The 144,179-nt window shown below is 36.7% G+C and overlaps 2 protein-coding genes and 1 long non-coding RNA gene across 4 annotated transcripts; 1 reads left to right on the top strand and 2 right to left on the bottom strand.

The window, feature by feature from the left end:
- Positions 1 to 31,121: 31,121 nt before the first annotated feature.
- Positions 31,122 to 35,133, bottom strand: LOC134382451 (uncharacterized). The gene is made up of 3 exons (XR_010024076.1): positions 35,046 to 35,133; positions 33,806 to 33,899; positions 31,122 to 32,356 (listed from the first exon to the last, which is right to left on the bottom strand). It is a non-coding gene; the product is annotated as an uncharacterized LOC134382451 (long non-coding RNA).
- A 6,048-nt stretch (positions 35,134 to 41,181) lies between these two features.
- NHLRC2 (NHL repeat containing 2) lies at positions 41,182 to 92,748 on the bottom strand. Of its 2 annotated transcripts, XM_063101857.1 has the most exons (11): positions 92,258 to 92,747; positions 88,886 to 89,038; positions 70,037 to 70,492; positions 67,620 to 67,741; positions 59,580 to 59,709; positions 52,997 to 53,096; positions 49,320 to 49,551; positions 48,639 to 48,761; positions 47,424 to 47,633; positions 46,118 to 46,337; positions 41,182 to 42,939 (listed from the first exon to the last, which is right to left on the bottom strand). In XM_063101857.1, the coding sequence occupies exons 1-11, from the start codon at positions 92,433 to 92,435 to the stop codon at positions 42,683 to 42,685; spliced, it is 2,181 nt and encodes a 726-aa protein (XP_062957927.1). In that variant the 5' UTR covers positions 92,436 to 92,747; the 3' UTR covers positions 41,182 to 42,682. The 2 variants fall into 2 exon arrangements, with proteins under 2 accessions (XP_062957927.1, XP_062957928.1); XM_063101858.1 differs by lacking the exon at positions 88,886 to 89,038 and having other exon boundaries at positions 92,258 to 92,748.
- Positions 92,383 to 110,753, top strand: DCLRE1A (DNA cross-link repair 1A). The gene is made up of 10 exons (XM_063101856.1): positions 92,383 to 92,946; positions 93,463 to 94,610; positions 96,477 to 98,177; positions 99,582 to 99,715; positions 100,839 to 100,957; positions 101,672 to 101,812; positions 103,403 to 103,548; positions 104,339 to 104,493; positions 109,094 to 109,235; positions 110,227 to 110,753. The coding sequence occupies exons 2-10, from the start codon at positions 94,145 to 94,147 to the stop codon at positions 110,385 to 110,387; spliced, it is 3,165 nt and encodes a 1,054-aa protein (XP_062957926.1). The 5' UTR covers positions 92,383 to 92,946; positions 93,463 to 94,144; the 3' UTR covers positions 110,388 to 110,753.
- The last annotated feature ends 33,426 nt before the right edge of the window (positions 110,754 to 144,179 follow it).

Here is a 144,179-nt window from a genome sequence, read left to right as displayed (position 1 = left end):
TCTATTTTTCATTTTTTTGAGGAAACTTCCTATTGTTTTCTATAATGGCTGTTCTTATTTCCATTCTCACCAACGTGGGCAAAGGTTCCCATTTCTCTGCATTCTCACCAATACATGTTATTTTCTGTTTCTTTTTTTGAGAGTGGTCATCATAATGGGTGTGAAGTTGATATCTCTTTGGGGTTTTGATTTGCATTTTTCTGATGATTAGCAATGTTTGTTCTCTTCTTTTTAAAGATTCATTCGTTCATTGAAACATGATACATTCCTTAAGTGCTTACTGTATGCAAGGAACTGGGGATACAGAAATGGATGAGAACCAATGCCTGGGAGAGAGAGACAAAAAGCAACGAGCACTATACAGCATGGAGGCTGTAGACAGGGATGAGGACGGGAGGAGCCTGCATGGGAGGGTGCCTGGGAGAAGCAGGGAAGGCAGCAGGGATGTTCTCTGGGTGAACAGTGGGGGAGGAGGACCTGGAAGAGGAAAGAGGTGAAGAATGGAAGCTCAGAAAGGATGAGGGGTTTGATCTGGGCCACACAGCCAGTTGGTGGCCCACTGGAATCTGCACCTTCACATGCCCATTCTGTACCATGGTCACTACACCAGAGTGCCAGCATTCTGCTAAGTTCACCATCGGAGCTAGTTGGCATTTCCTAGGTGCACAGAAGTTACGGCAGAGGAGACCATCTAGAACAATTCTGCATACTAAAGAAGGCTGAGTTGGTATTAAGACTTTGCTCTAAGTCACTCACAGATACCTGGGAGCCAACACAGTTAACTAGATTGGGTAATTCTGCCAGTGTCTGTGAAGCAGCTTCATCAGGTGGAGTTGCAGGGGTTTCATGCATTGAGCACTGACCGTGAGCCAAGTGCTATAAAGATATGACACGAAGGTAATGTTGGGGAGCCGGAATGGTCCCTGTCTTCAAGTGACCTGGAGTCTTTCTGAGGTGAGAGAAAATGTTTCCATCCAGAAACATCTAGCGATAGGAGGCAGAAAGTGGCCTATAGGGACAAGAATTGCTTAGGGGAAGGAAAAATCCCCATGAGTTGATGCTTGGGAGGGTCAATAAATAGTGAGTCCAAGAAAGTTCTATAAGAGCTGAGATTTCAGGGTTTGTGAGCGCACACGAACTCAGGGATAGGGGCTCAGCAGGTGAGAGGACTGGAAAAGATGTGACGACGATGGTTTCAAAGCTGATATCAGAACAGCTGGAGATTCTGGGAGGCCACCTGCTCTGGCTGCCTGGCACTCGGACTGCAGCAAAATGCTGGGAGCTAAGGGCAAGGTCACCTAAGAAAGTATACATGTCAACCACCCACAAGGTTGTTCAGAAGTGTAATGCGAAGGGGAAAATGCCTCTGGGTTGTTCTGATAGATGGGCAGGCAGCCCTGCCTGCAAAATTAATCTGGAATATGTTTTTAAAAAAATAATACATAAGTAATCCCAAAGTTTCTATAATTCCTTGCCTTGCTACGGCTCTTTTATTTATCAAAATACCTTAATGATGTAATCTCTCTTTATTTAATGTGCAAAGATGGGTCCTTAGTTGGTAAGAGATTGAGAGCAAATCTCTTGGCATCCTGAAGTTAGAAGATGGTGAGTTTTTCCTTGTTGGGTAAGGAGCCTGGGGACCCTCAGACATGAAGATAAGTGGAGAGGGGCCCATGGAGAAAACAGAGCAGGGAGAGATGGGAATGGATATATCAGGGAAGTGATGCCTGATGTTGAATTATGACTGACTCCTACACTGTTCTCCAGCCCATTAGTCGCAGACCCTCAGTGAAGTTATGTTGCAGTGTCCATGGTGCTGTGGGGAACAGAGGAGGAGAGTTAGGGACTGCAGCAGCAGGAGGCCAGGATCCAGAGAGGGGCTGGGGGGAGGTGGTGAGAGCTTAAGTCCCTTAGAAGTGCGGTGAAGTTAGGAGATGGTGCTGGGCTTCACACTGGGAGGAGGATACATTTTGTTCAGTTATTCAAGGAAAGGGGGTTCCAGAAAGCTGAAGGAGACACAATCTCTGCCCCTAAAGCTGGTGACAACCTAGTTAGGGGGAGAAGGGATGCATAAACGAAATGTACCTGGTAACTCAGGCAACAAATGCTGAACGCCCATTCATTGAGCAGAAAAGACAGGAAATGCTATGAGAGTTTAGAATTCGGAGAGATTACTTTGTCTGGGGTCAGAGGTGGTGCTGGTAAATGTTTAACAACCAACTCCCTGAAAAGAAAATAAAAGCTCTCATTTGCAGCATTTGCCAGTTTTTATGATATAAGTACCATGCTTCTGCCATGGTCAACTTCAAGTTACGAGATGACTTCATTAAACATGAAGGATGCACAAGCTGGGAAGAGATGCGCAAGAACACACCATTATAGAGTACTCCCGCCCCAAGTGCAATAGATGTAAATAACCCTGAGCACTGATGACAGTAAAAGGTATTATAATTCAGAATTGATGTTCTGAGCATTTAGTACTTTTGCTTTTAATGTAATTTATTTAATTGTAAATTTACATAATTTCATTTTTAATAACTTCTGTGTTCCAAAACTGGCTGGTAAAATTCCTGAAAAATTAAGAATTGCTTTTTGTGAGTATGTTTGAGCCAACTCTGGCATGCCACTGGTTGGAGTGTCAGGCAGGCTTTCTGGAGAAGATGGGACTTGAGCTGGGCTTTGAAGGGTGGGTGGGAACTTGATAGGCTTGGCAGAAGGCATTCCAGGCAAGGGAAAAGACACGGCCACAGTGTGTGTGACCAGAAAAGCAGATGACGTGAGTAACAACAACTATTCTTATAATATTTTAAGGTTAAGAAAGTACTTTTTGTATACAATAAAATCAAAAGGGATGGAAAGATTGACTAGGCATTAAATATTCATAATACACATAAAGCATACAAGGCACTAAATATTCATGATAGACTAAGTATACTTAAGTATAGAGGCATTCAATATTCATGAAGTCTTAAAGTAGCCATATACTGGTGTTACCTATTTTGGCCCCATATGTCCCCTGCAGGCTGATTGATGAGCTACAGCTGTGGCCCTGTGTATCTGCCCATGCATCTCTGCAATAGAGCAATGTGCTATTGGCCCAGGTACCTTCTGCCTGGGGGCACCTTTGCTCAAACTTCAACTCTGGTCCTTGGAATCAAACCACCAGTGAGGAAGCCTGGTACAGCAGAGAGAGAAACTGGATATATGAATACTGCAAAATCCAGGGCTCAGATTGAGTGGTCCTTCACCTCACTTGTACCCTACCCCTTCTCTTTCCTCTTATTTCTTGATTTTTAAGTTGATTTAATAAACTGTATTTGTTATGTGTATGGCTGTATAATAAATTACCCCAAAACTTAGTAGCTTAAAATAGTGAACATGGAGTTCCAGTCAGGATGGCAGAATAGATGGTCCCAGTGTCACTCTCTCCCACAAATCAACCAATTTACAACTATAAAAATGTAACATCAGCCAAGCTGGGGCTGCTGGAGTTGAGGGGAAGAGGAGGAGAGACCTACAGAGTTCATGAAGGGGGAGAAACCACGATGAGAGAAAGAAAAAGCTGCTCTGATGATTTCATGCTGTGGCCACTTTAAGGCTGGAGCTGCTGAGCTCATGGAGCAGGAGCTGACAGAAGCCGCAGCTGTGCCCTTCAGATGGAGTTACTTGGAGGTGGCAGGGGAGAAGAGGGCTTTGGTGGCCCCCAGGATAGCAAGACCACTAATAGAGTTCCTGTAGACCCACGCAGGAGCAAGGAACCAGAACAGCTGAAAAAAGGGAGCCATTCAGAGGCCAGTAAGTCATCACAAGGGACCAAGGGACTGGCACAGGGCCCGTACTATGGAAAATGTTTGGAGCACAGGCTGTGGGAGAGACAGACCCACTGGGAGAACACTGGGACACAGCAAGGACAGCCGATCTGCCCTCCAGTCAGCATAGGACCACTCAGAGGAGACTGGTTGGGAATGCAGAATTGCATGGGGTGCAGTTTGATGAAAAAACTCAGGCCCAGATCAGAGTTTCTACACAACCCAGGTGCACCAGGTCTTTAGAGAGCTGGAAGTACCTATAAGGTCAGCCATTAAACCCTGAGTTGCACAAAAAGCCTTCCCTAGGGAAACAGCAGCAAAGTAGCAATTTAGCTAAACCACAGAGCTCAAGTACTGGTTCCCACAGGAAGTTCCTCCATTTTAGAAGTAAGCAAAGGACAAAAAACTAGTTCTGACCCAGGCACACCACCAGCACCTCAGGGCCCCACCCAGGGACTTGGGGTATGGATCCGGGGACCGGACCCCCTTGCCCACAAACAGGCACACTGCCAGAGCCAAGGAGCATACCAAAAACATCACCTCTATGTGGGTGGCCCACCACAGCCACCACAATAACCATGGCTGCTGTGAAAGCAGCTAGATGCTACGACCACCACACAGATGATCTGCCAGCCACTGGACTGCGTTGACACAAGGAGAGTCACCAGCAGAGACCAAAGAAAAGAAGAAGATGTCTCTCTCCACAAAGCCCATTCCAGAATGACAGAAGCAGCATCTGCTCTATGATAATATTGGGGGACCTGAACACACCTCTCAGCATTGGACAGATCATCTAGGCAACAAATCAACAGAGTAACCATTACTCTTTCAGAAGGAGAGAAGAAATCTAGGGTTATCAGTGGTGGGAAGGGGTAGGGAGAGACTGGACAAGGGGCATAAAGAATAAGTACAATTTGTAACAATATACATACTAATAGTATTAATTTGATCCACCTATGTCAACATTGAATCTCAAAAATATGTATAATCAATTATGATTCAATAAAAAAAAAGTGAACATGTATTATTTCAAAATTTCTATGGGTCAGAAATCTGGACACAGTCCTGTGGCTCATGGTCTCTCACAGGCAGTGATCAAGGTGCTGGCCAGGGCTGCAGGCATCTCAAAGCTAGCTGGGGGCAGGTCTGCTTCTAAGCTCAGTTACGTGGTTATTGTCAGGATTGGACAGTTTTTCATGGGCTGGTGGCCAGAAGCCTCCCTCAGTTCCTTGCTGTGTGGGCTGCTCCACAGAGCAGCTGACAACGTGGCAGCTGGAAGCATCCCAGCAAGCAAGCGAGAAAGCAAAAGAGGGTGAGAGGAGAGAGGCCAGAGTCTCTTTATAATCTTTATATCACATCACTTCACCGGTTAATTAGAAGTCAGTCACTAGGGCCAGTCAATGCTCCAGGGGAGGGGATTACGGGAGGGTGTTAATACCAGGAGGTGGGGAGTGTCGGAGCCATCGTAGGAGCTGCCTGCCACATGGAGTCCGTGACCCCTGCCTGAGCCTGCCCAGTCATGTGCTTGGAGGTGGCCACTGCCTCGAGGTGATTCCCACACCACACTCTCCCAGCCTTTCTCACTCCAGGTCTCACAACAAGCTTGAGATATAAGTATCATTATTGATATTAGTATTATTCCCATTTTCTAGCTGAGGAAACTGAGGCATTGAGAGTTTAAGTAATCTTTATAACTGTACACAGCTAGTAAGTAAAAGAGCCAGACCTCAGACCCAGATCTTCTCCCTTCTAGCCTTTTGTCATATTATCCTGGGTTGAACAGTGTCTCCCCGCAAATTCACATCTACCCAGAATCTCAGAATGTGACCTTACTTGGAACTAGGGTCTTTGCAGATATAGTTAGTTAAATAAAGATGAGGTCATACTGGATTTGGGTGGGTCCTGAATCTGATAACTGGTGTCCTTGTAAGGAGGTCATATGAACACACAGAGACACAGAGACACACACCCAGGGAGAATATTGTGAGAAGGAGACAGAAGCTGAAGTCCAGGATGCCAGCAACCCCCAGGAAGAAGCAGAGAAGGGCAAGGAAGGATTCCTTCTCAGATCTTTCAGAGGGAGCACGGCCCTGCTGACACCTCGATTTCAGACTTTTAGCCTCCGGAACATGAGAGACTACATTTGTGTTGTTTTAAGCCACCCAGTTTGTGGCAATTTGTCATAATAGCCCTAGGAAATTAATACATGCATTATCCCTCTAGAAAGAGATTCCAGCCACAAGCTTCCCCAATGTCTAAAGCGTTGAAGGGGCTTGTGATAATGGCTCAAGATACACAGCTGCCCCAGGTTAGGCCCCATCTACCAGTCCCCGGAGGATCCATCTAGAATTCAGTCTTCCCTTTTCCCCTCCTGGCCAGCACACATTCTGTCTTCTCTAATTCCAACCAGCATCCCTAACCTGGAGCTGGGGAGGAAAAGGGGGCACTGTGAGTAGACTGATTGCCTGTGATCTCAGATGATAAACACTGCAGGACACGGGCATGGGTACGTGAGATCTTCTTTCTTCTTCCATGTGACAGGCCAAAGGTTAAAATCTCTTTGCCCTTCTCCGACTCATGCTCTTGAACTTGAATGCACTTGAGCAACTTGTTCACAGCAGCTCCCTGTGTGTGTGCGCGCGTGTGTGTGTGTGTGTGAGTGTGACAGCGACTGCACGTGTGTGCAGAGTTTTTGCTAGTTTCTGCTGCTTGTAATTGTGCTGGATTATAATAAGAAGCAGAGGTCAGGGTTCAGCTGGAAAAGGGGGTGGGTGGGGTGAAATGGCTGTGGGACGCGTGGTTCTGTGCATCTGAGTTGGCAGGCTCATGCAGAGGAATCAGCACCATTGTACAAAAGAAGAGGGAAGCTAAAAGGATGTCCTTCAGATTCAGTGCTATGACAAGGGGCTCTGGCTTACATTTGCAGAGTTTTTGAAATGCAAGAATTTCCTCTTGTGGGAGGACAAATAACTCATCATGTGAATCATGATTAAGATTTAAGGATTTTCCTTAAAATAGGGCTCAAAAATCCCTGCCCCTGTCTGGCTGATCTGGTGAAAGCAGCTGTACTGCTTACGTTCACCAGTGCCCAATGACTGGTAATTCACAATTTGGGATCCAATGGGCTCTCAAGTTGGAAGGGACCTTACAGATGATGATCCAAACCTACTCCTTTGACAGAGAGAGAAGCATAGGCACAGAGACCCTTTCCAGTCCCTTCCTGTCCTCCCCCAAACGCCAACCAGGTAGATAAAGGGCTCTGTTCTCTGTTTCTCTCCCTACTTGCCTCTCTGCTATCTTCTCCTTAAATCCACTTCTGCCTGCACAGTCTCTGACTCTACATCACCTACAGTTTAAGTTGTGGGCTCCAGCTGTGGGTATAACTATACATCCATCCATCTCTATTGAGCAAACTGCTGTGGGTCCAACCACTATGCTCTATGGATGTAGAGGTCATTAGGGCAAGATTTTTGCTGTCAGTGAGATTACAGTCTAACCAAAGACAAAGCATGTATGCAAGTAACTAGCCTGAAACTAGCCTCCTTCAATGGAGTACAGACTAGCTCCCCATCCAGCAAAGTGATGGAAGAATTGAAGAAAAAAAATAGTTAGTAGAAGACATGGTCAGTTTTATAAGTAGGAACCATCTATTGACCCGTACGATTTGCAAAGTTAGTTAATCATATATTTGGCAACTATACGTCCTGAAGTTTTCAAAATAGCTCTGATTTAAAATATTCTATTCTCTTTTTAGTTCTTGTGTCCTGACTATTGGTCAGGAAGAGCTGGGTGCTTTGCAGCCAGGGTTTTCTGTACCCAACCAATCACCTCTGCACCTCCCTTCTCTGCAGACAGATTCATTCTTTGGACGTCAATCCTAGAGCCTCCTATTACAAAGAAACAATTATTGGAAGGGTAATACCCTAAGTCATGTATTAGCTACATCTTCATCAATTACTGGAATCCCTGCTTTGGACCAGATACTGCATAGGTGATACAAAGCTGCATAGGAGTGTCAGAACACTGGGCTACTGAGCTGAATGGGAGGTGCAATATAAGTGTCACAAATAGGCACCAACACAATGCTTAGGGGTAATCTCACTGGAACTTGGAGCTAGTACTGGGGACAAGTGGGAAGAAACTTGAAGAAGATCCTGAGGAGGTGGGAGAGAATCAGATTCTTTCATCCATTCCATCACTTTACTCAGCAGAACTCTGCTGGACAGGAGCTTAGTGGCTGGGGGCCTGAAGACTCAAATCATTAGAAGCAGAGAGTCTTTAAAGTCTTTGCATTTCAGTTTTACAGGTAAAGGGAGCCCTACTCTCTCTTTCCCCAACCTTAGAGAGAGAAATAAGTCAACATTTCTCTTTGGATTAGTGCAAACCCTGTTTCTCTATGTATGGGCACAAAAAGCCTCCCTGAAAGGCAAATGTCCACTTAATCATGAAGAAATTTAACCAGAAATTAGGGAACATGTCAAGGAATAGGCTAAAGGCAATCAGGGCTTTATCCAGCCTGGTAGCCCTGACACATGTCCCTATGCCATCACAGATATCCTTATTTCCTCAAAGACAATTGCCTTACTGGTGTCTCGTTTTGAATTGTAAGTAATTTAAAAATATATAACATGCATATTTGAAGTGGGTATCCAAATTTAGAGTAGATTGGTTATAAACAGACATTTTTCCCTCAGTAAAATTTATTTTGTTCATCTGAACACATTTGAGCACCAACTGTATACCAAACGCTAACGGGGCTGAGAGGCCAAGAGTCACTGGAATGAGGCGTGGTGTAAGTCTTCTGGGAAGGAAGCAGGAACTGTGTCTCCTCCCTGCTGGGGGCATTTCCTCTTTAGAAACAAGCCTTTGGATCTGAAACCTACTCTATCAGCCAAGTCATCAACATGAGCTTCCGGGTGAGCTCCTTTAAATTCCACAGCTGTCCCAATGCTCTTCTTGACTGATATCAAATAAGGTTCAGAAACCCTTCTGTCTTTAAAATGTTTTGACTTTAGGCATATGACCTATATTTGTCTTTTGCTGTTGTGCTTTACGCACTTGGTGGGCTGTGTTCTCCCAATCTTCAATCTTGTCTATGGATTATAGGAAAGACCAGAGCAAGGCCCAGGGAATTTCAATGATGACCTCTTCAAGGTCAGACAGTGGGTTGGGAGACCTGAGCATTGCCTCCAACATCGCAAGTTTACCAGGTGCTAATCGTAAGTTTACCTGCTGGGAAGGACCTAAGTAGCTTATTTTGTGCCAAGGTCCTTATTTTTCAGATAAGGAAACCAAGGTCCAGAGTGAGTTGTTGATCGTTCAAAGCTGTGGAATTATGGATTCTTAGAGTTGGAAGGAATGTTAGGCCTTTTGTTGTCTAATTTTACCTCCAACCCAAAGAAGAAACACTTTCCACACACTCTTTGCCAGATGATCACCTGGTCTCTGCTTGCACACTTCTGGTGAAAAGGAGTATACGACCTTTTCTGTCCATTCCATTTACAGTCTAATTCTTGTAAAGCTCTTCTCCATAATCAGAGGAAATCTGCTTTCCTGTTGCATCCACCGACAGCTGCATTCCAGAGCTACCAGCACAAAACCTGATGTCTTCTGGGTCCCAGGAAGGTTGTTCCTCCCACGCCATCCCTTTATCCACTGGGCCCCTTATGCTTTCCTTGCTTTAGTTTCCCTGGACAGCTAGGTCCAGACCGACTTTCAGTAGCATGGCTTAGCTTGGTGTATTTATTCATTCTGCTTTCATTATTAATGGAAACCATCACATTCTATAAGTCCCACCCATGCCCTCCCCCCTTTTCTGAGGTGCAGAAAGCTCTTATTAGAACATCAAGAAGTTCACTGAACTCTTTAAAATTACGGCAATGAAAAAAGCCTGAGTTTGCTTCTCTTGACAAGGCTGCTTAAAAATAATCATAGATCTGTCACAAAATATGCAGGCTTATGAGGGGTTGTCAAATTTTTTCCTAAAGTGGGAGACTTTTGGGGGAATTTTTTTTTTAAATTAACTGAAAAGGAACAAAGAGGAAAAATCACTAAATGATTTTATGAAAGTTTTGCATAGCTACAATGTTGCAGACTTTGCCTTGATTAATGATAATGAAGAGGATCCCCGATAAAGAGAAAAACGAAGTTCTGAGCTGTATGCGTAGTAATGGGTCTTGAAATCCCCATTCTATGCGAGTTTTATTCTCACAACCTAGTGAGGAAGGAGATAAGATGAAAGAACTGACAGTGTTTATTTTCAATCATCTAGATCCAAACCTGTCCTTCTGACAGGAAGGACACCAAAGGTTAATAAGCATGCAGGTTTCTTAAGCTATGTCCTGCTCAAGTGATTTCAGTTACTAAGTTACATTCCACATCATGACATTGGAAGGTTTATGGGTTCTTAAGCATTTTAAAAATTAAAAAAATTTTTTTTAATCATTTGCATCTCAACATAAAGGAGAAAAATTTAAATCCTTCTGAGTTCTGTAGATGGAATCAGTGGAGAGTGTTCTGTTTTTCCTTGTTTGTCAGGCCAGTCTCTTCAATGTCCTGTGGACATCTACCTGTACCTCCAAATCCTCTCTGGCCAAAGCATCTGGTTACTTCAAGGGTCAGCATAGACACAGCCCCACATTACACAACATTTGGAGGTGCCCTTTCAAGAAGGACCTTCTGTAAGTGAACCTGGTGTGCTGTGGTTCCTGGTGGCCCTCAGCCTGCTATGGGGCGGTCCCAGAGACCTAAACTGTTATTATAATAATGCCCCTAGGGAATTAATGCATCATTTTCTTTCCTTCTTCTGAAGCCAAATCTCCCAAGCACTCCAGTGATTTTTAACCGGGCTGCCACTGCTCAGCATAAACAAGATTGCAGAACTCTTCCTGCCTTGAATTGCGCTTTCCGTTCTCACCAGCCTCTCTCTCCTGCTCCTCCTTGTCCTGAATTAAAGCACATCAGCAGGCAGATTCGCAGGACCCTAAACTGCCCAGATGAGACATTTCTATCTTCTAGTTCTCCAGGTACCTATTCCTTACCCTTTCTCCTTATTCACACACCCAGACAAAACGAGAGCAGCACATTCAGACACAGCTCAGATGTGCTGCCTGGGAAGAGAGCCTCATGAAACCCAGCTTAGCCTTTCCTCCAAATGAGAAAGCAATCCCAGCCTTTTAAATGCCCAGTAATTGTAATGGGGATTATGAGCAAGCACCGCAGATATCAATTTTCAAATGAAATGTAAGAACCTTTTCAAGTGCCTAATCCTAATTGTGGGCTAAGGCAGTATTATTAGTTTTAAAAACCAGGTTGATGATGCCTCAAATTAAGTTATACTGTACTTGCACATGCAAAAGAAAGGGACATCAAAGAAAGAATCCATTTGGATAGGAAACAGAAATAAATGCTGGGCACAGACATTGAACTCATCCGGCTTTTTTGGAGCCTGATGTTTGTTTCTTAGGTGGGGACAATTAGTGACTTTAATGAGAGCTGGATGTGGCTTTGTAATGTCCTTTTTTAATTCTACTATGAGTCTATTTCTGAAGGCCTCTTATTTCCAGGGCCGAAAGGATGTATTTATCATCTAATTTGATACTCTTTACAACATTTTTTTTCTGAATTTTAACAAACAAAAGTAGTCTCGTAGGTAAGAAATCAAGGTTGACCTGAATGCATTCACAGTCAGAATTAGACTTTTTTAAAGGAAATGCAGGTTCATTACTTTTTACCTAGAGAGCATTAGAAAATTGCTTGCAAGAGGGAGGTCTTTTTATGATTTGCTCAAATGGAAAAATAATATTTGTAATTAACACATGTCATTTGTCCTTTTATGGATTTAGAGTGTTTTAAATTCATTCTCATATGTAATTTTGACACTGCTTCCTATAATCTTTTTATACTTTGATGTATGTCTATCCAAAATATGCCAGATTCTAAACTGATAACACTTCAATAAAAAGGGTTTTGTTGCCGATGGTGAGGCAGTATCATGGGCTCTAGAGTTGGACAGACCTGGGTTTGAGTTGTGGCTTGGAAACACTAGCTGGGTGACTCTGGGTACACCACCTAACCTCTCCTGGGATCAGTTTCTTCATTGGTAAATGGTAAATTGGTAAATGATGGTCCTCACTTCCTGGTGATGCTGAGAAGATAAGATGGCATAATGCACATAGCCGCTTTATATCACCTTAGCTTTGCATAGGGCTGGGCACGTAATGTAAAGAACATGAGCTGTATACAGGGATTTCTGAGAGAAGTGGCATGGAGAGTCTCTGATTCATCAGGCAAACACCTGAATCTGAAAAGGTCTCTTCTCTACCACCCTTCCTAGGAAGAAACCAGGTGACAAGAACACCTGCTGCTGTGCCCAGATTTAAACCCTATGGAAATAACAGATTTAATCTCATGGGAAGCAAGTGCATTTTGGTATGGGTACAGAAACATTTTATCAGTCTTCAAAGTAAACAGCAGAGGAAAAGACATCATTTTTTCCAGTTTTTCTGATATGCAGGGGAAGAAAATTGAGTGTGAGTTTCTGAGCAGACTTAGAGGCACCTGTGGTACGATAAATAAGACCGTGCTGGTGTGCACTGCTAAGGAAGAGCCCTGGGGTGGGCTTTCTGGATACCTGGGTTCTAAGTTCAGTTCTGCCACTGTCTCTGTCCATTTGGACTGCTATAACAAAATACCTTAGGCTGAGTAATTTATAAATACCAGAAATTTATTGCTTACACTTCTGGAGGCTGGGAAGTCTAAGATCAAGGTGCCAGCAGTTTTGGTGTCTGGGGAGGGCCTGTTCCTCATAGATGGTGCTTTTTTTGGTGCCTTCACATAGTGGAAGGGGGCTGGAAGCTCCCTCAAGTCTCTTCTATAGCGGCACTAATCTTGTTCATGAGGGTGGAGCCCTCATGACTTAATCACTTCCCAAAGGTCCCACCTTTTAATACTATTGAACTGGTGATTTAGGGCTCATATAAATTTCAACATATAAACTTGGGGGGGGGGGACATACATATTCAGACGATAGAAGCCAGTAACAATAGGACTATGTGATAAGTCACAGCTCCATGACCTGATTCTCCCTGAGAATGTGATGGCTTGACTAGGCAGTCCCCACTGTCCCAGGGGCTCCTGAGTCCACATACCAGCTCTAATAGGCTGTAATTTCCCACTTTAAGAATTAATAAAGGTTTAGATGACAGTGCTGGATTCATCTAATGAAACATACCTCACAAAAAGGACCAAGACAAGATGTGCTTTTCTTTCCAGATATTTATGTCCAGGAGAAAGACCTTCCCTGCTGTGCTCTGACATGCAGCAGGGCAGCCACCACCTCATGGGCATTCATTTGGCATGGGCCATTCAGTGCTGTGCCCAGTATCAGGTTGCTGGGTGCCATGGTTAATGGGAGTCCTCTACCTGGTGAAGATACAACTTCAAGAGAAGCCTGCGGTGATTATGCAGATGGTTAGCAAACTTACCCAGTGCTCCCACAGTGATGGAAGGTCTTTACAGGAAGTTCTGGAACTTTCCATATTAGCTTCAAACAACACATCCTGTTGCCTACAAGCCAGCTGTCTCTCAGTGGGTGTGCATGCTGCTGTTTCTTCCTGACATGGGTTCGTGTGACCCTGTGGCACTTGCTCCACCTGAAAGCCCAGTCCACTCGCCCTACCCAGAGGCACTTAAAAATCTAATGCTGATCTCTGTCAGTTTTAGATGAGGGAGCTGTGTTTTGCATCTCAAAAATGGGCCACCAGTTAAGAGCATGTCTGCTTTGTTTTTTTGTCAAGGGATAGATACTGTTTTAAAGTGCTACATAGGTAGAATAAAAGCTTGGTCGCAAACCATGAGAATTAATATGATGAACGCATTTCCCCCCATAATTCACTCCCCACGCAAGCTGTTTTCCTTCCATCTGCTCACCAGTGCCCACGCCACCTACAGGAAGACGCCACGAGAAAGAAGTCCAGGCCTTGTTGCTATGACGGGCTTGCTTTCCACAAAATGACTGATCCTCTTGCCATTCTCTTAATTGTTCTTATATTTACTCTCTGCATAAAAGAATTGAGTTTAAAAGAAAGGAGGTTTTATTTAACCGATTTAACCTGCTGTCTTCTAAAGCAAGGCTGGTAAGAGAGTTAGAGTTGAAAGTGAGATTATAAGTGGCACACCTGTACATTGGCAGAGGGTGAATGCAGGACGGTGGTTAAAAAAGAAAACACTGACTTTGGGAAACTATGACGACCCATCAGTGAATCAATGAGTGGCCTTCTGCCCACACATCTGGCCTTCAGACTCTCTTAAGGAGAGCAACCCTGTTAATTAGGTTGACTCAAGATACCACACACCTTTGCTGGGCTAAGACAGGAGAGACTATGAGGCCTGCTTTTCTTTTTCTTCCTCCTTTTCTTCTTTAAACCAGAACTTCCCATCTGTATAATTTTATATGCTGCTATAACACATTAAAACAATGGACATTTATTATCTTAGTTCTGGAGGTTAAGTCCAAAATGTCTCCATGAGCTAAAATCAAGGTGTTGGCAGGATGGAGTGCCTTCTGGAGGCTTTAGGCAACAATGTTTCCTTGCCTTTCCCAACTTCTGGAGGCTGCCCTCATTCCCTGGCTCGTGGCCCCTTCTAGCAATAGCATAACTCCCACCTGTGCTTCTGTGGTCATGTCTCTTTTTCTCACTCTTCTGAGGACCTTTGTGACCACATTGAACTACCTCCCTTCCCAATAATCCAGGATAATCTCCCCATCTCAAGGTCCTTAGCTTATTCACATCTGCAGAGTCTCTTTTGTACGGTGACATATTCACAGGTGGCAGGGGATTAGGATGTGGACATCTCTGGGGACCATATTCTGCCCACCACACACCCAGAATTGCTGAGTGCTGCTGGGGAAGAGGGCAGGTGGGAGCAGGGCCATGAGTGCACATGGAAGTGATGATCCTGTTTGACTTTAGCTTTCTAAATTAGCCTGGAGTCCAGAGCATCTGGACTGGATTTCGACTAAACCCATCATTCTGGGTTCTTTCTTGCAAAACTACACAGCTCGTTGTGCATTTTGCCAAAATATTAACTCGACTGACATTACAGTGACAAATGTAGATAAATATTTTAAAATTATCTGTTATATTTTACTAATCTTAAGGCACCTAGTAGACAAAAGGAAAAGATTTTTCAGCTGAATTTTGCTCTTATTCTTCTAAGTCTTAGGTAAGATTCTGAGTCTTTCAGGTAAGGGTTTAGGGAGGGGGCTTGTGCCTATAGTAGAGATATGAAAAATCCAAAAGAGATTTTAAAGTGTGTAAAGGGACTTTTCACCAGGCTACTTAATTTACTTTGGCCCTGCCCATATTTACCACTGTTTGCACCTATTCCTTGTCCTATGGTAAATAAAATCAGGATGTTTCCTTAAGCAAAGACCATTGCTGAATTTCCTTCCAAAAAACAAATAGTAGCCAGCATCACCACCAAAAACTACAAGAGGAGCAGACATGTTCCTATGCCTTTGGAACAATCCATATTTTAAAAGAAAATATTTTCCTATGCCCCCATAAGGCTGTCTTTAAAAGATTTCTTCCCTTCCCCACTCTGCTGAATCACAGTATCCAAAGAAATATTTTAAAAGAAGATAGATTGGATAAATGCTCATGAAATTTCCTCTAGGCCTTTCTTAATTCTTTTTTGGTGGGGGGGATTGGGCAGTGGCCTGATATGGATTAGGAGATTATGTTCATTTGTGATAGTGTGAGGTTATGAAAAGGCAAGCTAATTAGATCTTTGACAAAGACCAATTTTATGTCATTGTTTTAATCTTTAATCTGGTTACCATATGTTGTTTCTGAAGGATTAGTTAATTAAAAGACCTTATTTTCAGAACAAGCTTGTCTAGCATTGGTTATATGCCAGAAAATGAGAAAAAAATAAGTAAAAGGCGAAAGATTTATACGTTTTGAAGAGAAACAAAGAGTGAGAAAAAAATAAGTAAACTTGTCAATTGCAGAAACATCTGAAAATAATGCTTTATATTTTTTTCCTTAATAAAATTTTATTTCATTTTGTTTTAAATTTCTATCTCATTTTTATTGTATATATTTAAAGTATACAAGTTGATGATTTGAAAAATTTGATATACAAATACATTGTGAAACAGTCACCACAATCAAGCTAATTAACATATCCATCATCTCATATAGTTACCTTTTTAAAAAATTTTTATATTTTGGTGGTGAGAACACTTAGAATCTACCCTCTTAGCATATTTCAGGTATATGGTACAGTATTGTTACCTATGATCACCATGCTATACATTAGATGTCCAGAGCTTACTCATCTTGCATAACTGAAATTTTGTACACCTGACCAACATCTCTCCATTTTCCCCTTCCCCTTGCCCCTGGTAACTACCATTATACCCTCTGCTTCTATGAGTTTGACTATTTCAGATTCCACATACGTGAGATCACACAGTATTTGTCTTTCTGTCTTTGGCTTATTTCACTTAGCACAATGTCCCACAGGACATGCTGCAAATGCCAGGATTTCCTTCTTTTCTAAGGCTGAATAGTTTTCCACTGCATGTATATACCACATTTTCTTTATCCATTCATCTGTTGATGGACATTTAGGTTATGTCCACATCTTGGCTATGTTTGACAACATTCAAGATCTTTTCATGATTAAAAACTCTCAACAAATTAGGTATAGGATAAATGTACCTCAATATAATAAAAGCTACACAGTACACGCTATTGCTAACATCATACTCAATGGCAAAAAACCAAAAGTTTTTCCTCTGAGATCAGGAAAGGACAAGAATGCCCAATCTTGCCACTTCTGTTTAACACAGTACTGGAAGTCCTAACCAGAGCAATTGGGTAAGAAAAAGAAATAAAAGGCATACAAATTGGAAGGGAAGAAGTAAAATTGTCTGTTTTCAGATGACATAAACTTAAGAATGGAAAACTCTAAAGATTCTACTAAAAAACTGTTAGAACTAATAAATCATTAAAGTTGCAGGATATTTAATAAAATTTTTTTAAAAATTAATGTGAACTGGAAAGAGAATACAGAGTTTACTCCAAATTTACGAGCACTTAACACACAAGAAAGTCATTTTAAAGAATATGATTAAATGAATATGATTAAATATTTTAAAGATTATGGTAATAATAATGACAGTGGCTATGGGGTTGGGACACCTCTAAATTAACCGTATTTTTGAAGTAAAATTTAAACTCTAGTACCAATAAACACAGTAAGCAAGTACTATCCAGTGAGAATTCAATATTGCTTTGGGTGTGTTTATTTTTTTTAATAACAGTAGTAAATATTTGCCTAGATTTAATTTAAATAGTTATTATATTAGTTTCTTAGGGCTGCTGTAACAAATACCATAAACTGGGTGGTGTAAAACAACAGAAATTTTTTTCTCTCACAGTTCTGGAAGCTCAAGGTGTTGACAGGGTCATACTCCCTCTGAGGTTCCAAAGTGGAATCTATTCCATTTCTCTCTCCCTTGCTTCCAGTGATTTCTGGCAATCCCTGGCATTCTTTGGTTTAGAGATGCATTACTCCAATCTCTGTCTGTATCTTTACATAGCCTTCTCCCTGTCACTGTGTTTCTAGCTCTTCACGTGGTCTTCTCCTCTTGTGTGTCTATGTCCAAATTTCTCTCTTTTCATAAGGACACCAGTCATTGGATTAGGACCCATCCTAATTAATTATGACTTCATTTTAACTAATTATATCTGCAAAGACCCTATTTCCGAGTAAGGTCACATTCTCAGGTCCCAGATGGACGTGAATTTTGGAGGGACAGTATTCAGCCCAGTAATTGTTTCACTGGCTCAGCCTCTCCATATATAAAATGGGAATCATACTGCTTGTTCATGTTTTGTCTCAGTGTAATTGGATACATTATTACTCATTTTCCAATAAGACTCATTCTCTGTGTCTCACTCCCAAGATCTAGTAAATTTGGAAGACAAACTTCCTTTGGAATTACTTTTATGCAACCTGAAAATTGTTAAACAAGGAATCCTTCATCATGTAATCTCTTCAGACTAGCATATTCAGACTATTATCCTGGAACATACCTTGGAAAGCACCAATTTAACAATTTGGCCTATGTTCTAGTAAAGACAATAAAAGTAGAAATGTAAATAAAATTCTGTGTTTAAGTCTTAGTCCTAACATACACACACAGACACACATATTCACACTTTGAACTGTTGAATGTCAGATTAATTTTTGGCTGTTTTGGAATTTCTATAAGTGCCGCTTAACATTTTCATTAGTGATTGATTAAAAACCTTCCTTCTCTGACAATATTAAAAGATTTGTGATGACCCTGGAGATGGCTAAAAATGACACTCATAAAGGAAAGAATAATTTCATGAAGACAAACCAGGGAATGGTAACCTTGCCTAGAGTACAACACAATAGCATATGGGAGAGGAGACTGACTTCGGCATGGCAACATGAGGAGCCCTGTTGACCTGCTCCCCAGTGAAACTGGTAAAAATGACAAAAAAGTGACTGCTGTAGACTAAATATTTGCATCCCTACCCCCACCCCCAAAAACTCATATGTTGAAATTGTAACCCTCAATGTGATAGTATTTGTATTAGTCTGTTTTGTGTTGCTATAACAGAATTACCTGAGACTGGGTAATTTATAAGGAAAAGAGGATTATTTGGCTTATGATTCTGGGACAGCTACATCTGGCACAGGCCTCAGGCTGCTTCTACTCATTGTGGAAAGCGGCAGGCAGCTGGCGGGTACAAGCAGATCACATGGCGAGAGGAAGCGAGAGCGAGAGAGCGAGAGAGAGTGCCAGGGTTGTTTTAAACAACCAGCTCTCATGGAAACTAATAGAGTGAGAACTCACTCATTAATACCCCCTCCCCCAAGAGAGAGCATTAATCCATTCATCAGGGATCCGCCCCCACGACTCAATCAGTTTCCAACAGTCACATTGGAGATCAGATTTCCACATGAGTTTTGGAGGGAACAACATATCCAAACTCCATCATTCCGCCCCCCAAAACTCATGTCCCTCTCACATACAAAATACAATTATTCCATCCCAACAGTCCCAAAAGTCTTAGTTTGTTCCAGCACCAACTTAAAAGTTCAAAGTCCAAAGTCTCATCTGAGACCAAAAGCAAAAGTCCTTCCATCTGTGAATCTGTAAAAACAAAACCAAATTTATCTACTTCCAAGATACAATGGTGGAACAGATATTGGGTACATGTTCCCATTCCAAAAGGGAGGAACAGACCAGAAGGAAGGAGAAACAGGCCCCAAACAAGTCCAAATCCCATCAGGGCAGACATTAAATCTTAAAGCTCCAAAATAATCTTCTTTGACTCCAAATCCTGCATCCTGGGCACAATTGCGCATCTGGGCCCCCCAAACCTCAGGCATACATATTCCCACACAGCTCTGCCAGATGCAGCCCAGTTGGCCGTGCTGGTGCCTGCAGCTTTTCCAGGCCAGTGCTGTACATTGCCAGTGGCCCTACAGTTCTGGGGTCCTGGCGGCAGTCCCGCTGCCTTGGCTCTACTAGACATTTCCCTGATGGGGGCTCTCTGTGGGGGCTCCAACCCCACTTTCCTGCTCAGCATTGCTCTAGTAGATGGCCTCTGTGGTGGCTCCACCCCTGCAGCAGGTCTCTGCCTGGACCCCCAGGCTTTTCCATACATCCTCTGGAATCTGGGTGGAGGCTGCCACGCCTCCACTGCTCTTACATCCTGCCAGCCTGCAGACTTAACACAACGTGGATGCCACTGAGGTTTCAGGCCTCTACTCTCCAGGGATGCTGCACGAACCACACTTGGGGCCGCTCCAGCTGGAGCAGCTGGGATGCAGGGAGCAGGTTCCTGAGGGCAGCTGCACTCCAGGTCTGTCCTCCGGGACAACTTAGTCCTTCTAGGCTTCAGAGTCTGTGACGGGTGGGTCATCTTTCCAGACTTCTCAAGTGTCTTTAGGGCTTTTCTCTCATTATCTTGGCTCTTAGTATCTCGCTGCCTCATCACCAATCTAGTGTCTTTAGCAACCAGTTTATCTGCTTCACCCTTGCATTTTTCTCCTGCTCTCTGCTTCTCTACCACATGGCCAGCCTGCAAATTTTCCAAATCTTTATGCTCTACTTCCCTTTTAAATTCTGGCTTTACATCATGCCTTTGCCGCCACAACACAGAGTAGGTGGTTAAAAGTAACAATGCAGCTTCCTTAATGCTTTGCTGCTTAGAAATTTCTTCTGCCAGACATTCTGGTTCACAATTCTTAAGTCCCACCTTCCACAAAGTCCAAGGGCATGGACACAATGCAGCCAAATTCCTTGCTATGGTGTAGGAAGGGTTATCTTTTGTCCAATTCCCAATAAGTCCCTCATTTCTATCTAAAACCTCATCATCCGCATGGTCTTTACTGTCCACATTTCTAACAGCATTCTGCTCACCACTACATAAGTCTCTAAGACATTCCAAACTTTCCCTTGTCATTTTGTCTTCTTCTAAGTTCTCCAAACTCCTCCAACCTTTGTGCATTACCCAGTTCCAAAGCTGCATCCACATTTTCAGGTATCTGTATAGCAACACCCCACTCCTCACTGCCAATTTTCTGTTCTAGTCCATTTTGTGTTGCTATAACAGAATTACCTGAGACAGGGTAATTTATAAGAAAAAGAGGTTTATTTGGCTTATGACTCCGGGACAGATGCATCTGGCTGGGGCCTCAGGCTGCTTCTACTCATGGTGGAAAGTGGCAGGCAGCCAGCAGGTACAAGCAGATCACATGGCGAGAGGAAGCAAGCAAGAGAGAGAGAGAAGGTGCCAGGGTCCTTTAAACAATCAGCTCTCACAGGAACTAACAGAGTGAGAACTCACTTGCTACCCTTCCTCCCCCAGGGAGAGCATTAATCCATTCATGAGGGATCCGCCCCCATGACTCAATCAGTTTCCAACACTGCCGCATTGGGGATCAGATTCCACATGAATTTTGGGGGAGACAACACATCCAAACTCCACCAGTATTTAAAGGTGGGGTCTTTGGGAGGTGATTAGGTTACGAGAGCTCCATCCTCATGAATGGAATTAGTGCCCTTATAAAAGAGATAGACCCTGGAGAGCTCTCTTCCCCTTTCCACCATAGGAGGACACAGAGAGAAGACAGCCATCTTTGAAACAGGAAGTGGGCCCTCACCAGACACTGAATCTGCTAGAGCCTTGATCTTGGACTCCCCAGCCTCCAGAACTGTGAGAAATAAATTTCTGCTGTTATAAGCCACCCAGTCTATGGTATTTTTGTTATAGTAGCCTGAATGGACTAAGAGAGCAACCATTTAAAGCCTCTGTAAATGGTCCTAAGAGCAAACAGCAAGTGAAGAAAAATGTATTCATGAAAATTTACAAAAATTCAGTTAAAAGGTTAGCATCTGTGGTATTTGAGCCAAGACTGCTCTGTCCCTCATCCCTCCAGCTCAGCAAAGCAAAGACTATACCCCAGACTGCTGCTGTCATGATCAAAGGGATCCCTCACCCAGCTCCTAGTTGGATGGCTATCTTCCTGGGAGGAGTAAGACCTCAACATTTCTCATCTGGCCTCCAGCTATCAGTCCCCAAGGCTAAGTCCTGGGCAATTGTGGTCAAGAGGTGGGAGCTCCTTTCTTCTGCTCAGCCCTCACTGGTGGAATGGAGGTCTACTTTGGGAAAAGCATGCTGAGAATAATGGATCCCTGATCACCACTGCACTGGCTCATGAGGAGTGGTTTCACGCCAGAAGAGGCAAGGCAAGAGGACTTCAGGTTGCTTCCGTTCTGCCTTGCACCATGTGCTTCCAGAACACTGATGCCACTCAGAGAAATGTTTGCTATTGTTCTACTCCCAGTTCCAGAGACCTGGCTCAGAGATTTTTGTCTAGGGGAGGAAGTAGGCTAAAAAACAGATAGCTCTTAATCTCTTCCTATAGAAACTGACTTCATTTTACAACAGAGAGTGAAAAAGTTCAAACATAAGGGCTCCCTCAAGAACACTGGAGGTTGTGATTAAAGGCATCTGGAAGGCAATTCATGAACAGCCCAGACTAAAAAGATACATACATCCTAGATGGCACGCTGGCTAGTTCTCATGAGAGGACTTAGGAATAAGACAGCTGGAGAGGAGCCTTCCTGCAGTCAGAACAAACATCAAACACTGGCCTCAGAAACTATTTATTCAAAGGAGCACAATTTGGGTTACTCTGTAGAACAATTTATGTCCCAGTGCACTGTTGAAAACAATAGAGCAACCAGCTAGAAATTAGTAAAGTTTAACAGCTGGGCATGGTCAGGGAACAAGAGGAAGAGAGCCCTACGAATACTGCTGTCATCCTAGGGTGACTATAGATAATACCCAAAGCTGCATCTCCCTGAGGAACAACATCAGAGATTAACAGCATATGTGCCAGGGGAAGATACAGGGGGAGAAAGGGGAGCGACTACTGAAATAATCCAGTCATTAAAAAATAAATAAGCAAATAGCAATAACAAGTGGGGGTACCAGTACCAGAGTTGCTGTAATATGTTATCTAAAATCCTCAGTTTCTAACGAAAAATTACAAGACATTCAAAGAAAGAGGAAAGTTTATGACCCATACACTGGAAGAAAGCAGGAAACAGAAACTGCCTGTGAGAGCAATCAGATTAGTTTTAACAGAGAAATAGCCACTACAGATATGTTCACAGAACTAAAAGAAAGCATGATTAAAGAAGCAAGTGAAGGAATGATGACAACGTTGTATCAAACAGAGAATATTAATGAAAAGACAGAAATTATAAGAAACAAGCAAATGAGACTTCTGTAGCTTAAAAATACAATAACTGAAATAAAATATTCACTGGTTCAAGAGAATAAAAAGATAAGCCACAGACCAGGGGAAAATATTTGTAAAAGACATATCTGATAAAGGACTGTTATCTAAAATATACAAACAACCCCTAAAGCTCAACAATCAACATTAAAAACCCTTAACACTAACAACCCAAATCAAAAATGGGCAAAATACTTTAACAAACACCTTACCAAAGAAGACATACAGATGGAAAAAAAACAGGAAAAAATGCTCAACACCACGTCATTAGGGAACTGCAAATTAAAACAACAATGAAATACCACTAAACACTATTATAATGGTCAAAAACCAAAACACTGATACCACCGAATGCTGGTGAGAATGTGCAGCAACAAGAACTCTCCCTGGTAGGAATGAAAAATGATGCAGCCACTTTGGAAGAGAGTTTTGAGTTTACAAAACTATACATACTCTTACCATACAGCAGAGCAATCACAATACTTGGTATTTACCTAAAGAAGTTGAATGCTTACGTCCACACAAAAACCCACACATGGATGTTACTGGCAGCTTTATTTACTCATAACTGCCAAAAGTTGGAAGTGACCAAGATGTCTTTTAGTAGGTCATTAGATAAACAAGCTGTGGTATATCCAGATAATGAAATAGTATTCAGCTCTAAAAAGAAATGAGCTATCAAGCTATGAAAAGACCTGGGGGAGACTCAAATGCATATTGCTAAATGAAAGAAGCCAATTTAAAAATGCTACCTACTGTATGATTCCAACTATATGACATTCTGGAAAAGGCAAAACCACCGGAGATAGTGAAAAGACCAGAGGTTACCAAAGATTAGTGGGGAGAGGATGAATAGGTGGGACACAGGAATTTTAGGGAGTGAAATATTCTATATGATACTGTAATGATGGATACATGTCATTATACATTACCCAAAATTTATAGAATGTATAACATCAAGAGTAAATCCCGATGTAAACTTTATGGACTTTGGGTGATAATTCTGTGTAAATACAGGTTCATCAATCATAACAAACGTATCACTCTGTTTTAGGAGGTTGAGGGGGAGAGGCTGTGCATGGATGCAGCCAGAGGGTATGTGGGAATCTTCAGTACTTTCTGCTCAGTTTCGCTGTGAACCTAAAACTGCTCTAAAAAGTAAAGTCTAGGTCTGGCTGGTTAGCTCGTTGTTTAGAGTGCAGTGATATAATATCAAAGTCAAGCGTTCGGATCCCTGTACCAGCCAGTCACCAAAAAAAATATTCACAATTGGTGCGCAATAGTAGATGATCTGTATGTTCTCTGACTACAAGGGGATTAAACTAGAAATCAATAGCAGGAAAAAATGTGGGAAACACAAATTTTATATGGAAATTAAACAACACACTCCTAAATAACAAATGGGTCAAAAAGAAATCAAAGGAAAATCAGAAAATACTTTGAGATGAATGAAAATGAAGACACAACATATCAAAACTTATGATATGCAGCTGAACCAGTGCTTAGAGGGACACTCATATAGCTCTAAACACCCACATTAAAAAAGAAGAAAGATCTCAAATCAATCACCTAAACTTCCATCTCAAGACACTAGAAAAAAAGAACTAATCCTGAAACAAGAAGAAGGAAGAAAATAGTAAAGTTTAGAGAAAAATAGTGAAATAGAGAATTAAAAAACAATAGAGAAAATAAACAAAATCAAAAATTGGTTCTTTGAAAAGATTAACAAAATTGACAAACTTATCTAGACCAAGAAAAAAAGAGAGACAACTCCAATTACTAGAATTAGAAATTAAATCAGGGACATCACTACTGACATAACAAAAATAAAAAGCATTATTAAGGAATACTATGAATAACCACAAGTCTACAAATTAGATAACTTAGATGAAATGAATGAATTCCTAGAAAGAAACTCTATTAGCTTTTTAGGACTGTTATAACAAAGCACCACCAACTGGGAGGCTTGAAACAACAGAAATTTATTCTTTCGGAGTTCTAGAGGCTAGAAGTCTGTGATTAAGGAGTCAACAGGCAATACTCTCTCTGAATAATGTAGCAGAGGATACTTCCTTGCCTCATCCTAGAGTTTAGTGGTTGCCAGCAATTTTTGGTGTTCTTTGGCTTGTGGAAGCAGACATGTCAGAGACTGGAGGTCCGACAAATCATCAGATCAGACAAATCATCTTCCTTCTCATCTTAAGTTAATAACATCTGCAAAATCCTATTCCCAAATAAGGTCACACATACAAATTCCATGTGAACATGAATTTTGGGGAGATACTATTAAACCCAATCAGACACAAACTACTGAAACTGACTCAAGAGGAAATAGACAATCTAAATAGATCTATAACAAGTGAAGATATTGAATTAGTAACCAAAAAAACTACCCACAAAAAAAAAGTCTAGGTGTGAATGGCTTCACTGCTGAGTCTACAGAACATTTAAAGAAAAATTAGTATTGATTCTTCACAAATTTTTACAAAAAAACAGAAGAGAAAGGAACACTTCCCAACTCATTTTATGAGGGCGCTATTACCCAGATACCAAACTAGACCAAGATATCACACATAAAAAATATAGACAAATATCTCTTATGAATATGCACACAAAAATGCTCAAACAATACTAGCAAACCCAATCCAGCAACAAACATAAAATGAATTATCACAGAAGTGCAAGGTTGTTTCACTACCTAAAAATCAATTAATGTGTATCAGTAGAATAAAATAAATTACATAATCATTTCAATAGACACAGAAAAAGCATTTGGCAAAATCTAACACCTTCTCATGATAAAGATAATCAACAAACTAGAAGAAGGGAACTTCTTTCACCTAACAAAGAGTATCTGTGGAAAACCCATAGTTAACATTGTACTTAATGGTGAAAGAATGAATTCTTTCTCCCTAACATCAGGAACAAAACAAGGATGTCCACCCATGTCACTTCTATTCAACATTGAACTGGAGGTTCTAGCTAGGGCATTAGGCAAGAAAATGAAATACAGTTCATCTGGATTGGAAAGGAAGAAGTAAAACTATCTCTATTCTCCAATAACATGATCTTCTATAGAGAAAATACCAAGGAATCTACTAAAAAACCTATTAGAATTAATAAAAGAGTTCAGCAAGGTTATAGGATAAAAAATCAACATACAAAAATCAATTGTACTTTTATATACTTGCAATGTACTTTTACACACTTGCACAATCCATAAATAAACTTAAGAAAATTCCATTCACAATTGTTAAAAAAAATACTTATGAATAAATTTATCAAAAGAAGTACAAAACTTATACCCTGAAAACTACAAAACATCATTGAAAGAAATTAAAGATGACCTAAATTAGAGATATGCCATGTTCACAGATTGGGAAAATTAACATTGTTATAATGGCAATATTTCCCAAACTTATGTATGGATTCAGTGCAATTCTTTTCAAAATCCCAGGTGACTTTTTAAATTGACCATACATGTGGTGTTTATTTCAAGATTCTCAATTCTATTCCATTGATCTATATGTCTGATCTTCTGCCAGTACCATACTGTCTCAACTACCCTAGTTTCACAGTAAGTTTTGAAATCAGGACGTGTAAGTCCTCCAATTTTGTTGTTCTTTTTAAGATTCTTTTGGTCATTTTGAGTCCCTTAAATTTACATGTGAATTTTAGAATCAGTTTGTCAGTTTCTGCAAAATAGAATAGAAGTGGCACAAGTGGATATCCTTATCTTGTTCCTGATCATGGAGGGTGGGAAAGCGTTCAGTTTTCTACCATTAAGTGTAATGTTAGCTGTGGATTCCCTCATCAGGGTGAGGAAGTTCCTTTCTATTCGTAGTTTATTGAGTGTTCTTATCATGAACTGGTGTGAATTTTGTCAAATGATTTTTTGCATCTATTAATAAAATTACGTAATTTTTGTTCTTTATTCCATTGATATGGTGCAATACATTAATTGATTTTTGGATGTTAAATCAACCCTGCATTTCTGGAATTAACCCCACTTGGTCATTATTCTGACACCAACTGGTGTGCTGCAATTCAGTTCTGGCACTAACCAGCCAGAGTAAGCTCACATCCCGCAAGTTATAGGGGCTGGTTCACAACAAGACAGCCCTCACTTCAGACCAACTGGCTACAGATCTGGGGGGATTCCCTTGACCCCTCTGGGTTAGATAATTCACTAGAATGATTCACAGAACTCAGGAAAATGCTATAGTTATGGTTACAGCCAAATGAAGAGTCACATGGGGGAGGTCTGGGAGGGTCCTGAACACAGTTTCTGTGCCTTCTCTCCATGGAATCAGGGTGCATCGCCCTCCTGGAACATCAATGTGTTCACCAACCAGGAGGCTCCACTGATCATGCCCAGGGTTTTTGTCAGGATTTCATTACATATGCATGATTTATTGAACACTGAGCTGGAGGTTGGGAGGTCAGGCTGATATCCCATGGTTCAAGGTCCCAGCCATCTAATCACATAGTCGGTCATTCCAGTCCCCATTCTAAAGATTTTCAGGGGTGCACAGTGAGTCATTTCATTAATACAACTCAGGTATGACCATGAGGCTCATAAATATATTTCTTTCACTCTGGGAATTTTCATTCTGGGAATTAGAATCTTCATGCCAGGAACCCTGGGCAAAGAACAAAGCCTTTATTATACAATAGTCAAAATTATTTTTATATGTTGCTGGATACAGTTTGCTAGTATTTTTTATTGAGGATTTTTGCATCTATATTCATAAGAGATATTGGTTTGTAGTTTTCCTTTCTTGCGATGTCTTTGTCTTATTTTGGTATCAGGATCATAGAATGAGTTGGGAAATATTTTCTGCTATTTCTTGGAAGAGTTTTGTGGAGAACTGGTATTAACTATTCTTTAAATATTTAGTAGAATTTGCTAGTGAAGCCTTCTGTTCTTGGGATTTTTTTTTGTGTGTGCGTGGAATGTTTTTAAGTTGATCATCTTTTGACTTCTGTAAGGTCAATAGTAATATCCCCTCTTTCATTTCTGATTCTCTATGCTGCTATTCTGGAGGTGGGGGTGAGGTCAGTGCCTTTTTTTTTTTAAGTGACGCTCATGCTTTGTGAGCAGGGCTACTGGGTGGGGCAGCAGCCTCGGATCTTCCTGGCTTGCCTCTTCTGGTGTGAAACTTCAGCCCTTCCACTGAGCTGAGGTGAGGGTGTCCAGGGCTCCAGTATCCTCAGCTTCCCATACCTGGGGGAGAACCTCCACTCAGTGAGTGGGGGCTGGCCTCTGGCTGCACTCACCTGAAATTTAGCCTTTTCCTCAAACAGCTGGGGGAGATGAGAATGCTGGCAGCCTGCTCCTTCTGCAGAACTACCGTAGCCCTCCACTGGGCACTGGGGGAGAGGGACTCCCACCTTCTTAACCGCAATTGGAGTGGAGCTTCCTTCATGTTGATCTGGGCAAGGGGAGGGAGTGAGTGGGTCATGGCTCCGGTGCCACAGACTCTCACGGTTCTTATTGCAATATAGTAGAATTTCTTGAATAAATGTTTCATTTGCTACATGTCCTTGGGATAATTTCCAAAAACTTTAAATGGTTATTTTAAAATAATTTTCACCAGTTATAGTAGACAGGAGAGTCCTCAGAGCCCCTCAAGTGCCACTCTGGAAGTATGCCTTAAGCTCCAGCATTGGTTCTCCTTTCAACAGAATGTGGTGTTTAATTCTTGGCTTTATAACTTCAGGGGGTTGCAGACAGTTCAGAGAGGGCTGACAGAAAACAGAAGTCTGGGAACGAGGACCTAGCAGGCTTATGTGTGGGGAATTAATACTGAATTAAGGAAAATGTTAAAATATGAAATGATTAACTTTAAAAAGAGGTTAAGGTTATGAAGAGCTAATATACATATCTATTTTACAACAAACAAATGGAATGCTTGCAGTGCAGACCAAGGTATATAGATAAGACATAAGGAATAATCTCCTGGCAAGGTTGTTAAATAATAGAATGTACTTCCCATAAAGTTTGCAGAATAGCATTTTAAAACAGGTTATATTCTTATCTTTACATAATCTCATGAGTGACTAGACTGCAGTTTCTCTATCACCACATTCATTGTGGTAGGATTTGACACAGGTGCTTTATTAACATAAATTATTAAAATGACTTCAGCATTGTACCTCTCACCAGTAACTCTGAACCACAGCAACAACACCCAAGAGTATCTTAAAGCTTGTAATATAGCAAGGTGCAAGAAAACCAATAAGGTTCTTGGCGATGTGCATGATTTTTTTGTTCTTCCTCCAGAAAGTTAAATACAAGCAGCTGGTTTTTTCTACTTGACTCTGTGCAAGGCTGACTTAGGTTTATTGCTGCCCAAAGACAGGGGACAGGGTAAACAGCCTCATTAGCCCCCTTGCAATCCTTAGACTCTTAGGTCATGTCAGCTTCCTGAACATGGGTAAGCTATTGTTTTTCTCTTTCCAGGATGGGGAGATAAACTTTACTTCAAATATTTATCCTTCTTATCTTGAGACTCTAATAAGGGACTTGGTTGTGGTGTCATTTCAAATGAAATGCCAAATATAGAACAATTTCAATTTAAAGAGAGAGATATTATTTAATAAGATGACGACTCTTTTCAAATTAAAACTCTAAACATATTAGGGGAACTAAATGTTTCTCATATGTTGGCAGGATTATGGAATTTAGACTTTCTTAGAAATCCTCCCACTCTTCCGATGGTAGTTCAGTGATTTCTTCATTAAGGGGAAGTAACAGCAGACACATTATACAGTGATACTATCTTAGCAATTTCTCTTAGCAAATGAAATTAAAATATGCTTGACATACTTTAAAATTATAATTTGCTAAGTTTGATTAACATCACTACTTACTAAAACTGTACCCTAAGATTGACTAGAAATTTGACTTTGAGGTCACAAAGGGGAAACTAGAAACTGTAACTGATCAAATACACACACACATACAACTTATACATAGTCAGCCCTTCATATTGGTAGGTTCCATGTCGTGGATACCAAGTGCCCATTATAAGAAACTTGCACATCCACAGATCTTGGTATCTGAGAGGTTCTGGGAACCAATCCTTGGGGATATGGAGGGCTGACTCTATGTATAAAATTTTGATGTACATATATAATTTAGTATACATAATTTGTATGTATGTATATAGCTCATGATAGAGACGTAAGTATGGTTTAAGAGTTATGGAGATGTCTTCAAACTAAAAAGCTAAACTCTAACTAAACTAAAAGAAAGTCACTTTAAAGTGCTTTAACAGCAAAATGAAGTATGACACTCATTAATGTAAAAAAAAAAATTCTCATTTTATTTTCGCTAAAAACTGATGCTTTGAAAACAGACTTGAAGCAATCCCATTGTTTATTTTGAGGGGGTTATCCGCCTATTGGAAAGTAACTAGCCAGCATGAGCATCATACTGGATGCTGATGAGGGCTGCTTTACATACTGCAAGGCAGATTTCAGAGTGTAGGAGTTTGGAAATACAGTTTGTCTGTCAGTTCAGTGATCCTCCCTGATTGTATCTGCTCCTTAACAGCTGACAAGATAAGAAACAAGCACAAAATATCATAAAGGTCTAGATGTATTCCATGCATCATGAAAAAAACCTTATAGTAAAGAGCCGTATATTACTTGGAAATTGTTAAGACTGAGGCCATTAATCTGTAAATCTGACTATTGAATGCTGGATAGTCCATGATTTTTTATAAACCTTCATTTTAATGGAGTTTTAAAATATCCTAAGTAAGGTTTTAATATACATAAAGGATATGTCAAATATTTTTCATTGTCTAATCATAAGAAAAAAAAGGGAGGGAAGTGAATATCCAGTTATTTTTCTCAAGATCCTTTTAAGTCTAAATTTTCTTACCTAGTTAGCAGTTCAAAATATAAATGAATTAGCCAGAGATTGGAGTTACACAAAATTATTTCCAGTAACAAGGTTGCACTTGGTTAACTAAAAGCATTTTAAATAACTTTCTGAGTCCTATTAAAATTCTGTTTCTGTAAATGTACAATTTGAGTTGGTTTGTAGTGTCTCATTCTAAAAAATTATGAAGTCCAAAGGCATAATTCACAAACTATAATTTTAAAATAAAATGAAAAAGACTTTTCACATATATTCCAAATCACAGACTCTTAGAATGGCTCAGATTTGGAGGTCATCTGGTTCCATTTCCCACCTGATGTGACAAATACTTGGATCAACTACCTTACAAGACTCTATCTGAAGACATTCACTGGCAGAAAACACAGTGCTTGCTCTCCATGGCATGATAATTCAATGTTTTGAGAATTTACTAGTTGTTAGTCACTGTGTTAAGTGCTTTTCTAACGTTATCATAAAATAATCCTGTGGGGTATTGTATTAGTCTGTTTCTGTTGCTTATAACAAAATACCTGGAACTGGGTGGTTTACAATGGAAACAAAATTTATTGCTTACAGTTCAGAGGCTGGGAAGTCCAAAGTCCAAGAAACACATCTGGTAGTGGTGACAGTGACCCAGGGTCTCACATTGCAAGATGGTGTAAGAAAAGAAAAGCAAGATAGTTCCTCACGCACTCTCCTTTTAAAGCCCTCAGAACCATGCCCCTTACCACCATTTTTAATCTATTCACTATGGTATGGGCACGGTCCTACAATCTAATCACCTCTTCAAGGCCCCACCATTCAATTACCCATAATAGGATTTCCCGCCCTCCTAACAGTCATGGTGGGGGCCAAATTTCTAACATATAAAACTTGGGGGACCCAACCGAAGCTTCAATGAGTTTGGGGGGACATTCAATCCTCTACAGGTATGAATAGCCAGTTGTACACACAGGAAACTCAATGTTGATGGAGATGAAGTCATTTGCTCAAGGCCTTTCTGTTGTTAAGTGACAGTATCAGGCCAGCTGGCACAGAGTTGGTGTTTTGTACATGACACTATGCTGTGTGACAAACTTATTCTCATTTTACATTTTCATTCATATCATTATTCTAAGATAACCATCATAGGTTCCCCCTACCCCCAACAAACATTTATTTATTCAACGCTTTCTTCTATTTCTCCTCATTACCCTTCTGGTTATCTTTTCAGGATGCACACAAAGCAAGCCATGTTACTGGGGGAAACAGAAGTAACCTTAACTTTGCTGTAAAAAATTATTACAGTATTAATTTGTAAAAATTCAAACAATACAAAAATATATAGGGTTAATAAATACTAGTTCCTCTCTATCCCCTTCCCTAAATTCAACTCTATATAGTTATTAGGAGTTTGCTGTGTCCTATTTTTCTATTTTTTGTATTTCTTTATATATATTTCCATGTGTATATACATGTATATATACATATTTCCCACATATATGCAGGAAGTCCTTGCTTTGAACAATTTTGATATGCACAATTTAGTTACTATGGCTTAAATACCACCAGCCCCACAACATGACTCAAATTTCAGTTACCATGACACATTAACTGTAATTACTAAGTATAAACTTCACTTAGCTCTTCAGTCCACAAATCACTATGTAATAACAGACATGCTCCATGATCAGTAACCAAAAATGTCACTTCTTTCAAAGTCGGTCAGTGACCAGTCACACTGTCCATCTGTTATTCAGTTCATGCACAGACAGCAAAGCATGTAGTTGTACTGCTTTCTTGTTTCCTAGTGATAGAACCACATGACATTTTTCAAACATGGAGAGTCAAAAGAGGAAATTGGCCAACAAAGACAAAAAGTACAGCAAAGAAATAAAAAGTAATCACACTGGAAGTAAAATTTGAGGTGACCGTGGGAATGCTGATACGGTCACTGTTTGATAGACTCTAGATATGAAGCCAGAAGAACTTAGTGAAGGTAAGCTTATCAACATAAATGAGGAAAGTGGTTGTAATGAAAAGATGATGTCCCAGAAAAGTGATGCTGGCATAAAACTTTACATTAAAGAAATCTAGGAGATATTTCACAACTTGAAAGCACAGAAGACAGGAGTACGACAAGTTACCACAGCAACTTGTTCTGTACTGTAAATTACATCAAGAGAAGCAAGCACTGTTCAAATACTCTTGGGTAAGTTTTCTGACAAATAAAAACATGAATCATGAATTCTCAATATTTGTAATGTTTTAAATTATGGTGTACTAAATATTAGCTTGACTGTTCATTTCACTTCCCCATACATTTGTAATTGACAGAGTTTTTGTTTTAACTAACATTTTTACAGCTCATGGAGCAATCATATTTCCCCCATTGATTACTGAAACAGCTTTGCAGTTTCAGTTTACATGGTCATTTTTATGTTCTTGCATTACTGTGCAAAGCAATGACTATTTATGTGCACATCCATGTACATATATGAGTATGAACAGAACTACTCAAAAAATAAAAAATAGGGTATTCAAATTAATCCTGAAACTTGTGTTTTTCACATAACATGTGAGTACATGTCTATAATTTTTTTTTTTTTTTTTTTTTGTCTTTTTGTGACTGGTAAGGGGATCGCAACCCTTGGCTTGGTGTCGTCCGAACCGCGCTCAGCCAGTGAGTGCACTGGCCATTCCTATATAGGATCCGAACCCGCGGGGGGAACGCCGCTGCGCTCCCAAGCGCTGGACTCACCCGAGTGCGCCACGGGGCCGGCCCTCTATAATTCTTTTTAATGGCTGCTTTGTATTCCATTGTATGGATGGACCATTGTTTATTTAATATTTCCCTATGGATAGACATTTAGGTTGCTCCCAGTTTTTCACCACTACAATGCTGATACACTTTTGTGCACATATGCAAGTATTCCACTAAACCAATTTTTACAAGTGCAACCACTGGGTCAGTAAATAAGAAAAATGTTCAACGTCACTGGTGGTCATGGCAATGCAAATCAACACAATGAGGTAACATCTTACATTTGAATGGCAACAATTCACTCTGACAATACAATGTTGGAAAGAATGTGGATCCACTGGCTCTCCTATGCAGTACTTTGCCAGTATGAGTGTAATTGGTGGAACCACATTGGAAAACTATGGCCTAATGGCCTCTGCACTTTCCACAGGTGGGTGTATGACTTGGGTTATCGTCCTCATTCAATTGTGAGGCCTGGACTCCCCTGTTTACCTTGTTGCCCTTTTCCTTTCGTTTTCTTGTCTCTCCTCCCAACTACAACACAAGCTCGAGAACAGGACCCTGTTTAATTTGTTCATCACTGGACCTGGAATAGAGGATAAAACAGGTGCTCAATAAACGGCTGAATGAATTTGCATTTCTTGATTTAGTGGGATTGAACATCTTTTCATTATTGTATGTCTTAGGTGAATTGCAAGCTCATATTTTTTCAACTTTCTAATCAGGATGTCTTCCTCATTAGTTTATACGAGCTCTTCATATATTATATACACATTAATCCTATGTCCATTTTATGTTTTCAAAATATTTTCTTTCAGTCTGTCATTTCCTTTTAACTCTTTATTTCTGTTCTCTTTTCTTATATATATGCCTAAAATTTTTATGTAACCATACGTGTCAGTCTTTCCAATTACTGCTTTTGGGTTTTAGGTCATTCTCAGGAAAGCCATCCTCACCCCCCCAAACTATAGATGTTCTCCTTTATCTTCTGGCATTTTTGTGATTTTGTTTTTATGTTAAGTCATTGATTTCTTTCAAATTCTGAGTATAATGTCAGGTAGAGATCTAATTTTTGTGGTTGTTCTTTAATACCATTTACTGAATAGGTCACCCTTTCCTAAAATATATTTTAAAAATCTCTGTAGTAATTATGATTACATGATTTGGTTGTGAAGCATTTGCTTGCAGAGTTTTTTTTTTTTTTTTTTAAACTAAGTATTATGCTCCTCATTTCCCCAAAAGTTCAAATAAATCATGGCTTACAGGTTTCTAAGTAGTAAAATTTTAATCTCATGATATACTTAGAAAGCATAATAAAAACAGAAATATAGCTTTAGAGAGAAAATATTTAATACATTTCATGAAAAAAAGTACAAAGCTTAGAAAAGAGGTGTAAGGTTTTTGTGTACAGTATAAACACATTCTTGCTTTCCATGATCAAACGTATCACACTTCTTTTGAGTTGGTAAAGAAGGCCACTGTGCTCTCAGTCCAATCTTCTGTTAACACATGCACTGGAAAAAGTCACTGAAGAATACAGTCTTGAAATAAAAGTAGAAATACAGTATTGTATAAAAATATATTAATCTATCTACATGAAACACTTTAAAAATTCACACCAAGTAAACTCTTTTAGAATTAGACCATGTCTAGAAATATCCATATATGAATTTGTAAATTGTATTTTCATTGCATTTTTAATCACTGAAGAAAAAAATAAATATAATCAAACCTTTGAAATAACAGATGTAAATTCAGAACAGCAGACCAACTCTATTCTCAGAAATAAAATCACATACTTCATAGACAAGACAGATGGGAGAGTCTAAGTCTCTAAAATTTGACAAATTTATGAAACATTACAATTTGAAACAGTGATATATATATATATATATGTATGTATATATATATTTATTTATTTATATCAGTCACACAGCAAACCTTGATGTGTCCACAATAAAGTAATGACATGTGTCATAAAGTAATGACAGCAGTTACATTTCTGAACTGACTCTCAATGTACCCTAACAGTGAGAATTCAAACTTTTTGAAAGTATTAACCTATGTAAAATATGATTAGGAAGGTATACTTCAAAGCAGAAAGAGATCAATTTGAAGTTACATATGGAGTTATTCCCCTCCTATAAAAATCGAGATATTATGAATTATAAAAAGAAAACCCACCACATCAAAATCATTCTGCCATATATGTTTTTTGTGTTAGCATAGTTCCTCACTGAAACTTCTACAGAAACTATTACTGTTTTTAAAGAGAGGGAAGGCTAAGGTGTGGAGAGGAAGTGGTAGTTTATTTTTTATAGGTAAATTTCAATGATGAATATCACAGGCATGTATGAACAATACATTTCAACTCTATACAAACAAAACTTTGCCAGCATTTTGAAAAGTGTAATGAACACAACAGGTAGCCCCTCCTGTACAGACTCACAGAATGAACACATTTCTGGCTGAACGAAGAATAATGACCATAAATTCCAAAAATAGAAGATGGCAGAGTCCTAAATTTTCAGAAAGAATCACATCTATGCTTACCCTTTATTAGCATAATTTATCAACTAATGTTTTGTTCTATTTACCTCAACATATGTTACTTATGAGCGTAGCACACACTAGATAAAGAGAGAATAATAAAAATACCTTTTAACTGGGCATATTTAAATCTCAGGGCTGTTTTTTCTCTCTACTTCTCAGCATTATGAAGTTTCCTTTCACTTTATTTCTATGGAAATAGTAACCAAGTATATTAAAAGCAAAAGGCAGCAAATTATATTTGTCCATGTTACTCATAGTTTTGAGTTTTCAACATTAAAAAATATCTGACAATTTTGCTTAACTCTATTACTTAAAAACACCAGGCCTATAAATTGCTGCTTAAACAGGAAGGAATACACACACCATGATAGTTATAGAAATGCTTTTTGGTATAAAGTTGTTGAGTGCTTTTTAATATATGGTTGCTGGTGTAGGTGGTGAAGTATATTTGGAAATGTTTGTGATGCTTTCCTTTTGGTCCTGGGGGTTTCGACAACAGAATGTCCCCTAGTACACTTGAGAGTGACATGCCAGTGAAGAAGAGAAACACGCCAAACAACGAGTAACTATAACTAGACAAACATTCCACAAGTATTGAGGGTTCTAACTTTCCAACTCTAACCTTCCAAAATAATTAAACCAAACCAGCACACCAAGAAACAGAAGGAGTGTAATCAGAAAAGCTCAGTAGGACAGTCTCCCACTCCACAGAGAGCTGAGCAGCCATCTAACCTGCAGGTCTAACACGTGAAATGGCCAAGGTGTGTTAGTCATGGAATATATATAGACAGATTAGTTAAGCCTCTAACTTTTAATACTATTCTTTACAATACCCTATGGCAAAGAAACGGGAGAGAAATAAACTTTTAATTATTCAGGACAAAATAGTGACTTATGGCTAGTGTTAATCCTTGGTGATTAACAGTGAATTCTACTTTTAAAGTGTGATACTATTATCACTTTCTTAAGTTGTATATGCCCTTGTGACTTATGGCTAGGTTAATCCTTGGTGATTAACAGTGAATTCTACTTTTTAAAGTGTGATACTATTATCACTTTCTTAAGTTGTATATTTCCTTGTGAATTTCAGGAATGGGATTTTATAACAAAATTAACAAATTCCTTATTGCATCATAATATTACTTAATTAGCAAACTATTTAGCCATGAAAAGTCTGTCTGCATTGTTTTTGGATGATCATGAATCATAATCACTATTATGTGGCATTTTGCTTCATTCCCTTTAATAGTACCTAATGCTGGAATAATAGGTTGACCCTGGTGAAAACTTTAATATATTTGAGTCACTGTGGGGCATCTACACACCAGTGTTACTCATAAAGCAAGAAAGCAGAAGACTTTATATTTCTGGATCTCACTTAGGCTAATAAAACAAAATTTTCTTAAATATGAATAAGCTTCTTAGGGTTTGAGACAGTGCCTTGCTGGGGATTCAGTCTTTATGACGGGTTTTAATTACCTTTTGAAGACTAATTGAAACAGCACTGTTGGAACTAACACAGGAAAGCCATTTCTTAAATACGTCTATCAACCAAGAAAAACTCTGGATAATAGTAGAAATTAAGAGTGGTACATAAAATCTGTGGGAAATGACAATTATACAGACTGTTCCAAGGCCTGAATGATAGGAGATAATAAGATAATGAAAAGTCATATAATTGAATGGATTTGTTTAAAACTTCAAAAACAATCATTGCTAAGACTTTTGGGGTTCTTTGGATTGATAAGTTACTATATAGAGGTATGAAAGACTTGTGTTTTAATGAAAAACTGCTTTGAGAGGCAATATAGTGAGTAGTTGAGCAGACTGCCACCTAGGCTCTGCCACTTCCTAAATGTGTAATCTTCATTCTGCTGGTGTAAGTGCTTGACGTCTGTCTCAGTTTCCTTATCGGTCAAATAAGAAAAAATAGTACCACTCTCATAAGGTTGTTGTGAGAACTAAATGAGTTAACACATATAAAGCACTTAAATGAGTGCTGGCAAATACTAGAAACTCAATAAATTTAGCTTTTATCCTTATTACTTTATTTGAAGGATTAAGAAAGTGCCCACAGAGCTAAGTAAGTGCTCTTAATTTAGCAGTTTGTTTTCACTCTAAATCTTGGAGTAGAACTAGGAATTAGGAGGCCTGTGCCTGAATGAAATATCCACGATTCACTGCTCACTCTTGAGTCATTTGACAATATTGAGCATCTGTTGCTACTAGGCACTGCTTTGGACATCAAGCATTATTCTGGGAGGTTTCTGATCTTCAGATATTTCACCAGCATTCCAAAGCTTTTTCCTCCTCTGTAAAATGGACATGACATCTACCTTCTGATTTGTAAGGTTACTTTGAAGCTCAAGTGAGGCAATATACATGAAAGCACTTTGAAGACTTTGTAAAAGCACCATCAGAATGAGACTTTTCAGTTAAGATATAAATATACTGGTGCAAGTTGTTGAGCACATGTTATAGGAATGTGGTTCAGGTGAGTATGTCTGGACCCTCTCAAAGCAAGTTTATTATTCATAGTTTGTAGAACACAGGTACTACAAAAAATTCATGGAAAAATAGGATTATGAGGGTACTTCAAAAAGTTCATGGAAAAATAAAATTGAAAGATAATAAGAATCTTTCCATGAACTTTTTGAAGTACCTGCATAGTTCCTGAAGGTGTTTTTAAACATTTTATTAAAACTGTAGGTATGCTTCTTTATAATAGTTTATAAAACAGTAATAGGCTTCATCATAAAACTATTTCTTTTCTTGAAACCTACTTCTGGAGAATACTAACATATCAAATAGTTGGTATAGAATGATTTTCCTTTAGAAATTGTAGTTGCCGACCCCGTGGCGCACTCGGGAGAGTGCGGCACTGGGAGTGCGGCAGCACTCCCGCCGCAGGTTCGGATCCTATATAGGGATGGCCGGTTCACTCGCTGGCTGAGCGCGGTGCGGCCGGTCACAAAAAGACAAAAAAAAAAAAAAAAAAATTGTAGTTGCAAAAAAACTGTCAACTTATGTGTGCCTATGACTATAAGTTACTATCATTATTATTAACTAAGCCAATAACCAGCAGTTTCACTAATTACTAAATGCTTTATGAACAATACTTCATTGAATACTTATTGCAATCCCATGAGGTAGGTATATTAGCCCCATTTTATAGGATTAGAATCCAAGTTACTGCAAAGTCCATGCTCTTAAACAGTACACTACATTACACAATAAAAACACAAGAAAAAAGGCATAATCATTTCTATCTTCATCAAATCACATGTGTAAAGAGAATCGTTAATCAAAGGACTCAAAACTGTGTTCTGATTGGTAAAAGTGACTTTAGAAAAGTTATTATGTAAGTGCTTACAATTCAGTTAATTTGAAATCTTTAAAAAACTTAAGAGTTTTTTTTTTCTAGTTTTAAAAATAACAAATTACTCACTGAAAAAAACACAGAGAAGGAGAATTAAAATGAAGACATCCATAATTCATTCAGGAGAAACATTATTGACAATTCTCTCTACACATTTTTATGTAATTGTGAACTATGAAATTTAGTTTCTGATTATTGTTCTTAAACATGATGCAAATATAATGGCTATACTGAAGTCTTTTAATTGGCAGATATAAATTAATAGTAAATTCCATGCAGGCAAAAAGGAAAATTATTATACTACAGGGATAAGCATTTTAGAATCTTCTCAAGTTTTCCAACTATGGAAAAACAAGTAAAGAATAACTTATCTCAGTGGTATTAGCTCCAAAGTATATTGGCCATGAAAGAAACGTATGTAATTTTTGAATTGATCTTTGTATCTGTGTATGTATATACATATACACATACACTCAACTACACATTTAATATTTTGGGGGGCTGCATTAATATTTATAGGCTGGCTGGTTAGTTCACTTGGTTAGAGTGTGGTGCTGATAACGCCGAGCAATTTCAAGGTTTCAGATCCCCATACCGGGCAGCCGCCGGAAAATAAAAAATAAAAAAAGATTTGTAGCCTTCTGAAGGTCTGATATAATATATAATATTATAACAATATAACATAAAATACATATAATATAACATAATATATATTATAACAGTAAGTATATTATTGGAACAGTAAAGAAGAAAATTGTTTTTCATAGTCACTGAACTTTACCACAAAGTCACACTTATGGGTGATTAAACTGCAAGGTTTCCCTTGTGGACAGGTTAAATATTTGCCTGAGACAGAGTGTTCAAGATAAGCAAAATTCTTTACAGGGATCATACCAATCCTGAGTGTAAATTAAGAAAAAATACTATCACAAAGAGAGGAGGAAAACATAGTGACTTGCCAGCAGAAAAATTTAGGGCAAAGATTCTAGGTATTATGTTAAATTGCATGTAATGCCACATCTGACATTTTGATTAAGGTCACTTACACCAAAATCTTGCTCTTTTTAAACTATCACTGGACATAATAATTTATGTAACAAGAATAGCAAAAGTTAAAAAAATATACAGAAGTCCTTACAGAAAACAGAAGGCAGAAATGGATCAAAAATTTTTTAAAATAAACTTTCTAGTGCTTCCTCTTATGTAAGATATTTATGTTAGTCATAAATTCTAGAAACCTATTCATATTGCTTTAGTGTGATGAATCCAAAACCATACTAATCCACTATCAGTAATACTTTTAATGTAAAAAACAATGCAGACTGGTAGTAATAAGAATATTCAGTAAAACTGGACTTTGAAAGAAAAAAAAAGTATAAGTTTAAGACTAAATTAAAACTGTCTAGACAAAGGGAAAATTAATAAATTTTTAAAAATTTTTCAATTTTAATGTACATGAGAATATAGAACATATATTCTGTGTGTTTGTACATTATACTAAAAATAAGTTATCAGCTATTTCTAAATTAGTAAGTTAAAACTGTACATACTTCTTTCAGAGAGTGAAACTGTTTATATAATTAAGTAGGAAATGATTGAGCCAAAATATTCTCATCTTGTCCAACTGGAAATGAGAAGTATAATACGTCAAATGAGATTAAAAAATAACTAAGGCCTACCCTCCATAAAAGAGAATATAAATATTATAGATCCTTTTATTACAGAAAATTATTTTTTGGTTGTTTGTTGAAAGAAAAGGTTTATGAGGTAATTACATATAATTTTAAACAGGATTCCTTTTAATTTTACATTTATAATTTTAAGAAATAGCGTTAGCAGGTTACTAATTAAATCAAAATCATGATCTATACAATCATTTACTTCAAAGATTTAGCTAACCTTATGAATAAAACAAGCTAATACTATGTTTCAAAACTATATTTCAAAGAAATATAAAGAAATGAGCAGACGGTGTGTAAAGGATTACACTTCAAATTTAGCACTGTCTTTGAAGGGGGGAAAGCATATTGTCTATAAATATTTACTAAATAAACATGGTTCACCTGATGTTTTTAAAATCTTGCAAGCTGATTAATCACAAACATATTGATTCAGTCTTAGGAAAAACAAAAATAGGCTTTTAAATAATTGTAAAGATAAATTATGATAATAATAATAAACTTCTCAATATCTTCAGTGGCTATTTCTTTTGAGGTTAAAAAAAAGTGTCATCAAAGCACTATATTTCTTAGCATTGATATTTTAAAGAGTAATATATTAGGATATAATATGTCTATTAATAGCATGAAAATACTTCACGTTAAAAATTTAATTTGGGGCCGACCCCGTGGCGCACTCGGGAGAGTGCAGCGCTGGGAGCGCAGCAGTGCTCCCCACGCGGGTTCGGATCCTATATAGGGATAGCCGGTGCGCTCACTGGCTGAGCGCGGTGTGGCCGGTCACAAAAAGACAAAAAAAAAATTTAATTTTGAAGGCTTAAAAGTGATTTTAAAAATATCACAATAAAAGGTCTTAATTTAAATTCTGAATATGGGAACCAAGAAAAACAAAACCAAAACCCAATAAATCTGCAAGCATTCAGTGCTTACAAGTGAAATGTACAATTCCAAAACAACATACATACCCATTTATATCAGATTCAACTGTCATAATGAATTCTTTATCACAGACTGTAAGGTGTCCCTAAGTCCCTTTTTCCTTGAAAGTTATATTTCTGGGGTCTGTATGCCCTTAGAGATTCTATGTTCAACTTTTCTGTACAAAGTTATAAGGCATTAATAGTGGTATGTTAAAACAACACATAATTTATTATAAAAATAGATCAAAACTTTCTTTTAACAATATCTCAACTGAGAAAATTACAGAAGAGAATAAAAATCATATTTACCACCCAGGTACTCTTTAAGCTTCTACTGTAATGGGAAGACTCTTTTTTTGGCTTATAATAGACTTTATGCTTTGAGTGGCAGGTGTCTATACATAAATGTGGACTGGAGCTAATGTTCTGCCTAAAGTTACTGTGAAATTTACACGTTCAAATGTGATTACTATTTATAAAGGTAGAAAAAGTTAGTTAAATTATCTGGTATGATTATTATCAGTGTTCACTGCAAATTATCTTATTATATTCTCTACTATAGTGTGGACCTCAGTCCTGTGCCAAATAGCAGCATAGATTACAATATCATGGTTCAAATGATGGTCAGTGACTTAGCTAGTACATAGCCAGAATGAAGGAATTCATTTATAATAAAAATGTAAATAAGGAGCATGACTTTATTTCAATATCAGTTGCTAGAACTGAGCAAAGGGTGTCTTGGTATCCAGAGGCAGAAATAAAAGTTTTTTCTCCTAAGATACAGTGATGGCAAGTATGGAGCACAGAGGGCTGTAGCGATGATTTGTTAGCTAGATTGCTAAAATACATACCTGAGCTCTATTGGAGCTATGCAACTTTGTTGTGTATCAGTTATTCGTAAGGGTTGACTGAACAAAATTCCCTTCATCATGCAAGCACTGCTGTCTGCACTACAGTAATAAAGAAACACATGCACAGATACAACGGCTTCAAGTGACAAGCAATCACCAGGAATCTGCAGGGAAATTGTTGGTTGATTAGAAATGTTCTCTATGTCTCCAGATGGCATCTGTCCTTGAAGAAGCCATTCACTGCCTAGATAATAAAAAGGTAAATTATTAAGACTGTATAATAAGATTAGTAGGAAGTTGCAAAAATCTTATGAAGACTAGATTCATTCAATCAACAAATATTTATTGAAAGCCTCTAAGTGCCAAGCATTGTGCTCTGTGGGAAGGACATAACTATAAATAAAATATAATGACCACCTACGTCTGATGATCTTTATATCTAATTATTACAATTCTTCCTTTGTTTGGACACTGTAAAAAAAATTATAAACTTATTTCTACTGAAATCAAGCCAAATACTGCAAGTATGGCTATAGATCCTTAATCTGTTAAGTTAAAAATGAAACCTATTAAGTTTTAGAAATAAACATAGGATGCTTGAGAAAATACATTATTTTTACCATATAGATAAAAGTCTTCAGGAATATAATATACAACTTGCAAAATGAACTTTATGTAGGGAATACAAATGTATGCAAAATTCTCTAATTAAGGTAATGGTGAATTATTGAATATCTAAAAGTAATAATAATAATTTAAATTTTAATAATTTGATTTCTTCAGAAACAGGTAACATTGCATAATCTCCATGGGCTCAAACAAGGTAAAACCTGAGAGATTTTACCTACCTCATATTAATACATAAAACTCTTCCTAGACTTAAATACACAGATTATCTATACAACAAAATCCTATTAAATCACTAAAATTTTTAAAAATCTTCTAATATTAAAATTTTCTTTAAGTGCCTTCATTTATGTCACGCCTTCTCTCAGAAGGAACATACATGTCATACTGAGGAAGCACGCCCTTACACCGATGTTCAGCTTAAGAGGGTAGTAGAGATCAAGAGCCAGCATTTGCGAAATGTATGGAATGCCTTCCTGCTATCTTAGAGTACACTGAATATAACCTAATGACTTATCAATGACTTGGGGCATCTGTACGAAAACTGGACCATCTACTGAGTATTGATAAAATGCTACGTCTACCTTTTAGCTTTTCTGTCTCTTTCCTTTGTTCTCAGGAGGAGTCAGTCAGCAGACCCAGAGTACTTGCCTCTATCAGTCCTCTCCATGACTCTGTTAGTCTATTGCTACGTCTACTTTTTAGCTTTTCTGTCTCTTTCCTTTGTTCTCAGGACGAGTCAGTCAGCAGACCCAGAGTACTTGCCACTATCAGTCCTCTCCATGACTCCTTTAGTTTATTGCTTCTAATACTCTATTGATTGAAAATTGAAATTTGAGAAAAATGTGTTAAATAAGAGTAAGGAGAAGGTGAAAGGTAAGAATCTAAAGAATGAAGTGCAGAGCTTTTAAGCAATTCTTTTAAAATTCTCTTTAAAATTCTTTGGTTTTCTTTGCTTATTTCTGAACTGGAGGGTATGTTTTAATGTTTGATTTTGTTAGAGAGAAGATTAGTAGAGAACTACTTAGATTTACAATCAAAACAGGAAAATAATAAACTGTGCTACTTTAATGTCCAAATTTAGAAATAAAACACAAAAATGTTTCCTTAGACATTTTCCATATACATCACACATAGCAGTTTGTGAAGTTATAGTATACCCGTGTTGCTTTCATGCTGCCTTTTTTTTTTTTTTTTTTTTGCTTAAAACATTCACATATTCTAACCACATTGAGATTATACAGACAAAAATTCAGTTAAAAATAAGTGTTTCTGTCTCTCAATAACCAGCCAAGAAGAGAAAATGTTTTTCAGTAATAAGCGTACAAAAGTACTCTATAAAATATGTAATTTTCAAAAACTTTAAATTATTAAGATTCTTACCTGAAAGCTTATTTGCCCCTATGCAAGGGTACTTCAAAAAGTTCATGGGAAGACAGAATTAAAAGATAATAATAATCTTCCCATGAGCTTTTTGAAATACTCTCATATAATAAAAATGGAGCCAATATCTTGGACAAGTGATAAAATAACTAAGTATTTTCTATAAACTAAACTTCCTTTTAATTCTACCCGTATTTTATATCGCAATGACTCAATATTAATTAATTAGTGTGTCTGACAAAGGAGAGTTAAAATAAACATGTTAATTTGTCAATATCCTATTTTAAAAATTCATGTACTGCTCTTTAATTATACAGGTAGAAATTAAATTAGTGATCTCCACTTGCTGTAATGCTTTCAGACTTAATGGACACAGACTGAATAGTTACACTGGCAGTCCAGGACTTGCTCTGAACCTACAGAGGGCTAGGGAGTGGCCAGGGGTTGAGTACTTTTCTGTCCACAAAGCTAGCTCCAAACATCCTAGTACGGCATGGTCAGTCCTCTCCCTTGTGGCGAGTGAGAGGGGTGGTTTCCCCACAGCCTCCCAAACTCGGACCAGCAGTTCCTCCCTGCTAGTCTATCAAGAACTCTTTGTCCTCTTGGTTTGGACACTGAGTTGATAGTTGCAGGCCAGTAGCTGCTGTCCTGGGAGTGTGTGAAGGTATGAAGACATGAAGCCAGGATTTGGGTAATGACCAAAAGAAAAGTGTGTGAGAGGGTACAAGGGAGGAGTTGGGGAGGAAATGGGAGATTGAGTGAGAACGTGTGAAAGAGCGTGGGAGACAAGGATAGAGGAAGATCATTAGAGACACAAAAGCCCTAATTTAGAAGTTCTGAACCACTAATATTTCCCTTAAAATTGTTCCTGACTATGATACAGATGTTGGAAAGCACTACTACAAGACAAGCAGCATACTGATTCCTTATCGTCAATTAATGAAATAAAGAGCTAGTCCTCACTGTGATTCACACACGTAGAAGGAAAGGAGAAATGCATAAAGGTGACTGGAAGGGAGAGTTACAGAAAAAGATATTAAATAAGGAGGCTCCACTTTATTTCTCTATTTCAGACTTTTTAACTGTAATTGATTCTTTCTGGGAACAAGATTAGAATGAAAAACAAGGTTAGAATAAGGGAAGAGGTACAGGAAAAGTCCATATTCCAAGGCACCATGCTAACAGCTGACATGTAACTGTAGGTGAGTTATGCTGTTCTTTAATAAAAGGGAGGAAAGAATGTCAAAGACAAAAGAAAATTGTCAAAGCGAACTTAGATCTGCATTCATTTTTTCAAATAATCTCTCTCAAATCTTGCCTAATACAGAGTAAATATATCACATAACAATGAGAAAAATTATTAAACATCAAGAATTTATGAAATATTTGCATCCGTAAGATTATATTCATACCTTCGGCTGTTAGAAACCAGAAACTGGGGGCTCCTTCAGTTAGCTTTGTTCCTGATGGGAGGTCTAATCTTAACTTGAACTGAAGAGTCTGTCCAGGACATGCACTCACTGGGGAAAGCCTGATACTTGGAGCAGATTTAGGTAGTTTGGGTAATGTCTTCTGTTTTTCTACTAGGAATGGGCCATCTACCACAGTATCTTCAGATTTGAAGAGGAGAAGCTGGGAAATAAGAAAATCTGTTATTAAAGAGTAAGTACTTTACTGGAAATTGTAGAGAGAGAGGACTTATTTTAAGACTTCAGTAGGAAAATGAAGTTCTATATCAATGAAACTAATTGCCATTCTAGTCTGAACCAGATTGTACTTATATAGATGCCCTCAAGACTATTTTGTAGGTATAGAAAAATAGTTCACCTTAGCAAAAAGATTACCAACATTTATGAATGAGACAATTAAATTGCCTAATGTCTACAGATAGCAGGAAATTAAAGTAAAACTTTATAAGTTTAAATGCAGTGGATACAATATACAGTCTTTTAAAATTTTCACTGCCAACTATAACAAGATGTTGTACAATTTATATCAGAGATCTGTGTGAAGATAAATGACACTTATAATGGTAACTTGTAACTTGTTTTTTTTTATCTTAAAACCTATGCCTTATGAGTTATTAAAATTGTAGAAAAACACTCTTCTTTTTTTTTTTTTTTAAAGGTAAACCAGGGGGTAGCTTGTAATAGGCATTTCTCCTTGAAAATTCTATTAGGGGACATGTCCATATCTTTAAAAATTGATCATAATTTAAGTTTCTTTCAATCTTATTTTAAATGTCTTGAGAAATGTGGCTTCCAAAATTTCCTTTGGAAGACTATTTGGTAATGGAGTCACCACAGGAAAAAAAGATTACACATTAATCCGAGGATCACTGAAAAAACAGAAACAAGAAACTAAACAACACAACCTACATAGTATGTATATGTAGTGCCTATCAGTATGCTTAGACATTTAAAAACAGATCTAAGCCCTCTTCGTTTTTTCTTGAAGGTTCATCAAATTCTCTCCGACTTCTAGCATCTTTCTTAAACTCTCAGCATAGATGGAACTTTTATTTTAAGCATAAAAGGATATCCTTAATGCAGTCCTGCTGGTCTAGTTATCAAAGAACCCCACAGAGGCACCTACTTACTGCTCTACCTAAAATGCATCAATTTCACCACTGGAGATGGCCTAACCAAAAATGCCTCCATTGGTGCTGTCAGGATCTCAGTATCAATCTTAAAACCCCACCCTTTAACTTACACTTACCACAGAAATCGTTTTTGTTTCTAAATTCATCACTTTAATTTGATGATTATTGGTGTCTGCTACATATAACAACTGACCATTTTCTCCAAGACACAAGCCTCCTGGTTCATTAAAAGTTGACTCGGTAAAAGTAGAACTGATAACATTATTTGTGTCTCCAGTTCCTGCTAATGTTGTGCAGTTTTTGGTTTTTGGATCCACAACTTTAATCTAAAGGAAAAACAAAAATTTATATATCTGAAGTTCAATCTCATGTTTACAGCATGGAAGGGTATTAAGCAAATTAGAGAATTTCTGATTGCCATTAAGTATTCTCAATAAATCTTAGAACAAGAACAAGTATTTCCATATTTCCTTGAAAAGACAAATATTCCAATTACACAGTCTAAGGGGAGACATTCCATTCTAAAAGCTAAAAACTATCCCTAGTTACATCTTGCCTTCTAGAAGCAATCTTTGATGAATTTATTTCTGGAATTAAAAAATAATAATAATTTTATTGTTTTTCTTTACAACGGGAAACACTTTCACAACTAAACTGATTTTCTTCTCACAAGCATCTAGCACTTCCCGATGATTTGCTATCTTGTTAAACTTAACGATTACCAGTTATGTCCCAATTATATTAAACGTATGGTCTCTCATCACAAAGTATTAACATTTACTGTACACTGATTTTTGTAAAAAAAGAAAAATGCAGTAAAAACTAAAACAACTGAATAGACAAAAGTAGAAATACTGCTGAAAACAAAATTATTTGCTATCAGGCACTACAACTACACAACAGCTCAAAAATGTTCATTTGTTAGCTGACATATGAGGGTACTTCAAAAAGTTCATGGGAAAAGAGAACTAAAAGATAGTACAAATCTTTCCATGAACTTTTAGTAGTACCCTCAAATTAATTTCCCTGCTACCTGACTTCTCCTTACTAACTGAATATGTTACTAAAGTGGCTTTGATAGGTCACAATTCACAACTTTTGGCTACAACCACTGGAATTGCCTTAGTGCTTTCTCTAGTTCAGAGTCAATACCATCATAACCCCTTGGCAAAGAAAGGACAATAAAAAGAACAGAACAAGCTGGTATATAGTTGTCAAAGACTTTTTCACTATGTATTTTAGAGTGGCAGTTGTAGGAGGCGCCAGATCTTTTAGCACTTTAAATACCACACACAAAAAGCAAGTTTTTACATAATTCTGTCAAGACTCACCTTGTGATTATAGGAGTCTGCCACATAAAGTAAATTCCTTTTCTTATCCCATGCTACTCCAAGTGGGTGCTGAAGTTTTGCACTGATTCCTACTCCATCAACATCACCAAAAGCAAATAAGTTCTTTTTAAAAAAAGAAAAAAGCAGCAATTATTAAAACTTTTACAGATCTTTTATAGAATATACAGTGAATATTAAGATAGCTGAATTTGCTATTTACATTAAAAGGGGAAAAGGTCTAATTTTCATATAAATAGGACTGGGTAGTTGATCCAGACTAGAAAAACACAGAATTTTGAGTTAATTTGTGGTAGTTTTACTCACAATAGTCAGATATTTGGTTAAAAAAAGGTCAAATCTGCTAGTCTGGTGCTGTTTCTATCCCACTACCAATATCTAACTTGCATCTTTCTCTTCTCTCTAGTAATCTGTATTTTTATCCTTTCTTTCTCCTGGAAGCCTTAACATCTATATATAATCAGGTAGAGCCAGGTTGCTTTTTTTTAGATGGCTTTGTTACTTGTGTTTCTTCATATTCACATTTCTATGGTTGAACTTCCGGTTTAACTCATGGATAAGCCAGGGATGATCTCTCCTAAATTTTATTAACTCTCCTCAATTCAAGGAATTGCCAGCTTGGTCAAGTGTCTGAGCACACTGTGCCAAAGTGACTTCCATTACCATGGGATCTCTTTCTCCTCCTACGAGGTGCTTCACTGCCCCATCTGTCAGCGAGACAGTTCTCACTGTACTGCTCTCACTGTCGGCTACAAACAGGCAGCTCCAGGGATCTTCAGAGGCCAGAGAAAGGCCTGAAGGTTGGGCAAAACCTGCCTTGTGAGGATATGCGTTGTTTCGATTCTCTTCATTTCCACTTCCAGCAAATCGAAGGCAGGTTCCTTTTTTTAACTCACTGAAAAAGACAAGTTCATAGGTGGAGTCAACATGTGGTATATTGTGTCCAATTCAGTTATTAAGCAAATGAACATAAATGAAGGAATCAGTGGTGGCAAGCATTGCAAAAAACCCCCCCCAAATCTAGTGATCTCGGTCTAGTTAAATTGTGCAAGTCAGCTCTCACTGCAGTTTTTCTAATCATTAACTTATTTAGCCACTGACATACACATAACTGAAACCACTCTCAAAAGCCAAACAGGAAGTCCTTGATAGGGTTAGAATTATAAGATAAGAATAACAATCTGATCACTGATGAGACAGTTTTTTCTTCCCCACCTTAACTTCTTGACTTTTTAGCTTTCTGCAATATTAGGTTCTGAAGGAAACCAAAAAGATTATCTAGCTCTTGATAGTTTAAAGCTTACATTTTCATTAAAAATGTTTTGTGTTCTTGTATACAAGTAGAGACTAGCAAAAGGAATTAAAGAAGAGTTTCTTAGAAATGACAAATGTTTGAGGTAATGGGAAAAAAAAGATCAGAGGCTGCCAGGGTTTCAAGAAAGGAGAGGGGGAGAAGGAATAAACAGGTGGAGCACAGGGGATTTTCAGGGCAGTAAAATTATTCCGTATGATACTGTAATGGTGAATACGTGACATTATGCATTTAGCAAAACCCATAGAATTATATAACACAAAGAAGAAACCCTAATGTACATTTTAGTTAATAATAATGTATCAACTTGGTTTACAAGTGAAACAAATGTATCACACTAATGTGTTAATAATGGAGAAACTGTGTGTGTGTGTGTGTAGGGTGTATGTGTACCAGCTGTACTTTCTGCTCAATTTTTCTGTAAACCTAAAACTGCTATAAAAATAAAGTCTATTACTTATGAAAAAAAAGTTTTTGAAAGATAGCCAGGTCAGGCCTTACCATTTTAAGAAAGTTATTTAGAATGATTATGTTGCTTTAACTAATCAATTGTACAGATCAATTATTTATATATACTAGGAAAATTTCTATTTAAAGGGCTATTGCAATGACTCCTCTTGTAATGTAGAGAAAGTTTTACAGCTTGGTTTCTAAGTTTATGCCAGAGAGATTGTAAGAAAGACATGGTAGGGTGCTGTACTGAGGGAAGGGAAGAAGCTGACTTAGGATGCAAAATGCAAGACTACATGTATATCATTTCCAAATATGGTACCACATGCAAAAGTCTAAAATGACCATCACTTATTGGTTGATATGTTCCCAGTATTAAATTAGGTAGGGAGCAGGTGATGGAGACAAAGAGATATAGAATGTATAAAATATGGCAACTTATAAAAATAACCTAGCCAGAGAAATACATGTAATAACTAATATGGAAAGCAAATAAATCAAAAGGTAATTACTACAAGGAGTATTAACTCACTAAGAAAGGAGTTCTCTTAATTAAATAAAGATGAATGGGGAGAAACAGTAACCTTTAAAATGTCAGGGTTCATAAGTAAAAGAAAGCATCCTTAAAATTAAGATGCAGGTCAATGTGATCCAGTGACCATTTTCCTATTATGAACTATAGTGACAACTCTACTTTTTGGAAATTTAGGCAGCTCTTGACCATGTATGTCCAAAACAGCCATGACCTAGAACACCACATTCTGGCAACCTGTTACTTCTCTTTGCTGTTATAATTATGCCTCACATAAAGTGTGATTGGTAACCTCACTATTTAGGCTACTCTCATCTCTTGTCTGGATAAAAGCAATAGCTATCATTTCAATGGTATCTTTGTCTCTAGGCCTTGTCTCACACTTCGAGTGCTGCCAGTGCGCTTTTAGAAACACAAATCTAATCGTGTCACTTCTCAGCTTAAAACTTCCTATAAAGGCTCGTAGAATGTCTAAATCTCTTAAAAGGACTCACAGGCTCTGGCTTCTACTGACAGCAGTAGTGTCAACCCTTGCCTGGAAAACTTCCTACTCTCCTTAACTCCTACTCCTCCACCAGGTCTCAGTTTAGCAGCCTCTTGTAGGAAGCCTTCCTTGATACCTCAAATCTTACTGATATTGGGTGTTCTTTCTTACAGAAAGGACAGTTTCAGTTTCAACTGAGACAACTGTAGTGATTCCTTTTACACATTTTTGTTTGTTTGTTTGCTGCTCTAATTCTTCCTCCGTAAGCCCACTGAGGATGCGACCACATCTTTTCACTTTATCCTTAACATAGTGAACATATCATTTCATCCTCAGTGGCTAGAATATTAATAAATACTTATTAGATAAATGATTATATGATGTCAAACATTATCTAAATGTGTTCCAAAGCAACATATACAACACATACACACTATTTAGAACACCTGGTATTTTGGATTATCTATATACAACTGCCCCTTTCTAATGATAAATGTAACTAGATGATCAGCCCAAATGGTGATTTGACAGCCCTTGGTCTATGATTTTCATTCATTTACTTATTCTGCAAATCCTTATCAAGTGCCAATTATGTACCAGATACTGTGCTAGGTACAGGAGACACAAAACTAAATGGGACAGGGTCCCTCCTTTAAGTGGCAGTCTAGTAGGAGGAAATAGTTAAAAATAAATGTAACCAAAAAGAGGGAGGAAGAGAGGAAAGAGAGAGAGAGGGTGGGAGAACTTATCAGAGCAAGGGTGTTATACATTTTGGGCATAGTGAGGTCTCAGGAAGAGCATGGTAAGTTCTGCCTGGGGTGGTAGGGAGAAGAGGAAAGGAACTATGTGGAATAGATACGAGAAACTCTGTAGAGACACTACCTTTTCATCCAAAGCTACCTATATTTACTGTTTATGACAGGCACTATGCTAAGCTCTTCATACATATTATTAATTCTCAAAACAAGCCTATAAAACAATATAAATAAGGAAACTGAAGCTTAGAAAGTTAAAATGGCTCTCCAAGGCTCACGCAGATAATAAGTGACAGAGCTAGGATTCAATCTCAGGCCTGATTACAAAACCTGAGCTATAAAACACTCTGCTATGTGGTACTCAACCATTTGAATAAACGACTGAAGATATGTGAATTACGTCTTAAAAGATAAGGGCCCACCAAATATTTCCAGTTCTCTTTCTAGATTGCTTTTCCCAGGTTCTTTGAAGTTGGCGTGGCTATAAGACTGGCTGATAAAACGTCAGTAGAAGTGATGTGCGTCACTTCTGGGCAGAAGCTTTTGGAGCTGGAGAGTGGCTCACCATCTCTTTGTGTGTCACTTGGCCAGGATGACTGGCACAGCTCCAGATGGTGGTTCTTCATCAGCCTGGGTAGCACAGTAGTGCTTCCCAGTGAACCTATGTGAGTGAGCAAGACATAACCTGGGTTGTTTGTTATGGTAGCATATCCTAGTACAGTGGGTGTTGTGAGAATGGTAACTTAGGGAAAGGGAATTCTGTGAGCTCCAAGTAGTGCAGGCTACTCAAAGTGAGATGCCACTTACTTTTTCTTTGGCAGTTTGCCAGAGTCCAGTAGAAGTGCCCATATCTGATGAGTCCCTGCCATGGCTATCCACAGAATGTCACCTCTTTGGACCTCTGAACCTTTACAAAAATAAACAGTAATTATTATATACATAGCTAGTTAATGCAAACACCCCAATTATTTCAGAAATGTAAATTCAGGGAATATAACAGTATGTTTATAAATCAACTGATAGAACAAAAACAAAAGTATTTGCAACGTTTTAAGTTGTTTTTGAAAACTGTCCAAGGTTTACTTCTTTAGACTGCAATGATCTCACAGGAATCCAAAGTATTCTTAATTCTTAGCAATACATCCCTCTGCATCTCTGGGCACAATGTTTTTAAACATTTGATTTCATATGTTACGTGAGAGAAGAAATGGGCTGACATGTACTCTCCAAAGGATCTCTTTGACAGTCAGATACCTGAGTTATAAGCTTTAGTAATATGTTCTTTGAACAATTTCCATGAAAGAGTTGTATTTTTTAGAGTTTAAGAAACGTGAATTGACACCGCAATATTAGATTTGAGAGTTAGACACAAATCAAAATCTATTTTAAAATCCACTGTTTAACTGGTTGTGAAACTTTTTCAAAAGGATATAGCTGACACCCAAAATAGCCAGGGAGTTCACTATATTAAAATACAGCTCTACTTAGTAAAATTAATAATTAATTTTCTATTTTTTTATAGACTGATGTCACAACTTGTTACAGTGTGACAAAGCTCTATTTCTCAGTTCCACTGTCAAAATATTTAGTTACTTTAATTTAAAATGTATTCTGAGGCTACTTTTAAATGTAATTGAGTTTTTTTTTTTTTTTTTTTTTTGTCTTTTTCGTGACCGGTACTCAGCCAGTGAGTGCACCGGCCATTCCTATATAGGATCCGAACTCGCGGCGGGAGCGTCGCTGCGCTCCCAGAGTCGCACTCTCCCGAGTGCGCCACGGGCTCGGCCGTAATTGAGATATTTTAACTAAAATAATTTGGTCAGAAATATCTTACACTATAAGAAATATCTTACTAAGGCTATTTTATTTATATTTCCTTTAACTTAAAGTAGTTTGTGTCCAGAAGGAGTTTTTCTTTAACTTGTATTACTTACTTTCAAGCTTCTTTCAATTTAATGACAAAAACAATGATGAGGATGATGGTTCTCAATAAATTACAGATGCTACGTGCCAAGCACTTTACAGAGAGTGTCACTCAAATTTTCTCAAAAGCCCCAGGACATTGGTATTGTTGGTAGGCCTGTTTTACAGATGAAGGAACTGAGGCTGAGAGGTGAGGTAACTCGACAGGATCATGGACCTGTAAATGTCCTGTAGTAAATGAAGGAACTGAAATCTGAACCCAGGCAGTCCAAAAGAAAAATCAATGACCTTAATCATTTTACATGTTGCCTTTTTCTCTGTGTTCTTCATTGCTATATGATTTTTTAAAAAATCTTTAAAAAAAGGAACTCAGATATGTTTGTAAATATAAATTGTACTAAAAGGGACACTGATGTCCTCATATATTCTATTGACTCAATAATGGCTTAATCACCCTAAAACTAGATAAAAAGCTTTCCATAACTAATTTTCAATATGCCACATTGCTCCTTTGGTTATTCCAGCGCCATAATCTGGGACTACTAGAATCAATCAGAAACCTAAGCTAATAAAATATTCCCTGTTATTTTAGATATACTGACACTCAACTGAAAGGTTCAAAACATGTGAAGCACTTAGAACACTGCTTGGAGGTAGCAACACTCAAATGTTAGCCATAATTATTATTTTAAAAATCTGGATCTTAATTTCACAGAATGTTGTATTAGGGGAGTATGATATACATTTATAAACTGAACAGCCCTTGAATAGACACCATCAAAGGTAAAAAATTTGACACAATCTCTTCCACTTAAGAAGCGTATTAATTTCACAGTGAGCATCACGATGCAAGTACCACCAGCAGGTAATATTTGGTACCTAAGATACTAAACTTAGTACTTTCTTATTTGTTTTAAATCTACCATAAATCCAAGATTTTAAGTCTTTTATCATTAAACAATGAAAATAACTGAGTTTTATGTCTGTGCTTAGTCAATAGTGTTATTAAGTAAGGAAATAACCAAACCAAACAAAAACTTCAGTAGGTAGTACAAACAAAGGCATAAAAAGTCCACACAATAATCAATCTTATTCATTTTAACTTGATTTGTAATGTTTTCCATTTACAATATTTCAAACCTTTATTTATTCAATAATACTTTTAGAATGTTACATGAAGAATCGTAAATGATTATGTTTTCAAGTCTTCTACCAAATTCTCCCATTTCTCTGAATGCAACTAAATTACTCTATGGCAGTGTGAGAGACCACTAAAATAAGGGGGCTCCTGGAAGCATTCCTTTACCAAATTCCTTGGCTTTGGAAACAGGTGATTCTGGATGCGAATTCAGGCTGCAACACTGAATTCATTTGTAAAATGAGGTTATCTGTAAAATGATAATATCATTGCTCATTTCATAAGATTATTGGGAGGTATGAATAAGACAATGTAAGTGCCTAACATGGTGCCTGGCACATAATAGATGCTAAATAATATCTGCTGTCTTTCAACTTCTATACCAAGTGTACTCCCTCTTTCCTCTTTCTAGAAAGTTCATCCTCCTGATACTGGCATTCAGAACTGTTGAGGCTTGTTTCCTGCTCACCCTATCTAATACAACACGAATACGTACACATGCACACACCCCATCATTCTCTAACCCTCACCTTGCCTTATTTTTCCTTGTAGCATTTATTACTATGTTACACATTATGCTTTTATTAGCTCAATAAAAGCAAGTAGCTAAGTCAAATTGTTGTTGAATTAGGTGTGGAAAAGACAATTGGAAAGAATGAGTTGAAACATTTTCCTAAGAATCTATGGACTTCAGCCCTCAGGCGTCTTTGCAAGTGTTTTTAAATTATCACCATACTTTAAGAAAATCAATACATTCTGGGTGATAAAAAAAAAAAGCAACAAAAAACTGTCAGGGGCTGCTTAAAGAAAAGGCTTTATTCCTACATCAAAAAGTTGGCTAAAGGGCCGGCCGCGTGGCGCACTCGGGAGAGTGGAGTGCAGCGCTTGGGAGCGCAGCGGCACTCCCGCCGCAGGTTCGGATCCTATATAGGAATGGCCAGTGCGCTCACTGGCTGAGTGCGGTGCGGGCGAAACCACGCCAAGGGTTTCGATCTCCTTACCAGTCACAAAAAGACAAAAAAAAAAAAAAAAAAGTTGGCTAAAAAATGTATATTTATATTTCTTAAATTAGATAAAGTATTTTTATAAAATGATTCTCAACTTAATAGTTTTTTTTCCTTTATGGGTCAATTACCAGACTCAATCACCTCAGCAAAGAGAGAGTCTACTATATTTATTTACTTCTTCTACTTTATTTCACAAAGGATTCAGGCAGTTTACAAAGAAACAAACTCTAATGAGGTAAAATAGGCAAACTAAAACAAAAAGTAAAAAAGGATAGAAAAGAAAGATTCAGCCATGTTAATATTAAAAAATGAATATTATGTTATCCATTATATTTTGCTAAGGATAAATTTATCTCTAAGTGCCCAGCCATCAATCAGACAATGCAAACACATTTATGACAGTTAAAATATCCAGGAGCTTAAAAACAAATCTGAAAATTAATAAATAAATAACCTGATACTCAGGGAAAAAAGTATAGTTATTCATAATACACAGACCAGAAAAAATTTCTCCAGTAGACAATCAGAGGCCATTTATAAGGTAATAACTGAAAAGACCAGCAAATCCTTATAGTAAAAATACTAACAAATCCCATAGGGTTGTGTTTTGATGAAATAAATAATATGAAGCACATACACACATACAGATGAATATGATACATGTTTAGGTTTTTATGTTTTTTTAATGAATGACATCATGCTAAAATACAATTTAGTAAAAACAATTGTTAAGTAGAGCATATATTCTATGATCCAATTTCTCCATACTCTGACAATATACATTAATCCATGATTGGATTTTAGAGTAATATAATGCAGTGATTCTTCAAATGTTTTTAAGTAATATACTACTTTGAAAATCTGATGTAAATCTGATCAATTCCCCAAAATCACAAATAGAATTTCTGGAAATACCCAGAAAATTGTAAGTATCTTATAAAGCCTAACCACTAACAACTTGGTATATACCACAAGGCTAAAAAGCTCTAGGACTAGAGAAGTGATTGTGATTGTAGATCCTTCATATAATGCTTGAAAACCATTTTCTCTTAGCCAGCATTCTGTAAGGTGTTGAGCTTAAGTGCATTCAAGATTACTCCTTCTGTCAAGTACCTGAAGTGAAGGTATTTTCAGCTGTAAGTTAAATGCAGAGCCATGATATGTTAAGGTAGGACTCACCTCCTTTCTTAAAAACTGAGCTTAATAAAGATGTAAGTCTCAAATAGCACATTATTCTAATTGGAACCTGAGGAAACACTTATCAATAGAGCCAAGATTTTTCTTCAAGAGCATTTTGGGTGCATTCTGACACAGATAAATAACCAGAAATTCGATGTCATAACGTATGACTGAAAAAATTTCAGCCTAGAAAAAATTTTAAGTACTCCTTGGCCATTAAATAAATCCAACTTAGTAAAGCATCCAGTAAAGTACCTCCTGCTTACAAGCAACGGAAATTCTTATACATGTGACAGGCTGAATTACTGTTCTCAATTCTTCACTCTTCTGTAGTAATGTTATATATCCACACCATTGCCACGGCCTCATCATAGACAAAATATTCACCCCTACCCCACAGCTTTGAGCTTGGTTATGTGACTTGTTTTAATAAAAGTTGGTAAGCAGATATGGCATGAGCAAAGGCTTAGAATGTGTGTAGCAGGGCTTACTCTCTTGTTCTCCTGCCTTTTGTCAAGAAAAGAATACACCTCAGATAGCTACTGGTCCAGGGAAGACGAGTAACAAATGGACCAAATCTAGACCCAAGAAACAGCTTGGAACCAAGCCCAGATTAGCTCAGCTTTGATCAGCTGAACCCCAATATGTGAGCACGAAATGAAGGTTTAGGTTTGTATGAGTTGTGGGATGATTTCTTATGCAGCAATATTGTAGCAATTACTGACAGATACAGTAAATACAGGTTGTAAGTTGTAAAATAGAAATATCAATAACTGAACTGCTACATGGACTACTGGCTATAAATCACTGGGGGCTTACATATTAAGGTCAGATTTTTTTTTTCCTTTAGAGATGGTAATAGCATACCAAAGGAACAATTCCCATCTACTTTGACTACGTTACTGACAGATATGTTTTGGACTGTTTTTCCATCTAAAAGATTTTGTTCTAATAGCTCAGTGGTATACCAAAGGCAGGGAGGCAGGAGTGATAAGCCCTGGTAGGGATTTAACCCTGAAACTGTAATTTAGAATTGTTGATGCATGGTAATAAAAAGGAGATTGAGTTTTAATTGGTTTCATTACTATTTTTAAATTCTCTACATATGATGTATCCCCTTATTGCCTGGAACTGGAATGCAGTGTTCTCCTATACCATCCTAATTGTTTAGAACAGAGAATTCCAAAAATGGAATTCTCAGAAATAACTTACACAAAATACCTAAGGTTAAATATATTAAGTGCAGGTAGTGCCAAAAGTTTATTCATTTATTTTATTAATATTTAAAGCTTTATAAAAGTTAATCACAACGGAAAAAGTAAGGCCTTTGAATTACAACTAAATTGGCATCATAGTAGGAAATTATCTCAAATGTAAAGCCAATCAACTAAGTGGTACTTATTCACCCCTGAAATATATTAAGACCATATGAACCACTTAGTCTCAAATTCCATTTTCGGTGTATTTTTCTAACTTTCTTTATTCATTAATCTGATTTTAGAAATATAGATAACCACTCTATTGCTGAGGGCAAATGAAAAGAGTACTAATAAAAGTACTCCTGGATTTCTTTTAGTCAATTAAAATAAGTAATGAAGATCATAAAGATAATGTGAGTCTCATTCATTATCAATATCTACATAATTAAGAAGGGTGAATTTTTTGTGTGAAAAAGAAGCTCCCACATTTCAGTTCAAATTTTAAAAATTTAAAGGAAAAGCAGCTGCCTCTTTGATTTCTTTATTTCTTTTTCAAAATAGAGTAAATAAGGACACTGTTAAGGGGTATAGTTCATGAATAATTTTTTGAAGTTCTGAAGCCACAATCCTTTCAATTTAAGAATATTCAGAACTACAATAATTGGAAGATGCAGCTAAAATGAAATTAACTTCAAATTAGAGTAATATTTATTCTATCTTTTATATAAAATATAATAAGTAATGTTACATATAAAAATATATACTCGATCTGGTATATATTACTGATGCCTTTGTTTTTACACAATTAACAAACCCCAAGCCATAGGTATAAAAGTACAAATTAGCAATAGAATGAATCCAAATGAATATCTCAAGAATACGTTTTAAATCTTGTTTTTACTAAGCAAAGTTTACTTACATCTAAATTTTAAAAGTTTACATACCTGATGTTCCAAAAACTATATCCCATGGGGAACTAATGGGTTGCTGTTCTCCTTTTGCTCCACCTTCTTTATCTGTACCTTGAATTCCAATGCCAGCTACGGTGCTCACCTTCTCAGCTTCTAGGTCAATCTATAGAAATTTCACGGATGTTTTATGCGATGCATGTTACTTACATGTTACTTCTACTTTTCTTCTTTTAGTACATAAACACTTCCAATAGAACACTCAGAGAGCATGTGCAACACAATGTTAAAAGAAAGGCTAAGCAATTATCAGGTGAACTTGTTATTCAAATGCACACAACCAGTCCCTTTCATTTTCCCACCTGTCCAATCTCCCACTTTCCTCCACTAACCCCCTTCCCCCACCATGCCTCCACCAGAATTGGTGTTGACCTTAACTTAACTATAAAATATTTTAAAAGAAAATGAAATTTTAAAACACAATCTAACAAAATAGTTCTTAAAATTAAATGTGCATATTTCAATTGTGCTCAGCTAATAACTGACATATAGAACTTAATATGTGCCAAGCACTGGTCCAAGAGCAAATCAGCCAACCAGCCATCCTCGTAATAACCACATGGCTCTGATTTTGACTGTTTTAGAGGAAACTGATACACAGGTCATTCAGTAACTTTCCCAAGATCCCACAGCTAGTAGTAGGTCAAGGATCTGGGATTTGAATCCAGGCAGTTCCATGACACTATGTCGACATTACTTCATAAACTGAAAAACTAACAGATTCTCCTGGGAAAAAATGCCCTGCTTTCATCTCCTGATGCTCTCCTCCCAAAATTTAATCATGAAAATTTTCAAATGAACAGAAAAGTTGAAAGAATTTTGCAGCAAATATCCACATATCCACCAACCTAGGTAGATTCTACTATCAACATTTTACTTTCTTGCTTTATTACATATTTTACCAGGCTATCAATCCTTCAATCCATTTATATTTTTTGATGCATTCCAAAGTAAATTGCAAAGATCAGTACACTGTCATTAAAACACTAGTATACCACTGTGGTTTTAATTTACATTTCCTTCTTAACTCATCATGTTGAACACTTTATGTGCTTGTGGTCATTCTTATACCTTCTTTTGAAAAATGTCTGTTCAAATCTTTGGCCCATTTTTTACTGGGTTGTCTTCTCATTTTTCAGTTGTAGGAACCTTTATATATATATATCACGGATACTAGACCCTTGAAACATATGTTTTGTAAGTTTTTGTTAGTATTTCCTGACAGCCTGTGGCTTGTCTTTTCATTTTCTTAGCAGTAAATTATAATGAGCAGACATGTTAAATTTTGATAAAGCCTAATTTATCATTTTTTTCTTTTATGATTGTTTCTGTCCTGTCTTGAGAAGCCTTTGCCTACCTGCAAATCACAAAGATATTCTCAAGGCATCCTACGGGGTGTGAAGTGGCTTCTCACTGTGGTTTTGCAATGCATTTCCCTGATGTCTAATGAGGTTAAGCACCTTTTCCTGTGCTTATGAGCCATCTGTATATCTTCCTTTGAGAACTATTTTCTAAAAGTATTATGGTCTTAGCTTTTACATTTAGCTCTGTGATGCATCTTGAATTGATGTTTGTGTATGGTGTGTGAGGTAGGGTTATGTTTCTTTCTATTCTGTGTGAGTATACAGTTGTTCCAGCACCATTTGTTGAAATAATTTTCCTTTCTACATTTGATTGCTTTGATGCTTTTTGGAAAATCAATAACTGCATAGGTATGGGCCTACTTCTATGCTCTCCATTCTTTTTTACTGATCTTTTTGTCATCCTCATGAAAGCACCACACTGTCTTGATTAGTGTAGCATTATAGGAAGGCTTCAGTTCAGTTAGTGTCAGTCTTTTAATGTTGTTCTTTTCCAAGATTGTTTTAGATATTATAAATCTTTTGTTTTGCATTTCCATGTAAATTTTGGAATCCACTCATCAATACCTACCAAAAAAGCCTGATGAAGTTTTGACTGGGATTATATTAAATTGATAGATCCATTTGGAGAAATGTGACATCTTACCACTGAGCCTCCAATATTAATTCTATTCAGAAATATATTAATATTAATATCTAATATCATATTAATTTTTCTCAGCAATGTTTTATAGTTTAAAGTATACAGGTTTTGTATATATCTTGTTAAGCTTATTATAAGTTTTTTATGTTTTATGGTTATTATAGATAGAATTTTAAAATTCCAACTTCCAATTGTTACTAGTATATAAAAATACAGCTGATCTTGTACACTGGCTTTGTATTCTGTAACCATCCTAAATTCACTTATTAATTCCAGTAGCTGTTTCATAGACTTCTTACAATTTTCTATGTACGGACATGTCATCGACAAATAAAGACAATTATTCCTCTTCCTCTCAACCTGTGTGCCTTTTGTTTCTTTTTCTTGCCTCATTACAAAGGTTAGGGCTTCTAGTATAATTGTTCCCAACCTTGGGAGGGAAAGCATTTAATATTTTGCATTAAGTACAGCAATAGGCTTTTTTAGATGTCCTTTATCATGTTGAGGGTGTTTATTTCCATTTCAAGTTTGCTGATTTTACCATAAATAGGTATTAAATAGTTTCAGATGTTTTTCTGAATCTAGTGAAGCAATCCTACAGTTGTTACCCTTTATTCTGTTACTATGGTGAGTTACATTGTAGTGATACCTCCTTGCATTATTTTTTGGTGCTTGCTCTATAATCTCCTGAGACAGTAAAGAAATTCATCAATTTAACCTTATCTATATTTTTATTGAACCCAATTTGTGAAAATACAATAGACAGCTAGAAATGGGCCCTTGAAACAGATCTTGATTTAAGAAATGTATCACAGAAATTGATATGATAATCAAAGAACTCCTCTTACAAAAAGCCCTAGGCCCAGGTGATGTTAAAAGGGAATTCTAACAAATGTTCAAAAACATAATTCCTTTGTTAGGGAAATTATTTCAAAAAACAAAATAAGAACAAAAGTAGCTCATTTAATGAGGTTAGTATGCCCTTGATTCCAAAACCTGATGAGAACAGTACAAGAAATTATAGAGCCATTTAATTTACGGACATGAATTTTAAAATACTTAATAAAACTTTGAATAATCAAATTCAACTTGATTTTTTTAAAAAATTCATGATTAGGTAAGGTTTACCCCAGGAATAAAAAAGTGGCTCAATATCAAAAGAATCTATTAATATATTTCATCACATCAATAGACCAAGAACAAGAATTATACTTTTTATCAATAAATACAGAAAGTATATTTAATAAAATTATACAATAATTCTTAGCAATTAGGAATAGAAAGGCATTTTTCTAGCTTCATAGATATTTTATTCCCCAAAGCTACAAATATTAAACTTTTATAGAAAATTTACATGCATTCCCTTTAAGATGGTGAGCATGACAAGATACCCACCATCGCTGCTGATGCATAAAAGCAATGGAGGCACTGGCCAGCAATATAATGAAAGGAAACAAATTTAAAAATCAGAAGGTAATTTGTTCCGTTTTTGCAAACAATATAATTATTTACATAAGAAACAACCAGACGTTCTTTTACAGAAATGGACAAGCTGATCCTAAAATTCATATGGAATTGCAAGGGACCCAGGATAGTCAAAACAATCTTGAAAAAGAAGAAAGTGGGAGGACTCATGTTTCCTGATTTCAAAACTTTTAAAAATCTACGGCAATCAAAACAATATGGTACTGGCATAAGGACGAACATAGAGATCAATAAAATAGATGTGAAAGTCCAGAAAAAAACCCATACATCTATCATCAATTGATTTTTGACAAGACTGCCAAGACTATTCAATGGAGAAGGAATATACTAACCAATAAATGGTTCTGGAATAACTGGATATCTGCATGCAAAAGAATGAAGCTGGACTCCTGCTTCATACCATATACAAAAAAAATCAACTCAAAATGGATGAAAGACCTAAGTATAAGAGCCATAATTATAAAAGCTTTAGAAAAAACATTGGGATAAATCTTTGTGCCTATAGATTTAGCTATGAGTTCTTATGACATCAAAAACTTAACAAAAGAAAAAAATAGATTAGGCATTATCAAAATTTAAAACTTGAGTATCAAAGGACATGATTAAATAAGTGAAAAGGCAACCCAAAGAAAGTGAAAAAGTATTTGTAGTCACATACCTGATAAAGAACTTGTACCTACAACGTAACAAATTCTTACAACTCAATTATAAAAAAGTCAAATAACCCAATTAAAAAATTGGCAAAGAATCTGAATAGACATTTTTTTTTGTCTCCTTAAAACAGCATCTATTTATTATAAAGGATGAAAATAATGCGACCCAAAATAAGATTTTCATCCAGAAAAACATACAATATCCAGATAAATATTGCAAAAGTGCGGCTGAACCAAAGGAGAAAGTTGTTTCCCTTTCTCCTCTCTTTCAGCTACCTACAGGAACTACTTGGTTATTTTTCTTCCCAACTTCCACTTCCTTACCCAAAGTATTGTAATAAACCCTGTTGTTTGAGATTATTGATGGACTGAATGATATTATTGGAACACACACTTTTTAAAACAACTTTATTGACGCATAATTAAAATAATATAAAATTCACCCATTTAAAGTATAGTGATTTTTAGTGAATTTACTGAATTGTACAAATATTACCACAATCCAGTTTTAGAACCTATTTGCCAACCCATTTACATGATCCCTTGTACCCATTTATGGTAAATTCCTATCCTAGCTTCAGATGATCACTAATCTACTTTCTGTCTCTATAGATTTGCCTTTTGGGACTTTTCATATAAACAGAATCATGTAATTATGTGGTAAATAGACAATTATTAAAGAAGATATACAAATGGCCTATAAGCACAGGAAAAGATGCTTGCCATCAACAGTCATCAGGGAAATGCATATCAAAACCACATTGAGATGCCACTTCATATCCAGTAGGATGGCTGAAATAAAAAAAAAAGGAAAACGAGTGATGGTGAAGATGTGGGAAAATTGGAACCCAGACATATTTTAGGTGGGAATGTAAAATGGTGCAACTGATGTGGAAAACAATTTAGCAGTTTCTCAAAAAATTACATATAAAACACATGACTCAACAATTACAGTACTAGGTACCTATTCAAGAGAAATGAAAATGTACGTCCATGTAAAACTTGTATATGAATGTTCACAGTGAGATTATTCATAATACCTCCAAATTAGAAACAATCTACATGTCCATCAACTGGTGAATGAACAGATAAAAGGTGGTATATCCATACAATGAAATGCTATCCATCAATACAAAGAAATGAACCACTGACATGTTACTTCACAGATAAACCTCAAAAACATTACACAAAATGAAAGAAGCCAGATGCAAGAAACCACATATTGTATGATTCTATTTATATGAAATGTTCAGAAAAGGCAAATTTATAGAGACAGAAACTCGATTAGTGGTTGCCTAGGACTAGGTGTGGGAATGAGGATTATCTGCAACTGGTCAAAAGGGTCTTAACTGTGGGGTGAAATGTTCTAAAAATAATTTATGGTTATGTTTGCAAAACTTGTTAAGTTTACTAAAAATTACTGAATTGTATAGTTGCAATTGATGAACTTTATGATATATAATATATTCTATAATAAAGTTATTAAAAAAACACACACAAAAAACACTATGTTTTACAATGTCACATACAAATAAAAAGCAATGATTTAAACATACTGCACTGGCTGGCTGTAGGTGTGTTTATGTAAGGGGAACTGCAGTGGGAGTGGGGAATGGGAATGTAGGGGGATTTATAAATAAACAAATAATTCTTAACAAGGGAGAGGTTTATGTGGAACAAGATGTTTGTGAGCTGTGAATGTAGGAGTATGATCAGCTCAACCTCTTGCAAATGAGGTCTTAAAAATAATACACAGCAAATATTCTTATATTTGTAAAAGGAAAGGAAGAACTCATAAATCCACTTCTTATTTTTGCAGATATTAAAGAAGGTCATATAATATAGAACAACTTCAGGTAACCTAAATTTGTTGCGATTATGCTACTTAAATGCATAAGTACTTGAAATGCAGCACGGTAAATACTCTAAAACCATAAACAGAAAATCAACTCAAAGTGGATGAAAAACCTAATTATAAGAGCCATAACTAAAAATTTTAGAAGAAAACATAGGGATCTTTGTGATCACAGATTTAGCACTGAGTTCTTACACATGACACCAAGAACTTAACCAACAAAAGAAAAAATTAGATAAATTAAAAGCTGCAGCAATCAAGAAGAAATACAGATCTTTAAAGGCTTAGTAATTGAAAACCACTTTTCCCCAAAGTATAGACCATGGAAACATTAGTATTGAGATGCTGTCTAAAAAAGGCTCCCTGGTTAAATAAGTTTAGAAATACTGCATAAAAATCCTGCTACTAATGTAGTCAACAATATGTTAGCATATTTAAGTCTCCAAAAAGAATCTCCAGATTGGCCTGCTTAAAATGGACTTCTGATAACCTTAATATAGTTGTTAATACTCTGCATGTTAAGAATAGCTGACATGTTTTGATCACTCAGTAAGTAATGTGCCAAATACTCTATGTACTTAATGTGGATGATCTAATGAATCCCTGAAGCAATTCTTTGAGGGTGGATACTATTATTATCCCCATATGATATCCATAATAATGGGAATAATTGTGACCTACCCAAAAAACATTTGTGAGAAAAATGTTCTAAAGAGAATTACAAAGAAATGTTAAAATATGAGGTGTCTACAGAGGTAATCATGTCGAAGAACAGGGTAAATGAAAGCAAAGATTACAACATTATTATTATTTTTATTGTTGACCTATACTTACTCTATGTGGTTTTTGTTGGAGAACTGTTGCAAGAAAAGAATTACTTCCGATAACAATAAATACATATTTTAAAACAAAAAACAAGCAAAACCTGTTAAGTTCTAAAGCAGGAGAAATAATGAACAATTAAAAAAGGACAAGTACTCATGAATGCTGCAGGCTAGCTATCTTACTACTTTAATACACTGTGGGATGTCTATAACACTGATGAATTACAGTAGCTTATGCACAACCTCAAATAGAAAATGATAAAGGAATATTGATCTATTACTAAAGGCTTAGTAATAGAAAACCACTTTTCTCCAAAATATATACCATGGAAACATTAGTCCTATGAGAAATGCTGCCTAAAAAGGGCCCCCTGGTCAAATAAGTTTAGAAATACTGCACAAATACCCTGCTACTAATGTAGTTAACAATACATTAGCATATTCAAGTCTCTAAAAAGAGTCTCCAATTCTTTCAAAAATATATTTGCTTTAATTTATTAATCCACGAAATCCTTTTTCATGTAACACCTTTTAGTATTAAGAGGAATACACACTTTTGAAAATGCTTCATTAAACAGATGTTATTCATGTGTAAATTCATTCAGCAAGTATCTGTTGAACACCTACCATAGGCCAGGTCTTGTTTTAGGTGCTAGGATTTCAGCAGTAAACAAAACATATTTCTTACTCTCATGGAGATTTACATTACAGTAGATATTATTATATATTCTATATATCTCTTTGCTATTATATATATCAGATGATAATACTGGCATATAAATGAGGACAAATGTCAATACTGAAACAATGAGAAAAACAAGGAAGTATCTCAAACTATGTGTTTAGACAGGATGGGTTAGATGAACTTGGTTACTTATTTTCCAAATAGACGGCAACTTAAAGACAAATGGATTACAGCCAAAACAGCCATCAGTAGGGAATGTTTAAAATAACTGGGTACATCCACAATGGAATGCAATACAGTCACATCATTCATGTGACTAATATGGAAAAAAAAAAAGTTAAAAAAACCCTGCAAAACATTACGTATGTATGGTATGATTCCAATTTGCTTAAAAAATTCTCCAGAAATAGTCTTGCATCACCCTTTAACTTCAAATAGTTAAGATAGCAAATAAATATCATTTTTTTCTGATTAGAAATGTTAAAACTTTAACTTAAAATGGAAAATTACCTTTCTTATAAGGTGGTTTTCAGTGTCTGCCACATATATGATATTATTCATTATGGCTACACCCTGAGGAGAATTAAAAGTTGACTCTGAAAATATTCCATCTTTTCTTCCAGGGTTGGGTCCTAAAAGATAAAGACAAATTTTCCTACTTAAAAAGTGATTTCAAGATAAAACCAAAAAATTGAAATTTGTATTTAATGCTGGGATTTCAATATAAATATATGGTACTTCTACTTAAAAACTAAAAATGTTTCCCAAGATATATATTTTTCTCAAGAGTGAGTTTTGCTAATGACAGGGCTTGTATAATAATTTTAAAAGCATTTTAATTACTGCCTAGATGGAAAGTGAATTAGTAATTTTATCTTTCAGCAACTAGATGGTGATTTGTAACAATTTTGGGAGATATACTCTTTTGATAATACAATGAAAATTATGAACCCCTCCCCAAGAAAAATACACATGCCCCAAAATGTTACAAACGATCCCCAAATCCTGAGGACCATTTCAAGCATTTCCTAAGAGTCCAAGAACCCCAGGATAAGAATTCTTCACATCTACTATTTCACTTTGCCACAAAGTCCTATAATATCTCATACACACTTTAAGAAAGACAAAATGGAGTTTCAAGAGTGGAGACTATAATACCCTAAGATATAATTGTTTTTTCTCTGACCAAGGGATAAGCCATTTAAAGCCTCTGGATCAGCATTCCAAACTGCTTTGCAGAACTCTGTTGTCCTAGATGTCAGTAACAGGGTAGTATAATGTAGAGGTTAGGAAACGAATTCAAGAGCCCAACAAACTTGGTTTAAATCCCAGCTCTACCTCTTCCTAGCTGATGATTTGGGCAAGTTCTTTGTGTCTCAGTTTTTCTTCTGTGAAATGAACGAATAATAGTACTTCACTCATAGCACTGTGAGGACAAAAATAAGTTAATACAGGTGAAGTGCTTATAATAATGCCACACATACAGTGTTTGCTGTTGTTACTATTATTAGTAATACTATTATTGTTGATGATGTTGATGAGAGTTCCCTGAAAAATGAAAAAGTTCTGTGGTGACTTCAAATTGGAAAATATTGTATACTATAACTCCCTCCTGGGTATTCATGAGACATATTAATAGAGTAAAAGATCTGAGAAATCCTATGACACCACCAACAAAAATCTGTTAAATCACATCATATCAGTGTTTCCTGAATATATTTGACCAAAGAATTCTTTTTAAAATATTTAAGAAAAATTACTAATATATCACAAGATAACAGTATTCCTAGAAACATTTTGGGAAATGCACCTTGCTGCTGGTTTCTCTGTTAACAAAGGAAAATATTCATCTACACTACTTTGAAAATTAGAGAATCCATTAAAAACTTTAAACCATTTAAATTCAAGCTCCTACAAGAGATGCTTTTTGAGTAACAATTTTCACAATTGCCTGTCATAAATCAAAATACCAAGTAGATAAAACAAAACAAACACTACAAAATACAACACATACTCTAATAAAAATAACAAACATGAGACGTAAATAATTCAACAGCTAAAGGAATAATATCTTGGCATACTAAGAATAGCATCATGGCTTAGAAATATGATTAGTTTATTTGCATTAGGTATTCAGATATCCCTAACTTTATATACTAATCCTTCATGTGTTACTAAAGCAAGATTGGTTGCAAAGAGATTAATTACTTTTCCCTTTGAATAATATGTTGTTAGATGTCAGTTAAGCTTAGATAAGCAAGATTAGTAAGAATGTGCTTGACAGATTTATTAATTATGTAGATGCAACCAAGAGGCATTTTTAGATCTAAGACCAGAGAGATATGGAACATAATGATCAATGCTTGCATGATACTTATGTGCTCCTACACCCAAAGGGGATTGGATCCAGAAGTATGCTTAAGTTCTTATGGAAAAAAGGAGACAAAAGTAAAATTATGTGCAAATCCTAGCTTATTTGTTTTATAACCTAAATCTCAAATTCCTGGGATACTGTCCTCGTCTTGAAAAAGATATATCTATATTTAGTTAGAAAGTGAAATATAATACTTCCATTTAAAAAGTCTGAAATCCAAAATGTATATATATTCATAAAACACAATAAGTGTGGTAGTTTTCTGAAAAAACAAAATGGGATATACAAATATATTTAAAAGCTATTAACTTAAAATGATTTCCTCCTTGTGGACCTGGACCTTTCAGCATATTTTTGTTTGCTTTTTCAGGGAGTAAAAAGAGGTTCATTTAGACACCATACATTAATTAACAAAATAATTTTGTGATGAAGTTAAAAGTCAATGTGTATTGCCTCCCTATAAATAGTTCTTTATTATGAATTTCAACTTTATTTACCTTAACTTTTTTTTCTGTAAAACGCATTATATATTGTAACTAGAAGCAAGCTTTACCTCCAATGCTGTATTGAATTTGTCCATTCTTCCAAACAACCAAAATTCTATGATGTCCAGTGTCTGCTATTACCAATCTATTTGTAACATGGTCTACTGTTACTTTGCCAGGAAATAGCAATGGTGAAGGTGGCAGAGAATCTTTGTAGAGTTTTATTCCGATTTTATTATCTCTGATCTGTCCCTTGTCTTTGTAATACTTTAAAGCTATTGAAGTATACAAAAATAATTTATCTTTGTGTCCCTCTCCAATCAAAGAAAACAACATGTTTCCACGGGGTCCAAGTATGACCAGAGTTGGCCAGCAGGAAACTTCTAGTTCTTGCCAAAGGCTGGCATCTGCATCGTTAACCACAGGGTGGGTGATATTGTATCGAAGAACAGCACTCTTTATGTTATCCAGGACTTTTTCATTTGGAAACTTAGCTGAATGGATACCAACAATCAGAAGACCATCTGAAAGGGAAAAAATTATATGTTCAACATTATGAAGTTTTTTAAATTTATTTTTTTTAACTGAAATATAATTGATTGTACATGTCTGTGGGGCACAGAGCTGCATATCAATACCTACATGCAATATGTGATGCTCAAATCAGGATAACTAGTACATTCAATATTATACAATGTTATCATTTTTTGTGGCCCTTTATTGATTCCTCCCTTACCCTCCCCTCCTCCTCCCCCTTTCCCACCTCTGGTAACCTCAGTTCTGTTCTCTCCTTTTGAAAGTTCAAGTTTAAATATCATCATCCACACATTAGGTTTTGGTTCATTAACAAACAGTTCACAGATGTGAAAAAGAAGTAGAACTACATTAATATCTTCAACTGCATTTAAAAACACATTAAAAAATTAAATTTAAATCTCATGACAATTTTGGTTACTACATAAAAACACATATGATCAAATTCATGTGGCTACTGCAGGATTAAAACTCTTCATGCCTTTTATCTAGAAAAAGCTATAAAAAAAACACAGTCTTTATTTTCTTATGCAGATGCTGAAATTTTTCCCACCTATAATAAATCCCTTTGAAATTCAGAGTGACTATGACTGCTTTCTGGGGGGGGGTATTTATTGTCATATGGTTCTCTTAAATTTTCTGACCTAACCTTACATTACAGATTAACAGAATGAATACAAGCAAGATGTTTCCATACTATACGGTATTTGATTTATTTAAAATTCCTATTACATAGTGCTTAGAGAACAAATCTTGTAGATAGTAGAGCTGGTAAAAACTAAAGACAATATATTTCTTTTACCTAATCAATATATTATATCAAAAAGTACGGGGAAAAAAAATGAAGAAATGTTAGGCTGGATTCAGAGAGAAAACTCAATACTGACCACCCAAGGTAGTAGAGGTAATAACAGCTACATAAATCCAAATCTACCAAAATACCCATCAAAAACTACTCAAACCAGCATGAACAAATAAAACCACACAAATCAGGAAGTGGAATTCTCCAACAGCCCATCTTTCTGTTACAACTCCTAATTCCAAACCCAAACACACACATACCCCTGATGAGGACTGAGAAAAGTAAACAAAAACAGGTAGACTGTAGAGGGGGGGTCAAAACTTGGAAAGCAAACCATATGACAATGAGTTTCCAATTTTATTTTGTGTTTCCCCCTTTTCTGGCTTTGTCCTGAGAACAGGCCCCAGTTTTGGAGACATACACATGGCTAAAACTCAAACAGAAACCCCACTGCATTTCTGACTCAAGGAATCGTGGAAGCTGGAGAGCGTGGGGGAAATCCTGAGGGGAAAAGAGCTGAAGAGTCCCCATTTCTGACTACAAACCCTCACAAGTTTAGCTTTAATTTCTAAACTATGCATCTCTGAGATGCATCCAAAAAAGCATAGCAAATGCTTAGAGAACTGAGAACTGAATTACTACTTTGACAAGAGAGGGAGAGCTGATGAACGATGAGACAGAACTTATAATTTGAACTAACAAGAGCGAATGCCTACTAAAACAAAGCTATCAATACTCTTCAGATGACTACAACAGAACCTAGAGTCTACATATCATAACATTCCACTGTCTAGAATATAATCCAAAATCACCTCACACTCAAAGAACAAGGTCATGTGACTTCTTATGGGGTGGAAGAAATCAACAGATACCAATGCCAAAATAAAGCAAATGCTTAAATGAGCAAAGACTTTAAAGCAGCTACATTAACTATGTCCCATGAAGTAAAGGAAAACACATATAACATGAATGAAAAGATAGAAAACATAAACAGAGAAATAGAAACTATAAAAAGAAACTAAAAAAACAACTAAAAGTAAACACACACACACACACACACACACACACACACACACACACACACACACACACACACACACACACACACACACACACACACACACACACACACACACACACACACACACACACACACACACACCCCCCCCCCCCCCCATGAAATCAGCTAAGAGAAAAAAGATATAGTGAGCAGTAGTTTCCTGGGGGACTGGGGATAAGGGTGGTGGGGAGAAGTGTTAATCTTTCTACTCATCAGTTTTCACATTTGTAAATTGAGGAAAAGAACAGTAACCTCACAGATCAGGAGGATTAAAAGAGATAACCTGTGTAAGTCATTTAGCATAGAACCTAGTATAAAGTAAAATCTCAACAAAGTTTGCTATTATTATTTTATAAACTTGTAAGTACAAAGATAACCAATAAAAGAAAAAAACAAACTTTTCCAAATATTGTAACAATCATACGAATAAATATAAATGGGCTTAACTCACCTGTTAAAAGAAAAAGATTTGGATACATTCTGTATATAAGAGGTACATGTAAAACAAAGTGAATCAGAAAGGCTGAAAATAAAGGGACCAGCAAAGGAACACAAGGCAAATGAAAGCATTAAGAATATACAAGGGTTGCCGATCTCCTCCCTCAGCTTCTCCAAACCCTGGGCCAAGTGAGGGTTTAGCTCCATGAAAAAGGGTACCACTTCACTAGTCATTTCATTTTCTAAATTGAGAGCTTACATGGGTTCCAGTTCATCCTTGCGGGTTCTAGCTCATGCGTGCAGGTTCTAGTTTGCCCTTGCTCTCCTTCATATCCATCTCTCCTTTTCAACTGCCCAGTTTGCTAGCTTCAAGCTGAGGTGCTAGACACAGAAGCAACAGCCTCACATAGACTAGTCAGCCAGCTCCACAATTACATAAGGTCAAGTACCAATAATAAACCTCTTATTGTTTTTCATTTCTGCTAGTAGTTCTGCTTCTCCAATCAAACCATGACCCATATACCAAAACCCTATAGCCCCTTTTGGTCTTACCTCTGCCACTACGTGTATAAAATCTTCATGCATCCACTGGCAGTTTCCGTGGTTGGATGAAGCACTCCCTCTAGCAGACTCACCAGAAAAGGCATATGTGCACAGTATTCTCTGAATTCTTGTACATCTGAACCGTCTTCCTATAGCTTTGATTGATTCTTGAAGGACAAATGATGGATATATTATCCACATCCTTGGATAAGAATCCTTAAGATTTTAAAAATGCTGCTCTACTGTTGTCTTGTTTTGTATGTTATTTGTGAAAAGTCTGACCAGTCTAATTTATATGCCTTTGTAAGTCATCATTTTGTCTAGAGGCCTTGAGGATTTTATTTTTTTCAATCTTTGAAGAGTAACAGTTTTACTAGTTTACTTCTTGGACTGTTCTGGGTCAATTTTCCTTGGTACCCAGTATGCTCCTTCAATACGCAGATTCAAGGTTTTGTAGATCAACGTTTCTTTTATTTACAGAAAGTTTTCTTGGGTTCTAATCTTACATAGTAGTTCTGGCCACTTGTTTTGATTTTCTTGAGGGTCTCCAAGTAGTCTTATGTTGGACCTCCTCTGCCTGACTTCCAACACAATCATTTTCTCTCTAAACCTTTTTATTTCTTTCTTAGCTTATTTTCATTCTCTAGAGTTTATTCCCACCTGCTTCTCCTTAATGCCCCTTACTGCATTTTTAGAAACTTAGTTTTCATTTCTAATATAATTTTAAACATTTTCTTCTATTTCTTTCCTGAGTTCAATCAGCATTCATTTCTTCCTTTTTCTTTTTTGCCCATTTCTTAGTTTTTAAATTTCTGATTCAAACTGTTTTTCATTATATGTAAATGCTGTTTGAGGATATTTAATCCAGTATGGAGCATTGTGTTACAGTTTTTGTCAATTCTGAGATTGTTAAAGTGAGAGTGTTAAAGTGTTGAAGTTATCAGCACTTCAGCTTTGAATTGCATTTTCAGCTTTTTATAGTGATTTTTATATGGATGTGATCTGCTTTTTTCTATTCCTCTTCATTTTGTGGTCAGGTTCCTAGTTTGAGAGCGCCCTCTTCTGACAGACGGTTCCCTTTTTCTGTGCAGTTTCATTTATGAGTAGCATTGCTGGAGGGAGGGGTTGATGTGTGTTCTTTCTCTTTTGTTTCTGCTTGATCCTTAACGTTTCCCTCTTTTCCTTCTTCCCCTTCAGTGGCATATCTCCAAGGGGAACCACACCTTGCTTATGTATCTGACTCTCCCAGAAGCAATGGGAAAGCCTCTCTGAGGCTTCCATTCCTACTCCCATACTCTTTTAAGATCTGGTTATATGATCTAGTATGTACAAACCTGTGTTCAGTATTTTGTACTTTGTATTGGAGCTTCTCTTTCTGGGAGTAAGGGGATTATTCTGTTTGTGCTTTGCCTAAGTCCTCTGAATCACTCTACTTTTTCTCAGGTGTCTTAAGCATCCCCTGTCCCTGTTCTCAGTACGCACAGGCTTGCAGCAGGAGGATCTTTACCAGAATTTAGTTTATTTCTCAACTTAGATATAATGTGAAAGCCACGATACTCTGTTTCCTAGTATTGTGGAATGCAGAATCAAGTTGGTTTTGTCTGCTCTACTTGTTTTTATGTTGGAGGAGAGTGGGAGGGTTACTGGGGAGATTCAAAACCAGGTGCCCACCATTCGCCTCCAGACTCAGAAGTAGCAGAGATAGATTCTTTTTTAACATTAGGTTTAGTGACATATAATTTACTTAAAGTAAATTTTATCTTTCATATTTTATTAACTGATTAAATAAATGTAACTATGAGTCCTAAAACCAGTCTCCTACCGAATGGAGAAACATTAGACAGATTTCCAATAAGATATGGAAAAAGGCAAAAGGATGACCACCATCTTTACTACTATTTAACAATGAATTGTCAACGTAATTAGACAAGAGAAATCAATTACTGGCATTAGAACTGGAAAATTTCTATATGCAGATGTTATCATAGTATATCAGGAAAATCCCTGAAAACCAATTGCAAAACTAAGTCAAATAATAAAAGATTCAAGAAAGTAAACAGAACATAAAATTAACACACAGAAATCAATAGCCTTTATATAACCAAACAATAACCAGTTAGAGCATATGGCAGACAAAATCCCAGGTATAACAGCCATATTAAATATATGAACAGATGTTTACCTCCACTGTAAAATGCAATTTAAAATTACACCAAGACTTCCAGTTGTTGGGAAAATATAGGAAAAATGGTCAGGGCCCCTCAGATGTTCAGAATCTTGCCGAGCATTTGATGTAAACAGGCATATGCACTCAGGTGTTCCTTGGTTATCGTCTAGTGTAATTGCACATGGGCACCCAGGTGTCCTGGGTTATGGACTTAAGTATAAGGATGAGTGGCTCTGATCCATGGCGCCTCCCATCCCCAGGGGGCATAGGGAGGCCACTACTGCTGCTGGAGGCTGCTGCTGCTAGTGGCCCCGGGACAATCTGCAAGGCCACTGCCACTGCCGGACCTGTAAGCTACTGGACCTGTAAGCTGCTGCCGCTGAGGACTGAGCTCATGTCATCTGCCAACAGCTCCCGGAATCTTTCCCAATTACTGACCATGGACCTGCGTGTGAGGGGTCTGGTGACCCAGTCTGTACAGTGGGTTTGAAGCGTCTGAGCCCTAGCTCAGACAATATAAATGGAAACTTAGTATAACTAAAATAATGAAACATTTTGGCTTTAGTTATGACTTGCCTTACTTTACACCAGTCAAGATGGCAGAATAGATGGTCCCCAGCATCACTCTCTCCTACAAATCAACCTACAACTATAAAAAAGCAACAACAGCCAAGCTGGGGCCACTACAGTTCTGGGGAAGAGGAGAAGAGACCTATGGAGTACATGAAGGTGGGAGAAACCATGATGAGAAAAAGAAAAAACCCCTCTGATCGTTTTGAATCCAGGCCATTCCCAGACTGGAGCTGCTGAGTGCATGGAGCAGGAGCTGACAAAAAGCCACAGCTGTGCCTTTTGGATGAAGTTGCTTGGAAGCGGCAGGGGAGAAGAAGGCCTTGGTGGCCCACAGGCCAGCAATACTACCTTCCTGTGGACCCACAAAGGACTGAGGAGCCACAACAACTGAAAAAAAGGAGCCACTCAGAGGTCAGTGAGTCATCACAAGGGACTGGAGCACAGCCTGTCTCATGGCAAGTGTTTGGAGCATGGGCAGTGGGGGAGAAATGCCCACTGGGGGAACACTGGGGCACAGCAAGAACAGCTGATCTGCCCCCCAATCAGTATAGGACCACTCAGAGGAGACTGGTCAGGAATACAGAATTGCATGCGGAGCAGTTTGATGAAAAGACTCAGGCCCAGACCAGTGTTTCTACACAACCCAGGTGCACCAGATTTCACCAGAACTGGAAGTACCTATAAAGTCAACCATTAAAACCTGAGCTGCACAAAAAGCCACAGAGCTCAAGTACTGGTCCTTACAGGAAGTTCCCCCATTTTAGAAGCAAGCAAAGGACAGCAAATTAGTTCCAGCATGGAGTTTGAGTGGTGGGAACAGCAAATAATCCAACACAGAAGTGAAGGAAAAAACAAAGTACCACAACCAGAGACAAAATTTGATATTAACTAGTAAAGGTTTCATTTCACCAAAGAACACCTATAACATCTAAAGGGACCGGAAGTCCCCTGGGTTACCAAACCAGAAAGTGGGGAGGGCTGGGAGCTCAGCCATGACCCCTGACACCCGCAACCAGTCCCAAGGGTGGGGCCAAGGGCCTTGGCCACACTCCCCCAACATGCACAACCACCCCAATGACAACCACTGAGCCACTGCAGGAAATACCCCGGGCTCTCCTGAGCCAGGGCAGAGGGTGGCTGAGGGCCTCAGTCACAACCCCCCCCAACACAAGCAACCAGCCCAGCGACAACCACCAAGCCTGATGATCACAGGAAGTGCCCCGGGCTCTCCCGAGCTGGGGCAGAGGGGGTGTTGATGACCTTGGTCACATCTCCCCCCACAACACAAGCAACCAGCCCAGTGACAATCACCAGGCCATATCAGGAAGGGCCCCAGGTTTCTGAGCTGGGGAGGTGGGAGGTGAGAGCTTTTGCCACACCCCTGACGTCTGCACCCAGCCCAGCAATGACCAGGCCACTGCTGGAGGTACCCTGGTCTCCCCTGTAGGGGTGTGGGAGGTGCCACGGGCCTCGATCTAGGCCCTTCTTCTTCCTCCTCCTCCTGTCACATTTCCCTCCCCTTTCTCCTATCCCCCTCCCTCCCAGCTGCTCTGCAACCATCACAGAATGTGGAAAAATAATATTAATAAAGTAAAAAGATTCTAACTCCTAAAAATAAATAAAATTACACCAACATAACATCTCTCACCTGATGGATTGGAAAAAATGAAAAAGTATGTCAAAACACTTTACTGGAGCAGCAGTGGAGAAAAGAGGCACACTCACATACTGCTAACAAGAATGGAAACTGGTACAACTCTCCTGGTAGGGAATTTGGCAATACCCAACATAACTACTCAAACTTTTTTTTTGGGTGGCTGGCCGGTACAGGGATTCGAACCCTTGACCTTGGTGTTGTAACACTGCACTCTACCCAACTGAGCTAACTGGCCAGCCCTGAGTTTAACTTTGACCCAGCAATTCCACTTCTAGGAATTTATCCTTAAGATATACAACCACCAAGACAAAAATATATCCACAAGATTACTTACTGTTTTTAACTGCTAAATACTGGAAACAATCTAAGGGCCAATAGACAGGATAGGAGACTAGCTAAGTAAATCATAGTAGACACACATACAACGAAGTATTATGCAGTTATTTTAAAAAGTTGGGAAGTTCTCTACGAACTGATATGGACTGACTGCCAGGATAAACTGTTACATGAAGCTGATTCAGAGACTGGGCTGGAAAAGTACAAGATAAATCTGGAAATATTTTGGTGTGATAAGTAAGGAAGTGCTCAAAAAATGATAAGGACATGTCAAAAGAACACAGGAAATAGTCTGAAGTGAATCCCATAAGTCAGATCCGGGACAATTTGAACATCAAGATAAATAATGACAGTAATAATGTATAACCCACTGAATTAAATAAGAATCCATGAGTGAAGTCCATATATATATATTTTAGACATATTATATATGTGCAATATTTATCACAGAATATATCATATGATATATCATATATTTTCCTTCTGAGCAACATGCCCAATACTCCCTTGAAGAAGTGATAAATGAAGTGAGATCTAAATGTTGAGAAGGTGTTAACTAGGTAAAGAGAGCACTGAAGGAGATTCCAGGCAAAGAAAACAGCACAGGCAAAGAGGAAGCATGAAAGACAGAAGAGACTGAAGAAGGTAACAAAGCACAGAGAACAAAGGGGAGCATGGGACAAAATGAGAAGAAACATATAGACAGGGTTAGCCTTGAAAGTCGTGTGAAGGATTTAAGACTTTATCCTAATAGCAATGGGAAGTTATCCAGAGAATGAAGTGTTAAGTCTCAAAGAACTGCAAACTGAACTCATGACATTCCCCTCCAAAGCTGTCCTTTCTACAGTGTTTCCTGTCACTGAATGGCACCACCATCCATCCAATAACGCAAGTAAAAAACCTATCTAGGATATCTATATAATAACCAATCAGCCCTCCCTCATCATTCATACTTAATTTATGATCATGTCCTATTGATCTTATCACCTACAACTAGTTTCAAGATATTATCATTTCACAGCACAACAGCCTGTCACAGGTCTCCTAAATCCATTCTTGTTCACCCATTAGTTATCCATCCAGGAGTGAGACTGATCTTTAAAAACAAAACAAACAAACAAAAAAACCCCAAATCTGATCATGTCACCCTTTTGCAGAAAATCCTTCATTACCTTTCCATTGTTCCTAGTACAACAATCAAATCTCATCCCTCCAGCACCTTCTCCTCACCCTTCTCCTTCAGGGTGTTAGAGCAACCTGGTCTTCTTTGAGCTCCCCCAAAATATCATTATTCCTCTTGCTGTAAGGCCTTGACACATAATGTTCCTTCTGGAATGTTCTCAACCCTCCTCAACTAATAAAGTCATAATTGTCTTTAGATCTTAAGCTTAATTTTTACTTTCATAAGAAAGCTTTCTTTTAATTTCTCCAGCTTAAACTCCATTATTTGACTTCATATTACCCTGTAATTTTCCTTCTTAGTGCTAATCAGAGATTATAAAACTATGTATGTGATTATTTGATTATATGTCTCCCCATTAGACTATAATTCCTACTAATTATGTAGGGACCATGAACAGTGCCTAGTACATAAGTAGGAAATGAATGGACAGGACATAAATACTAAAGAAATCTATACATTTGTATAATATATAAACCATATCATATTGTCCAAATAGGATATCTATACTGACATACGTACTAAGAAAATTGCCAAATACCTATTCCTCTCATTTTTTTTTCAGTGTTAAGAGCCTTAAAGTATACAGAGAGATTTTTCTTAAAATAGTTTGCTTTTTCTGTTAATCATACACAATAAAATGTAGAATGTAAAATATTCTTCCCTTTATGAAACAACACAGGGATCAAACCTACTCCATTTAAAAGAAAATACAGAAGGAAGGAAAGGGGAGAGGGAGAGAAGAAAGGAAAGGGGAGAAGGAGAGAAGGAAGAAGGAGAGGAGAGAAAATGAGAAGGAAGGAAAGGAATGAGGGAAGGAGAAACCGTATCAAGAATTACATGTGCTTCTAAAACATTAGTAATAAAATAACTTTGTAAAATAAATAATTTTAAAAGCTTCATAGGTATTATTTTTAGAGAGGTATACATATATATGAATTCAACTGTACTCAAATACACTTGTATACACTATAGTGGAAAGTGTAACTTAATTATAGGCAATACAGTAATCTAGTTAAATGCAAGGACAGAGAACATTTGCGGCATTTTTGAAGATGTTAAAAACTGTGAATGGGGATATTCTGAGATCTAAAAGACAAGCATGACTTTAATAGACAAAAAGGAAGAGAGGACCATTCCAGACAGAGGGAATACCACATGTCAATGTGTTAAAGCAAGAGGAATAATGTTATTGAGGAACTGAAGGAAAGCCACAGAGGCTAGAACAGCCTTGAGGGGGGAGGAGAAGGAAGTGGAGAAGATGCTGGAGAGGTAGGATTTTAGTTTTTTACTAAGAACAATGGAAACATGAAAGGATCAAAAGCACTGAACACTAAATTGAAGTAAAGATCAGAAGCAAATTTGAAAGCCAATCAGAAAGTGGCATTATGCTGTTGTCCACACTGAACACCCCCAAAATTCGCCATATATTGGCCAAAAGTTTCGTAGTGCTTTAGCTATTTAAGAACACAGAATAATAAATAGATGAACTGCTAAAAAAGATTATAGTGTACAGATAAGAGTTAAAAGAACAGGCCTGACTGCTTTGCAAAGCCTCCTTGTAAGACTGGCTCTTGCCTGGCGTCTGTGAGCTTAGATTGTGGGAGGGTTCTCACCATTCCCAGAACTGATAAGAGTGGCTTACCATGCCTAACTGTATAAACAATATGGTTTATGCTGAATACCTGCTTTCCGTCTGGGACTCTGGAATTATGGAACATGCCAGCAGGCGAAAGCTACCTACATGACCAGCCCCCAATAAAAAAAAGCCTTGGGTGCTGAGCTTCTAATAAGCTTCTCTGGTTGGCAACATCTCAAAGATGTTGTCATAACTTCTTGCTGGGGAAATTAAGTGTGTCCCATGTAAGCGACTGAGAGAAGACTCTGGAGTCTTGTGCCTGGCCTCCCCTGAACTTAGCCCCATGCATCTTTTCCCTTTCCTGATTTTGCTTTGTATCCTTTCGCTGTAATAAAATACAGCCATGAATACATCTATATGCTGATTCCTGTATGTCCTCCTAATGAATTACTGAACCTGGGGTGGTTTGGGGAACCGTGATATAAAGTGAAATTATATATTAACTCATTTAAAGGCTTAGTTTTACTGTAAAATTAGAAGTGCATTCTTCTAATTTTTAATAAAAAGTGTAATACAGAAAAAAGCATACACTACATGATGAGAATACTAGCATTTACTTAGTAGTAATATGACATTCGGATTTTTAAGTCTGAGTTAGTTATACATTAACATACACCTAGCTATGACATGTTAAAATATAAAAAGTTTTCCTAATAGTTGTTTTCTTATAAAACAAGAGTGCTTTTCCTTAGATAACTGCCATTGTGCTAAATTTGGGTGTTACCATAATAACATACCATTAATGTATACAGCATAAAGAAGTAAAAAAAAAAAAAACCTTAGAAATTCTCAAGTAGAAAAGGGGAAAAAAAAACACCGAGGTACTTATCAGTTTAATATAAATATGTGCTAAATTTAATGAATTAATAACCTCAGGGCACAGTTATATTCTTAAAAAAAGTTTAAACATCAGAACAATTCATTACTATTAAGTATCATTTACTTTTTGTTTTAAAACTCTTTGGCATTTGTAATTTCTCATATGTTACTGTGAAAGTGATAATGGTCACTATCACAAACCTGGGCTTACATGCTATTTTGCAGAGGAAGGGAACCAGGTATTAAATTGGGCCTCTTTCAAGGTGTTTTGTATTAATAAGTGCTTCCTCACTCAACTGAGCATTTTTGGCTTACTGATAAAATGAACTGAACATTCCATGGAATTTAAAATACACTGCCAAACGAATGTTGCTTCAAGAACAAAAATAGCATTGTTGTAGATATGTTCAGAAACATATCAGATAGTAATGGGAGAAGACTTTTAGCTGCAAGAAAGCAAATTTAATTTAGTGATGGCTTATTGAGTTTCACATAATCTCTGGGTATGTCTGCTTTGTGAATATGAATTAAACTATCTTCTGATCAATATATATTTTAAGTTACCAGGATTTTCATGTATTACTATATTACTGAAGTAACGTTTCTTAGAAATTACTATGTTGAAAACACTTAAAAATTATTTTTTTTAATGCTTAAAAATGTATCCCACAAGCAATATTTTAACAGCCAAATGCAAAAAAGACAAATTAGTATTATACCACTCTAATGAATGAGTTATTTGGGTAACAAATCATACCCAGTGATATGCTAATAAAACTAGCCCCTTGATGGGGGTGGGAAGGAGAAACAATTTAAAAAACTTCTGATTTGCAGCATATGTTGACTTCCATGGTGTAAATACTCCCATTGTGGCCAATTTCAAGCTTACAATTGGCTCATAAAACTTCTTACATATATAACAAATGGCTTTCACCAGCTTGTAGGAACAAACTCCAATGTACCATTGACTGTACCCTCCCAGTGGGACACAATTTTGCCCTTCCTTTTAAAAACAGAGGTTAAAAACCTACTTTTGTGTTCTTACAGGAGTTTTAAGTTACTATTTTAACCACTTTAATGTGTACAGTTCAGGGTATTAAGCACATTCACACTGTTGTGTAACCATCACCACTGTCCTTCTCCAGAACTTTTTTCATCCTGCAAAACTGAAATTGTACCCATTTAGCAATATTCCTAATTCTCCTATTCCCCCAGCCCCTGGAAATCACCATTCTACTTTCTATGATTCTGACTACTCTAAGAACCTCATGAATCATACAGTATTTGTCTTTTTGGGATTGTCTTACTTCACTTAGCATAATGTCCTTAAGGTTCTTCCATGTTGTCAGAATTTCCTTCCTATTTAAGGTTGCGTTAATATTCCATTGTATGTAACCACAGTTTCCTTATCCATTCATCCATCAATGGACACTTGGTTGCTTCTATATCTTGGCTGTTGTGAATAATGCAACTAAATATAGGTCTATTCAGATTATCTATTTCTTCATGGTTTAGTCTTGGTAGGTTTTTTGTTTTTAGGAATTTGTATATTTCATCAACATTAGCCAATTTCTTGGCATACAATTACTTATAACACTCTCTCATAACCCTTTTTATTTCTGTAGAACAGTAGTAATGTCCCCACTTTCATCTCTGATTTTAGTAATTTGAGTCTTCTCTCTTTATCTTAGTCCACCTAGCATAATGTCAATTCTTTTAACCAAAACAATTGATTGTACATGTCTGTGGGGTACGGAATTGAAAATCGATACCTATGTGCAATATATGATGCTCAAATCAGGATAATTAGTATATTCAACATTATACAATATAATTGTTTTTTGTGGTTCTTACAAATATGTTTGATATTTTTGAAGAACCAAGTTTTGGCATGATTAGTTTTCTCTATTATTTTTCTATTATCTATTTTGTTTCTCTCTGCTTTAATCTTTATCATTTCCTTCCTTCAGCTACCTTTGGTTTTAGTTTGTCCTTCTTCTAGTTCCTTAAGTTGTAAAGTTACATTGTTGATTTGAAATATTTTTTGTTTTTTAATGTAAGCGTTTATAACCATAAATTTTCCCCTTAGCAATGCTTTCACTGTGTGCTACACGTTTGGTATATTATGTTTTTGTTTTCATTTGTCTCTAAATATTTTCTAATTTCCTTTGTGATTTCTTCTTTGGTCCATTGGTTGTTTAACAGTGTCTTAATTCCCACAAATATGTGAATTTTCCAGTTTTCCTTCTGTTATTTATTTCTAACTTCATCCCATCGGGATTGCAGAAGATTCTTTGTAAAATATCTATCTTTTTAAATCTACTGAGATTAATTTGTGGCCTAACGTGTTATATCCTGGAAAATGTCCGATGTGCATTTGAAAAGAAAGTGTATCCTGTTGTTGGTAGAGTGTTCTGTATATATCAGGTATTGAATTCTCCAACTACTACTGTAGAACTGTCGATTTATCCTTTCAATTCTGTCAATTTTTGCTTCATATATTTTGACAGTCTATTATAATTGTTATATTTCCTTGCTGTATTGAACATTTTAATAATACATAATATCCTTCTTTGTCTCTTGTAACCTCTTTTGATTTAAAGTCCATTTTGTCTGACAGCAAGATAGCAACACCTGCCTCTCTTTTGGTTATTATTTGCATGGAATATCCTTTTCCATCCCTTACTGTTTGTGTCCTTGTATCTAAAGTGTGTCTCTTGTTGACAGCACACAGTTGGATGTTTTTTAATCCATTCTGCCAATCTTTGCCTTTTGATTGAAGAGCTTAATCCATTCACATTTATTATTTATTATTATTATCATTATTTTGGCAGCTGGTTAGTATGGGGATCCAACCCTTGACCCCTTGACCTTGGTGTTATAACACTGTGTTCTAACCAACTGAGCTAACTGGCCAGCCCCACATTTAAAGCAATTACTGATAAGGGGGGACTTACTTCTGTCATTTTGCTATTTGTTTTCTACATGCCTTAGAATTTTTTTGTCCTTCATTTCCTGCATTACTACCTTTTTTGTGTGTTTAATTGATTTTTTTGTAGTGAAGCATTTAAATTCCTCTCTCATTTCCTTTTATGTATATTCTTTAGCTATCTTTTTTTTGTGTGGTTACTATGGGGAATACATTTAAAAATCCTAAAGTTATAACACTAATATGAATTTATACCAGCTTAACTTCAATAACAAAACTTCTCCTTTAACAGCTCCATCCTCATTGCTTTCAATTGCTGAAGTCAGATAATTATATCTTTCTACATTGTGTCCAAAAACATAAACTAATAATTATTTTAATGCATTTAGATTACATAGAAATTACATAGAAAACAAAATATGGAGTTACGAAGTTACAATAACACTAGCTTTTAGACTTATAATTTTCTTAATGTATATGTCTTTGAAATGATATAGAAAACAAAAAGTGGAGTTCACATCATTGTTACAAGAATACTAGCTTTTATGACCATCCATGAATTTACCTTTATTGAGTATTTATTTCTTCAGAGGCTTTAAATTATTATTTAGTATCCTTTTCTTTCAACCTGCAGTACTCCCTTTAGCATTTCTTTCAGGGGATGTCTAGTAATGAACTCTCACAGCTTTTGTTTATCTGGGAATGTATTACCTTCTCCCTCACTTTAGAAAAACAATTTGCGGGCCGAGCCCGTGGCGCACTTGGTAGAGTGCTGCGCTGGGAGCACGGCACGCTCCCGCCGCGGGTTCGGATCCTATATAAGAATGACTGGTGCACTCACTGGCTGAGTGCCGGTCACGAAAAAAAAAACGACAAAAAAAAAAAAAAAAAAGAAAGGTCACAACTCATGTTACAGATGCAAACAGAATATAGAAAAACAATTTGCAAGTTACAGGATTCTTGGTTGATAGTTTTCTTCTTTTAGCACTTTGAATATTTTCGCCTACCACCTTCTGGCCTCCAAAGTTTCTGATGAGGAATCTGCTGATTACTGAAGATACCTTGTGATAAGTTGCTTTTCTCTTGCTGCTTTCAAAATTCTTTGTTTGGGCTTTTGGCAGTTCATTATAACACGTGTGGGGTTCTCTTTCAGTTCATCCTCTTTGGAGTTTGTTGAGTTTCTTGGATGTTTATGTTCATATCTTTCATCAAATTTGGGAAGTTTTTGGCCATTATTTCTTCAAATATTCTGTCACAATGCATATGTTAGTCCACTTGATGGTGTTCCAAAGGTGCCTTAGGCTTTCTTTACTTTTTTCCAATCCTTCTCCTGCCTGTTTCTCAGACTGAATAATTTCCATTCCCTTACCTTCAAGATAACTGATTCTTTTTTCAGCCTGCTCAAAACTGCCTTTGAATTTCTCTAGTAAATTGTTCATTTCAGTTAGTGTACTTTGCAGTTCCAGATCATCTTTTTGCTTTCTTTTTAGGTTTCCTATCTCTATTGTTATGTCCGTTTTGCTCATACATTGCTTTCTTTACTTTTTCTATGTCTTCCTTTAGTTCTCTGAGCATCATTAAGACAGTTGTTTTAAAGTCTTTTCTTCTCATGGATTTGCCATCAGGTCTTCTTCAGGGACAGTTTCTGTTGGTTTACCTTTTTCCTTTTAATTGGCCATACTTTCCTATTTCTTTGTATGCCTTGTGATTTTTTGCTGAAAACTGGACATTTGCATTTAATAATATAGTAACTCTGGAAATCAGATTCTCCCCTTTTCTCAGGGTTTGCTTTTTGTTTTTTGGTTGTTGTAGGTGGTCTCTGTGGCAAGGATCAGCCCAAGGAATAAACTTAAGGTCTGCTCTGAGCCTTTCTCTGTGCAAGTAAATTCACTTTCTAACTTTCCCTGTTAAGTGCAGATGTTTTTGAATATCCTAGTCCTTAATGTTTGGCTTCCAAAAAGGGAAAACAAGCAAAATGGGGGTTGGGGGCAGTGGGAAACAGTGCTGGCCCTTTAAATCTTCTGGAAATCACTTCAGCTGGAGGGGGAGGTGCAACTAGAGTGGCTGCCCACCTCTTTGTCTGCACCTCTGAGATCAGAAGCAGCAATCAGCAAACAAGATCCCTGATATTTGGAGGGCAAGGTCCTTTTTGCCCAATCTGGCTCCCACAAGCTGTGTGCAAGTTGCTCCAGGAACATGTGTACAGCTGCCTATGAAGGGACTAGGAGTGGGGGATGAGTAGCGGCTATTGTGCTAAGAGCTAAAATTGAACAAAATTAATGCCCTTTATAGTCCAAGCCTTCCCCTGGAAGTTGCGCGCCTTCAATAGACTCCAGAATTCCAAACTAATTACATCAGATAGATTCTGGCAGTGCAACTGTTTAGGTGGGGACAGATTCCTGCTGCTCCCTATTCCTCTCTCTTCTCAGAAGTCTCTCTCCACTTACGAAGTATTTTACTTTTCAGAAGGGCATTTATATGTAAAAATGTTTTATTTTTTTGTCACAATGTGCTATAAAAACAGTGTTTCCAGTGAACTGGTAGGAGATTATAAGGATCCATTCCTGGAAGTCACTCAATTTGCTTCAGGTATGTGGTTAACCAGGTAAGTTAACCAAATAGTCTTTTAGGGGTGATCTTAGCTATGGAAATGGTTAATTTTGGAATTCTTAATCCAATGTGTGTAAAGCCTTTCTAAAACACAAATGTCATCCTATTAAAAAACAAACAAATCAAAAACAACCTTCAACATCTGTGCATCCTACAATGAAAAGAAAACGTCTAAACTATTAAGAATGTTATACGATGCACATCACAACACGGTTCCAACCTAACCTACCTTCATCTCCTTTTACTTTTACTACAAGCCCTTATAATCTTGCCACATTAAATTATTTACCTGTTCCTGGAGCAAGAATCCTACTCTTTTGTGCTTGCACGCTTGTTCACCTGATGCTTCCTTGGCCAACAGTGTCTCTTCTGCCCCATTTTCATTTTCAACTGCACTCCTGCTCATTTTTCAAGTTTTAGCTTAATTGTCTCCTTCTCTGAGAAACCTTTTTGTCTCCTCTGAGAAATCTTTTCCATTGTTTCTAGGCAAAATGAGTGACTCCTTTCCTCAGGTTCCATAATGCTTTTTATTCAACTTTGTTACATATTTCCTCAGCAGTTAGCAGAGTACCCTGCATATAACACATTTTGAATAAATGTGATGGCCTGGACAAGAAATACAGACATCCAAAAACTGGGAGATAATAAGACACCCATATTTCTTAAATCCATATAGATGAATTTTCGAAAACATAATTTAGCTCCTGGGAATATTTAAGTTCTTGATAAATCTTTTGATTGGTAATTTTAAGATACTGTCACAATTCAAAAGCATGTGAAGTTTCATTTGCACTGAAGATTTTATTTACTATTCCTTTTTAAAACTAAATTTCAAGATATCCTTTATTTCTGTACATATATAGTCTATTCTCGTCTTTACCATCACAAGATCAGTAACCCTGTTTCTTCTTTATCCACTTTGAGTAGAGCGTCAATTCATTTAAACCTAATTAAATGGAACCTTTAATTAATTTCATTTATCTCCCATTTCTTTTTAGAAAAAAGTAAACAAGAAAAAAAACATATAATTTGTCAAACTTCTAGAGCAAATACTAAGTATAATCTCTTACATCTTCAAAATCTGTAATAACGTAAAATAGGATTTCCTAGTGTGCTTTGGAAAACATTAGCTGTAATAAATCATTTTTTAATGAAGCAGGGTCAAAGAAAAATTCTCTGTTATATTTTGCATTCCACTATAATTCACATCATTCGATATTAACGGAAGACTAATCACATTTCCTAGGAAGAACTTTTAAAATTTTATATCACAGTGAGAAGAGTATAAAATTAGGGTCATGTGTTTCATTTTTTTCAAGAAGAAATTTCGGTAAGTCTAGACATGTAAAAAGATCTCTCTAAATATTTGATCAAGAAAAAAGTAAATTATGCCCTTAACTTCAGAGAAAAACTATATACTAAATGCTGGTTCTTTAGACAGGCAAATCACTACAACTAAGTGTAACTCTTCATGAAAAGGCACATGGAGTCCTTAATTCAGTTATTAGAATTTACTTTTAGAACCACTGAAGTCTTGCCAAATGTTCATTTTCCTATACACAACAGAGTCAGCTACTCTCCAGTGCCTATGCCAGGACAATCTATTAGAAACTAGTTAAAAAGCAGATACCTTTATCAGAGTATGTGTGTTCTAATGCGTGGAGATCAGGCAATAGGTGAATACAGTTTATGCAGCAGTAGGTGAAGAAATCAAGGATGACCACTTTTCCACATAGATCCTTGTAGACAGAAATAGGCTCTTCTGTGTTCAGCCATTCTAATCCTGAAATTTACACAAAATAAATTACAATAATTAAAGGAAAAGACAAAGAGAAAGATGATTTATCTAAAACTTTCCATTAAAGTGTGAACCTCTGTTAAAAAAAAAGAATAAAATGTGAACCTTTGTTTTTTTCTAAGATCAGTGAAGATAATCAAACAACTTAAAAGTTGATAGCACTATTTAAAAGCTGTGGCAGTTGAATTTATTTATTTTGTTTATTAAGAACCACCTTTTTCTATCTACAAATAAGAGAAAAAAAACCATGCTGTATTGTCATGATTGTAACAAGATATGTATTTGTGATTTGAAGGAAAAGACCAAGAAGTTTAGAGATTAAAGGCCTGAAGAGGGAAGAAAGAAGAAAAGCAGGGGAGACAGACAGGGGTAGGAGAAGTAGGAAGAGTAGAGAATGGGAAAGCTGCTACTATGAGGCAGTCTGCAAATACAGCAAGAAAAAGCTACTAAATTCTTTCAGAAATAGTGTGACAGCATGTGTGTGAAAGGGAGTAAGATCAATACACTTAGGCAAAAACAAGAAGAAATATCAAATATTAATTGCACACACAATTAGGTATCAAATGAACTATTGAGTATGAAGGTCAGGCTTAAGAATAGTAAGACATGACAAATATCAAGAAAGGAACAAAATGTATATAGGAATAAACATATAAAATGCCTGAGCCAATATCATAAAACAGAATCTGAAATGTTCTGGATTTGGATGATACCCTAAATACAAAATAAATATTTTAAATGCAAAGTTAAGCATAATACACTGTTAGAGATTCCATAGATGCAACATTAATATTTTTTTTCCTCCTCTCCTTTTTATTTACTTATTTCGCAACATTAATATTGATGAAGAACATGTTCCTGTCCCTCCAAAGAAAAGAACAACAAAATCTCAATCTGTACTTTTGTAAATCAGAATATATAATTATTTGACTATGATTTAAAACTTTAACTTTGTAGTATGAAGAAATATTTTTTAAACTAATATTAAAAGTACAGTATTCCTATTTAACCAATTTAAGAAAACAAAGATAAGTTTATTGCTTATAAGTAAATGAATACAGCTATTAAAACTATTAATTATATCTTGAATCAGGTATTTGTATATATTTTATAGCAACTGAAAGCCAAATTTGGGTGGGATGAGTATATAGTGACAGCTAATGACCAAAAACAGTAACTGGAGTTATTCAATTATAACAAAATTCTAGAAAAAAAAAATCTGCAAATCCAACTAGTATTTCTTCCAATTAGTCCAAATTAGTGAGGCTTCAGGGTAAAGTGACCTCTTGATTATCCATTTTGATAAAGTGTATTTATATACCAGATCAAGCAATTATACATAACTTCATGCTAATTAATGTATATTTCACATCCTACTTGCAAAATATTTATGAATCCGTCTTCTATAACTTTTCCATAAATAGTTAAGGGTGACTTAGATTGGGGGTTTAGGGAAAGAATTATTTCATTTTAGTTATGGTGCTAGGCTTAATAATAATATATTTCATAGTAACAAAAATTATCTTTTTGTTGAATACAACAAAAAGATGCCAACATTTAGTAAGTTCTCCTGTGAATAAAGAACTTTTCATATATTACCTCAAATACACATAACCCTAAAAGGTAAAAATACACTTTAAAAGTGAGAAAAAGCTTGCAGAAGTCAAGTAACTTGCTCAATATTACACAGCTAGTATATGGAAAATCAAGGCTCTATCCCAGGTCTGTCTGAATTTATCTATTATACCACACTGCCTCCCATAAACATGTGTTTCTTCTAAGAAATAAACAAAGCATACAGTTTTTGAGATAAAGTCATGTTTATGACTTCTTGATTACAGTTTACTGATAAAGAAACGAAGAAAATATTCATTTCTAGTATTCTGTCCTCAATAATCAGGTCCAGAAGAAAATCAGACTATATCAAATACACAAAATAAAATATTTAGGCTTTGTATTACTTATGAGTCACAGAGGTCAAATCTCATGGTAATATAATACTCTCACTGTAGATACAAAGAAAACTAGAAAATAAAAACATTCTCCCAAATCCTAGCTAGTGGCCTTCTTGTTTATAACAGTGTACCTTCTTAGGAAGTTTAAAAAAAAATATGTATATGTATATATTTGTATATGTATATGTACGCAGTATTTTAAAGTTCCTTTGATGGGATAAGTATTCATGTACTCTTTTGTAAGAATTCCACAACATTTCAAATCCAGTATAAGATAAATAATGGAAAAAATAAACACTTCTCAAGGCAGGTACAAAAGGCTTGGAAAGACACCCTACACTCTGTGGTCAAAGGCAGGTTCCAGTATTTCGCCTATGAGATCATTGAACCCTGCCACATCCAAACAATTAACTATACATGTGGTTTCAGTGTCATGCCAGGACACATGCCAACAACACCAGGCAAAACAATGCGACTTCCAACCAAAGAAGGTAAAGTACAATTTCATTTATCATAGCAAGATATTTTTCACAAACAGCACCCTGGGAATATCTGTTCCTCATGTTCCAAACGCTCACACAGCTGAAGAGATAAACTAAAACTGATACACATTTTAAAAATTAGATGTTGCACGACTTTGAACGGAGAAGTGCAGCACGGCTAAAAAACCAGCATATCTGGGGTGTGTAAAATTCAACTCTGGCAGTTATTGGCTGTGAGGCCCTGGGCAAATTACTGAACCTCCCTGTGGTTCAGTTTCATCAACTGTAAAATAAGACTAATAAGAGCACTTGGCTGGGCTGCGAGAGGATTAAATAAGACAATACCTCCTGAAGTGTTCAGAAGTGTGTGTGGCACATAGAAAGTTATCCGTAAATGTTAGCAAGGATGATGCAGAAAGATGATGCTGGGGAACTAGAACGAAAGGACAGGGTAGCCTGGACGTTTCTATCACTGTCAACCGGGGCCACCACATTCTTGGGGTGTCTACTCAGTTAAGGCCAGGCGCCAGCAGGACTCACAAAAGAGACAACTATGCAGGTCCCCGCCCTCCAGAGACCCACCGTCTGTCGCCGCGTGAGGACACCTGGGAACTGCAGACCACGCGAGCCGCGGCTCAGCTCAGGAGAAGTGGCCCGCTGGGCGCTGCCAGCACAACCCCGCCTCACCCCCTGCTTCACGGGAGGGCGCCGTCCGAGACCAAGGGGAGGTCCCGCGAGGGGCCCCCACCCCGCAGCCAGCCCCTCACCTTCCGGAAACTCGGGCACTGCCAAGTCCTGCTCCCAGCCGTCCACTTTCTGCAGATACTGGTAGACCAGGCTGTCCTTCTCCTGCTGGGTGACGGCGTCGAGCAGCGCGTACTCCAGCGACGTCTGCGCGGGGAGCAGGCCCGAGAGGCCGCAGCCGCGCGCTCCGGGCGCCGCCATGTTCTCCCTGGGCTCCCGGGCGGCGCCGGCCCGCGGGGGGCGGAGAGGAGGCGCTCACTGCCCTTTGGTTTCAGAAGGGCGCATTCGCCTCAGCCCCCACCAGCCCCACTCCACGCCGACGACACTTTTTTTTCTTTTTTAAGCATCCGTCCCAGTGCCAAAGTGCAAATCGTCGCAATTCTCGTGCACGTAAACTACCGTCGCAACCCACCCCGCCCCTTCCAGGTCCGGCACAGCCGAGCCTGGACATTCGGAGCCACAGATTCAACAGGGAGAGGCCCCGGGGACCGCGTCCTAGAAACGCTCAGGGAGCCATTCCCGCACCCTCCACTTTGGAAATGAGCGGGCTTTAGAACAGAAACGAAATAAAATAAGTCCGTAGGACTTGAAAGGGCACACTTAAAAAAAAATAAAAATAAAAAATTATTTTAAGAATACAGCTCTTAGACCAGGATCTGCCGATTCGACACGGCACTGGTAGCGGGAAGCTGTTCCCGCCAAGACGCGAAAGGTAAAGGGGCAGGGATATCCTCAAGGAAGAAGGCTTTTGTCAGTGGGGAGGAACTGGCCAGGGGCTCTGACCTAGACGCTCCTCCAGGGTTTTGTTTTTGGCAGCCTGGGAGTGCTGAAAGTGCGGGCGCGAATAGTTGTCAGCCGGGGAGGGGTGCGGAGGGAGGGGAGCGAGCGCAGCTGGAGCTGCTCCCCCGGGGCGCGGTGGCGGGTGGGCGGCCGCGAGGGTCCTCGAGGGCGGGCCTCTGAGTCTTCAGGAGGGGCGGGTTCTGACGGCTCTTCTGGAGCGGGCTGTGCTTCACCTGGAGAGGGTGAAGGCCCCACTCACTGGCCTTGGGCCTCCAGAGTCCAAAGAGAAAGTAGAGCTGGTGGGAGGCATCTGGCAAGTGACCTTGGGTTTGAGGCTGGTAGAGAGGGCAGGACACCTTAAGGACGGACCACCTCTGGGGTCTGGAGAACGGAGTGTGGCCTCAGTACAAGCGTGACTTCACATTTTTGAACTTTGTTCACTGTGCAGGGTTTGTTCATTGCTGATGGAGAAAGACAGTGCACTGACCCAGTCAACTGAAGTTTGTTGAACATCCACGAGTCACGGATGAGGGCAATTATGATTTTTTGTTTTGTTTTGTTTCTTTTGTGTGTGTGTGTGTGAATCACATATCTCTTGGATTATGGTGTGACTAGTTTTACTAGTAAGCTGAGGAGGCCATTTAGTGTTTGGAACACCTGCTGAGCCAGTTGCCCAGGAACTGTGGTTGGATTTGTGCATTATTTGGACAATTGTCCACTTGAAAGAGGATTGACAGTAGCTTCATAACAATTTTACAAAGCTCATTCTAAGATTAACCTGTCGAACATGTACTTACCATTAATGCTTAATTTTCAAGCTATTATTTATTTTTATGAATTAAGTCCTGGAAAAGGCCAAGATGCCTGAATGAAATAGCAGCCATGATGAAAAACTTCACAGTTGTTATCCCTGTGATAGGTTCTCTTAATTTTGTCATATAAATGGAACAGCAAGTGTTCTTAGCTATAAGGTTCATAGCTTGCCAATATGTATTCATTACCAGAGCTTCAGATTCACATTGAGTTAGTGAGTTTTTTCTTTCTTTTGTTTTTTTCCTGGCAATATAATTCCATTTAAAAATTTTGTCACAAGAAATGGACTGCTTCTTTAACGATAAAATCATTTTGCCATGTCAGAAGACACTTTTTTGGAAGAAGATATCTGGGAATACAGATCCAAAAGAAAACCAAAACCAGTAGATCCAAATAATTGCTCTGAAAATATTCCAACATCTTTTGAAAAAGCAACAGATAGAAAATACCAGTCAAAACGAAACAGAAACAAAAGAAGAACCGTAGAAGCTAAAGGAAAGGTGAAGAACCATGAAATGTGCCTTGGAGAAACAGATTGTAAGACTTTTGTAGCTTCTAGTCAGACTTCAAGTTGTGGAGATGGTATTCAGCAGTCCCAGGACAAGGAGACCACTCCAGGAAAGCACAGTAGAACTCACAAAACCAAACATGTGTCCCCAAAGCTACGTCCAGTTTATGATGGATACTGTCCAAACTGCCAGATGCCTTTTTCCTCATTGCTAGGTCAAACACCTCGATGGCATGTTTTTGAATGTTTGGATTCTCCACCAGTCTCTGAAACAGGTGAGATTACAGAACAGGTAGTGGTCTCTGAATAGTCTAAAAGGCCTGCATTAGGTCAGACATATCAATTCTGTAAAATGAGCAAGGCAAGCAATAAACTAAGACAGATGAGACACTCTACCAGTCAATGGTATAATTGTAAAGAAAGTTGCAAACCTGAAAACAATTTAAATGCATTTTATTATTTCATAAAAGTTTCTAAACATCTCAATTATTTTTGTAAATGTTAATTAAACCCTTATTGTGCTAGGTACTTTCACTGTGTTTAACACTTGACTCACGACCATATAAAGTAAGGTGGTAATGACATTTTATAGGTAGGGCTCTTAAAAGTTACATAATGTGCCCAATTTGTTATCCTGTATGGAACTATATAGAAAAGTATAAAAACAGTCTTGTTTCTAAATATGGTTATGTGGTATTCATTATGCTAATATACAGGAAGAGGAACTGGGAAGGAGTCTTAGGTGATTAAGATTCTAATAATAAAAATGTGCCAAATGATAAAAGTAATGCTATGTTTTAATCTTGTAAAATATATGTGTCCTATTTAACATGTAGAAAATCCTACTTGGAATATATGGAGAATAGGTTGTTGAGATAATTTGTATATTTTAAAGTTATTGTATGAGTATATACCATACATATATTTTTAAATCTGAAAATTAAAATTCAGTAAAATAAAAAATAATGCACAATCTGGCCTTCGTGTTAACTATGATTCAGAAAACATTTTAGTATTAACCTGCAGTTATTTTGAATTACTGCATGAATATGCCAGATAACTTTTTTGAAAAAATTTGGTATTAGTGTTTCTCATAAAATTATAGCAAGCGAAACCCTCATTAAATGCTAGTAACTTGCTTTTATGCAACTTAAAAATCAGAAATGGAAGTTGAAGCCCATGGTGAACATCTCAGGATGAAATGTCTTATAGATGAAGCTACTTCAAAAAGATTTTCTTTTGTTTTTTCACTAAACTCCTTTGAATTGAATCTCACATGGACTCTTGTTGAATTGAATTCCATTCTGTAACAAATACTTCCATGAGGCGGTTTTAAGTTAGGTTTTAAGCAATGAAGTCTTCTAATTTAATGTAACAGGTTTTGGGGGGAGAGGAGTGTCATTTACTGATAAACTTACAAATTAACATACACAGGGATATGCCAAGATGGTTTACAGAAAGAGTCTAAATCAATAGTATGATGGGAACTAGCTTCCAGATTATTAAAACCTTATTAACCAGGTTATCAAATTGAATTTCAAGTCTTAGAATATAATCTAAAATTTGTTCAGTGTATGAACAGCTATAACTAATCTTATTAAGATTGCTACTGTTGTTATTGTTTACAATGTGGATGTTAAATAATGGAATCTAATTTAGTGTTACAATATCGTAAATGTTTGTTGCTTGATGAGATAAAAATTGATAGAACTTTAGTTTTTTGAGAGATATACCGGTCTTTACTTTGTATTGCCTGAGCAATAGTGAACTAGTAAAACTGGTGGTGTCAGTTTGTAGAACCTGTTTAAGAAGTACCCTGTGTAAGTATAGCATATGTTTCCAAGAACCTCATGTTTATGGGAGTTACTTAAGAAAAAAGATGTTAGTCTTGAAATTCTTTTTTGAGAAAAGATTATTTGAAAAAAACATTTGGAAGTGTATTTGATTTAAAAATAATAAATAGAACCTTGCAAAACCATGCTGGATCTTTTGATTGTGCAGTTAGAAACCGCTGTCATCCTAAGATCTCAGTGTAGGACTGATGATTTTTCCACGTACAGGTTAATTTATAATGCTAAAGCTGTCAACTTTAAGTCTGTGCTTTAATCTTGTAATACTTTTTTCTTTATTAAAATTTTCAGAGTGTCCTGATGGTCTTCTTTGTACTTCAACAATTCCTTCTCATTACAAGAGATACACTCACCTCCTGCTAGCTCAAAATAGGGCTAGTAATAATCCTGTTAGTGGCCCATCACATAAGTCAGGTGATAGGTTCAGTGAGACTAATTCAGGCTTTGTTTGTAGCCTTGAGAAAAGATGGTTGCCACAGCAGAAACAAATTGAGAACTTAAAAAATGTTCCAAATGATCCCTTGTTGATGACACAGTGTCTAAGGAAATCTCAGTCTCCAGCTGAAACCAATAAGAAGATTTCCTGTTCTACAAACATCCAGACGTCCCATCAAGCTCTACAGTTTACAGAATTGGTTAAGAATGACAAACTAGTAGGAGTTGGTTTGCCTCTTGCAGATGAAGAATTAGACAGCCAAAACAACTCAGAACACACAAATTTGCCATTGCCAGAAAATGATTTAAGCAACTGTGAAATCTCCTATTCTCCACTTCAAAGTGATGAAGAAACTTACGATGAAAATTTGGGTGATTCACAACAGGAACTATTTTTTATCAAAAGCTCTAAAGATGGCAGCCTACAAGAAGATGACAACAGCTCTATTTTGTTTAAGAAACTCCATGGTCCCTTATTGGAGGACCAGGAGGAGAGCTGCCCTGAAGTGAACAGCTTCTTAACTCAGGATAAGTACGATGAAGAATTGGATAGCTATAGTACTTTAAATGATTTGTCTCAACCTATCTCCTCAAATAATGACAGTATTATTTTGTATGATGATCCAACATATACTGATGATTATTTTATGTTGTTTCCACGTGCATTAGCAGGGGAGTTTCCTGCTTCAAATTATCAAGCCACTAAAGCAAAACCCGATGTGCCAGAATTTCACTCATCTCAATCAAATAAACAGAAACAGGTACTTGAAGAATCAGCTATTTACAATCAAGTTTCTCTTCCGTTACTTAAAAGTGAAATGTCAAAACCTTTTGAAAGCCAGGGAGGAAGGTATCTTTCTTTCCATTCAACCCAAAGTAAAATTAGAGAATTATCAAGTGAGAACTTCAGTGCTAAGAACGGTACTAACTCAGCTTGTTTCTGCAGAAAGGCATTGAATAGAATACTAGATGGTAAAGGTACAGGTTTAAATACACAAAAATTTTCTAGTATACCTACTGCTGCTAAGTCTTTGGAAATATTGCCCTCTGGTCCTAAGAGGGATGCAAGACATCCTTCTACCAAGGTAATGAAGCAAATGGATATTGGTGTGTATTTTGGACTACCACCCAAAAGAAAAGAAGAAAAATTGCCGGGCGAAAGTGCATTAGAAGGGATGGACTTAAGTCCAGCTGTAAGTCCTAATGAAAAGAGGTCCCGGCAATGCAAGCGGAAAGCAGAAAAATCTTTAAATGAGTTAGAATTTGAGGCAAAGAATTTAAGTGAGAGTTGGCTCTCTGTGGAACTTTCTGGTGAGAGGACACAGCATCAAAGAAAGAGACGTAAAAAGTCAAATTCACTACAAGAAGGAGCACACCGGAGTAGGTCAGATCGCATTATTCACAGTACCACACCTGAAAAAGTCAATTTAAGTAAAGACAAAGTCTTCATAAAATCAGCTCATGACAGGCTGAGGAGATGGAATACAAAAATCTCAGAGTCATCTAATACAGGAGAATTAAGAAAAAAGACATGTCCATTCTATAAGAAAATACCTGGTAAGCTGAAATATCAATGCTTAATATGTCAAAAAAGACAACTTTTTGAACTTCATATTGATAGTCCGTGGTGTATGTGCATGAAACAACTTTTTGTATATATTTCTTTTACTTTTATGATATTTCATAAGCCTCTAACAGATTTTTTGGGCCTATTTTATTTTTTTGCTCCATTCAATTCAGCAAACTTTTACAAAACTTATTGTATATACAAGTTCAGTACCGTACTAGTTAGGTAGGTATTACAGTTATGGAAAGATTAGTAAGAGAGCAGTAGGGATTCAACTTAGTCTCTGCCTTTTTATATTCTTGTAATTTCTCATGCCTTCACAGATGATTAGTGGAAAAATGTGTAGTGAAATGAATTTTACTATTGAAGAAGCTAATAACTTCTGCAAAGAATATAAAATAAAGCAGCCAAAATATACTTGGTTTCAGAAAGATTTTTAAAAGTGTTTTATTGATGTTCTAGATCTATAATTTGTTCAAAATATTTATGTAAAGAATAGCATTTATGAACATCATAGCACCAGTTTTGTTTTTCATAATTATTTTGATTTTCTGTACTCTAAGAGATCCTAAAACTAGTGTGTCACATGTTAATAAGCCTCAACAGAATTGTGAATTTATGCTTATTTACTTACATTTTGCCAGTCAGCACACTTGGTTTTATCTTTGAACCCACTTAGAACTGTCTTTCTTAACATTTTTTTTTCATTATTTCTCCTGTAGAGAGCTTTTTAAGGCATTTTTTTTTTCTTGTTTCCCTTCCACCACTCCCCATTTCCACCCTGCAATGAAATTCAAAGACCGTGGATATACTGTTTCTTTTTTATTGTACTGTGGTCCTTTGAAGGGCCACAGGCTTTTGTAATACGTAAGATTATTTTGGCCCTCAATCATTTTTGTCCACTTAGAAGAATCTCAATATTTTCCTCACTGAGAATTCAGTTTTCAGAAGAAAGTATTTTCCTTTTGCTGTTTTGCAGAAGTAGATTTTAGGTGCCCAGTAAGTATCATGGAAGTATGAGGAGTCTTCAAAAATTTCATGGGAAGATTTGTATTATCTTTTCATTCTATTTTTCCACAAACATTTTGAAGTAATCTCATATTAGGTAAAAGAAGAATTGGTTTATAGCTTAGTATTGTGATTTTTCTTTTTTGGGGGTGCAATTATTCACAAAAAAAATTTCTATAAAAAAAATATCTATTGGGATATTTAGTAGAAGCTCACAAGACTAATTCTCATGTCTAGTATCACCTGCTAAATTTATGTGCTGTACGTTTTTAATACATTATAATTAAATTGGAAATGAGTTTTAAAGAGAAAGAGGGTTCAATATATATAATCAAATCAGGTATCTTATAGGTCTTACTCAACCTGTCATGTTATTTTTATTGCAGGGACTGGCTTCACTGTTGATGCCTTTCAGTATGGTGTCATTGAAGGTTGCACAGCCTATTTTCTCACACATTTTCATTCTGATCATTATGCTGGGTTGTCTAAAAACTTCACCTTTCCAGTTTATTGTAGTGAGGTAAGTTTTAGTATTCTAAATTCTGACTTTGTAGAATGCTGTGAATTTCTAAGCAATTTGGTTAAAAAAGGATAATTAAAACTATCATTCTATTAGAAAAGTTGTGAAAAAACAGATTCCACACTGAGGTTCTAAAATTAAATGAGTTAATGTCAACAGTTACAATCAACTTTTAAAAACATGTTTTAAAAACATGTTTTTTAATTTAAAACAAAAATAACAACAACAAAACATGTTTTATTGTATGGAAACAATAGATAAACTATTTCATAATGTACTAAAAAACCGAAGTTTCATTCAGTAAACATTCATTGAGTGCCTAAATAGATATACAAGGCAAAATACCTAACTTCAAGGAGCGTACAGCTTCTAGGGGAAACATTCAGAAATACTACCACAGTGGGATTAGTTATTTATAATAGAAAAATGAACAGAGTGCCTAGGAGTAGGGAGAAGGGAGCGCTTTATTGTGTCCGAGGCTAAGGTCAGAGGAAGTTTCATGGTGAAAGAGATACCTTGAACTAGTTATTAAAAGGTGGACATTGTAATGCCTATTACTAAGAGCTTTAGCTAGAATTTGATTTAATCCTCACAGCATTCTTGAAGTATCCTCTTTTTATTAATGAAGCAACAGAGGTTTGGAGAGATTAAGTGACTTGCCCCAGGTCACAGAGTGAGTAATGGCAGAGCCCAAATTTGAATGCAGGTCTTCCTATTTCCAGAACCAGGCAGAGGGAAGAGGAGACAGCATTCCAGGTGGATAGTAGAGTCTGTGTAAAGGCATGGGCACCTGAGAAATATACCCATTCCAGGTACTTCAGATAATTCAGAATCAGTAGAACGTGAGATAGGGAATAACAGGAGACAAACCCTCAGTAATGGGCAGGGACCAGATCACAAGTGTTTTGTATGTCATATGGGGATTGATGGATTTTTCACAGGTGAGGGAGAACCAGTGACAGTGTTCAAGCAGAGTAAGTGGCATAGTCATTTTAGAAAGTTTTTATTGACATTGAGAAGTGTTTACTTGAATATAGGTGTGAAAACAGGGAGATTATTAAGCTGCCATGGTTCTAAACTTTAGTGTTTTACTGTATCAGCAATAAGCAATCCTATTTTGCAGATAACTGGCAATTTGTTGAAGAACAAGCTTCATGTGCAAGGAAAATATGTCCATCCACTGCCCATAGACACTGAGTGCATAGTGAATGGTGTCAAAGTTGTTTTGCTTGATGCCAATCAGTAAGTATTACAGTCACCTTAATAATAGCCCACTTTTTAAATATTCAAAAGGAAAACACATCAGCATGGTTATTTAAGAACTTTTTTATTAGAACTAATATGCTTGATATTTCTTAAAACTTTAGTAAAATGTGTTTCTCCTTTTGAAAAAAATAATGTATCCAATTATAGAATCAGAGATTAAATGTAGAGGGCCAGTAAATGTTCCCTAATCCATTTTTTATCCAGTTTAAATATCTACACTTGATATGTGAAACTCTATCTTATTTTTTTAATACTTCTTGTTGCTGCTGTTCTTTACAAGATAATCTTTTGCCATTCTATTTAATATTATTTATATAAACTAAAAGCTTGTACTCCTTTCAGATACTGCTTCTCAGGCATACGAAACACTCTAATCAGACAGAATATTCCAAGGGCTCAAAAGCTCATTTCCCAGGAGCCAACCCAGGGCCAGTCCTGAAGACAGGCCTTTCTAAGGAATGTGCAGAGTTTAAGCATCCCAGGCCTGTTGCATAATTCCCTTCCTGAACACCAATTCTTTTTATAATGTAAATTTCCTTGAGTTAAACTGCTGTATTTCCTTTGTAGTACAATGCTATGTCATTGTGGTCAGCTAATAAAACATGTTAACTTGTTGATATTGAAATAGGTACTCTTCCTTCAGATACTTTCCCTGCGTTAAGAATATCATCTTTGAAATTTTGTGTTCAGCTGTCCAGGTGCTGTCATGATCCTTTTTTATCTCCCTAATGGTACTGTCGTATTACATACCGGAGACTTCAGAGCAGATCCCAGCATGGAACGTTCTCTTCTTGCAGCCCAGAAAGTCCACACGCTGTACTTAGATACAACGTAAGAGAGACTTTGTGTGCTTCCTTTTCCCACTGATGGCATTTGCTCCGTATAGTATGAATAATTTGAGTATTTACTTAGGAAATCAAAATGATGGCTTATTGCCAATTATTATTTTAAGGCTATTTATCAGAGGGATGGTCTTCAAAAAAACTTGCTTAAGGGCAAATTTGGGATTACATATCTTAAGTGACTACAGTTCAATTATTTTGCAATTTCTTTTTGAAAATATGTTTATATGAGAATCCTGTTACTGAAACAAGGAAGAAAAATTGGGAGGCATACTTTAGGAAAGCACACTTTTAGGTTACCCTTTCAAAGTATCTGTATAGCTATTCAGTATAATTGTGAAGAGAAAACAGGCCAAAATGTGATTCTGATTCTGGGTATTCAAAATTACATTCATTCTTTTCTCAAAAGGTAATTTATAAATGATAGCTTTGAAATCCAAAGTTTTATATATATACATATTTATTCCCAGTTTTAAAGGTATAATTGACAGATATATATTTATAGTGTACAACACTATATATTTATATATATATATTTATAGTGTACAACATTATATTATGTATTAAAATATCTTATCAATTTGTTAGAAATTAATTATGTTAACTATTTCAACCTCTTTCAAGGAGAAGTGAGTTTGGATGGGATATTTTAGTAAAAGATGGTCTTTCCATGTCCAGTTTTCTCACACAAATGAACTAATTTGTTCATTCTTTTATATGCATGTTAAGTTCTAGATAAATTAAGAAAATAAATAAAAAGAAACAAACAAAAAAACTTGTTCTGTTCTACATACAATTAAGAATTACTTCATAGGGTTTTATAGGAGAAAGAAGTAAGACTTTTTTCTCTTTTCTGGTGACTGGCCAGCAAAAAAAATTTTGAAAATTGGGAAATATGTTCCTTTGGTGTTTGTAGTTTATTACTTTTTTTTAGTGAAAAAGTGCTTACTTTTCTTCTCAAATATATATATATAGATAGTAGCATAGCATTAATTTTTCACTGGGTGTTACTGTATTGTGATAGAAGACCCAACTGGATCTGTCATATTCCTGTAATACTTGATATATTTCTGGATCTGTAAGAATAGACAATATCAACCATGTGAATATTAACTGTTTGATTTAAAAATACTTTGTTAAATACATGTTTAGTTTTGTTATTTTAATCATTTTTTTAAAAATCAGAATTCTTTAGTACAAGTATAATCTCTATCAATAGTATTTTTGATAGTAGTTGGAGCTAAAAAAGATATTGAGGTTTATAATTCATAACTAAAATGGCTAGCTAAGAAATTCTTGGAGGAAAAAAGGCATCAAAAAGGCAGTTTCTTTATTTGAGGAAAATAAAAAGAAATATAATGAAAAAGTTATATTGAAAATTTATAATACTATCATAAATTAGCAATAACTGCTAATGAATATTTTAACCCCAGGCAGTTGAGATAACTGTTGTGGTGTTAATATATTATACTGCTGTTGTATGCAATTTTGCAAAAGCTTATTTTCTCAAATATCATCCAATTTAAGGCTATGGCTTTCTCATTTTTCTTTTAATAAGTATCATATTTCTCTATCACAGATATTGCAGCCCAGAATACACCTTTCCATCTCAGCAAGAGGTTATCCAGTTTGCCGTCAACACTGCCTTTGAGGCTGTAACACTAAACCCACATGCTCTTGTTGTCTGTGGCACTTATTCTATTGGAAAAGAGAAAGTCTTCTTAGGTAGGTGGTAGCTGTATCTAATTTACATTAATGTATTATAAAGATCAGATTCTTTTTGCATAGTGCCGTTTCAGTCTCTACTCTTGCATTCGATATTTATTTCCTGAAATGATTCAATATTACCTTTGAAGTTAAAGGAAAATTTTGATAACGTTTAAACTTCGAAAGGCTTAACTTTATGGAAACATTTAAGTGTGTTTATCTTAGCATTTATAAGATGTTTATAGAGCAAATGTATACTACATTATTATTTTAATAAACTTTGAAAGATGACTAATGCATAGTGGTATTGCTATGTTCTTTGAGGATAACCATCAGTTAATTCTTTTAGAAAACAGTTTTAATTTTTGTTCTTAAGTGATTTCTAGATGTATAACTGTAGTTTGTCTAGGTAGTATTGTACTATATTGCAAAGTATATTTCATTTTTTTTTAAGAATGGTCATGTTATGTCAAACATTAAGGTTTAAAATATGAAGTGATAAAGTTAGAGTTTTAATTCTCCAAATTTAGTTCCTTCCTTTCCTTTACCTCTTCCTATATGTCTTTTACAGTTTTTAAATAATTAATAATAGAACTTGAAAAATAAATTTTTTGGCTTTCTCACAACTTATTCCAAGTTATTATTAAAATTTAAATTATTTGGCCTTTTTGAGATATTATGATAAAAAGTGTAAATGTTTTGAACTTTTTTTTCCCTTTGGTAAATTCTCATTTTAAAATTTAAGTTGCAACTTTATTTTTTCATAAGCTGTAATTTTACTATTTTTAACCTTTTCCTTTGCCTGTAGCCATTGCGGATGTTTTAGGTTCGAAAGTGGGCATGTCCCAGGAAAAATACAAAACATTACAGTGCCTCAATATGCCAGAAATTAATTCCCTCATTACTACAGACATGTGCAGTACTTTGGTTCACCTTCTCCCAATGATGCAAATTAATTTTAAGGTAAGCATTCAAGAGATATGTCTTTTAGGCTGAATTATTAAAGGTAATCTGGTTATAATTTGGAATCCTATTTTACCTGCATTTATCTTAGAGAAATTCTATTATAGTGGAGTTACCTATGGTGAAATTTGCCCTAGAAAATCTTTCAAGGGGAATTTTTCATGTTTTTAGTTTTTCTGTGTGTGCAACGCTATAGAGTAATTCATATGCCCACCAGGAATCTAGGAACTAGAGAACTAGCATACAGGGAGGAACAAAAATAGAGAAGTATGCAACTATCTGGTCATTTAAACCTTTCAAACCATTTAAAAAATCATTTTCTGGTTTTTTATGGGAGAGTGAGGAAATGAATGGAAAATTCTATGGAATTTACTTTTCTTCAAGTCTATTCTATTCTGTATTAATATTAAGCCTCTATAACATTGATATATGTTGAAAATTTACTTCTTGTGAGGATTAAATGAAATAGTGGAAGTGTATCCTAAATAAAGTTCTATCGTTAGTTACCACGTACAAAATTAAGACACTGTGATAATTAAGACACTGTGTCTTTGTGATTTGGGGGCTTGTTAGATTTATTCTTATGCTAAGAATATTCCATATATTCTTATATTCTTATATTCTCCATTTATTCCATATATTAACATTTTGACACCTGGCAATGGAATACATCAAACCTGTGTATTAAAAACAAGTCAGACATAATACACAAAAAAAGTGTATTTTCACTTTTGCTATAATGTTCATGAAGTAACTTTTATGGAGTTTTTTGAAATTGCTTAGGACGCTGATTACAGTATCTGTCTCAATAACACATATTGTAAAGAAAGTGAATGTTTTAGGTTCATCCTTAGACTAAAGAAATTCTCTCCGGTATTCATGAGATTAAGGTAAAACTTTTATGGCCTGTTTTCATGAGTATGTAATTCATAAAAATTTCAGAGATAATCAAGTCAGAGTTTTGTCCATTGGTATTTAAGCAAGCCTTACAAACATATTTTAAATTTGGAAGCTATTCAGTTTGTTTGGAGTCTACTAAATGTGGGTTAATCGTAAGAATGAACACTGATATCCTGATGAGGGCTTAGCATATTTTTATTATTTTTATTTTACAGTTTTATTTCCTACCAACTTAGTTTGTTCCATTTGAATAAGTTATTGGGATGGAGAAGTCAGGTTATTGTAGAAATGAAAGGACTAGAACTTTTCAAGGCAGAGTGTTTAAAAGTGCTGCATGCTGCAGAGAGGTCAGATAAGGAAAGAGTGACAATTTGGCAATTAGAACATCTCTGACCTGCACAAGAACTGTTTCGGTGAAGTGATGATGGGGGAAGCCAGATGGCAGAGACCTAAGAAATGAATGAGAAGACAGTTCTCCAAAGAAGATATAAAAGCATATGAAAAGAGGCTCAACATTGTTAGCTATCAGGAAATTGCAAATCAAAACCACAGTAAGATACCATTTCGTACCCACTAGCATAGCTGTAATAAAAAAGACAGACAATAATGATTGTTGATGAGGATATAGAGAAATTGGAACCCTCATTCATTACTGGAGAGATTGTAAAATGGTGTAGCTGCTTTAGAAAACAGTTGGGTAATTCCTTAAAAGGTTAAACATGGAGTGACCATATGACCCAGAATTCTGGTTCTCGGTATATACCCAAGAGAATTGAAAATATGTCTACTCAAAAACTTCTGTAGGAATGTTCATAGTGTCATTATCCATAATAGCCAAAAAGCAGAAACAACCCAAATGCCCATCAAACGTGAAGGAACAAATAAAATGTGATATATTCACAAAATGGAATATTATTCAGCTATAAAAAGGAATGAAGCACTAATACATGCTACATTATGCATGAGCCCTTCAGAGCATTATGCCAGGTGAAAGAAGCCAGACACAAAAGGCTACATACTGTACAATCTCATTTACATTAAGTATCCAGAATATGTAAATCTATAGAGACTGAAGGTGGATTAGTGGTTTCCAGGCTTTGAGGTAGAAAAAAATGGTGACTGCTGATGGTTACAGTTTCTTTTTGGGGTGATATAAATGCTCCAGAATTAGTGGTAATGGTTGCACAGCTTTGGTAATATACTAAAAACTGGTGAATTGTACATTTGAGAAAACAGACTGGCAATTATCTGCCTTGAAGACCAAAAAAAAAAAAAAAAAAAAAAAAAATGGTGAGGAAATGGAGACAGGAAGCACAGAGCATGGCTGTAAAGAGGAGCCAGATAGGTCAGATAGGTTTGTGGCCAAAGGGAGGGACTTTGTTTTTTAGCCATAAGAGATGAGGATTTGTATATTGTGAGGGACAGGGAGAAACTGAAGATATATGAGATAAGGGAATAATTGATGAAGTAAGGTTTCTGAGCAGGGTCTGAAATACAAGTAGAGAGATTCACCAGCCCCCTCTTCATCTCTGACAATTCCTTCACAACCTACAACTTTACAGACAGTGTTTTGTGACACATGTGGCCTTTTTTTTCTCAGAGGTCATATATTTACAAATCAAAACTTAAACAAGAATTAAATCTTCAGACAACTACAAACTCAAAGTGCAATTTTTATACAGGAATTCAAATTGGTTTTAATAATTCAGAAATGATCATTCTGCATTCTTTTTTCGAGAGTACTGTCCTTGAAAAAGAAATGATCTGGAGGTATTAAGTCTACATTTTTAATAGTCAATAAGTCTGTATTTTTTCACTTTTAGGAATTTATACTAAAAAAGTCCTTTGTGAAAAGGTCAATCTGTAAGAATCCTAGGTGCTGATGGTATAATAGCTGATGAGTTAGAAGCAGCTATGGGCAGATGATTTCCGTTAAATAAAGATCCAGAAGGTGGGGTTTATTTGCCATCTGCCCACTAGGCTGTAAGCTTCCAGAAGATGAAGTCTGTATCCTCTTGTCCTCCACTCTCATATGGCACCCAGAGTAATACTGGAACAGATATTTATTGGTATTGACTTCAGTAGTTCCTTTCCTTCCTTCATGAATGTGACCAGGTATTAATGACATTTTTTTGAAGATTTCTTTAAAACACAGATGGAGTAGAAGCTGATGGTTATCACAATGCTGTATTTTAGGTAGTAATTATAGTTAATTTTTTACCAGCTAAAAATAGTTTTGTTTCATCAGAGGTAATGACTTTTGTGAAAAGATAAAACAAGTGGAGTTTTCAGGGTGTCCAAGGCATGCTTGAAAGGTTTTGAAATGCTGTAAATAATAGCATTCATGCTATCTAGTTCAACATCCCAAGTTCATACATATGCTACATAGTTGACTACACCCCCAACATAAGCCTGATTGACTGAATGTGGTAAAACATTGTAATGGTGATGTCATAGATGTTTATTTGCATACTGAAAAAATAATTCTAGTGACATTTGGCAAAAACATTTTTCTTACAATCTGATTACCAATAAACAGAGACAAATCATAGATTAGGGACTTCTTGTTGAATAAGCTATTTTTAAAAATTTTTATTTATTTTTATTAAAGCATAACTGATTATACACATTTCTGAGGTTGAATATTAATACCTGTGTACAATGTGTGATGGTCAGATCAAGATAATTAGCATGTTCATCATTTTAAAATATAATCATTTCTTGTGTCTATTAACCAATTTCTTGCTAACCCAAAGAAAAAAAAAAGACTAAACTATTCTGAGTAAAGTTCCTTATGAGAGTAGTTCTCAAATTGTGGTTAAGGCTGTTAGCAGTCTTTTCTGCAGGTTTGGCTTGTATGATAATATCATAAGTTTTTGTTTGCACAGGTAACTAATTTGTCTCATAAAAAGTGAAAATTAGTTCTCATTTACTTCTCCTGGGTGTTTTTGCAGAGACAAATAGAAATGAGTTGTAGCTTTGATCATGTATATTGAAAGTTGGACTCTTAGTGTATGGTATTACTTGTATGATTACTCCAAACCTCAGTTTCTTATTATTTTTTTCTTTGTGAGGACATGGAGAGGAGGAATAATAATTAACCACATAAAATTATATTACCCAAGTCCTATTCTAAGCAAGGCAAAAACTAGAAAATTTGCAGAACCAGGAATATTATAATGGAAACTTAGTTATGTATCCATAACTTAAACTTTTTCTTTGGAGAGCACAGTAATTGATGAGAAATGACTGTTTTATGGCAGGTATTCTTCTATTGACTTCAAATGAATATAAGATTATTATTTGATACAGAAGAAGAAGTCAAGGGCTTGTTAGCAATTCAGCTGTGAAATAAATTTTATTATTATTTTTTTTTGGTTTTGGGGGATTTTTTGGTAGCTATCTGACTTGTAATTTGTTTATACATAATTACTTATGTTTAAAGTTGCCTCCTCATACTTTTTCTTGAGACTGTACTCAAGCTTGTTTGACTTTAGATAAGTAAAGGAGAAAAGAATTTGTATATATTTTCAATGATATAATTTTTTTAGAAGCATGGCACTTGGTTGTTGCAAGCTAATGCTTAACAAGTGAAAATTCCCTGTGACTATGCCACTGTAACATCTTTAATCATTCTGTTCTATTCCACGTAACTCATCTCTACTGACCATTAAATCAATGTACTATTTTTATTTAACAGGGTTTACAGAGTCATTTGAAGAAGTATGGTGGGAAATATGATCAGATTTTGGCTTTTCGACCTACAGGATGGACACATTCTAACAAGTTAACCAGTATAGCAGATGTTATTCCCCAGACCAAAGGAAACATTTCAATATATGGTATAATTATCAAATTTTCTCACTTTTAGTGTTTATAATTACTTTGCATTTTTAAAAAGAGCTGTAAAACTGAGATCTAAGAAAAACATGCACCAAAAGATTTAACAGTTCAAGAGTTTTCAAATCTTCCACTTTAAACCTGCATCCAGTCCATTATAAACTTGACTAGTAGATAGACATTGACTAATTCAGATCATTTCATTTGTGTGATCAGTGATATTTATAGGAGATTGTAGAATTACTTGAAGGGAGGGGTACTATGATTGTATCTGCATGTGTAGATGATGCTGTGAGATAGAGAGCAGGAAGATGATGGATTAGATGTGGTGACAGCCAGAGATACAGACTTGACTTTGTTTCATCTCTTAGAGGAGGATTACTGTTGCCCTCAGAGTGATGGCTGATGGAAACATGTTTGGTATGTCACTAGACCAGTGGCTTATTTTCAGCCTCTGCAGACCTTAGTTTATTCAGAACAGGACCTTATACTACCTATGGTACTTGGTATTCAATAAAGAAGATAAAGGGAGTTTTTTGATTTGATTTTTTTTCTTTTTTCTTATTTTTTTATGTGTGCAGAGCTTGGGGACTGGAATCTACTTACTTTCTCTGGAAATCAAGTCTTCTGCTTGTTATTCTTCATATTTTACTCATATATCTTCCAGATTTTCCTGAAATCCATAGCTGAGCAAAGAATTGTTTATAAGATGAAAATCCTAATTAAATATGAAATATATGTAGAAATGTCTCATTAAGTATCTATATAGAAAAGTTCTATAATGTTCTAAGTTTTGTATCATTTTAATGTTTTAATCTTTATTATTTCTTAAAGATATCAACAAGTTTTCTTATCAGAACTAAAGCACCAAGGGGTTTTTGACAAAAATACTCTGGATTGCTTTTCTTTTTTACCTTATTTTATTTGGGGCTTACAAATTTTTTTTATTATTTGTTTCTTTAGTAGACAATATCTTTTTCTTTGGTCTTGCAGGAATTCCTTACAGTGAACACAGCAGCTACCTAGAAATGAAACGTTTTGTCCAGTGGCTGAAGCCCCAGAAAATCATACCTACTGTAAATATTGGCACTTTGAAATCTAGGAGCACAATGGAGAAATATTTTAAAGAGTGGATACTGGAAGCTGGATACTGATGATATCTCAGAGGACTCAGAAGTTGTTAAGTACCTTAGGTATAGCTTGTTAGTTAAATCTGGTGAAATGAAATATACTTTATGTGAAAAATCTCATGAAGATCACTCATATAGCTTATTTTCTCATTTATGTTTGAATAACAGGTTCATGATACTGAATGCCTCACAGCATCATCAAAGATAACCAAGGTTGGGTCTCACTAGTATCCTTAATTTCTTGCCCTCTCCCCAACCCAATAGAGGCAGTTATATTCTGCATCAAGCCTTAGGAGAGGAAACAAAGGCAGGTTCAGGGACCAAAAGGATTCGTGATAATAGATAAACTAGACTAAAGAATTATATATAAGTAACTATATATCTTTAAAATTATGAGATAATATTTTTATGTGATATGTATACTTAAATAAAAATTAATATAAAATTTATTATAGCGTCTTTTGGTGGGTTTTTTGTTGTTTTCTGTTTTGTAGATTTTTTTTTTTTTTTTAAGAGAGAAGTTTTAGGTTCACAGCAAAATAGAGCAGAAGGTACAGAGATTTCCCATACACCTCCTGCCCCAACATGTGCATAGCATAGCTTCTCCCCTTATCATATCCTCCACTACAGTGTACACCACATTTGTGTACCTATATTGACACATCATAATCACTGAAAGTCCACAGTTTACATTAGGGTTCACTCTTGGTGGTGTTCGTTCTCTGGGTTTTGACAAATGTATAATGACACATATCCACCATTGTAGTATCGTACAAAATTTTCACTACCCTAAAAATCCTCTGTGCTCTGCATTTTCATTCCTCCCTCCCCCATAATTCCTGGAAACCACTGATCTTTTTATTGTCTCCAAAGTTTTGCCTTTTCCAGAATGTCACATAATTGGAATCATACAGTAAGTAGTCTTTTCATATTGGCTTCTTTCACTTAGTAATATGCATTTAAGTTCCCTTCATGTTAGTTAAGTTCCCTTCATGATAGCTCATTTCTTGTTAGTGTTGAGTACTGTTCCATTGTCTGGATGTACCACAGTTTATCTACTCACATTCTGAAGGAAGCTTGGTTGCTTCTAACTTTTAGCAATTATGTATAAAGCTGCTATAAACGTCCATGTGCAGGTGGACATAAGTTTTCCACTCCTTTGGGTAAAATACCAAGGATTGAGATTGCTGTGTTATATGGTAAGTATAGGTTTAGTTTTGTAAGAAACTGCCAAACTGTCTTCCAAAGTGGCTATACCATTTTGCATTCCCACCAGTAATGAGTGAGAGTTCCTGTTCTTGCCAGCATCTGGTGTTGTCAGTGTTCTGGACTTTGGTCATTCTCATAGGTTTGTAGTGGTATCTTAGTGTTATTTTAATTTACATTTCTCCAATGACGTACGATGTGGAACATCTTTTCATATGCTTATTTGCTATCTGTATATCTTCCTTGTTGAGGTATGTGTTCAGGTCTTTTGCCCATTTGTAAGTTGGGTTGTTTTCTTACTGTTGAGTTTTAAGAGCTATTTGTATATTTTGGGTAACAGTCCTTTACCAGTATGTCTTTTGCAAATATTTTTACTCAGTCTGTGTCTTCTCTGCTCATTCTCTTGACAGTGCCTTTTGCAGAGCAGAAATTTTTAATTTTAAAGAATTCTAGCTTATCAGTTATTTCTTTCATGGATCATGCCTTTGGTGTTGTATTTAAAAACTCATTGCAAAAACAGTAAAAGGAATCAAAATAATAAAAAATAACATAAAAACTAAACAAAAATTCATCACCATACCCAAGGTCATGTAGATTTTCTCCTATGATATCTTCTAGGAGTTTTATAGTTTTGTGTTTTACATTTAGATCTATGGTCTTTTTGAGTTAATATTTGTAAACTCTGTGTCTAAATTCATTTTTTTTTTTTTTTTGCATGTGGATGTCCACTTGTTTCAGCACTATTTGTTGAAAAGACTGTCTTTTCTCCATTCTATTGCCTTTGCTTCTTTTTCAAAGATTAGCTGAGCTGACTATATTTACATGGGTCTGTTTCTGGGCTCTTTATTCTGTTTCATTGTCTGTTCTTCAACAATATCACACTGTCTTGATTACTGTAGCTTTATAGTATGTCTCGTAGTTGAGTACTCGGTGTCAGTCCTCCACCTTTGTTCTCCTTCAATGTTGTATTGGCTTTTCTTGGCCATTTGTCTCTCCATATAAATTTTAAAATCAGTTTGTTGATATCCTTAATGTAACTAGCTGGGATTTTGATCAGGATTGCATTGAATCTATGGATTAAATTTGGAAGAACTGATATCTTGACAATACTGGGTCTTCCTGTCTGTGAACATGGAATATTTCTATTGATTTAGTTCTTCCTTGATTTCTTTCATCAGAGTTTTGTAGTTTTCTTCATATAGGTCTTGTATACATTTTGTTAGATTTGTACTTAAGCATTTCACTTTTTTGGTGCTAATGTAAATGGTATTGTGTTTTGAATTTCAAATTCCATTTGTTCATTGCTGGTGCATAGGAAAACAATTGACTTTTGTATGTTAACTTTGTATCATGCAACCTTTCTATAATTGCTTGATTTTTTACATAGACAATCATGTCATCTGTGAACAAAGACAGTTTTATTTCTTCATTTCCAATCTATATACCTTTTATTTCCTTTTCTTGTCTTTCTGCATTAGCTAGGACTCCCAGTTCAATGTTGAAAAGCTGTGGATAGTGGGACACCCTTGCCCCTTTCTCCTGATATTAGGGTGAAAGCTTCTAGTTTCTCACCATTAAATATGATATTAGCTGTATGGCTTTTGGTAGATATTTTTAATCAAGTTGAGGAAGTTCTCTATTCGTAGTTTCCTGAGAGTTTTTAATCATGAAGGGATGTTCTGTCAAATGCTTTTTCTGAATTTATTGATCATGTGATTTTTTTTTTTTCAGCATGTTGATGTGATGGATTACATTAATTGATTTTTAGACAAGCCTTGTATACCTAGGATAAATCCCACTTGGTTGTGGTATATAATTCTTTATTTACATGTTGTTGGATTTGATTTACTAATCTGTTGTTGAGGATTATTGCATCTATTTTCATGAGACATATTTGTCTGTAGTTTTCTTATGTCTTTGTCTGGTTTTGGTAATAGGGTAATGCTGGTCTCATGGAACTAGTTAAGGAGTAGTTCCTCTGCTTCTATCTTCTGAAAGAGATTGTATAGAATTGGTCTAATTTCTTCCTTAAATGTTTGGTAGAACTCACTAGGGAACCTGTCTGAGCATGGTACTTTTTGTTTTGGAAGATTATTTATTATTAATTCAATTTCTTTGATAGATACAGGCCTTTTCAGATTATCTGTTTCTTGTGTGAGTTACCAAATTTCTTTTTGCTTTTAAAATTTATAGCTGTGACATTTATGCAATTTTGTAGAATCTCAATGAAAAGAACTCAACATTTGACTATGAAGATGATTCAGAGAGCCTAGATAATAACAGAGCCTAAATAATAAAACATGCAGAAAAGTTCGAATGAATGGTGTTTATCTAAACTATTTACTTAAGGCATCAAATAACTAAAAGTTTAGATTGCAGTGTTTTGGGTTTTTTTAAAGTGAGATTATATAATTTATTCATGGGTCTTGACCTCTCCAACATAGATTGAGTAGTTCATCCAAAGCAAAAATTTTGGGCCGATGCATGTTAAAAATGTTTTTATGAGGTCTCAATAAGAAAATGGCTAGTATAATGAATATATGCATATCTTTGCATTAAATCTAGCAATTAAATTAATTTGGGGATTTCTTAATAAATGCTTTCATAGAAACATTCATGAAAAATTTTCAGTGATTTTAGTCACCAGAAGGATGACCTTTATTTTCATAAGCTTGAATTTTACTTTGTTGTGGAGGTAAGATAGTCAAGTCATTTAGAGTCATTTTTATTTATTGATTGAATAATAGTTTTTTCCTTAGAGTTGTCATTTTTCATTGGTAAAAAGATTTTTTGATGATTTTGAATGTTTTACTTGGAAAATCCGGGCATTTTTTTTAAGAGCAGCCTCAGCCTTTTTATTATGCGAAAATATCTTTTTACATGAGCATCACCATATATGGCAGCTTAGATGATTTTGTCTTGCTGCTATTGCTGCAAGATATGCAAAACCTCATTTTGGGGCCATACAAAATGGTTTTATACATAAGTAACAACAACAACCAAACTTTTCTAGGCTCTGTTGAGAGATGTATATGAAATACTTCGTTCTAATACCCAACACTTTGGTAGGTAAAGATTTTAAATTTTAAAGTGAAATGAAAGAAGATATCCACCATCAACCTAAAATAAAGGATGACTGATCTTGACATCCTAAAAATTGTGTAGTGAAGGGGAAGTAGAATCAAGCCAACATGAAGGGAAGTGTTTTACTTTATATTTACTTGAAACTTTTCTGAAAGCTTCTTTACAATCCTACCTGACATCGAACCAGGTGCAGTGACACTGGAATGGCTGATTTCCAGTTTTTACTTTGATATAATAGAAATACCTTTCCCACTTAATGTCAGTGCCTTTTAAATCTAAGTTATCATTTACTTTGTATTTAATAATTATTTAAATATAATGCACCTAAATATAAAACTGCTTTTCAGGACAATTAATTTAAATTAATGCATTGTTCAGTTATTGAGTTATATTTCTGTGGATCAAGTGCATCCAGAATTTCCTTATTTGGTCCTGGATAATCATCAGTAACTAGACTAAGCACCTAAGAAGAGAATCATGTTCAGGTACTAATCTCCAAAATGATCCGTTTTGAAAAAGTATTGAAATTAGCTTGTAACTTACCTGATTGTTTTGTTCTTATTCATTCAGTTCATTTGAAAAGATGTCAAATAAAAAAATTATTTGAAGTCAGGGGCTGGCTGGTTAGCTCACTCGGTAGAGCATGGTGCTGATAACACCAAGTTCAAGGGTTCAGATCTCCATACCGGCTAGCTGCCCCCAGCCCCGTCCAAAAATTATTTGAAGTCAGCAAAAGCATAAGTTAATGCTTACGAATAACAGAACAGTTTAGATACCTGAATTCAATTTGAATGCTTGGAAGCTTTTAATTTCATAATCATTGTAATCTGCTAACTCTGTTTCATCTCTCTTTCCCATATTATCTATGCCTGCCTCCCAGAAGTAGACATACTGTTTTTGAATAGTAATGCATTCCCCCGAAGATTTCACAGTTCCATTTTCGATAAACCAGAAATAATTTATAAAACATTTGTTATGGCATATACCAAGTATATACAACCAGGTGTAACAAAATCATTATTTTCTTAAACATTCATAGCAGGGCCAGAGCTAAGGTGAGGCAGGGGATGTGCACAGGTTGCTACATTTAAAGAGGCGCTGCACTCTCCTAAGGCTGACCCTGTACTTGCATGAGAGTGCGTGCCTCCTTAAATTTTGCTCTAGGAAACTTCTTTAGCCTCACCCTAATCCCAGCCCTGATTCATAGCATCTAATTGTGTTCTTTTGCTGTTTTGGTGAATAAAAGTGATTTTCTAAATAAAATGTTGATATAGCTTTGTTTTAATATACATTGAAACATAGATATTATAATGTGAATTTAAGAGAGTGCATTTTAAAGAACTCCCAGATTCATCAACATCCAGCTAATTAGCACCACTTTTTCTGAAGTACCACCACCCAGATTCCTTTGAGATCCTTCCCCGGGTGTACTAAAATGCTTTAAGGGCAGGGCCCATACCTTATTCATTTGATGATTTGGTACCTTTTTTTAGTGTCTGGCCCAGATAGAGTGTTCTCATAAATGATAAATGGTTGAACTAATCTTGAATAAACAATGACCAAAATCCATCTACATTCTAAGAATCAACTTCCAAAATTCTTTTATGTGTATTTCTCAGGTGAAAATAGTTTTATTCCAGAGGAATCACTGGATAAAAAATATATTGAAACTAAATACTTAGCTGATTGTTTCCGGACATTAAAGTGTCTGTTAAGTCCAATTCAACATAGGAACAATTGAGAAAAAAACCTTTTTTTAAATCGAGATCTATCACTTTGGTTTAACTGTCACTAAGATCAGTCAATGAACATTTGAGTCTTCCTTCTAGGAACTTATATCCTATTAATCAGCATTATGTATTGATTAAATTCTATGTGACCCACACTATGCTTGGTGTTGTAGCGAATTTAAGATATGAATAATTCAATCTAGCAAGCATTTATAAACTGATTTTCTGTATAGGGTGAAGGGGATGTAAGTGTGTGCTTTGTTAGGGAATTCATGCATAAATAAAATAGTATTAATCAGAGAATATTAAGAGAGAAGAACATCTCACTACATACCATATAAGTCAAGCTGTGTGGCCTGGGGGCATTTAAAAGGGGAAAATTAATTCTGAAAAGGAAGTGATCATAGAGAAGATAACTTTTGACATGGAACTTAAAAGATTAACAGACTTTATGTAGATTGGAGAGCAATCCAAGGGAAAGCAGAGGCCTGGGGGTGTGAGAGCTTGAGGTGCAGAGGAGGACCTTTGAGGAACTGCGGTGGTGTTGGTGTGTGGGCCTCGGGCTGGAAAGGATAGATGAGGAAGATGGCAACGAGCTTCAAAATCCATAGTGAGGGGTTTGGAGGTATTCTGAAGAAAGTCCGGAGTTCTTAAAGGTTTGGGGACAGTCAACATATATTCATGCATTGGAAATGAAGTGTAAGTGAAAAATAAATAGAACTTGGATAAAGATCTTTATAGATGCAGATATATATTGATAAACACACATATGTATACATTAACAATGAATACAGTATATGTATTATAGCTCGACTGGAAAAGTGGCCCCAGCTTTGAACTGAAAAACACATTACCATTATGGGATCTCTGTGGGGTGCTGAAGTTTAAGACAAGGTCCTCACCCTTGAGGAACTTAGAGTTTCCTTAGGGGACTGGGGAAATTTGTGTGGTTTCATATCTTGAGAAAAATGAGATTGGAGTAGGTTGAAGTTGCATGATCTGGCAGGTGAAATAGAATACGTGTGAAACTAGAAACAAAAACAATATATAAACAATTCATGGCTTATCAATTGGAGTGGTCTTTAAACAGCTTGTTTGACTAAAATCAAACTTGGTTTTATGTAAGGGCTACTCATGTTTTAAGCTGAATTTCATTAGTTAAATCCTGGTAGAACTATAGTAGATTATGTAGAGATTTAAAAACACTTAAGACTATTTGCTCTGTCCCAAAAATGATAGACTTTTTTCAAGGAAAAAAGAATTTTAGAGGAGTAAAATTGCATTGTCTGTATAAGTCCTTCTGTGATTTCGAAATGGAAAGCAAGAACATAAGACCATAAAACGGCATTAAAGCAGGGCTTTAATACACTGTTCGGCAATGTTATGAAACTTTTTTAAGTTCGTTTAAAAGAACTGTTATGGACTTCCTGTTGAAGCTCTGAGCTCTGATTACATATCACATGGGATAAGCAGATAAAATTGTAAATGAAATAAAGCAACACTATCTGGAAGGAGAATAAAGGTCAAATACCCTTGTTGTGCTAAATCAGCCAATTTTTTTTATTAGTGTCTTTTATCCATGGAAACAGTGCCCAGCTCTGTTTTTTTTTTTTTGTTGTTGTTTGTTTTTTTGTTTTGTTTTGTTTTTATTTAACAGCTTTATCAAGATACAATTCACATACCATACAGTTCACTCATTTGTACAACTCAGTGGTTCTTAGTATATTTATAAAGTTGTGCAGCCATCAGCACAGTTTTACAACATTTTTATCATCCAAAACAAAATCCTATACCCATTAACAATTCTCTCCTACCTGCCTTCCCCTAGCCCTAGGCAACTACTAATCTTTCTGTCTTTATAGATTTATCTATTCTAGATATTTCTTATACACAGAATCATATAATGTGTGGTCTTTTGTGATTGGCTTTTTTCACTCAGCATACTATTTTCAAGTTTCACCCATGTTGTAGCATTTATCAGTATTTCATTCCTTTTTATGGCCAAATAATATTTCATTGTTTGGAAATACCACATTTTGTTTATCCATTCATCTGTTGGTGGATATGTGGGTTGTTTCCACTTTTTGGCTATTATGAACAATGTTGCTATTATAAATAAAACTGAACATTTGTTAAATTTTTGTGTGGACATATATTTTCATTTCTCTTAGATATATACCTAGGAGCAGGACTACTGGGTCATATGGTAACTGTGTTTAAAATTTTTGAGGAACTGCCAAATTGTTTTCCAAAGTGCTGCATGATTTTATATTCCCACCAGCCATGTGTGAGGGTTCCAGTTCCTCCACATCCTACCAACACTTGTTACCATTTTTGATTATAGCAATCTTGGTGGGTGTGGAGTGGTATCTCATTGTAGTTTTTACTTGCATTTCCCAAACGACTAATGTTGTTGAGCATCTTTTCACTAACTCTGTTTTGAAAGAGAACAGTGTACAGAACACTCAATTAAATGGATGTTCTAAAATGTATTATTTAAACCTAAGCAAAATAGTTTTCTAAACTTTGGCCTTGATTTGCTAGGAGATGATGATGTTTAATAATGATAAGCCTATAATTTTGGTCCAGAGAGAATTATGTGAATTATAACAGAATAAAATGCATAGAAGCATTCCAAGTGTCGTGAAGTGGTTGTATGCAATGCAGGTATGACACTTACGGCCTTGGATTGCAGAAGGGAAGCAAAATGAACTTCATAATTATAAGCTGGAATGGAAGAATAGGAGGGTTTTAAATATGGAAGAATATGAGGGTTTTAAATATCAGGCTAGATAACACCAGTTGATCTTGAATAAGCAATGTCATTTATAAAAAAGACCCACAATGTTGATGTGAATATGTAAATTGTAAAGCTTTACCCAGATTTAAAACTTTAAAATTGCAGCATGCTATCAAAGATGTTCTCTGAAAGCTGGATAATGAAATAGATAACTTATTTGGGTCCCTTTTATCCCTAAATCCTATAATTATATAATTCCTGGTTAAGATCAAGTTTTTTAAAACATGGATAGTAAAAGCTCAGTGTTTTAAACAACCCAGATATTCACATGTCATGAGAATAGATAGTCAGCCAAGAAACATCATTTTGTTTTAAAGCTGTTGACTTTTATATAAGAACTCTATTCTTATTCCAGGTTGTGTCCTAATAATTTATTCATATGTATTAAAAATTTTAACAAGTTTCTGACAAAGAACAGGTGAGATAAGTCAGGAGTCATTAGAAGTTCAGCTCAAAGTTTTCTGGTCACCATTTGAAATCCCTGGACAAGAGGAAACAGATGGATTTGGTTACATTATCCTCGCTGTGCCAAATAAAACAGTTGAGGAAAACATGAAATATCCTTTTGCTATGTATCTACTTCTAGGCTAGGAATGGTGCTTGATGTTAACCGTGCTAGCCTTCTCAGCTGTGCGATATTTAATGAGAGAAGCTTGGAAATATTTTTTTAACATGTAGTATACAAAACAAAGTTGTTTTGAATCCTCATTAGGTGACTTAGTTTATTCATTCAGGGAACACTTACTGAATGCTAATTTTGTGTAGGACACTGTTCTGGCCAGAGGACAGGGGCTTGGATTATGGGAAATCTTCAGGATCAAGTTAGCATTTGAAGTGGGATTTTAAACATGAGAACAATTGGCATACATATAGGGGAGACGAAAGCTAAGAGTAGCAATTATAGCTAGGAAAAAAAAAATCAAAGGTGGTTCTTCCTTTCTCTCAAGGAAGAAGTGGGCAGAACCCATATATCCAAAAAATATTAGTGTTCACTAAAGTAGTTCAGGCAATAGGTGAGCAGTTGAAAACCAAAAAGACAGAGACACCAGCCTTTAAAAGCCTAGTGGAATATACAGAGAAATGAACAGGAAATCATAACACGTTGTGGGGATTCAGAATGGTGTGGGCAGAGGCGATGTCAAGGCCAGGAGTTGAACAATGGGGAGTATAGCCCCATTAAAGCCAAGCCACTTCACTGTCCCCTGCTGGCACTGAGTCACATTCACAGGAACTGCAATTTGACAAAGTCATATTGAAAGCCATTTTAATCTTTTCTGTAGGCTCACAAAAATGTCAAAAGGGGAGTCTCATTTTCTATATGTATATTAAAAGGTTAAATGTTATTGTAAAAGGAGAGAATTCTTACACTAAAATGTTAATGAAATTTCAATTAAATTGGTGGATAGATCATGTTTATTTTTCTCCTCTCTATTCCAAGATTCATTAACATCATAGTAAAGATATGAAAAAAGAATAAGTTCACAGGATACGAAAATAGTGGAGGAGACATTGGATGAGAGATTTCAGCTAGATTTTGGAACAGAAAAAGTAAAGTGGACGGAATAGATGATTTGATAAATGACATGATGGAAAATATGGAATGAATTGACACTGTATATTTGTGTGCTGTGTGTATATAATTATGTATGTGAAAAACAAAAAATACTATTAACTCAAGGCAAACTAAAAACCGCACAGAAAACAAAACATAACCTCAGAGCACTGCTTGGTTCTGCAATGAACACCATTTACATACTCATGATGATGTAAACAGTGATTAATGATTGAATTAATCAAACTTAGTGATATAATGCTATTAAGGAATGAGGGAGAGGGAAATGGTCAAATTAGTTCCTTGCTGAAAACTGTCCCATGGCTTCCAATTGCAATTAGGATAAAAGTGAAACTCCTCACCCTGGTTTTAAAATCCCTGCATCGCCTGGTCCCTGCCTGTCTCCCTGATCTCATATTCTCTCACCCTTCCCTTCTTTAACCTCCGTTCAGCGACACTGGCCTTCTTTAAACAAGTCAAGTTCTTTCCCCCCTCAGGGCCTTTCCGTTGACTTTTCCTCTGCGTAAAATGTTCTTTTGACAGAAGATAAGTTGGTCCCTGATACCCCATCTCCTCTTCTTCCACAGCAAGAGATTTTTAGCTCAGCTTGTGGCTGCCCAGAATAGAAACTACATTTCAAGTTTCTCTCGCAGCTAGATGTGTCTATGTGACTAAAGTCTGGCCAAAAAGATGTGAGCAGAAGAGACGGGAAACTGCTGAGCTGTGCCCTTCTCCTTTCACCACCTTGCATTTGAAACATAGATGTGGTGGAGCCACCTGGGACCTTACAGGGGAGGGAACAAAGGAACAAGAAGATCAAAGGCACCTGGGTCCCTGGACAGCCTATCCTCAGGCTAGTATATGAGGCAGAAAATAAACTTCACTTGCTTACTTAAGCTGTTGTGATAGGGTCTCTGTCACATGTGTCCAACCGACATCCTAACTAATACAGCTCTTCTCCTAGAGTTTCACACTGCAGGTCCTTATCATTCGGGCTCAAATCAGATGTCACCTCAGAGAAACATTTCTGGAGCACTCTACTGAAAGTTAGTCTTTTAAATTTCTATCACCTTGTTTTATTTTCTTTATAACACATAGCAGTATATTAAATTGTTTTGTTTAGTTACTTGCATTTTAATTATCTTCTCCTAGAATTTAAGTTTCATGAATGCAGTAACCTTGACTGTCTTGCCTATTGCTGGATCTCTAATGCCTGCAACAGTGGCTTGGTACCTAGCAAGCAGGTGAGTAATATATAGTTGTTGAATGATTGATTGCATCATACTGGGAAGTCAATAGATGGGAAGTCAGTATACAAAACAGATAAATCAATGAAAAAGCAGCATATACATATTGTTTGGAAATATAGAGATAAATTAGGAGGAGCAACAGCTACAATATTCTTAAATGGCTGCTTCTGGAGATCAGGACTGAAGTGGGGACAGATGCCACAGGGTGCTACTGTTTTTTTATTATAAACTCTTAGATACTATTTGATTTTTTTAACTTGTGCCTATATAACTGTGGAAAACATCAAATTAAAAAATAAACAAATCAATTAAATATTGTGGAGTCATTAAAGAAATACGGTAAAAGAATGTTTAACGACATAGAAAGATATCCACAATGTGAAAATAAAAAGAGGAGATTACACAACATGTCAATATGTAGAGCAGGATCCCCTTTTTATACATGCAGGAAGCATGTATGCATAAAAATGATGCTATTTATAGTTAAATGCATATGGCAAATTCCTAACTTTAGGTATAAATGGATATTCCATTTTTATTAATAGAACCAGTGTTTCCGGATTAACAATACTGAAGGAATATTTAAAGACTTTAGGTTTGAAGGGACTCAGTTGTGACTTCCTTCCCAGGGTTCCTACTGGCTTTGGTCCAGCCCTTCCTTTTAGCCATTTAATGAGTCTTGCCCTTATCTTAACAGCAGTGAGGAGCCCTTGAAATATGTTAAGCAGAGAAGGTGTGATGAGATTGATTTTGGGCAGATTTGTGGAAAAAGGAAAGCCTAGAATCAGAGAAATGAACTAGGAAGCTTAGGCAATCAAGGCAAGAAATTATGGGTACCTAAAGTCGGAAAGTAGCAGTGGGGTGGGAGAGAAGGGGACTGTCTCAAGAACAGCAGGACAGAGAGCTAGCAGAATTGGTGAGAGTGAGGACGTGTCCAAGGCTATAAGTTCCCTGAGGGTAAGAACCATTTTGACCTTGTTTACTGCTCCATGCCAGGGCCTCCCTAGCACAGTTTCTGGTGCATGCTGACACGCAGTAAATATTTGTGATCTGAGGAAGAGGCTGGCTAGGTTGCCTGGGTGAATGGCAGCTTGTTCCCTGAGCAGTGACAGGAGGCCAGTGTGGGTAGAGGGAGCCCAGTGAGTTCAGTTTGGGCATGTTGGGTCATAGAGGCGCAGTGCCTGTTCAAGTGAAGGTAATCAGTGATCAGCTGGATGTCCAGGTCTAGAAGTTCTTGTCTAGAGATAGGTTTCAGGGTCATCAGCATAGACATGGTACCTTTAGTCAGAGAGGGAATAATATTTCATTGGAAGAGTATGTAGGGTGGCAAGAGAAGATAGGACAGAACCTCCAAGCAAATCCCCAAATAAAGGACCGGGCACGCACGGAGGAGAATAAAAAGGAGCAACCAGAGAGGCCGGGAGAAAATCTGCTGTCACAAAGGAAGGGACAGTCTGCAGTAAGAAACGCTGCCAGGACAGCGTGAAGATCAGTTCTTAAAAAATGCCCATTGCATTTAGAACAAAGAAGGTGTTGGTGATGGTCACTGGGGAGTTTTGAAATATACAGGGAAATTGGAGGTAGAGAACCATTGTATTGTGTTAAGGAGACTGATTGAGTGATCTACCATCTTTTCCTAAAACAACTAAAAAGTTTTTTTTCCTCCTTTAATTTTAATGAGTCTCAGAACTTGTATCCACTGCTAAATTGTCACCTTCTTATCAAAATTCCAATGACTAATTTGGCAGCAGGGAGCTTTTTCCACTTGGTCACATTTGTAATCAAGTCACTATCAGTAAGCTGACAGAGACTTGTTTGTGCTGGTTCAGAATGTGGCTCCCACCAACCCGTCCTCCAAATACTTGGCTTTCCTGCTTTATGATTATATCCACATTTGATGTGTGTCTTTTCGATTTTTCATAGGATAAAGATACACACACATACACACACTATCCAGAAAAGGATAATAGATTTTATCACATTAAAAATTATGTTGTCATCATATCCTTGAATACTGATTGATTTTTGGATTGTGTATTTTTTCCAAATTGTCTTGGCCAAGGACATTCTCAGCACATAGATATTTCCTGAATACAGTTTTTATTCCCTTCTTCTTTCTTCCCTCAAGACATTATTTCTACTTTTCATCACAACTTCAGAATATTACTTTTCTTTGACAATTAATCAGCCCTGTTTCTTGCTTCTACTTGAACAACATGAAGTCTCTCTCCGTCATCTTTCCCACCTTAGACTTCATGACTTTCTCTTTGTAAATAACTCTTGGAAACAATAAGTGATTTGGCAAATTATATCAGAATATTAAGGGCATGATTGTTTTGTGGTAAAATGTTTTTAATTGTATACCATTTGTTTTGTCATTAACACATTCATTCAAAAGGCAGTTACTGAGCACCTCTGGGTGCCAGGCATCACATATGTGCTGTCTATATCAACAGCAGATACAGGCCTTAGCCCAGTGCCTAGTACCTAGGAGCTGTTCAACTCGTCTGTGAATGAATGCGAAACTTCAGGCAGCCACCAATATTGACAGGAGGTTTGGCGGAGAGGATGAGATGCAGGTAGATCCAACACTTGGAAAGCCCAAGAGATAAAGTCATGACAGCATTCCAGAGCCCCCCAGACAGCGACAGATAAAGTGATGGCTAGCAGGTCCTGATGACCTTTTAAAGATGAGCACGAATGGGTACAACATGCCTCCTCCCCAGCATGGCTCTTTAAGATTATGGTTAGAAAGGCCACCAACCAAACGAAGAAGAAAATTTTGCCAGCTCCAATTAAGCAAGGTGAAATTAGCCAAATGAGGTGGAAGCATGTCTCAGTCTGTGTCGCTATAACAAAATACCTGTTTGTGTTACTATAACAAAATAAAAAATTGTGAAATACTGATTAGCTTATAAATAATAGAAATTTATTTCTCACAGTTCTGGAAGCTGGGAAGTCCAAGATCAAGGCACTGGCAGGTTCAGTGTCTGGTGAGGGCCTGGTCTTTGTTTCCAAGATGGCACCTTGAACCCATGCACGAGGGATGGAAGGGTGAAAAGGGATGAACGCCCTGTGAAGCCTCTTTTATAAGGGCCTTAATCCCGTTTACCAGGGAGGAGCCCTCATGACCTAATCCCCACCTAAACGCTTCACCTTTATTAATATTGCTTTGGAGATTAAGTTTCAGCATGAGTTTTGGAGGGGAAACAAGCATTCAAACCTTAATAGAATGCTAGTACCATTTCATAATGACCAGAGGGTTCAGGGATTAGTTCTGCAAAAAAGCCATCAGTATTATCATCACACAACTTATAACTAATTTAGGACTCTTTGAGAAGAGATATTACTTAGGCATCAGCTGTTGACTTAGGAAGCTGTAGGACTTAGGAAGCTCTTGACTTAGTGTCCAGAGACTATAAGTTAGGCATGGTTCTGCCACTAATTTTGTGACCTTGGGCAAAATAATTCACTTTCCTTGTTCTCAGTTTTCTCCTCTAGAATGAAAGAACAGATTTATCTCTAGATCCTGCCTCTATAATTCTATGAGCCTGTTAGCTCAGTTGCTATATTTTTTAGAGTGTTTCATGTTTTCCCAGGGCTTGGACATGACTGTATCATTCACACTAATAATGGCAATGGATGGGTTCTAAAATATTAAAATATGTCAGGTGAGAAAAGGTTTTGAGCCAATTATTTTTTTTATTTATTATTTAATATTTATCTACTTTTTCTTGTATATAAACAGCAGCACTTTCTTCATATTAGGTTTGGGGCCTTGGCAGTAGAGCAAGGGAAGAATCAGTCCCTCACAGTGGTTTTAAATGTGAAATGGCTGTATTAACCATAAAACAAGGCAATGTCCAGCAGCAACAGAGCAGCCCATGAGCAGGTGAATGAAAGCATGAATGAGCATAGCACTGTCATTCCCCAGCATCCCCAGGGTGCAGTGAGCACATAGGAGCAGAGCAAATCCACAAATGCACATTATTCATTTGGATAAACAACGTGTTAATGCAAATAATTGGTAAAACCTATAGATTACATCAATTGCCAAACAATGACATGGTTCAGAACTGCAGTTCCAGATTCAGTTTCGTGGTACAACATATGCACAGGCTTTGGCAGGTCTATGGAACCTTTCTGGTGACTCCTGTTGTCTGATAATGCACTACAGTATCTGCTCCTTCCCTGCACATTGAAAAAATTGGTGGCCCAAGAGCCATCAACAACAAGAATGTATATGAAGGCTTGAGGTGACTTTGGGGAGAATTGGAAGTTGAAACATATAGAAGGTGAGTGACCTAAGAAGTGTTTATTTTCTACTCATAGAAGAGACCCTTTGCATGCTGCTGCTTCTCATGTGCTCAGGATTTCTTCTCCAGGCTTATGATAGCCAGGTTCCCAGATGGAAAATGTGTTAATTCCCTGTTTGGCAAGGTAAGACAGAGGTCTGGTTCCTAGAGGGAGCACAGAGGACAGAGCTGTTCTGCTTTTGGATGAAAAGAGTATGAGTGTAAAGTTCCATCTTCTTTCCTCTCCCAGGATTATTTTCCCAGGACAGCACCATAACTGCAAGGAGGTGGATACAAACACGGCCAGGATTCAAACCCCACAGTGAATTGTTCACCCATTTTAGCAACTCTTTTCCTTCCATCCAACAGCTAAATGTCCAAAAGACAATGAGCATTTCCCTCTGTTTATCCCTCAAAGGGTCCATGGAGACATTTTTTCATCATTTCCTGGCTTTGGTGAGAGAGGACATTGTTAACCAACTGCCATCTCACTGCTCAGATTACAGTGTCAAGACAAACAGGGCAGCTGGTTTGCTTCACTGATAAAAAGAATGAAAGACCTTGCTTGTAAATAGCTTTGTCTGTGCTCATGACCTCTTAAATTAGTCCTGCTACCCTCACATTCCCCAACTGCTACTTCAAAAGCTCTGCTCCTTTCCTAGGCTGTAAGTTACTCTGGTTACTAATCTTGATAATCAGCTTCTGGAGGTTTCCACCTTGGCTGTCTGAGAGTCCTGTGGCAGCCTTTTCCTTAGCTCCTGTGTGCGATGGCTTTGAACTTGGTGAGCCTCTGTGGACTGTCGCCTGTGTGCCTGTTCCTGTCATGGGAGTGGAGTAGGGTGGGAGAGGAAGGCCTGTGATCTGAGCAATGGTGTGCTACTGAACTTCTCCACTATTTTACATCATACCTATCACATTTGTCTTAAAAATAAGGAAGGTAATTTATTCCTAACTCTGGAAATAGTGGTCTCTTGTCTTTTCTGAAGTTCTGAACCCCACCTTAAGTTCTGCTAGCAGTTGATACATACCTACTTCGTTTCTTAAAAATAGTTACCTGGCAGGCTTCACATCAGCCTCTGGAAAAGGAGGTTGGATAGCAAGAGGAGAAGAGATTGTCTGCCTAAATGAGCCAAGAGAAAAGGAGGAAGAGTGGGAGGAGGAGGAAGAGTAGGAAATGGAGGGGGAAGGAGAGAGACGACCGCAGTCAGATGATGGAATAAGGCCGTTTTCTGGAAAGAAAGCATCCAGAAACCTCCCATTGCAGTATGTTTGGTTCACTCACAGAAGGAGTTTTTAACTCCTCCTGGGTTTCTTTCTGAGCTTAACAGAAGTTATCCCCAGATGACAGCTTGACAAGTGGGTGAGAATAGCTAAAACAGCTCTTCATCCTAGCATTTCTCAAGCACTATCTGTGGGCCTTTTTCAGAATTATCTAGGGCCCCAGTTCAAAAAAAAAAAGACAACAATAAATTTCTGGATCTAAATCAGTATCTTCTGCGATAGGGTCTAGGAATTTGCAATCCTCAGGTCTTTTTGCTTTTGTTTTTAAGAGGCAAGGGCCCCAGATGATTCTTGGTGCCAACAGAAATTTGGAATTCACTCCTTTAAACCATGGGACTCAGAGTTTTGCTTTTCTTTCTCTAAAAGATAAGATTAAGCATTTTTTTCTTAGCAGCTGAATCATCACGCAAAAAATGTGGGTGTTGCTTAGCTCTAAGTATCCTGAAATTAAAGAAATATGTGTGTACAAATATCGAAAGAGGAGAGATTCTGCATTGCTATGCCACCCAGTCAGACATCATGAAAGATACCAGTGTAAGGGTTCACTAACGAATAAGAATTAGGAGCCTCATCTGCTGGTAGCTTAAGAATATAAGTGTGTATAAGGAAAAAAGACAACACATCCGAAAACAAAGTTTGAGTAAGGAAGTAGCTTTGTTTAGGATATTTTAGCATATCATACCGTAGGGATTTCTAGCACAAGCTGCTTTCTCTCTTACTGCTTCATGGAAGGCACAGGACTCATTATCCACAGTGTGAATATTGTGGGGTCAGGAAATGAAGCTGAATTTTAATAGTACTATCATCTGAAGCAGAAAAACATTGGGATCTAGCACCCACCAGGTGGCTGGCTTGTCCCCAGAAAGCAAACCCATGCTGCTGAGTTTTCTCTGCTGTGGCTTAATGAGCAGGAGCTTCCAAAAGATGCTCATAAGTGACTCCTAGAGCGGAGGACAGAAGGGTCCTGGGGAGAAGACCATCCAGTTAATGGTGTGGTGAAAGATAAAACATCATGGAGTGCACCTGAAAATGTGGCATCTGAGAATAACTCCCGGCAAATGCCAAACAGCAATCGAAAACGTCTGCATGCTTTTTATTTTACATTCCTTAATGATCCATCTGTCCACCTTGGTTTTTCATGGACAGGAGAAGAATGAAAAAATTCTTGTGTTTATTTGAACTTAAACCAAACTAAATCTATCAAAAATAGGATTGTTGTAAATAAACAATTGAAATGAAGGATTGCAAACTCAGAGAAGAAAATAGTCAATGATAGTTTATTTTTTGGTGTCCAGAATCAAAGTTTTTTAGTGGTCAATAATCCACTTTGAGTGGATTAAATGAACATATTGTGGAGAAGTAAATTGTATAGAAAAAAAAATCTCTGTTTTTTTATTGATAAAGGTATATGTTGATAAATTAGGGAGTTTTTCATTTTTACTCAATTCTGATAGGCTTGGACAAATACTGCCTACCTATTGACCCCACATGCTTATTTTTGTTTTGCATTTTGGGTTTTCTAAAGAGGTGGCAGGTGTGAAAAATCCTGCTGGCAAGGGCAGAGGAAGAAAGAGCTGGTTAGGAAGAGGGAGCAGCACGTGCAGACGTCTTGCTGTAGGAAACAGCGTGCAGTATTTCAGGTGCTAAATGGAAACCAGTGGGGGTGGAGTGTGGGGAGCTCAGGGGACAGTGACAATGCTGGCAGTTGCATAATCATACAGAGCCTGGCTGGCTATGGCAAGGAAATTGGGTTTTATGCTGAGGGTGTTGGAATGCTATCAGAGGGCTCTGGGAGTGACTTGATCGACAGATTCAAGACATAAACTCATTTAAAAATCTGCAATCAATAAAGATAGAATAAGAGAAAAATATAATAGTTCATATTTTGTTATTATTTTGATTTTTTTAGTCAGTCAACTATTTGTTGCTGCTAATAAATTGAATAGATCTTGTGTTATTTTGAAATAAGTAAATATTTAAAGAAATGATCATACTTTGGGATAGCTAAACATGTAGCTAGTAACTAGTATGGGACCCCAACTTACTCATAGAATAGATGCTTGGTGATTGCCCATCGCTAATGTGTATTGCCTTACTTCAGTCTGGGGAGGAGACATGCAGATAATGAATATAAATCAGCAATGTCTGTAAAATATTATCAAAAGGATACATGAGAAGGAAATACAACTGCAATGAATGCAAACATCAGAAAATGTTATAAAATAGTTACTGGATTACAGAGCTAACTACATTTTTTCTGGAGATACTCTCCCCCCAAAATTGTTAATACTCAGGAACCTAAAGACAGTTAAATAGGGCTGGCTAGTTAGCTCAGCTGGTTAGAGAACAGCTTTATAACACCAAGGTCAAGGGTTTGGTTCCCTGCACTGGCCAGCCACCAAAACAAAAAAGTTAAGTAAAAGTTTTCCAACTAGGCTAGATTCTAATTCAACCAGTGTAAAAACGCCTTGATAGTAACACTGAGGGATGTGATTTCAATGCTATACCATCGCCAAGGGATTAGAGATGTCCCCCAGGCCTTTCTAGTGAACTTGCATAAGCCATATGGATGTCTTGTCCAAGAACTTATTTAAAGCTTTCTTGAACTCACTTATGTTTTCAACCCATATCTCTCAGTGGGATGAAGAATCCCTTGATTTATAGGCATTCAGAAATTTGTTTATCTTAGTTTCACATCTTTCAAATTACATTTCAAAATGTCACTACTGCTGTACTCTCAGTCTCTATCTGAGCTTGGTGGCTTAGTGCCCTCTCTTTCTGGGGGACACTGCAGGAAGAGGGGAGAACTACTTTTGTACTCCTGGAGGAGAGGCTAATGGGGAGGGGAGGAGAGGATGCAGGGGAGGGGCATTCCCCAGACACTAATCAAAAAGGAGCCACTGATTAGTACTGGCTGTAGTCTGGACTCTGCAGGAGAAACGAAATAAAAATGTATGAAAATCCTAAAGAAAAGCATTAGCATAGTCAGATAATAAAGCATTAGCATGAGCACAGTCCAGCCTCAGTTGGAATTCTCACCCCTTAGTGGCACATTATTTAACGTCTCTAAACCTCAGTTTCTTCTATAAAGTGGGTTAGTAATGAGTGTGCATTTCATGGGGTGACTGTGAATAACAAATGGGAAGATTCGTGCATGCTGGGTGCTTAGCACAGAGCAGGTGCAGTCAGCACCCTAGGATGTTTGCTCTGACCCTCCCTAGCCATGCTCTCACTTTACAGAATGTCATCTCTAGGGCCTCTCCATGTTTTCATCCTGAGGAATATGATACAGCAGCCCCCCAGGCCCCTCTGATGGAGCTCTGAGCCCTCTCTAGTGGGTCTTGGAACATGGCAGTTGAAATTGCCTGTAAGATTCTGGGTACAGTTTGTACAGTTTAGTGGAGTTTTCCTGAGGATGCTTTTACATTTTGTTGAGAATTGTTTTTAGTTGCAATACTTTGAGCTCACGCTTTTGGAAAACTCCATAAGGACAACTTTCCTGTGGTCTGAATGATATTAGGATCCCAAAATTATTTAAGCATGGTTTCCTTGTTCTCTTGCCTACACTGAAAATTTTCTACTTCTGTTCTGGCCACTTTTAGAACTCGGTGAACTCTTCTGCCATTTATTCTTATTAGCTTGGAATTCTGCTTCTAGTTTGTGATATACAAACTTCGAAATTTCAGTTGTGGATCACATAAAAATGTAAGACTAATTCTAACATGGATGCCTGAGAGATCATTCATATTTGCAGTTTTCTATTCAGAGAAGAATCAGCATCTATCCCTGATCTTTGATGGAGTTCTCAGTTCTTCTGGTCTGGATTTATTTTGTTTCAGGTACTAAATCCATGGGCCTGAGCCAATTTGCATGTTAGCTTTAGAAGGTCATTCCATTTGTATCTGAGATACAGATACTTGGCTTTTTGTACTATTAGCTTTTGGCTCCTGAGACTTATTTTGAGGACTAAGCACAGTCCTCAGGTTAAAGAAACTGACTCTTCTCTGACCGCCAAGTACACACCCATGTTACCTGTTCTACTGACTGTCCTGCTGGGCACTGTGCCAACACACATGTGCTAGATCTTGTGCTAGAGAGACATGAATTATAATGCTAATTGTTCTACTGTCTTTACTACCTCAGAGATTTCTTGTCACAAATCAAGCCACATAGATGAAATTGACATGAACTGTAAACTTCCAAGTGCCAGAATGCCCCCAATCACTCCATCAATCAAGGATTACTTGCAAAGCTGTCCTGTTTACGTGTTTTGTCAGCCCTTAAAAATATTAATCATGGGTGGATTTAAATCCAATTAGAGATATGTGCTTCCTAAAAACCTTAGGATGAGGAAATAGCAAGGGAACTTCACTTACAGCAAGTTGAGTCTTTCCTGTGATCAAGAGAACAAATGTGGCCATTCTGCATTTTAAAGCCAAGATCGGATTCTGTAGCGTCCCTTGTACCGTTTGTTCTGACTCCAAATTCTGACTGTACAAATGAAAGCCAAGCCTTTCTTGGATTAAGATAAATGATGGACAGTAATCTCTCTCTTGCTTGTCTAGGCTTTATTATGTACAAATCCCTGTTGCCCTCATCTCACATAGCCAAATTCACACGAATATGTGCAGATGTCCTGAAAGCCCTTACTTAGAGCTTTGGTAGACCAATTTGTTCTTCTATTTACAGAACAAGGTCTGGACCAGTTAGGAAAGTTCCTAGGGACAGCCTGGGGTGTAAGAACCCTCCCACTTTTTTTCCCCCTTGTTCTTATGTATCCCCAAATGCCACTACTCCTGCTTTTGTGTGTTCTACTCAAACTTGTAACCTAGTGTCCTGCCATCACAGGGGACCTGCAGAGAACTGGGGGTAGAAGAATGAATCCACACCTTTTACTTCTTTCCATTGGCAGCCTTTCAAACCATCAGACCTTCTACGAGCTTCTTAATGTTTCTTACTGATTTACCCAACGGATCCTGAGTTCAAGTTCTCATTTTGCTACTAACTGAGTAAATCTGGGCAAGTCTTTCAACTTCCTAGGGTCTTCAAACCTCACTCTAGAGATAAAAATGTTAGATAAGGTGGTCTCCCACACTCCTTCCAACCTCAGTACTCCATGAAATATAGAGAATCTTTAAGTGTCTGCTATGAATGAGAGAAGTCCTGGTGCCGGCTCTTCAGTAGCTATAGTGCTGTGGAGGAGTTGAAAGCACACAAACAAGAGCCAAGATGTAACAGTGTAAAACTATGTGTTACAAAATGCCCAAGCAGCTGATTGCTGGGGCTCACAATTTTGATTTCAAAGCTTGAAAATAATCCTGAGCGTAGTTTGTAAATAAATCCGTGAGCTCTTGGGAGGCCAAATATCATCAACAGTATTTTGCAATGTCTTGGAGCAGGACAGATATCTGCAAGTTGCAGATATTTACATAAATGAAATATAATACTCTAAGTGGATTATACAGCATCCCCGCAAAAATGAAATGTCCAGTTACCATACTGTAAATTTAATTCCAACCAGAGTCCTTATTTAGCCTTTTGTGGCAGGAGAAGGGCACGGGGATGTAAACATTTTAAAACTTGGCTGCTCTCCAGAAGCCAGCACTCTAAAATGCAGCAGTTCTTGTTCTAGTTGCTGAAAAGATAATGTCCTATTTTAGTCACATTTAAGTAACTTTAATCTAACCATTAACTCCTTATTAGCTAGTTCTTGAAACACCAATAAAACTCAAGGCAAGTACAGCATTTAGAACAATGGCCACGTTTTTGGTGAGTATTGCTCACCAAACCTGCTAACAAGACAAGGTCTTCATTAAACAATAGCCCTTAGTTTAGGACTCTGCATCTGGAAGGCCCTCAAAAAATTATTCCTAAAGGATTGACCTTGAAATTCCAATATACCCAAAAGCCAAGTTTTTATTAAGGAAAATAATTAACATTTGAACACTTGAAAATTTTAAAAGTGGCTAGTATTTCTATTATTTTTCCATCTAAACTCCATTTTACAAATCGGGAAACTGAGGCTCATAGTGATTAACTTGCTCAAGATCTCGTTTTCATGCCATCAAGTATCCTCCACATTTAACTCTGAATTCCATGATTCTTTCCAAAATTTTGATGGTTTGAAACACAGATAAATGCAGACAAAAATATGGATTGATATAGATGTTGGTTAGAGGGTACCGAGTCTCAGTTAGGCAGGAGGGATAGTTTCCAGAGATCTGTCATACAGCATAGTGACTATATTTAAATATAATGTGTAACATACTTGAAAATTGCTGAGAGTCAATTTTAAATGTTCTCATTACAAAAATGATGCGTATGTGAGGTGATGAATATGTTAGCTTTATGTAATCATTCCACAATGTGTGTGTGTGTGTGTGTGTGTGTGTGTGTGTGTGTGTATATATACATATCTCAAAACATCACATCATATACCATAAAATAAAGATAGGTAGATATAAATATAGACAGATAGATGGGCATATTTCTCCTCATATCTTTGCATTCCGTGGAGGCAAAGAAATCCTTGAGAAAGAAAAATCTTTTGTTCTGTGATTTTTTTCCTCCCCACCTTTTCCAGGCTTTCATATGGGCTTGGTTACATGCATTAAACTTTTCAAATATCAGACCCAAATGTAAATTTCAGAAAAAGCCCCCCAAAAAATAAAACCTTGAGGATAATTTTAAATTATCCTCTGGTGCCCCATATGTGTTGTCCAGGCTTCTTAACCAGGGCTTGTTTGGCCTGGTTTTCATTTCCCTTTACTGCTATCTGCTGGCGGTGGGTCTGTAATGGCATCATCTAGAACAGAGGCCACATGATCATTCATGATTCTGGAGTCAGACTCTCCCTAAGACTTAACTCAGTGATTCATAACTCTGTCTGCATATTAGAATCATACGGATGTTTTCAAAATTACTGATGCCCAAATTCCACCTCCAGAGATTCTGATTCCATTTAGTATGGGGAGAGTCACTGGTGTTTTTTGAAAAGCTTACCAGAGAATTCTAACATGTATCCAGGGTTGAGAACCATTGACCTGAGCAATCAAATCTCACTAGTACAGATAAGAGGAATGTTAATGTAACCAAGAAAAATCTGCATTTAATGTTGTCATTTTTACACCCGTCCTCCAATTCATTTCATACCCTTAATATGACTCATTTCAACACTATGTAATTTTTATGAATTAAGGAAAATTGAAATAAATTATTTTCTCTGCAAACTTTCAGGATTTTCCTCATGACTAAACAGGAATCCAGCCTAAAATAAGTCAGCTTTATTATTTTATCACATTTCATATTAGAAGCTATGATATAAATGAATACTAAAAATAAAATAAGTTATGAAAAATGTATAATTCAGAAAGAAGTAGGCTTGCATTTCATATTAATGTTCCTGTAAACTTAGTATTTCTTTCTCACATGAGTTTCATATTAAACTAAGAAATCAGAGGCTTGTTTACTTTTGTAAGCAGGTAGATTGAAATGGCAATTTATTTGAGATTGAGTTTATGTCCACTCATGAGTAAAAGGGAAAATTTGTAGGAGAAAATAAAATAAGCTTTAAACACATACACATACACACCCCCCACATCATGGATAAATCCTATATATTTTCACATATTACAAATGAGTGGGAATAAGGGCTTGATTTTCTTGAAAGTGAATTTGACATATGATCCAAAGAACATCTACTAAATTAAGTAAGCGTTAATCCTGTGTTCTCAGGAAAAATCTTGTAGGTCTGCAGATCAGAGAGCAACCCCACACTCTGGTGAACCTCTTTCTTAAACATCCCAATTGAAAATGGGGTGTTGCTTATTCTCTCAGATTCTCATAATTGTTGAGATGCTTTCTACCTTGTTGGTATAGAACGTCAGAGAGTCTTTTGATCATCACCTGTACGTGAGAGGTCCTGACCCTCTGACCTGCAGGACCCTCTGGTACCAGCGAAACTGCAACTGTGACGTTTTCTCCCTAACTAAATAAGGTTTCTGGAAAAACAACAATGACAAAAGCCAATCATCCAACTAACCAATCAATCAAACAAAAATCCCTCCTGGTACTTTTTGGCTTTTAGACCTTTGAAATTTGGGGAACACACAAAAAAGTCACAATTTTGTTAAGGAATGATTTCTACATCTGATGAGGGAGAATTGTTACTGTTAGCCTCAATGGCAATTTCTATTGGAAAACAAATTTTAATAATGGAAAATAATCTACCCCTTAACAAGAAGGGTCTGAAATTTTCACTGAACTTCAAAAATTCCCAGTAAACACAGCTCTTACAAAAATTAAGGAAATGTGAAAGAGAGACCAAGTAAATTTTATTGTGTTTAGTCTTGTTGCCTGATTTAAGTTCTAAAAATATTGTGCAATTATTTATTTTCATAGCCTAAGAAATGTGTTCCAAAACTAGAGAGATGTGATCTTGAAATAATTTGAAAACAACCCACAGGCCAGTCTCTCACTCTGATTTTATCTAGAAAATTTAATTATTGCTGTGAATTTCCCAATATATAATTTTTAGATTTAGCCAAGATTCCAATTCTGATGATTCTGAACAGATTTAGGGAGAATAATGTGATTCAAAATTTTCTGTTAAAATTATTTTGTGCATAGAAGGAAATCATTTTGGTGCTCTTTGAAAAGTAAACAGCCAGTTCTAAATTCCTTAGATTAGTGTCAATATCAACCAAAATGTTATCATTAAAATTGTCACACCTGGTTCTTTTTAAAATTAGGTAGAATTACAAAGATCTGGTCTACTGGATTTAAACATCAAATTGTTTGGGCTCATTATCTGGAGGCCAGACGTTAAGTTCAAAGTGGAAAGACGGAGGGCACCTAGAGAATTTATCACACATCTAAGGTTGTATGGTGGGTCAGCGGTGAAGATCAGTCTAGATCCAGATGTTTTGCTGGTTACCAACACCACACTGCCTCAGGAACCCCACTATTAAACTCATCGGTGACATCACTTTCTTTTTTAGTTCTTTTGATAAAGACAAACCTCTGCAGATTTTTAACTAATTTCCTGCCTTTTCCAAACGGTGCATTTTATCACTTGAATGTTAAATTCCAGAGCTCTTTTATATCCAAAAGATGCTGCTAGGAAAGGTCTGATCCATTCCAAGTACTTTGCAGAAATGCAGGAAAATTAGGAAGTGAAAAATATCTGAGGCCTTTATAAAGGTACACATGTGGGATTGCTATTTCTCAGGACCAAAACAAGTTATTCAAGAGATTATATTTGTCAGGAAGGGAAAGCCAAGATTATGCTGGCAGCAGAAACCACAATCCAGCAAGACCCAAGATTTTAGGAATAATAGCAAATTCACAAAAGGGTTTTGATGTTGTCAGCATGTTAAGTATATTTAAAAGTTTAGATGATTAATTTAAAATATATGCCCTTAATCTATAGCATGGTTATATGTAACTTTAGTGTAAGTACACTATTAATTTTTTAATTAAGGGTAAAATGAACTTAAGTAGTAACCAGTATGCATATTATTGAGAAGAGTTTATTTTCAATTCAGACGTCAGATAACAAAAATTCCCTAAAAAAATTTGCAGAATATATGTCGTCTCTAACAGCTTTTATGGAAAACAGATCTATTATTATAATTTCTATGCTGGAAGTGAAGATGTTACCAAAATGTAAGCTCCATGAAATCAGCAGTTTTTCTTCTTTAGTCCATTGCTATAGTTACAGTTCCTTGAGTAGTATCTAGAATATAATAGATGCTAAAAATATTTATTGAGCGAATGGCTTTACTTAAACATGCAAATTGGCTAGCAAGTAGCTGAGACTAAACATTTGTAAGAGTTACCAAGGTTAAAGAGCATTTAATACTTAGATCTTATCCTACTTTTAGGTGGAGGTTGGTCATCAAGTTGGTAGTAAGGAAGGGATCTTGGCTTAGACACTGGTTTGTATTTTTCAAATATTCAGCCCACGTATTGGCAACCTTGACAGTATGCCATCCAGAGACGGCAATAGAGAGAAGGATTATACGTAATCCTTCTTTATATCTTTAGGGTGTCTTGCACATAGTGGGTATTCAGAACATATTTATAGAGTTGCATTGGACTAGGCAACTGAAGTTTTAAGTCTAGCTTTTTATTTTTCTTGGCAAATGTTAATCTGGGAAAGGATCGACATAAGGACTGAATGCACAGACATATTGTTACTCAGTCCTGCTGCAATGATTAAGTTTGGTTCTATTTCTAGACCTGAAGCAAGAAGCAGTTAACATATGGAAAAATGATGCACAATTCCACATGCCATTCATTTTCAAAAAAAGTGCTATCTGCATAATTTCTCATGTGTTTTTACAATGGATTTACGCTGTATTAAGACACTTTGGTTACTAAGCATTTCAATATGAGGCCCCTTCAAGGGCCAGGTATGCTGACACTTACTGGCTAAGCTTGCTCTAGGCTGCCTCCAATAAGCAGGACTCATATGACACAACTGAGGAGACTTCATGGCTGAGTTTTCACTGGAGGCACCAGGGAGAGACGAGCACTCCGGGAGAGGGTACAATGAGTAGGTCTCCCTCCCTCGTCACTACACCTTCCTCTGCGGTACATATTCTTCAGAGTGAGTGCAGTGATTATTATTGAATGCTGACTTTCAGCACACGTTACTTCCTTTCCAAATGGTAATCGTCATGTGTAGAGCAATGTGATCCAGAATTTTTCCATCTGAAAAGACTTATGTTTTTGCTGAGTATTCATTTTGGTCTTTAATAATTGGCATCCCGAGAAATTCAACACAATGTGTAACAGTAACAGCTTCACCTGATGGTCCCTGAGTCTTCAAGTGATTTCCTCCTACCACACGCTCTGGGCACAAATTCCCACCAACTGCTGGGGACCCAAACCTTGAAGGTACAACATTTACCCCATGAAGTTGGGTGATCTGTTGACTGGCTGCCATTAGAGATAAACAAAAGAGGGTGTGGACACTTGAAGATGTGGTGGTCATTTGTATATTAGAGGTGCAGATTTCAATTCTTGAATTGCCTGAAGTGAAAAGACTGACAATATTATAGGACCAAAGCCTCTAGCCTAGAAATTCTATGACACAATAACATGCAGAAAGAGTTGTATTCATTAAAGGACTCAAAGAAATGAGCAATGAATTAAAAACCCGGGATAAAGAAATAGAGGGTGAAAAATATCAATATCAGAGGGCACATGAGAAAATCAGTCTAAAGTTACAACAATAACAAAATTTGGAACTCTTTGTTAAGCATAATGAAATTTAAAACAACCAAAACTTAGACTACAAGGAACTAGTTCCCTCTAAAGAATTGCTGGGAAATGTGTTTCTGGAAAGTGCTTTATGTGGCCGACATCTATCAGATGAAAATTGAGGAAGTAAATCTGCTTATTCATTGACCAGCCAACTTCTTGTTCTTTCAACATGGAATAATAGGCAAATTATTAACTTAAAAAGTTATTAGATATTAACTTTAAAAAGGGGAAGAAAGAATAATTTTCAAAAGGGAAGAAAAGTAGGTGCTGAAAACCCCCTTGATTTTTTGTTGACATCAAGATATAACAAAGAAAACATAAAATCCATTTATATCGGCAAACATGAAATGATGCGGTGAATGCTCAGAAAAGGTTGAATCAAATGAATTGAATTTGTTGTTCCACCAAAGGGTAGGGCTAGTTTTAGGAATTTGGGGGGGGGTGTCTTTAAGATACTGCATCTCTCAACATTTGTGGGGCAAATTTGTTCACATGGATTGATATTCCCAGTGACTACGGAAGACATCCTTCTTTCATATTCCTCTCCATAGCCTCGCTCCAACATGTGCCATGTCTCCCAGTTAGTCGAGAGCATGGAGTCAGATCTTACTTCCACAACTTAATAACTGTGTGATCCTGGGCAAATCAATTTACCTCTCTGATCTGTTTCCCCATCAGTAAAATGAGGATAATACAACACCTAACCTCATAATATACATTTAGCTTCCCTTATTGGGAAGATTAAATAAAACAATGCTCATAAAGGGCTCGGTACACTTTCTGCTGTCTAGTAGGCACTCAATAGACGACAGTTTTCATGATCGTGATGTGCAGTGGTCTCCTCGTTTAAAACTCATTTTACACTATCATTCTCATTTTAAACTCATTTTTCTCCCTTTGCTTAATCTGCTCTCTCCCTTGTCTTTCCAAATGTCATGCATCTTTTTAGTCTCAGTTGAAGCCCTGTCTGTTTCAAGGGGTCTTCTCTGAGTGCATTAGCTTGCATACATGTTCTCTTCCTCTGAATTCCTGCATCATTTATTGCTTATATGGTGAATGTGAGCACTTAAATATGTTCTTTCTTATATTACACAATACTTATTTCATGACAATTAGTCACATTTCCCTGAACGGATTTAGAGTGATAGGCCTTAGGTTTACCAAGTTTCCTTAAAAGATTACATTACCATTTGTCAAGAAATGTAATATTATTCCCATTTTATCAATGCACTAACTGAGGCTGGAGAGGTGAAGTGAATTTTCCAGGCCCAAGGTCAAACAGCAACTAAGTGGCAGTTCAGTAGGACTCCAAACACTGTACCTTGTATAGTGTGTGTGTGGGCTTTGGAGGCAGGCCAACCTGGATTTGAATCTGTGACTCTGAGATGGTTACTTAACTTTTCTGAGCTTCATTTTCCTTACCTATAAAATGAGGTTGATAGTTTTGTTGAGGTGGAAGATTTGTTGAAAAGATTAAATGGAATAATGTACACAAAGCTCCTAGTACAATGCCTAGCATTGTGGAGTAGATGCTCCCCAAATCAGACCCCTTTCCATTCCTTTCTATATCTTCAAGAATATAGAAGATATCTTCTATAGCTTCTGAGCTCTAAGCCTGTACCAAGCAGCACTGAATAAATACTTGAGCAAAGTGGAGGACTTTTGCTAGTGACAAATGTTAGAACTCTATTATCCCTAGAGTCTCAGAGCCATGCAGCTCTAAGAACTCATCTATGTAGCCAAAACCAAGTGGAGACTTGGCATACCTGGGGGCATTGTAGTTGCACTTTGTGGAAGGCTCTGCATTGTGAGATTGTGACCTTATATTTTACTTTAATTTGACATGCATTTATTATTATCGTGAGCATTCTTAAATAGTCTTAAATGTAAAAGTGACCAAGATATGGCTTTGCCTGCAAAGAATCCACAAACTTTTGTGTAATAATGGATATATTGACAAATAATCTTAGAAGCTTTGCATGCTACAGAAGAAATGGATACAAAGTGCTGTGGAAACATAGATGGGGCAATCATTCTGCCTGGGGAGGGAAAAGCAAAGAGAGCTGGAGAGAAGAGTGACATTTGAGTGGACCCTGTGGGTCAAATGTTCGCCAAGTAAATAAATACTATGTTAAAAGTGTCCATGGCACTGTGATTTGCTTTGCCCTTATTTCTCCTTTAATTCCTATATCATAGAGTTAATCAGGCAAATCTGATATGGTTTAATGATCTGGATGGTCGTCTACACTCTCAATCCAGCAACAGGGATTGCAGGGGACAGGGGTTTTGTGGAAATGAAAACGCTTTGAAGATGATGAATAATATGCAAATGCCTAACAGCCAACATTAGACCATGTGAAGGGAAGCATCTTTCCTAAACTGATGGTGACACTAGTATCCAGTCTATTTACATAGCTTCGTAAATAAATACTGCATTTAAAATGTTCACAACACTGCCTAATAAATCCACAACCCAGCTCAAGTTTGGCTTATGTAAGCTGGGAGGAATCCTGGCAGAGTCCTTTGCAGTTTCACCCACGCAGTTTGGAAGTGTGAGATATTAATTAAAGAAAAGCTGCATTACAGCATCCAGGCTATTTTGCACTGGCAGCATCTTGCTAGCTAGCTGTAATTAGTTACAACCAATTTCTTCCTAAATCTTTCTCTTCTTGAGTTTGAGCCCTACGTCTCCTTCACTTAGTTTATTGCTAGAGTGTTTGGTCTCCTAGCTAGGGAAGCCATGATTTGGTCATTGTTTAGGCTTTTTGATGACCTTTTTAAAAACACAGTGTTAAATTTTGTGTGAGTTTGTGTGGCAAGACAATGGGATTGAAAGATAGTCTATGAGAAATCAGGGTTGGATTAGAATACACGGCAAAAAAAAAAAAAAAATTTGTTCAAGAAGTTACCTTTCTTTAGAGCACAGGAAAATCCTGGCATTCCTAAATATGCAAAAATAGCAATCATATTCTCTCACCAGTTCCTAGAAGAAGGCTTTAGAGGAGGGAGTGTAATTCAAGCTACTTTAGTCAGAAATGTGTTATTTGTGTTGGATGCTTTATCGGTAGATTTCCTGTTTATCTGTTATTTAACTGTACATCCTGCTCCTCTAGGCACTGAGTGCCCTCTAGGCCTTTCTTGCCACCTTTCTAAGATTTATATAGTCATTTATACCTTAGTATAAATGAATCTTTCAGCAGGACACCTAGTCACTGGAATAATTTTAAGATTTGATGATTCTAAGAATTATTACCTATAAATAATTAATACCTATTATTAGCAGTATAAATGAATCTTTCAGCAGGACACCTAGTCACTGGAATAATTTTAAGACTTGATGATTCTAAGAATTATTACCTCTAAAGATTCTTTTAAATTAGGTAGTCAACTATTTCTTACAAAGGGATACTTTTATCAGGTTCACAGGAAGTAATGTTTTAGAAGAAGATGTTTAATCAGTCCTTGGGAAGGCTGTATGTGCCTTTATTCTTTATCAACTACGAATGATGCCTATCTCTGAGGTTGGGATGGCTTAAAATTTACTTTCCATACCCCAGTTAGTTTAGAGTCTATAAGGGAAATGTTTCTTTTGTATTATTTTATTTGGATAATTTACACACTGAAAAATTCACCTTTTTAAAGTATGCAATTCAGTGGTTTTTCATATGTTCACAGAATTGCACAACTATTACTACTATATAATTTCAAAATATTTTAATCACACCAAAAGAAACCCATTAACGTATCACTCCTCATTCTCTCCTCCCCCCTGACAACAACTAATCTACTTTCTGTATCTATAGATTTTTCTATTCTAGACATTGCACATAAACAGAATTGTACAATATGAGGCCTTTTATGTCTGGCTTCTTTCACTTAGCACAATGTTTTCAAGATTCATTCATACTGTAGCATGTATCACTATTTTTTATGACTAAATAATATTCCATTGTATGGATAGATCACATTTTATTTATCCATTCATCAATTGATGGACATTTCCACTTTTTGGTTATTATCAATAATGCTGCTATGAGCATTCATGTACGAGTTTTTGTATGAATATATATTTCAAGTCTACAAGAGAAATTTATAGCCCTACACAATTTTTACACCTATATCCTTTAATTAGGCTATCACTTCCCTGAGGGAACATATTTTATTCTTGTTAATATTGCCAGTGCTTAACACAGTGCTCTGAACCCAGGAAGTGCCCCAAACGTGCTGCTGGTAACAATCCAAGGGGATTAAGGTAGTCTACAGGCCCGACCCTCAAGAACTTCTTTGGCCTTTCAGTTACAGTCTGTGGCTCTACATGAGGGGTTGGGCCTGTTCTAGATAGCAAGCAAATTCTATTCATTCTTCAAGATATGAAATCTTCCCACCCACCCATGTCCCCAATACACACACACAAATTCACCTGTCCCATGAAACTTTTCTCAAATCAACCAGATAGGATTAGTCTTTAACAAGGATTTTGGATAACCAGACTTGCCTTGTAGTTATCTCTGTACCTGTTTGTATTACATCCACTTGATGATAAGGTTTTTAAAGTCAAGGACTTGATAGTACCCATTTCCTGTTCAGAGGACTGGCCTAATGCCTTTGCCACTAGAAGTATGCATTAATTGCTAATTAACTTCAATGTAATATAGAGCCATGTGGTCATCTAAAAGGAGGGTTATAAAACATGCTAACCAGTTAAAACAGGGGCCTCCATAGAAGTCTCCTGTTCTTGCAGTACAAGGTGTGGACTTTTGAGGTTCTCCTGGGCAAGAGGCCAGAAGATAAATGCATGTTACTGGAGTGAGAGATGCATGAAAAAGCTGAGTCATTCTGCATGTTCCCTGTTTTTACTTGGAAAGTGAGCTCCGTGCTTGCTCCTGTCTCCACCCTGACTTTGTTAAATTATCCTCTTCCAACTTCACCTCCTCTCTCAGTGTGGTGTCAAGTCAGGCTTGTGGTCTCCAAAGCCAGTCTGTCTGATTTGAATTCTGGCTCTGTCATGTACTAGCCATAGCCTGAGCAAATTATTTAACTTCTCTGTGCTTTGGTTTCCCCGTCCAAAAATTGGGGAAGGTAGTCTTGGTCTCATAGGGCTGTCAAAGGATTCAGTAGAGTGATTGAATAGGGCCTGGCACATAGACGGCACTTGCTGGGATACCAGTCACGATTAGCACTCCATTCCAGCATGATTTCTTTCCTTTCTGAGCTCTGTCAACACATAGTTCCATTGATAGTTGTTCTCTAATTTTTCTTAGAGGGGAAGTTTACTAGGCCCCAGTCATTTTTCTGGTGATCTCACCTATCCACAACACACTTGAGAACCAAGAGGCTAGCAAATGAT

Source organism: Cynocephalus volans, chromosome 7 (genome assembly GCF_027409185.1).
Source record: "Cynocephalus volans isolate mCynVol1 chromosome 7, mCynVol1.pri, whole genome shotgun sequence".
In the NCBI taxonomy this organism is placed as follows: domain Eukaryota; kingdom Metazoa; phylum Chordata; class Mammalia; order Dermoptera; family Cynocephalidae; genus Cynocephalus; species Cynocephalus volans.
This window is presented reverse-complemented; position numbering and strand designations above follow the sequence as displayed.

Bases quoted from the DNA above. Each gene is read 5' to 3' on its own strand.
- NHLRC2 (XM_063101857.1), bottom strand. From the start codon at position 92,435: ATGGCGGCGCCCGGAGCGCGCGGCTGCGGCCTCTCGGGCCTGCTCCCC. The intron at 67,742-70,036 runs GTAAAGCTTGCT...TTTATCTTTTAG, and splicing joins AATTCAATACAGCATTGGAG to GACCCAACCCTGGAAGAAAA. The intron at 59,710-67,619 runs GTAATTTTCCAT...AAATTTCTATAG, and splicing joins AAAACCACCTTATAAGAAAG to ATTGACCTAGAAGCTGAGAA.
- DCLRE1A (XM_063101856.1), top strand. From the start codon at position 94,145: ATGTCAGAAGACACTTTTTTGGAAGAAGATATCTGGGAATACAGATCC. The intron at 99,716-100,838 runs GTAAGTTTTAGT...CCTATTTTGCAG, and splicing joins TTCCAGTTTATTGTAGTGAG to ATAACTGGCAATTTGTTGAA. The intron at 103,549-104,338 runs GTAGGTGGTAGC...CTTTGCCTGTAG, and splicing joins AAAAGAGAAAGTCTTCTTAG to CCATTGCGGATGTTTTAGGT.